Source organism: Dryobates pubescens, chromosome 6 (genome assembly GCF_014839835.1).
Source record: "Dryobates pubescens isolate bDryPub1 chromosome 6, bDryPub1.pri, whole genome shotgun sequence".
Lineage (NCBI taxonomy): Eukaryota > Metazoa > Chordata > Aves > Piciformes > Picidae > Dryobates > Dryobates pubescens.
The window spans coordinates 1,919,875-2,039,562 of record NC_071617.1 but is presented as its reverse complement, the minus strand read 5'-3'; the positions used below and the strand labels follow the sequence as shown (position 1 = coordinate 2,039,562).

The window sequence follows — 119,688 nt, the reverse complement described above, 5'->3', positions numbered from 1 at the left end:
GACCTGTACCTCTTGCAAGTTATGAAGTGCATTTAAAAGCTGACATTTCCAAGAGATTTCCATCTGAGAGCACAGTGAGGGAATCATTCCTCACAGTTGAAGCAAACTCTTTCAGTTCAAGCCTCCATTTTAAAATCAGCTTGAAAAAGCCAACTGGATAAGAGATTCCAAATCCCTGCTGGAGAGTTAATAAATGCTCTCATGTTTAATTTGTTGAAGTAATGGCCTGCATGGTGCCACAGTGCCCACAGAAGTGAGCAGGAGGAAGTCAAAAACTCCCATCCACAAAACCTGCCCTAAGCAAACTCCTTCCCAAGGGAACTGTGACAAGCTATGAAACTGGACAGAAGATACCATGACAAAGCTCAGTGTTGGAGTCTCTGTGACACTCCAGGATGCTAAAACTCGTGGCTATTCCAGTATTAAGAAGATGCTTCATGTTATTGGACCAAGTATAGACCTTGTGCAGCTCACTGCAATTAAAACAGAGAGGAGGATGCCTGAGGCTCAAGCCTCAATGTTCAGTTAAGCTACACTGCCATCAAAATAAGAAGCTCAACGTATTTCCCTTATGCTATCCTTAATCTTATGTGCCTCCAGATACAAGTCTTGGGCAGTTCTGATCAACACAGTGAAATTACACTAGGTGGGTGAAGAAACTGCCCAAGAATTCCTAATGGAAGTTTGGTCAGAAGAAAAGTCTGAAGGGAATCTGTAGTGAAAGAGAGAGAGAACAAATAGAAGAGGAAGAGGGAAGCGGTGTAAGCCCCAGTGAGCAGTACCCCCAACCTCATGGAAACCAAGACAGAGAATGCATTCCATAAGTGTTTCTGGGTCTCAGGTTAAGGAGGGCTTCCCATCAGTTTCTGAAGGAGTCAGTCAGTAAGTACAGACACAAAGCACTTTGCAAACCAGGACATGAAGTGTCTCAGATGAGTATAAAAGGATACTCCAACTTCTCCGGAACAGAAGTCAAAGCTAAGGCCTCACAATTCCAGTTTTCAGGAAGAAGTGTGTCCTCTTCTCTAGGCCACCACTTGAAGCCAACTCTTCAGTGCTTTCAAGAGGGGGTGGTTACCAAAAGGGGGGTTGCAGTGCAGCCCTTTGCACCACGCACCCAAGCCCAGACAGATTGCTGTAGGGGGTTGAGAGTTACAACATAACAGAAACCGTCAGAGGAGAGGCAACACAGGAACAGAGAGAAGCGAGGAGCTACACCGACCCAAGCCTCTGCCAGGTCTTTATGCCTATGTGAAGTTCACTACAGGAATTAAACATCAGGAAGTACAAATTACCAAACCACAGGATTAATAAAATCTGTTCACTTTATATTAAACATCTCTCATTCAGCGCGGCAGCTGCGCCCGCCCCCCCTGCTGCACAGAGGAGCTCTTCTTCCCTTTGTGTGGCGGGCAAGGGCTCCCAGCTCCACCTCTGCTGCGCAGCAGGAGAGCAGCTCACTTCAGCAGGTTCTGCAGCATGGCTGTAGCGTAGGTGGGGCGAGCCTGCCTGCTCTCGATGGCGTTCTGGAGGTACTGGATGCCCCCGCAGCGCTCCCAGATCTCCTCGAACTGCCTGGGCAAAATCTCAGCCCCTCGCTTGCGGGTCAAGCCAGTCTCTTCAAGGTTCAGCTCGCACATATCCATATCATCCTTCCCTGAAATGGGAGAGGGGCAAAAGAAAGGTGTTTAGGAAGCTGCTTCATCATCCAAAAGGTCGCACACAGGATCACCAGGCAGTGCTACAGGCTGGGGACAGAGTGGCTGGAGAACGGCCAGGCAGAGAGGGACCTGGGGTAGTGGTGGACAGCAGATGAACATCAGCCAGCAGTGTGCCCAGCTGGCCAAGAAGGCCAAGGGCATCCTGGCCTGCATCAGGAACAGTGTGGCCAGCAGGAGCAGGGAAGTCATTCTGCCCTGTGCTCAGCACTGCTGAGGCCACACCTGGAGTCCTGTGTCCAGTTCTGGGCTCCTCAGTTTAAGAAGGACATTGAGAGACTTGAAGGTGTCCAGAGAAGGGCAATGAGGCTGGGGAGGGGTCTGGAGCACAGCCCTGTGAGGAGAGGCTGAGGGGGCTGGGGTTGCTTAGCCTGCAGAAGAGGAGGCTCAGGGGAGACCTTCTTGCTCTCTCCAACTCCCTGAAGGGAGGCTGTAGCCAGGTGGGGGTTAGTCTCTTCTCCCAGGCAAGCAGCAGCAGAACAAGAGGACACAGTCCCAAGCTGTGCCAGGGGAGGTTTAGGCTGGAGGTGAGGAAAAAGTTCTTCTCAGAGAGAGAGATTGGCCATTGGGATGTGCTGCCCAGGGAGGTGGTGGAAGCCTCATCCCTGGAGAAAACGAAGTTACAGGGAGACCTTATAGAGGTCTTCCAGTACCTGAAGGAGGCCTACAAGAGAGCTGGGAAGGGACTTTGCACAAGGGCTTGTAGTGATAGGATGAGAGGGAATGGAAGCTTGAGGAGGGCAGATTTAGACTGGAGCTTAGGAAGAAATTCTTTCCAGTGGGGGTGGTGAGACACTGGACCAGGCTGCCCAGGGAGGTGGTGAATGCCCCCTCCCTGGAGGCGCTCAGGGCCGAGCTGGATGAGGTCTTGAGCAACCTGCTGTAGTGTGAGGTGTGAGGGGGGTTGGAACCGGATGCTCCTGGAGGTCCCCTCCAAGCCCAGCCACCCTCCGCAGCTCGGAACGCTGCGCCTTCCCGGCCTTTGAATTTCCCTGCCGGCACCAACCTGCGACCAGGAGGATGGGAGCCTTGTCAGGGTGGAGCTCCATCTGGCGAGCAATCCACGGGCCATCAAAGTGAGCATACCACCAGCCCTTCTTTTTGTTCTGGGGGTCCTTGTACTGGTCTGCGGGGCGGATGAAGGGGATGCGGAAGTAGCGCTGCTGCCGGTTGATCTCGATCTCCTGCTGCCTGGAGGGCAGTTGGGCTGCTGGGTTCTGCTGAGCTATCATAGAAAGCAAACCAGGGGGGGAAAAAGTGAGCAAACAAACCGAGAGGAAACAAGAAAGCCACGTTAGCACTTGCTTCAGCCATCAGCAATGTAAAATGGCAACCAAAAAAAACCCCCAAAGCTATTCAAATAAGGCCCCCCAAAACCCCGACCAAACCCCCAAGCCCCTGAGAGATTCTCTCTGAGCAGCCAGGGTGGCAGTTTTAGGCTGATGCCAAGAGAAGGAATCCATAGAAAATGCTGCAAATGTAAATCAGTTACTATTGGACATTAAAGGAAAATAATGATAAGGGCTAAATAACCCCCACTGGCCTGGTAACTGGCATAAAGTTAGTGCCACAGAACTGTCAGGGCTGGAAGGGACCTCAAGGAGCAGCCAGTTCCAACCCCCCTGCCATGGGCAGGGACACCTCACACTACAGCAGGTTGCTCACAGCCACCTCCAGCCTGGCCTTAAGAACCTCCAAGGATGAGGCTTCCACCACCACCCTGGGCAACCTGTGCCAGGCTCTCACCACCCTCACGGGGAACAACTTCCTAACATCCAATCTGAATCTCCCCATTCCTAGTTTTGCTCCATCCCCCCCAGTCCTATCACTCCCTGACACCCTCAAAAGTCCCTCCCCAGCTTTCTTGGAGCCCCTTCAGATCCTAGAAGACCACAATTAGGTCTCCCCGGAGCCTTCTCTTCTCCAGCACTGCTGTGGTCACACCTTGAGTACTGGGTTCAGTTTTGGAGCTCTCATTACAAGAAGGTGCTGGAGCAGGCCCAGTGAAGGGCAATAAAGCTGCTGAAGGGTCTGGAGAACCAGTCTGGTGAGGAGCAGCTGCAGGAACTGTCACTTGTTGTGGGGGAGAAGAGCTCAAACCCCACTTCACTCCAACCTCCTTTCAGGGAGTTGTAGAGAGCACTAAGGTCTCCCCTCAGCCTCCTCTGTTTCACACTGACCATCCCCAGCTCCTTCAGGCTCTCCTCATCAGATTTACTCTCCAGGCCCTTGCCAGCTTCCTTGCCCTCCTCTGCCCTGGCCCCAGCACCTCCACAGCTCTCTCGTGTTGAGGTGCCCAAAGCTGGACACAAGACTCAAGGTGTGTTGTACTTCTCCAGTTACCAACAAGACCAACAGGTCAGCCACTGCAGCTTGCAATTTCTTCACTTTAGATCCAAGGTGGGGGGGGAAAAAGGCTTTTTTTCTAGATGCAAAGAGCAGAGTCTTAACAAATAAGAATAAAATAATACTAACAGTAATAAAGCCAATAAAAATAATAACATAACAATGATAAAACAATACCAAGACACCAAATCATGATAAGCAGGATAAGAACAACACTAATCACACCCTGCAATGGCTTTGAACATGTCTGCATAAACAAAGAGAAGACAACAAAGAGCCTACTCCCACATCCGTGGGACTCCCATGCCTCAACTCTGACAGGGCATTTCTTTTACAGGGTGACATATGTGGTATGTAACCCACCCTGAGAAATCAGGACTCTCTTCTGTCTGATCAGCCATCCCAGCAGACCAGCACTTTAGTACTGTCAACCCCTTTCTGCCCTCCAATGGCAGCTGCTGAGGCTTGTTTCTACCTAAACCCAAAAGGCAATCTAGAGGACAGGAAGGCTAAGCAGCCAGGACAGCCTCTACTTCTCAGTGCTATGGAACTGCAGCTCTCTGTTCAAAAGGAACCATCACCTGAAGGTTAGTTTGGGTGCTGGAAAATAGCTGTTAGGTTAAGTTGACTCCAGAGTTTTGCTGCAAGAAAATGCCAAGTGCAGACAGCAGGAAATCACAGAATCAGTCACAGAAGGTTAGAGGTTGGAAGGGACTTGCAGAGATCATCCACTCCAACACCCCCCCCAGCCAAAAGCAGGATCAACCCAGGGTAGTAGGAGGCTTTTGAAAGTCTCCAGAGAAGGAGATGTTAGGATGTGCACAGTGTTTGTTGTGCCTTTCAAATGCACACTTGGTGTGTGTTTTGAAACACAAATGATTAATCCCTCCACATTCTTGGGGAGGGATTGAAATACACATTCTCCTGCCCCTGTGCTCAGCACTGCTGAGGCCACACCTGGAGTCCTGTGTCCAGTTCTGGGCTCCTCAGGTTAAGAAGGACATAGAGAGACTTGAACATGACCAGAGAAGGGTAATGAGGCTGGGGAGGGGTCTGGAGCACAGCCCTGTGAGGGAGCTGGGGGTGTTGAGCCTGGAGAAGAGGAGGCTCAGAGGAGACCTTGCTGCTCTCTCCAACTCCCTGAAGGGAGGTTGTAGCCAGGTGGGGGTTGGTCTCTTCTCCCAGGCACCCAGCACCAGAACAAGAGGACACAGTCTCAACCTGCACCAGGGGAGGTTTTAGGCTTGATCTAAGTTCTTCCCAGCAAGAGAGATTGGCCATTGGGATGTGCTGCCCAGGGAGGTGGTGGAGTCACCATCCCCGGAGGTAAGAAGAGCCTGGATGAGACACTTAGTGCTATGGTCTGGTTGATTGGATAGGGCTGGGTGCTAGGCTGGATTTGATGGTCTTGGAGGTCTCTTCCATCCTGGCTGATTCTGTGATTCTGTGAGTGCTGGGGTGGGGTGGGGAGGGAGGTTATTTCCTCCTCCCTCCCCATGCTTGCACAACTGCCCTCCCAAAGACAAGCAGAGTAAGATGCATTTGTCAATGACTCAGAGTAACACAGAATTAGCAGCAGCTGAATTGCAGTGCCAAATGGGTAAACAGAACTGTCTGGAGAGCTAGCTTCTGTGTACACATGCAGCAAAGCCCTGGATGGGTTGATGTTAGTGAGTAGAGAGCTCTCAAGTGGTCCTATTCTTCGGTTAGCTTAAGGAACCCTCTCCCCACTTACGTGAGCTGCTCAAAAAGGGTGCAAAATCTGTGAACAAACATTACATGTTGAGCCACACTGCTGACACCCTCCAAGTCATAGTTTCAGTCAACACTTTTCACCAAAGCTGATGGCAGACAGATGGAAATTCTACTTACAACCCCCACCCCCACACACACAGTTACAAGGGTTGAGCTAAGTGCATTTTCTGCTCACTGACACACAGAAGTCTCCTTTCCCCAGGTTTCACAGACTTCCACCTCCTCTTTCCATCAGGATTTAACCTGCCAGCTGGTTACTTTCATGATTTCCAGTGCCTGCTCCAAAACCTCAGCTGCATGCATGCTAAGCACAGGCTGCTGGAACAAATCTGCCAGCTAATGAGGACAGCACTTTCAGGTTTGGGACACTTCTGCTAGGGGAAAAAAATATTTCCAGACCTCTGTTAATAACAAACCTGCCTGCTCCAAAAGTGTGCCCAGGTGGCCAAGAAAGACAATGGCATCCTGGCCTGCATCAGCAATAGTGTGGCCAGCAGGGAGGTCATTCTGCCCTGTGCTCAGCCCTGGTTAGGCCACACCTGGAGTCCTGTGTCCAGTTCTGGGCTCCTCAGGTTAAGAAGGACATTGAGAGACTTGGACATGTCCAGAGAAGGGCAACAAAGTGGGGAGGGGTCTGGAGCACAGCCCTGGGAGGAGAGGCTGAGGGAGCTGGGGTTGCTTAGCCTGCAGAAGAGGAGGCTCAGGGGAGACCTTCTTGCTGTCTACAACTCCCTGAAGGGAGGTTGGAGCCAGGTGGGGGTTGGTTTCTTCTCCCAGGCAACCAGCACCAGAACAAGAGGACAGAGTCTCAAGCTGTGCCAAGGGAGGGTTCAGGCTTGATCCCAGAAAGAAGTTCTTCCCAGAAAGAGAGATTGGCACTGGAGGTGTTTAAGAAGAGCCTGGATGAGGCACTTGGTGCCATGGTTTAGTTGATTAGATGGTGTTGGGTGATAGGTTGGATTGGATGATCTCGAAGGTCTTTTCCACCTGGGCACACTGCTGGCTTATGTTCAGCTGCTGTCAACCACTACCCCCAGGTCCCTTTCTGCCTGGCTGCTCTCAGCCACTCTGACCCCAGCCTGTAGCACTGCCTGGGGTTGTTGTGGCCAAAATGCAGCACCCAGCACTTAGATGTGTTCAATCTCATGCCCTTGGCCTCTGCCCATCTGTCCAGCCTGGCAAGGTCCCTCTGCAGAGCTCTCCTACCCTCTAACAGCCAACCTCCTGCCCCCAGCTTGCTGTCATCTGCAAACTTACTGATGATGGACTCAATGCCCTCATCCAGATCATCAATAAAGATATTGAAGAGGATGGGGCCCAGCACTGATCCCTGGGGGACACCACTGGTTCCTGGCTGCCAGCTGGCTGTGGCACCATTCACCACCACTCTCTGGGCTCAGCCTCCAGCCAGTTCCTGACCCAGCCCAGAGTGCTGCTGTCCAAGCCATGGGCTGGCAGCTTGGCCAGGAGTTTGCTGTGGGGGATGGTGTCAAAGGCCTTGCTGGAGTCCAGGTAGACTACATCCACAGCCTGCCCCACATCCACCTGGGCATAGAAGGACATCAGGTTGGTGAGGCAGGACCTGCCCTTCCTGAATCCATGCTGGCTGGGAAATACACTCATTAAAACCCCCAAGGGTTTCCTTCAGCCTATCAAAACCAAAATGCATTCTAGAAATGCTCTCTGGAACGCTGTCAGCTAAACTGCTCCAAGCACAGCATGATCTTTCCTCACCATAGTCTGTGACCGACTTGGGAGCGCGCTGCTCTGTTTCCGCGTTGCGCTTCTTGTTCTTGGATTTCCAAGCGTGGTAAACCTTTAGCCTCCTGTGAAACTCTTCTCTGCAAGCTGCCAGCAGCTCAATATCTGGCCCAAAAAGGAGGATGAGGGAGAAAGAGCAAAACAAACAATCAAACAACAACAAAACACAGGGGAAAAAAAAGGTGTTTATTAAATGCTCTTCTATGGTGATCAGGAAATAACATTAGTGTTAGGATGTGACCTAAAATGTGGTAATATGAATAAACTTTCATTCTCTGCAACAAGAGGGTCTGCATTTTATGGCCCAGGGTGTCCCCTGGAGTGCTAGAGCTCCCTTTCCTCCATGGGAGTAATGGCAGACCCCACAGGAGCAGCCCTGCAGGGAGATTTGGAGCGGTGAAACGCTGCAGGTACAACTTTCTCCTGGCTGGATTTGCCTTTTGGCATTATCACAAGGCAGGAAGTACAGCAGCAAGGTGAAATGTCACCTCTGAACTTCATGTCTGCTATCTAAGAAAGGAAAAAATCAGCAATTTGCTCTGATCCAGGGTTGGGGTGCTTTTTATTCACCTTCATTGAATACATTTTAGTTCTACTGAATTTAATTGACTTCCATCTCCTGTGGCCTGCAGGAGCAGGGAGGTCATTCTGCCCTGTGCTCAGCACTGCTGAGGCCACACCTGGAGTCCTGTGTCCAGTTCTAGGCTCCTCAATTTAAGAAGGACATTGAGATACTTCAACATGACCAGAGAAGGGTAATGAGGCTGGGGAGGGGTCTGGAGCACAGCCCTGTGAGGGAGCTGGGGGTGCTGAGCCTGGAGAAGAGGAGGCTCAGGGGAGACCTTCTTGCTCTCTCCAACTCCCTGAAGGGAGGTTGGAGCCAGGTGGGGGTTGGTCTCTTCTCCCAGGCACCCAGCACCAGAACAAGAGGACACAGTCTCAAACTGTGCCAGGGGAGGTTTATGCTGAATGTTAGGAAGAAATTCTTCCCAGAGAGATTGGCCATTGGAATGTGCTGCCCAGGGAGGTGGTGGAGTCACCATCCCTGGAGGAGTTTAAGAGGAGACTGGATGTGGCACTTGGTGCCATGGTTTAGTTGATTAGATGGTGTTGGGTGATAGATGATAGGTTGGAGTGGATGATCCTTCAACCTGGTTTATCCTATCCTATCCTAACCTATCCTATTCTATCCTATCCTATCCTATCCTACCCTACCCTACCCCACCTGATCTGAAAGGTCTTTTCCAACCTGGTCTATTCTCATTCTCATTCTAACATGCATTTGTGGCCCAAGCAGGTTGACATCACAAATATACAATCAGTAAAGGAGATAAGAAAGGAAATTCTCTCTCCTCAGTATGGAAATGGTTTAGCTTGCTGCTCTCTTTGGGGTACTAGGACTTTTTAAGATCAATGTGGCCCTTGTTTAAGCCTGAATGAACTCATGAGCAAGCCTTTCATCTTTGCCACAGGATGGAAGTGACATCTGGCTTACAACTGCAACTTGACTCCTTCCTCAGAAACAGCCCAAAAGCGACAACTTACCACAGGATGTATTGATTGTGTCCCGCAGCTCTGCGTACTTCCACTTGCTGAGGTCGTGCTTCTTAGTGCCAGCAGCAGCTTTTGTGGCTTGCACTGCAGGACCCCTATGGCCATTGAAACACAACAGAGAGAAGCATGTTTTGTTTTTTCAAGTATGAAAGAGGAATTGCTACAAAAATCACAGAATCAACCAGGTTGGAAGAGACCTCCAAGATCATCCAGTCCAACCTGTCACCCAGCCCTGTCCAATCAACCAGACCATGGCACTGAGTGCCTCATCCAGGCTTTTCTTGAAGATCTCCAGGGATGATGACTCCAACACTGGGCAGCACATTCCAAGGGCAAACCACTCTCCCTGTGAAGAATTTCTCCCTAACATCCAGCCTAAACGTCCCCTGGCACAGCTTGAGACTGTGTCCTCTTGTTCTGGTGCTGCTTGCCTGGTAGAAGAGACCAACCCCCACCTGGCTACAACCTCCCTTCAGGTAGTTGTAGAGAGCAATAAGGTCACCCCTGAGTCTCCTCTTCTCCAGGCTAAGCAACCCCAGCTCCCTCAGCCTCTCCTCACAGGGCTGTGCTCCAGACCCCTCCCCAGCTTTGATGCCCTTCTCCGGACACCTTCCAGCATCTGGACAAGGGGACTGACTCCACCATTAGAAAGTTTGCAGATGACACCAAGCTGGGAGCAGGTGTTGATCTGTTAGAGGGCAGAAGGGCTATCCAGAAGGACTTTGACAGGCTGGTCAGATGGGCAGAGTCCTACATGATGTCATTTAACAAGTCCAAGTCCTGTGTGCTGCACTCTGGGGGTTGGAACTGGCTGAGCCTTGAGGTCCCTTCCAACCTTAACAATTCTCTGATTCTATTTCTGTGTTGAAGGGTGGGCTTCTTGTTAAAAACCCCAAACCACACAGAAATTCAGTGTATACTGGAACCACCAAGTACCAGAAAGGAGAGGACCTTTATCACTACTCACCACTGAAGAAATTCTATTCAGAAATAGTAATTTCAATTGCTTGCCATCCTTGCCAGGATGAGAGAACTGCAGTTGTACTTACAAGCACCTAGTAAATTACTCATGTAGCAAGATGCACTTCTACTTACAACCCCCCTGCCATGGGCAGGGACACCTCACACTACAGCAGGTTGCTCACAGCCACCTCCAGCCTGGCTGCAAACACCTCCAGGCAGGAGGCTTCCACCACCTCCCTGGGCAGCCTGTGCCAGGCTCTCACCACCCTCATGGGGAAAAACTTCTTCCTACATCCCATCTGAATCTACCCATTTCTAGTTTTGTTCCATCCCCCCCACTCCTATCCCTCCCTGACACCCTCAAAAGTCCCTCCCCAGCTTTCTTGTAGCCCCCTTCAGATACTGGAAGGCCACAATGAGGTCTCCTGGGAGCCTTCTCCTCTCCAGCCTGCACAGCCCCAACTCCCTCAGTCTGTCCTCACAGCAGAGCAGCTCCAGCCCTCTGCTCATCCTCGTGGCCCTTCTCTGGACACCTTCCAGTCCCTCCAGATCCTTCCTGGATCAGGGACTCCAGAACTGGCCCCAGAGCTCCAGCTGTGGTCTCAGCAGAGTGGAGCAGAGGGAGAGAATCCCCTCCCTGGCCCTGCTGGCCACACTTCTCTTGCTGCAGCCCAGGCTCTGCTTGGCTCTCTGGGCTGCAAGTGCTTCGTGCTGGCTCCTGCTGAGCTTCTCCTCCCCCAGCACCCCCAGGTCCTTTTCTTCAGGGCTGCTCTCATACAAGCTAAGTTCAAACCACTCCAACGCTCAGCAGCGATCAGAATCCCTTTTAAACACAGAGGAATTCAAGAACAGACAGAGGATTCTATCACCCTCTGCTAATGCCCATGACTAAGCACACAAAGCAAACTGAATTATCTTTCAGGATCTGAGAGGAGTTGCTCATAAGAATCAAGATCTTTAGTAGGGCAGCAAAATACTTGATGCAATGTGTCACATTAAAAACTCACAAGAGAGAAACACAGAAGAAGTGAAGGCCTTCTCATTTAGAGTCTGCTTGTGCAGCATTTTCTCTGTGCAACCATTACACTGTTACAGTATTTATGATCTGGAGGATATTATCCTGGAGTTTACTTTCCCATCAAGGCCTCGTTGGGTGCTATGAAGTTTTATGTTGTTTGTTTTCCCCTTTTAGTTAATAGGCTATAAATACATTCACTGCAAAAGCTTCTTCTGTGCACACAGAGCGACTCCGAGGGCTGAGATAACAAATGCAGTTGGAGTTTCATGCTGTAAAACAGCCTGTTTAACCAAATGCTCTTAATAGCAACTGAACCAGCTCCTCACATGCATTTACAGAGCCTGTTTATTGCAGCAGCAGCTTAATTACTGGTTGACAGGAGGCTGAACATGAGCCAGCAGTGGGCCCAGGTGGCCAAAAAGGCCAATGGCATCCTGGACTGCATCAGCAATAGTGTGGCCAGCAGGAGCAGGGAGGTCATTCTGCCCTGTGCTCAGCACTGCTGAGGCCACACCTGGAGTCCTGTGTCCAGTTCTGGGCTCCTCAGGTTAAGAAGGACATTGAGACACTTGAAGGTGTCCAGAGAAGGGCAACAAAGTGGGGAGGGGTCTGGGGCACAGCCCTGGGAGGAGAGGCTGAGGGAGCTGGGGTTGCTCAGCCTGGAGAAGAGGAGGCTCAGGGGAGACCTTCTTGCTCTCTACAACTACCTGAAGGGAGGTTGTAGCCAGGTGGGGGTTGGTCTCTTCTGCCAGGCACCCAGCACCAGAACAAGAGGACACAGTCTCAAGCTGTGCCAGGGGAAGTTTAGGCTGGATGTTGGGAAGAAATTCTTCCCAGAGGGAGAGATTGGCCATGGGAATGTGCTGCCCAGGGAGGTGGTGGAGTCACCATCCCTGGAAGTGTTTAAGAGGAGCCTTGATGAGGCACCTGGTGCCATGGTTTAGTTGATGAGATGGTGTTGGGTGATAGGTTGGACTGGATGATCTCAAAGGTCTTTTCCAACCTGGTTAATTCTGTATTCTGTAATTCTGCCCTCTCCTACTACTATTGCAGTCAACACACAGCTTCTGCTCAGGGAATGTGAGAGGCTGACATAAACAAATACCTCTTAGACTTTTATTCTGTGGGTTACTGAAGGCCAGGAACTTTTCCTCATGCCTAACACTACTCCTAAGTGGAAAGTACATCATTAGAGGGACTCCTTGAAAGCACACTTTGTTATCCCTGCCGTACCTGCAGGACGTTCAGCAGTGCTGCTGAATGCAATTTCCGCTGCCTGGTGTCGAACCTTCTGGAATCTAATTTCACAAAGCCTAAGGATTTTCCTTATTTAGCCACACCAGCCACCACTTGGGGAGCTTGCCACACCATTTAGAGCAGAACAACTAGGCTGCAAGACCTTTAAGAACGCTAATCCAATTGAAGGGCTTAGTCTTTCCGTGACAGTAATACTCTGCAGAGCACTCTTTTGTTTTCTGCACGACTCTTAAGCATCGCAGCCTGGCAGTGGGAAGAGTTATCATCCCTGACAATCAGTCCTCACTGCTCAGTCTCGCAAAACAGCGAAAGTAGTAGCTCGAGGCTTAACAAGAACAAAACCCAACCAAAGCAAAAAACCCACCGTCAACAACGAAACCCACAACAAAAACAAAGCTCCCAAAGGAAGGCAAGAAAACCAAACAGAAACCCAAACAGAAACCCAAACAGAACCAACAACCATACCAAAAAACCTCCAACCCTCCCCCCCAAAAAACCCCACAAACAAAAAATCCCAAACAACAAACAGAAGAATAGGAAAAAGAAAGCAAGAACCAAAACCCCAAGGGAAAATCTCCCTCGAGGAAAACAACCCAGAAAAACACAACACAAACCCAAACCAACAAACAAAAAACTCCCCAAGGAAGGCAAGAGAGACAAACAGAAACCCAAACAGAACCAACAACCATACAAAAACAGAGCCAACCCCTCCAAAAATACCTCACAAAAATCCCAAACAACAGAAAGCAAAAGGGAAACAAGAACCAAAGCCCCAGAGCAAAATCTCCCTCGAGGAAAACAACCCCTAGTCCTATCACTGCCTGAGATCCTGAGCAGTCCCTCCCCAGCCTTCTTGTAGCCCCCTTCAGATACTGGAAGACCACAATGAGGTCTCCTCAGAGCCTTCTCTTCTCCAGACTGAACAACCCCAAATCCCTCAGTCTGTCCTCACAGCAGAGCAGCTCCAGCCCTCTGCTCATCCTCCTGGCCCTGCTCTGGACACCTTCCAGCACCTCCAGATCCCTCTTGCAATAGAGGCTCCAGAACTGGAGGCAGTACTCCAGGTGGGGTCACAGCAGAGCTGAGCAGAGGGGCAGAATCCCCTCCCTTGCCCTGCTGGCCACACTTCTCTTGCTGCAGCCCAGGCTCTGCTTGGCTCTCTGGGCTGCAAGTGCACACTGAGAGCTCCTGCTGAGCTTCTCCTCCACCAGCACCCCCAAGGCTCTCTCCTCAGGGCTGCTTTCCAGCCAGTCCCTGCCCAGCCTGCATTTGTGCCTGGGATTGCCTCCACCCAGCTGCAGGACCTTGCCCTTGGTCTTGTTGAACCTCCTGAGGTTGGCTTGTGCCCAGCTCTGCAGCCTGTCCAGGTCCCTCTGGATGGATCCCTTCCCTCCAGCTGTCTGCTGCCCCACACAGCTTGGTGTCATCAGCAGCCCTGCTGAGGCTGCACTCAGTGCCACTGTCCCTGGCACCCACAAAGATGCTGAACAAGCCTGGTCCCAGGACTGATCCCTGAGGGACTCTGCTTGTCCCTGGCCTCCACTGGGACATGGAGCCATGGACAGCCACTCTGGGTGCAGCCATCAAGCCAGTTCTGTGTCCATCTAGTGCTCCACCCATCACACCCCTGTGTCACCATTAGAGGGAAGGGGAGGGGAGAAGGGAAGAGAGAAACCATACCAACATTACACAGGATACCAGGGTACATGCATTATTCTTTGCTCTAAATGTGTATAATCAATTAAAATAATTGCTGGGGAAGAAAATTCCATTGATTTGAGAGAAATAAATTACTTACCTGCTTAGCACTTAGACCCACCCCCAGACTCTCCCTTTATTTTCTTATCATTCCCTATTAATTCAACCCACTCCAGGGCTCAGTCCCAATGATTGGACTTCATTCAAATGATTGGTTCCCCTGGTGGTGCCTTCTCACCTACCTAGCCAATAGCTCTGACATTTCTGTAGCCATTTGATCCCTACAAGAGAATTCGACAGGTAAGCACAAACCAAACAGATGCACAGCAGAAGAAGAAAGTCTCTTGCCAGCCAACCTGGAGCCAGCTCATGGAAGGGGAAAAAACCAGCAAGAAAAGGCTGCTTATTTGAGATCATCTCCATGCCGAGGCCCTGGGTCTGTAAAGAGCAATCAATCACACAGGGAGAAGGGGAAGAAAGGAAGAGGGTAGGTAGGGGGAAAAATGGATACTAATTATGCAATAGCTGTTTAAAATGTACAGCAGATTATTGGCAGTTATTAGGTATATCACATTATTGGCAGTTATTAGGCATATTATTGACAACTATTAGGCATATCCTTGACAATTATTGCGGTGGCTTGACAGGGGCTGCTATGGGTTACTATTAGGTATTATGAATTAGGTGTTATGAATTAATATTAGGTCTATTATGAATTAATATTAGGTTTATTAGGAATTATTATTAGGTTTATTAGGAATTATTATTAGGTCTATTATGGATTATTATTAGGGTCTATTATGGATTATTATTAGGGTCTATTATGGATTATTATTAGGTGTGCTATTAATTATTATTATCAATCTATATTATGACTTATTTGGTCTATCATGAATTACTATTAGGTCTAACATGAATTACTATTAGGTCTATCATGAATTTCTATTAGGTGTGCTATTAATCATTATTAGGTCTATTATGACTTATTATTAGGTCTACTATGAATTACTATTATCTATATTATGAATTATTATGGTGATGATGTATATTATGAATTACTATTAGGTGCATTATGAATTACTATTAGGTCTACCATGAATTAATATTAGGTCTATTATGAATTACTATTAGGTGTGCTATTAATTATTATTAGATATATACTGGATTATTATTAGGTCTACTATGAATTATTATTAGGTGTGCTATTAATTATTATTAGATATATACTGGATTATTATTAGGTCTATTATGAATTATTATTGGGTGTGCTATTAATTATTATTAGATATATACTGGATTACTATTAGGTCTACTATGAATTATTATTAGGTGTGCTATTAATTATTATTAGATATATACTGGATTATTATTAGGTCTACTATGAATTATCATTAGGTGTGCTATTAATTATTATTAGATATATACTGGATTATTATTAGGCCTACTATGAATTACTATTAGGTGTGCTATTAATTATTATTAGATATATACTGGATTATTATTAGGCCTACTATGAATTATTATTAGGTGTGCTATTAATTATTATCAGATATATACTGAATGATTATTAGGTCTATTATGAATTATTATTAGGTGTGCTATTAATTATTATTAGATGTATACTGAATGATTATTAGGTCTATTATGAATTATTAGTATGCATATTATGAATTACTATTAGGTGTACTATGAATTACTATTAGGTCTATCATGAATTATTATTAGGGTCTATCATGAATTATTATTAGGGTCTATTATGGATTATTATTAAGTATATTATTAACTATTAAGTATATCATGACATTATTAGGTCTATTATAACCTATTATTAGGTCTATTATGACCTATTATTAGGTCTATTATAACTTATTATTAGGTCTATTATGACCTATTATTAGGTCTCTTATAACTTATTATTAGGTCTATTATAACTTATTATTAGGTCTATTATGACCTATTATTAGGTCTATTATGACCTATTATTAGGTCTATTCTAAACTACTGTTATTTGGTCCATGAGATGAACTTGCTTCTTAGAGAAAGCAGTGGGGGTGAGGTGTTACAAACTGATTCCAAGTGCCTGGATGCACAGTGATGAAGATTCTCCTGGTGGATTAGTGGGTGAAGGGGGCAATCTCAATTTCCTTGGAAGTAATTAGTGTGGGGTTTGGGTTTATTGAGAGCATGCCAGAGGGGGAAAAAGAAAATGCCATACGCAGTCATTTGCAGCTTGGTCCCATTGGCTCTGCAAACAGAAGATATTTCTGTTAGACTACTCCCCAGCTGCCCTTCTAATAACCTGAGGTGGGTCACACTATTCCCTCCTCTCTCAAATCCTACTCCTCTATTATTGCCAATTAATTATGTGCTGAGCAACAGGATTCTGCAGACCTTTCTCCTTCACCTTGCTCGATCACGAGTGTCAAATTCTTTATTAAAAGTTAAATTAAGATACTCTGAGAAAAAAAAATCATGTAGAAAACTTCCTCCACCTTTTCTCTTCCTACACCTCAACCTGATTTTGAGACATGCCACTGAGAGTCCTGAAGAAAAGGACCTGGGGGTGCTAGGGCATGAGAAGCTCAACAGGAGCCAGCAGGGAGCACTTGCAGCCCAGAAAGCAAATCACATCCTGCGCTGCAGCAAGAGAAGCAGAGCCAGCAGGGCCAGGGAGGGGATTCTGCCTCTCTGCTCCACTCTGCTGAGACCACAGCTGCAGCTCTGGGGCCAGCTCTGGAGCCTCTATTACAGGAAGGATCCGGAGGTGCTGGAAGGTGTCCAGAGAAGGACCACGAGGAGGAGCAGAGGGCTGGAGCTGCTCTACTGTGAGGACAGACTGAGGGAGTTGGGGCTGTTCAGTCTGGAGAAGAGAAGGCTCTGAGGAGACCTAATTGTGGCCTTCCAGTATCTGAAGGGGGCTCCAAGAAAGCTGGGGAGGGACTTTTGAGGGTCTCAGGGAGGGATAGGACTGGGGGAATGGAGCAAAACTAGAAATGGGTAGATTCAGATTGGATGTTAGGAAGTTGTTCTCCATGAGGGTGGTGAGAGCCTGGCACAGGTTGCCCAGGGAGGTGGTGGAAGCCTCATGCCTGGAGGTATTTAAGGCCAGGCTGGATGTGGCTGAGAGCAACCTGCTGTAGTGTGAGGTGTCCCTGCCCTGGCAGGGGGGCTGGAACTGGCTGAGCCTTGAGCTCCCTTCCAACCCTAACAATTCTGTGATTCTATTTCTGTATTGAGGTGTTGGGTGATAGGTCCTACTTGGTAATCTCTGAGGTCTTTTCCAACCTGGTTGATTTGATGATTCTATGCACTGCTACTTACAAGCCCCTAGTAAATTACTGCTGTAGCAAGATGCAGTTCTGCTTCCAAGCACCCACTAAATTATTTATGCAGCAAGATGCAAATTGGAGAAACTCTTCAGGCAAAAGCAATCTATTTCTAACAAACTTTATGAGTTAATCTGAGAGAGATTCTTACACACTGAAAAGGTCTGTTTAATCAATATGAAAATACACAGAGCACAGTGTCCTCAAAGGCATCAGGATAGGAATTAAAAACAGGAGGGAGAGACCAATGGAGGAATGGAAGTCCTGAAGCCCATACCTGCGCAATCCCAGATCCAGCTGAGCCTCATCGTTGATGAGCTCTGCCTCGCTCTGGGCAATTCTCATTGCAAGCTCATGATCACGCCGCTCCTGCTCGCGCACCGCCTGCTGCTGGGTTTCCTCTTCTCGTTCTCTGGCCAGCTGAGCTTCAATTTCAGCCTGTTGGCAGGAGAAAACATACCTTTAACTGCAACCAGTTCTCATAGTTGAAAGCTAAGTGCCTTGGCTTAGTGTGCCAGCTCTAAACAAAGAACAGGAGCTTTCTGGGCATAGAATCATAGAATTGTCAGGGTTGGAAGGGACCTCAAGGCTCAGCCAGTTCCAACCCCCACTGCCATGGCCAGGGACACCTCACACAGCTCACAGCCACATCCAGCCTGGCCTTAAAATCCTCCAGGGATGAGGCTTCCACCACCTCCCTGAGCAACCTGTACCAGTGTCTCTCCACCCGCATGGGGAAGAACATCTTCCTCACATCCAATCTGAGTCTACCCATGCATGCCCATGGTTCATTTTGAAAAGGGATCAAGACAAACACTGGAATCCTCTGTGGAGCTTTGATTTTAAGTAAATGTCAGATTCTGACTTGCTACAAAGCAGAAGCAATGCAGACACACTGCCTCTGTGGAGCAAAACTGTCATTCCAGTTTACCATCATTATTTAACAAAGGATTCTGCACACACAGTAAGTAGAATGTGACCATCCACTTCATACTTCTGAAAGTCATCCATACCAAGCCTTAGCAGTGTCTTTCTTGGGACAGAACTCAACAAAAGGCTCTGGAACATCAAAAGGTGCCTGAATGTGTCCAAAGAAGGGCCACAAGGTTGATCAGAGGGCTGGAGCTGCTTTGCTGTGAGGACAGACTGAGAGCATTTGGGCTGTTAAGTCTGGAGAAGAGAAGACTCCAAGGAGACATTCTTGTGGCTTTCCAGTATCTGAAGGGGGCTCCAAGAAAGCTGGGGAGGGACTTTTGAGGGTGTCAGGGAGAGATAGGACTGGGGGGAATGGAACAAAACTAGCAATGGGGAGATTCAGATTGGATGTTAGGAAGAAGTTGTTCCCCATGAGGGTGGTGAGACACTGGCACAGGCTGCCCAGGGAGGTGGTGGAAGCCTCATGCCTGGAGGTTTTTCAGGCCAGGCTGGATGTGGCTGTGAGCAACCTGCTGTAGTGTGAGGTGTCCCTGGCCATGGCAGGGGGGTTGGAACTGGCTGAGCCTTGAGGTCCCTTCCAACCTTAACAATTCTCTGATTCTATTTCTGTATTGAAAAGTGGGCTTCTTGTTAAAAACCCCAAACCACACACAAAGACTGTGTATACTGGAACCACCAAGTAGCAGAAAGGAGAGGACCCACTCCTCATGGTGAATTTGCACCATTAAATCACTTCAGTAACAGCAGTGACTTGATCCCAAGTGGAGAGGCAAGGTTTGAACTGCAGGTATTTACCCTACACAAATGTGGGCAAAAGGGCTGTCCAAGGCAGTCCTGCACCTTCTCATTGCCACAAACCTTCTGGAAGTGTTTACAGGAAGGCAGGTACAGGACACAGCCTGAGCCCAGATGTGACTTCTGGTAAAAGAGTGGCAAACATGCCTACCATGAAACATCTGCAAAAAGGCCAAACTGGGATTCTCCAGTGCTGTGTATTGAAACAGCTTCTAAAACCCTTAAAACAAGAAGTATTTCTACTCAGAGGAGCTCAGCTTGACGTGAGTAGGTGACCTGTCCTGCCATGCCTCATGGTGATCTTGGCCTTACATTTACTATTGAAGCAATGCTGCTGCCTGACTCTTGAGATATGCAGTTCTAAACTGAAGGTAGGAGACTCACAGGAGAACCAATAAGACTTTTAATTGCTTGTTTTAAAACCCAAAGCAGCACCCAACAACAGCAACAGCCCCTCCACACCCCACACTAACCTGAATGCGCTTTTCTTCCCCTTCTCTCCTTTTCCTCTCTTCCTCTTCCTGTTTTCTCTTTGCCTCAATCTCAGATTTCCTGTTAACAGAAGGGGAGGAAATGAATCCATGTTATTACAGTGCAAGGGAATAAGGGATAAAAAGCACCTTCCATCAAACTGAAGGGTAAGGCAGAAGCTGGTAGTGCCCTGAGGACAGGACGCTACACATTGGGCTTGATGGGGTTCTGAGCAACCTGATCCAGCTGGGGATGTCCCTGCTTACTGCAGGGGGGTTGGAATAGATGACCTCTAGAGGTCCTTTCTGACCCAGACCATTCTAGGATTCTATATAATACTATGGATTCTGTGTGATTCTATGTGATCCTGTGTGATCCTATGGATTCTATGTGATCCTATGTGATTCTATGGATTGTGTGTGATTCTATGTGATTCTAAGGAGTCTCCCTCTCTGGAGATATTCCACACCCACCCAGACATGTTCCTGGTCTGTTCTAGCTGATCCTGCTCTGGCAGTGGGGTTGGACAGGATGATCTCTGGAAGTCCCTTCCAGCCCCTAACGTTCTGTGAGAGCTGCAATGAGGAGAGGGACCTGGAGATATCAGTTTGTAGCCAACTGAATGCAAGCCAGCAGTGCCCAGGTGGCCAAGAAAGCCAATGGCATCCTGGCTTGGATTAGAAACACTGTGGCCAGCAGGAACAGGTTGCTGATCATCCAGCTGTACTCAGCACAGGTGAGGCCACACCTCAAGTGTTGTGTTCAGTTCTGGGTGACTCAATACAGAAGGATATTGAAGTGCTGGAGCAATGAGGCTCAAGAGGAGCCTGGAGCATGTGACCTACAAGATGCATCTGAGGGAGCTGGGGTTGTTCAGTCTGGAGAAGAGAAGGCTGAGGGGAGACCTCATCACTCTCTACAGCTACCTGAAGGGAGGTTGGAGCAAGGAGGGGGCAGCCTCTTCTCCTTGGAGGCAAGAGACAGGACTAGAGGAAATGGGTTACAAGCTGTGCCAGGGGAGGTTCAGGCTGGATTCTAGGAAACATTTCTTCACTGAAAGGGTTCTCAGACATTGGAATGCTCTGCCCAGGGCAGTGCTGGAGTCACCGTCCCTGGGGCTGTTCAAGCAGCCTGTAGACCTGGTGCTTAGGGACATGGTTTAGTGTTGACCTTTTAGTGCTGGGTCAGGGGTTGGAAAGGATGATCTGATCTTTGAGGTCTCAAAGCAGTTACATTCTGTGCTTCTGTAAAGCCAGGAAGCTTCCCAAGTCCGTCTGTATTTCCAGCTGCACTTACCTTACAAACGTCTGGGAAAGGAACACAGCACACCGGGATTACAACCCCAGTGACCCCCTTTAAACACTGGAGCAGTAAAGATGACCTCATTACAGCATCTTTTCCTATTTTCATTCCACAACCAGCCTCTTATTCAGAACTCACAGACGTCTCTCCTCTTCCTCCTTCCTGCGTTGTTTCTCCTCCTCCTCACGTCTCTTCCTTTCCTTCTCCATTTCCTCCTGGATGCGTCGCAATCTCTCCGCTTCCTCCTCTTGCTGTTTCTTCTTTTGCAGTGCACTCAGCAGCTGCTCTGAGCTTCTCACTAGAGCATCATACTCTTTCTGGATCTGGTCTCTAGTCATTATAGTGGTCTGCAAAATGAAGTTAAGAGGGGATTATGCTCTTTGAGGTCTGTATTTCACTTTCAGGGTGCGTATAGCGAAAAAATCCTAGGTGAAATCAGAGCCCTGAGCAGTGCAATTAGATGACACAGACACTTGGGGGTGGAGCAGCTTCAGCACTTTTCTTCCTAAAAACCTGGGGATCCATGACTCTTCCCTTTCACATTAAAGCACACAAAGCAATCACTATACTATGACTGAATTCAAGCACCTCTTCATTTTGTAACCCTTGCACTTTTAAGCAACAGGAATCCATTCTTACCACACTGAGATGAAAACTGAAAGGCTTTGATGCGCATTGTGTCCTGTTCTTAGCTGCCCCAGTGATTACCTACAGCCCTGCTTTTTATGCCATAGTGCAGAATGGTTTTCCTCACTGTGTGTGCTAGCACCAAGAAAAGGTATTGAGCCAGGCTGTGACTCTAAGACTTCTTAACAAAAGGTCTAAGCAGCAAAAAAACAGGTTGAAAAAGCAACAGTCTTGGAAATGTGTTTGTTTTCAAGCCTCACTGAGAGCTACAGTTTCATTTCATTTTCCAGCTCACACTGACATGTCCTAAGAGCACTGCACCATGAGGTATTTGCTGACCTCTTCACCTAGTGCCATGGTCTGGTCAATGTGGTGTGTTAGGTCATAGGCTGGACTTGATGATCTCAGAGGTCTGTTCCAGCCTCAGTGATTCATGTACCATGATGATAATCAAATTAACTTAATGTTACAAGAAAATAATTAACTGTAGTTAACCACAGGCTCACAGGACGTTAGGGGCTGGGAGGGGACCTGCAAAGATCATTGAGCCCAACCCCCCTGCCAGAGCAGGACCACAGAATCCATCACCATAAGTTAACTCTCCATCCATAACCATAAGTTAACTCTCATCTTTTCAGGCATGATTTTAAGTAGAAAAATCCTGATAGTGCACACTACAAAAGTTGTAATATTGCATGGAACAAAAATTCAGCACAGCAAGCCCTGTGAGGAGAGGCTGAGGGAGCTGGGGTTGCTTAGCCTGGAGAAGAGGAGGCTCAGGGGAGACCTTATTGCCATCTGCAGCTCCCTGAAGGGACACTGCAGCCAGGTAGGGGTTGGTCTCTTCTCCTGGGTGGCCAGCACCAGAACAAGAGGACACAGTCTCAAGCTGTGCCAGGGAAGGTTTAGGCTGGAGGCGAGGAAGAAATTCTTCCCAGCAAGAGAGATTGGCCACTGGGATGTGCTGCCCAGGGAGGTGGTGGAGTCACCATCACTCAAGGTGTGTAGGAAGAGACTGGATGGGGTGCTTGGTGCCATGGTTTAATTGATTAGATGGTGTTGGGTGACAGGTTGGACTCAAAGGTCTTTTCCAACCTGGTTGATTCTATTCTATTCTACTCTACTGTATTCTACTCTACTCTATTCTACTCTGCTTTACTCTATTCACAATATAGTGTTCATACAGCATATATGGTGTATGAATCCATCATATATTGTGTTCATACAGCATATATGGTGTATCAATCCATCATATATTGTGTTCATACAGCATACATGGTGTATGAATCCACCATGTGTTGTGACCTTACCCAGTGTCTCTGAGCATTCAGACCTCTATATTAAACTGCCTGTTCTAGTAAGAAAAATACATTGGCCTTCTAATTCAGCCTCAGCTTTTCATAGATTCCATTTATGAGAGACTCTGTCTGGTTATTTACATACCTTAATTTTGGTCATTGAGGCATCAATAGACTGCTCCAGCTCCTTGACCTGTTTGCTTGTCTCTGCCTTGCCCTCCTTCAGGGCACTCACTACTTCATTAAACTTGGCAAGCCTCTTCTTCAGTGTACGGACTTTGATCAGGCCATCGATGCTGTGAAGACAGACAGTTGACTTCTATCTTACTCTGGTTTTACCAGGTGGCATTTTCTTCAACTACCACTAATCACTTCTGGTAAAGAGGTGGATAGGAAAGACAAGTTATGCCTTCAGGAAAACCTCATTCAACCATTATCACAGGAAGTAACTCAGCAACAGAGCCTTTCGCAAACAAAACTTAAAACTGATGAGCAGATGGCAACCTGAAATGGAAGAATGAGAAAAGGCAACTGAGTATGAGCCAGCAGTGTGCCCAGGGGGCCAAGAGAGCCAAAGGCATCCTGGCTGGGATCAGCAATGCTGTGTCCAGCAGGAGCAGGGAGGGGATTGTCCCCTGGCACTCAGCTCTGGGGAGGCCACACCTCGAGGCTTGTGTCCAGTTTTGGGCAGCTTGATCCAAGAGAGCTGTGGAGGTGCTGGAGCCAGGGCAGAGGAAGACAAGCTGGGAAGGTCCTGGAAAATAAACCTGATGAGGAGTGACTGAAGGAGCTGGAGATGGTTAGTGTGAAAGAGAGAAGGCTGAGGGGAGACCTCATGGCTGTCTTCAACTACCTGAAAGGAGCTTGTGGAGAGGCTGCTGCTGCTCTCTTCTCACAGGTAGTTAGTGATAGAACAAGAGGGAATGGACTCAAGCTGCCACTGGGTAGGTTTAGACTGGACATTAGGGAACACTTTTTCACTTCAAGAGTGGTCAGGGCTTGTAATGTGCTGCCCAGGGAGGTGGCTGAGTCCCCAAACCTGGCTGTGGTTTGGCTGAGGTGCTTGGGGCTATGGTTTAGAGGTGAAACTTCCAGAGCAGGGTTCTGGGCTGGACTTGGTGATCCTGAGGGTCTTTTCCAACCTGAATGTTTCTGTGATTCAGTGACTTTGAGAATTAATGTGGGGTTGTTTTGCTTTTCAGTAACAGACCATTAGTATCTGCTAGAGGAGTTTGGCTGGAGTGGATAAAGGTTGAGTTGTGGCACTTACTCAGAGAGTCATGCAAGTGAATCAGAATAAAAAGGAGCTATACAGAAGGGACTGCCCAGGGAAGTGGTGGAGTCACCATCCCTGGAGATGTTTAAAGAAAATTGGATGTGGCACTTAGTAGCATGGTCTGGTTGATCTTAGTGGTGTTAGGTCTTAGGCTGGGCTGGATGATCTCAGAGGTCTATCCCAGCCTCAATAATTCTGTGACTCTGAACTGAATTGTTACATCCCACAGGACAAAAACAAAGGTCTGGGGCAGAGTCCAGGAAAAGTTGGAGCTCATTAAAGAAGCAATACTGAAGATGACATATACCAGTTACAAATGGGCAGAGACAGTCTTCCTAGAAAGAAATCACTGATCTGGGATCCAGGGAAACAACACAAAGTAGACAGGAAAATAACTGAAGACAAGTACACAACAGCCTAAAAATACAGGGACATGGTCAGAAATGCCAAGGTACAACCTGAACAGATTGCCCAGGTGAGGTCCCTTCGCTGGAGATATTCAAGGTAAAGCTTGATGAAGCCCTGGGCAACCTGATCTAGTTGAGGATGTCCCTGCTGACTGTGGGGAGGTTGGACCGAATGAGCTTTGGAGGCCCCTTCCAGCCTGGACCATTCTGTGATACTATAAAATGAAACCATTCTCAAAGGATGTAAAAGAAAGACCCCCCACTATTAAAGGGCAGAGTTGGATGTCTATGAAAGAATGAAAAGATGTGAGCAGAGCTTCATGACTGAAGTGGTTTTCCCATCAGCATACTACACAGTCCGTTTCCAGCTAATGGAATCCCTTGGTTTCAAGAGGAGACAAGACAGAACACACAATTACTTTTAAGATAAAGAAAAGGAGGTCTGTAATGGAAGTTGTACATGGATAAAGGACAAAAAAAAAAAGAGAATTAATAAGCTTACATTTCACTTAGAATGACTTCACTGAGGATTTCTACTAAGTAGGCCATCACTGAAGGATTTTATGAACAAAGAGCTAAACAGACACGGAAAAGTTCACATTTAGCCTACTAATGCTTGGGAGAGAAAGGAGGCACAAAGCCTCTTTCAGTTGTACTTAGCATCATTCTGTGACTTCAGATATGTTTAGTTAAGCACAGTGAAGTTGCTCTTCACATTCACAGGGAAGTATCACTAAAAACTGGTTTTCCTGCAGCAGGGGACTGGCTCTTACCGTGGTTTGTGCTTCCTCTTGCAAAGCCACATGCGAACAGTCTTCTGGATTTTGATGCAGGCACTGGCTCGGTATTTTATCTTATTTTTCACTGTGAACACACAGAAATGACTGAGTCTCAATGGTTTATACAGTCTAACACAACTATTACATTACTCACATGCTTGACAGCTCAAAACTGTACGCAGACTACACTGTGAGGGTTGGATCTATCCCAGAACCGCAGCATAAGGACACAGCAGACAACAGAGTTCACGACCCTGAGTCAGGCACAAGGCTCCCAACCAAAGCAAAGAATACAGCAGGTGCACACTCACATGTCTGCACACTGTCCCTCCCCTCTAGATTCACAGACATCAGTAACCTCAGGGAGAAGTCTATGCAGACAGCTCAAAACTGTATGCAGAGTATGTTGTGTTTGAGGGTTGGGTCTATACTGGAACACAAGGACACAGCAGACAACAGTATTCACAACCCTGAGCCAGGGTTGTGAATACTGTGAGCCTGGGCACAAGGCTCCCAACCAAAGCAAACAATACAGCAGGTGCACACCCACATGTCTGCACACTGTCCCTCCCCTCTAGATTCACAGACATCAGTAACCTCAGGGAGAAGTCTATGCAGACAGCTCAAAACTGTATGCAGACTATATTGTGTTTGAGGGTTGGGTCTATACTGGAACACGAGGACACAGCAGACAACAGAATTCATGACCCTGTGCTGCCCAGGGAGGTGGTGGAGTCAGGGTCCCTGAAGGTATTCAAAAAGGGACTGGATGTGGCACTTGGAGCCACGGTTTAGTTGTCAGGAGGTGTTAGGTATTAGGTAATAGGTTGGACTTGATCTCTGAGGTCTTTTCCAGCCTGGTTGGCTCTATGATTCTGTGATGGTAAGGAAGTGTTGGGAGGCTTTGGGTGTGCTGCAGGGCACTCTGTATGCTTTGGGATTCTTTCGTCCCTGTGCTTTGCAGTCTCTGTAAAACACCAATTGCTTTTCCATTTCAACTTCCCATGCCTTTTGCAATCCCTTGGTGTGAGTGTCATTTCTTTTGCCCCTCTCAGGGGCAAGAGAGGCTGTGTCTGGCCTCAAACCAGTACATACATTTAATGACGGAGAGGGAACACCACTGCACTTTCTTCCAGCGGCTGCAGATGAGCCAGCGATTCACGCGCTTAACGAGCTCTGCCAAGTGGTCCGGGTCAGACTTCATGATCTGATCAAACTCTGCAAACTACATACAGAAACAGGCCCCCACGTGTGTTACACACTAGAACTGAGAGTCTTAGACATCATTATTACTCGAAGTAAAATATTTTTAATGCAAACTGTAAGTCACCTTCCCATCTGTCCAGCAGACCGGGGGAGCTTCTCCTCCCCCTCTACTCTGCCCTGGTGAGACCTCACCTGGAGAATAAACCTGGTGAGGAGCTGGGGATGGTTAGTTTGGAAAAGAGGAGGCTGAGGGGAGCCTCACTGCTGTCTACAGCTACCTGAAAGGAGGTTGTGGAGAAGCTGCTGCTGGTCTCTTCTCCCAGGTAAGAGGGACTGGCCTTAAGCTGCCACTGGGTAGGTTTAGACTGGACAGCAGGAACTACATTTTACCAGCATGAGTGATCAGGCACTGGAATGTGCTGCCCAGGAAGGTGGTTGAGTCCCCAAGCCTGGCTGTGTTTGAAGGTGGTTTGGCTGTGGTGCTTGGGGCTCTGGTTTAGGGGTGACCCTTGTAGAGTAGGGTTCTGGGTTGGACTTGGTGATCCGGGGGTCTTTTCCAACCGGAATGTTGCTGTCATTCTGTGATCCCCATGGCAGAGAGGTTGGAACTGGATGACTTTTGGGGTCCCTTCCAACCCTGACAACTCTGTCAACATTCTGCTGGCACAAAACCAATTTTCCTTCCCAGTCACAGCAGCTCCCTCCTTCAGCTCTTTCCTCTGCATTGCAGCAGCAATGCTCAGAATCACAGACAGACTGCAGCTACAAACAGATTTTACTAGAAAGTGTTTTTTTCTTTGCTCTGACTTTTTAATACTTAACATAAGTCTTAATTGACGTCTGGGAATAATAATACAGCCTCAGAAGCACAAAGCATTACCAACAAGACCATGAAACCAATTCTAGCTGTGTTACTATTGATTTTTTTTCACAGCAAATGGAAATTATTTACCAAACAACCCCAAGCAACCTTATTTAAGTTAGCCACACTTTGAGCAATGTGTGGAGCAATGTCAGCTTCTGAAGGCCCTTCCAACTAAGATTCACATTCACAAACTCCAAAAGAAACATTACCTTGCCAGGCCTGAAAAACACCTTGGTTAGCCCAAATTTGTAATCATTTTCATTCAGTCCCAAGGCTTTAAACAGTGCCTGAAAAAGAAAAGAAAACAACAGTAATATACTCCCTTAAAACAATCAACAATTCGGGCTGTGCAGGCTGGAGAGGAGAAGGCTCCCAGGAGACCTCATTGTGGCCTTCCAGGATCTGAAGGGGGCTACAGGAAAGCTGGGGAGGGACTTCTGAGGTGTCAGGGAGGGATAGGACTGGGGGGAAACTGAAAAACAAGACTAGAAGTCGGGAGATTGAGATTGGCTGTGAGGAAGAAGTTGTTCCCCATGAGGGTGGTGAGAGCCTGGCACAGGTTGCCCAGGGAGGTGGTGGAAGCCTCATCCCTAAAGGTGTTTGCAGCCAGGCTGGATGTGGCTGTGAGCAACTTGCTGCAGTGTGAGGTGTCCCTGCCCATGGCAGGGGGTTGGAACTGGCTGAGCGTTGAGGTCCCTTCCAGCCCTGACAATTCTGTGATTCTCTGATTCTCAAAGGAGGATGAACTTTGTGGCTAAACATAAGTTTGAAATGAAGTAATTTTCCCTCCACTTCCCTCAGCTGTGGGGATTTACAGGTTGATACCATGGCAATTTAGTTACACCTTGGCTGAAAACCAGGAGGACCATGAACAGAGTTTGCACAGCAGCTGACAATTCTATGATTCTATGAACAACAAAATAACCCAAACAAACCAACACCCAAACAAAAAAACCCCAAACAAAAAGCCAAACACACCCAAACCCCCAAACACACCAAAACCCCAAACACACCAAAAACCCCAAACCAAAACCCTAAACCAACCAAAATCCCAAATAACTCAAAATCTTAAACAAACCAAAAACCCCAAAACCCCAAACAAACCAAAACCCCAAACAAACCAAAACCCCAAATCAAACCAAAACCCCAAACAAACCAAAAACCCAAACAAACCAAATCCCCAAATCAAACCAAAACCCCAAACAAACCAAAACCCCAAACAAACCAAAACCCCAAATCAAACCAAAACCCCAAACAAACCAAAAACCCAAACAAACCAAATCCCCAAATCAAACCAAAACCCCAAACAAACCAAAACCCCAAACAAACCAAAACCCCAAATCAAACCAAAACCCCAAACAAACCAAAAACCCAAACAAACCAAATCCCCAAATCAAACCAAAACTCCAAACAAACCAAAACCCCAAACCAAAGCACAAATAAACCAAAACCCCCAAACAAAAATCCCAATCAAAAACCCCCAATACATAAAACACACCAAACCCCAAACAAATTGAAACCCCAAGCAAATCAAAACCCCAAACCAAAACCCCAAACCAACCAAAACCCCAAACCAACCAAAACCCAACAAACCAACCAAAACCCAACAAACCAAAACCCCCAACAAACCAAAACCCCAACACACCAAAAACCCCAAACACACCAAAACCCCAAACAAATTGAAACCCAAACCAACCAAAGCCCCAAACCAACCAAAACTCCAACAAACCAAAACCCAAACACACCAAAAACCCCAAACACACCAAAACCCCAAACACACCAAAACCCCAACAAACCAAAACCCCAACAAACCAAAACCCCAAATAAATAAACCCCCAACAAACCAAAACTCCAAACAAACCAACCCCCTCAAAGAACCCAAAACCCTCAAAGAAAAAACCCCAAATCAAACCCCTAACCAACCCAAAAGCCTAAGCAAACCAAAATCCCAAACACACCAAAATCTTAAACAAACCAAATCACAGTCTCACAGTCTCACAGTCTCACTAAGGTTGGAAGAGACCTCAAGGATCAGCAAGTCCAACCTGTCACCACAGACCTCATGACTAGACCATGGCACCAAGTGCCACATCCAATCCCCTCTTGAACACCTCCAGGGACGGTGACTCCACCACCTCCCTGGGCAGCACATCCCAATGACGAACGACTCGCTCGGTGAAGAACTTTCTCCTCACCTCCAGCCTAAACCTCCCCTGGCACAGCTTGAGACTGTGTCCTCTTGTTCTGGTGCTGGTTGCCTGGTAGAAGAGACCAACCCCCACCTGGCTACCACCACCTTTCAGGTAGTTGTAGAGGGCAATGAGGTCACCCCTGAGCCTCCTCTTCTCCAGGTTAAGCAACCCCAGCCCCCTCAGCCTCTCCTCACAGGGCTGTGCTCAAGGCCTCTCCCCAGCCTTGTTGCCCTTCTCTGGACATGTTCAAGTGTCTCGATGTCCTTCTTAAACTGAGGGGCCCAGAACTGGACACAGGACTCAAGGTGCAGCCTGACCAGTGCAGAGTCCAGGGGCACAATGACCTCCCTGCTCCTGCTGGCCACACTCTTCCTAATACAGGCCAGGATGCTCCAAACCAAAACCCCCAAACAAAAAACCCCTAATCACAACCCTCAACATCCCAAAAACCCAACCCAAACCTAACACAAACAAAACCCCAAATCAAAATCCACACTCACAAAACACCAACCAAAAAGACTCAAACAAACAAACAAACCTAAAAGCAAAAGAAACACCCTCCACCCCCACCAAACCCACAGCAAATCAAACAGGCAGAAAACAACCACAAAACCCCACAAGCAAAGAAGGGTTCAAACCCCACAGCAATCCCTCCCCCCCCCCCAGTGTACTTGCTGTGCTGGCTGATAGAGGAGAATTGCTTTCTCTCACCTTGCAGAAGAGTCTGGGATCCAGGCGAGCCAGCTTGTCAGGCAAGTATTTCTTGTACATGTTGTACAGCTCATGGAATGAAGCTCGGGAAGGGAAACCACCCTGCATCAAATCCAGGACTGAGACCATTCCTGAATGCATGGAAACACATGTGGGAAAGCTGGCATCAGTGCAATGCAAATGAGGCAGTGCTGCTAGTTAGGATAACCAGCACTGCATGACAGAAACCTTGCTTTACAGTGAGGGTGGTGAAACACTGCAACAGGTTGTCCAGGGAGGGGGTGGAATCCTCATCCCTGGAGGTTTTGAAGGCCAGGCTGGCTGCCCAGGTCTGGCTCAGGGCAACCTGATCTAGTGGAAGGTGTCCCTTGTTGGAACTAAATGATCTTTAAGGACCTTGCCAACCTAAACCATTCTATGAATGATAATATCAATACTTTTAATTCCCAAGCACACAGCTCCTTCTATTGTTTAGGGAGGCATGAGCACAACTCAGCAAGTTCAACAAGACCAAGTGCAAGATCCTGCATCTGGGTCCAGGCAAACCCAGGCACTGTGTCCAGGTCTGGAGCCCATGTTACAGGAAGGATCTGGAGGTGCTGGAAGGTGTCCAGAGAAGGACCACAAGGAGGAGCAGAGGGCTGGAGCTGCCCTGCTATGAGGACAGACTGAGGGAGTTGGGGTTGTGCAGGCTGGAGAGGAAAAGGCTCCCAGGAGACCTAATTGTGGCCTTCCAGGATCTGAAGGGGACTACATGAAAGCTGGGGAGGGACTTTTGAGGGTGTATCACTTTTGAGTGATAGGACTGGGAGGGGATGGAGCAAAACTAGAAGTGGGGAGGTTCAGATTGGATATGAGGAAGAAGTTGTTCCCCATGAGGGTGGTGAGAGCCTGGCACAGGTTGCCCAGGGAGGTGGTGGAAGCCTCATGCCTGGAGGGTTTTAAGGCCAGGCTGGATGTGGCTGTGAGCAACCTGCTGTAGTGTGAGGTGTCCCTGCCCATGGCAGGGGGATTGGAACTGGCTGACCTTTAAGGTCCTTGCCAACCTAAACCATTCTATGAATGATAATATCAATACTCTTATCTCCCAAGCATGCAGTCCCTTTCACTCTTTAGGGAGGCAGGAGCAAAACTGCTAATCTTGATCACAAATAAACTACCATTTCTTTAAAACAAAGCTGTGAGATTGGAAAGCAGCCAGCATTCCAAGGGTAATGACAAGGCAGCACTGCACTCTGCAGTCAGCAAAGCAACGAGAAAGGCTATGCTCAAGTGCCCTCACTGGAAGCTCAGCTCCAAATCAAACTAGCCATTTTGACACAACAACATGATTCAACTCTCTCATGGTACCTATAAACCCAAAGAACACACGTGTGTTTCAATCATTAGGTATCTCTGTTAACACTGCCTGCTTTCCAATGCTCACAGGGGGTTCTGACAGTTCAGCTGCCACAGTAATCCAAAGAAATGGTGGTTCTGGAGTGAACTGCTGCCCTGTTAACACTGTGGGCAACACAAAGGGAGGTTCCAGCCACGTGGGGGTTGGTCTCTTCTCCCAGGCAAGCAGCACCAGAACAAGAAGACACAGTCTCAAGCTGTGCCAGGGGAGGTTCAGGCTGGCTGTTAGGAAGAAATTCTTCCCAGAAAGAGATTAGCCATGAGAATGTGCTGCCCAGGGAGGTGGTGGAGTCCCCATCACTGGAAGTGTTTGAAAAGAGCCTGGATGAGGCACTTGGTGCCATGGTTTAGTTGATTAGATGGTGCTGGGTGACAGGTTGGACTGGATGATCTCAAAGGTCTTTTCCCACCTGGTTAATTCTATTCTATTCTCACCTTCATAAATCCCAACATGCTCTCATTTGGTCTGTGTGCTTTTGTGGCAAGAAACCGAGGACTACAAACCCTGAAGCATAATCAGCAAGCTGAATATATTCTTTACTACCAGATAAAAGCTCCTAATTGGAACAGAAATCTTCACTGTGATTAATGCCTGTACATTTCAGCCCTGATTAATTGAAATCTCTGCTAATTTGTATTATTTCCCCATCCCTGGAGGTGTTCAAGAAGGGACTGGATGTGGCACTTGGAGCCATGGTTTAGTTGTCAGGAGGTGTTGGGTGATAGGGTGGACTTGATGATCTCTGAGGTCTTTTCCAACCTGATTGATTCTATGATTCTAAAGAGATGAGAGTCAGCTCCAGGACAGGAAACCTAAATGTATGTACCAATAAGTAGCTACATGGCTTCCCACATACACAGCCAGTGTCTGAACTCCTCAGAATCATCAATGGAAAACCAGGCAATAGAAATTATATCGACTCTTCTTCTGAAGAAGAGACTTTATGGCTGTTCATATGAATTGTTCTTAGGGTTCCAGTGACTGAAATGAAAGCTAAGTTACCAAGACTCTACATAATTGTTTGCAAGACATAAATAAGCAACCCTCTAGACAGCAATAGCTGAAGGAAACATTGCTTCTGTCTCACATATTAGGTCAACCTAGAATCACCAAAGTAATCACAGAGGCAATAAGGCTGGAAAATACCTCGGAGATCATCAAGTCCAACCTGTCACCTAATACCTAACACCTCCTGACCACTAAACCATGGCTCCAAGTGCCACATCCAAGCCTTTTTTGAATGCCTCCTGTTGCAGAATGGCTTGTAAAGACATGGTTCTATGGAACAATGGTTTGAACAGAGTATGTAGGCCGGACTCCATCTTGTTATTTACTGCTCACAGTAAGCTAGTGTGTTGATGCAGCCAGGCCACCATGGCCTTGTAGCTGTGCTTGCAGCTGCCTGCAAAGGATAACAGGATACCAAAGCAAGGTCACTACGCCCTTACAGGCGATAACAAGTAAAGAAGAATGTAAAACAGAATTCTTGTGATTATCTCATCAGGATGGGAAAGCAGGATGTTTAACTGCAGAAGGTGGGGTTGGCAGCTAGGCTACTGTATATAAGAAGTGTCTGATGCTCAATAAAGTTGGATTTCGTGGATCATATTGATCGTTTGCGACCCCTTCTTGCGGCAGCCTCCAGGGATGGTGACTGGAGAGCACATCCCAATGGCCAATCTCTCTTGCTGGGAAGAATTTCTGCCTAACATCCAGCCTGAACCTCCCCTGGCACAGCTTGAGACTGTGTCCTCTTGCTCTGGTGCTGCTTGCCTGGGAGAAGAGACCAACCCCCACCTGGCTACAACCTCCCTTCAGGGAGCTGGAGAGAGCAAGGTGGTCTCCCCTGAGCCTCCTCTTCTCCAGGCTCAGCAACCCCAGCTCCCTCAGCCTCTCCTCCCAGGGCTGTGCTCCAGACCCCTCCCCAGCTTTGTTGCCCTTCTCTGGATGCTTTCAAGTGTCTCAACATCTTTGCCAAACTGAGGAGCCCAGAACTGGACACAGGACTCAAGGTGTGGCCTAAGCAGTGCTGAGTCCAGGGCAGAATCACTTCCTTGCTCCTGCTGTCCTTCATTAAACAGAAGGAAAAAATACCAGAGGCATACATTACCTGAACACTGGAGCTGAGAGAGGATCTGTCCTCCTTCAAAATGGTGATTTGTCATCTTTAAGTTAGGTTTGATGCACCGAATGAAGCTGGATCCCTGGCACAAAACCAACAAGTTAGCACAAGCTACACATTTTTCAACCTCCTGGAAGAGCACAAATAACATCTAAATAACACAGAATTGTGCCTAGGAAAAGGCAGATGTAAAAAAGCTACAAACTAACAGCATTCTAAAAGAGAGATGCTGACATCCTTTTCCTCTCAGATTTGCATTGTAGCCTTGGCCTTGAGGCAACTGAACTCAGTGCTGTTAATTGGATCCTCAACTTCTGAGTTTCTCACTCCAGTGTTCTTGGCATTAGCACAATCCAACTGCAATTCAGCAGCCCAGATTCTACTGCTCTCATTAGCTTCTGCAGTCACATCACCTAAAGGCCCAAGGCCTCCAAGTGAACATGCTGGCAGCCTCCTGACCTTGCAATCATGCTGGATGAACCTGACCTCCCTTCTGACTTCTACTTCTTTACAGCTTTGTTTGCCTCATGGCTTCACTCCCCCTTGCCCCACATGTGCTGTCTCCATATCTTTGACCACTGACCACTCCACACTCATTAAGGATGACACTTTGGCACAACACCATCCAATTATTCAGATTTTCCTGTAACAAGTGGCTGCCACTGATAACCTGCCTTACACATAAGAGCACACTGGGGCCTGAGAGAACACAGCACTGCTCCCAATTTGCAGGGGTTTCTCTCTTTTTCCATCTCTCAGCTTCAAGTGAGAGAGCAGCAGCCAAGGGAGCCCGAGATTAATAACACCTCCTCAGCCAGGGGGGCAGCAAACCTGGCCACATGTATTGGCCCTGCATTGGGTCACAGCTGCAGAGTATTCTGTGTGACAGAGATCATCTTTCTTTCAGCCCAGCTGCATGAGTGCAGCAAAATCTTCATGCTGGCTACACTCCAGCACCTCTCTCTCTCTCTTTTCTTTTTTTCTGTCCCATGTTCTTCCTCCTTTTTCATTTTTTTCATACAGTCATAGAATTGGCAGCGTTGGAAAGGGACCTCAAGGATCAGTTCCAACTCCACCGCCATGGGCAGGGACAGCTCACACCACAGCAGGTTGCTCACAGCCACCTCCAGCCTGGCTGCAAACACCTCCAGGCAGGAGGCTTCCACCACCTCCCTGGGCAGCCTGTGCCAGGCTCTCACCACCCTCCTGGGGAACAACTTCTTCCTACATCCCATCTGGATCTACCCATTTCTAGTTTTGTTCCATTCCCCCCAGTCCTATCACTCCCTGACACCCTCAAAAGTCCCTCCCCAGCTTTCCTGTAGCCCCCTGCAGATACTGGAGGCCAGAAACCCTGTGTGAAAGTCAGAATATTTAAACATCAGCTGTAGTCAAAGCAAACTTTCACTGTTCTGATTCTCAAACACTGGAACAGGCTCCCCAAGAATGTGCTTGGATCTCCATCCCTGGAGGGATTTAAAAGCTGCAGAGATTCACAAATTCATGGAATGGTTTGGGTTGGAAGGGGCCTTGAAGATCATTTGGTTCCCACCCCTGTGGCATCTGCAGTTACAGCCTCTAGACCACATTGCTGAAGACCTCATCCAGCCTGGCCTTGAACATCTCCAGGGAGGGGGCATCCACAGCTTCCCTGGGCAACCTGTGCCAGTCTCTCACCACCCTCATGGGGAACAACTTCTTCCTCACATCCAATCTGAATCTATCCCTTTCTAGTTTTGTTCCATCCCCCCCAGTCCTATCCCTCCCTGACACCCTCAAAAGTCCCTCCCCAGCTTTCTTGGAGCCCCCTTCAGATACTGGAAGACCACAATTAGGTCTCCTCAGAGGCTTCTCCTCTCCACACTGAACAGCCCCAACTCCCTCAGTCTGTCCTCACAGCAGAGCAGCTCCAGCCCTCTGCTCATCCTCGTGGCCCTTCTCTGGACACCTTCCAGCACCTCCAGCCCCTTCCTGTATTAGGGGCTCCACAACTGGATGCAGTTTTGACAGACCACAACCTCCTAGCTAGAATTAGTTAGAAAATGTGGTCAAGAGAAATGGAAGTGTGTTCCTGCAGCTCCCAAGCTCTGTTAAAAAAAGAGTGTATGTTGAACTAGATGGAGAATTCCACAAACTACCACACTCTGGCAGCTAACTCAGTAAAGATGCATTAGGAGGATCAGGTTCTTTGATCACCTGTGCACTCACAGCCCAGCACAGAAATGAAATGATTATTTTTTTCCATGGCTTTATGGACTCTCAAAAGAGGAATTAATAAGGGATTAGCATCTGCCTTACTTCTAAATCACATCCCTTAATCTTCTGCAAATTAGTCATCTATGATAGCAATGGAAGGAGGCAGAAGTGACCACAAAGGAGACTGCAACCCAGGCAGATTCCACATTGTTCACTCAAGCTGTGCCACTTTTCTTACACAACTATTGTTTTACAGGTGATGGGGTTGGGTTTGAAGTAACTCAATCAGCATCACCTGCACAGCAGGGGGGGTTCCAAAGTACCACACAACTGCAAAGCCTGAAGCAATTATTTATCACATTTATGGCAAGCCACATGGGTGACATAATCATAGAATGGTCTGGGTTGGAAGGGACCTCCAAAGGTCCAGTTCAACCCCCTCTGCACTCAGCAGGGACATCCCCAACTAGATCAGGTTGCCCAGAGCCCTGTCCAGCCTCACCCTGACTATCTCCAGTGATGGAGCCTCAACTACCTCCCTGGGCAACTTGTTCCAGGGTTCCACTACTCTCATGGTAAAGAACTTGCTCCTAGCATCCAGTCTAAACCTCCTCCTCTCTAGCTTGAAGCCATTGCCCCTCATCCTATCACTAAAGGCCTTTGCAGACAGTTTCTCTCCACCCTTCCATGATGACATACAGCAGAATATTAGGAGGCTGAATCTGCATGTATACTTACAGTACTGTGAAGCTTCTCAAGTAGCAGATTTAACTGAGTCTGTAAAAGAAAACAGACATTTCAAGAGTCTTGCCATGACACAGAGAGAAATACAGACACAGAGTAAGGCTGCAGCAGGACTGCATGCATGTGTTGAGGGTTAGTAAATCAGGCAGAACTGACAAACTGAAAATTCACAGCTGGTAACAGACAAAGATCATGCAGGTGTGCATGAATGGTCCTGAGGAAAGTGCTTGTGCTTGGCTGTACAACAACAATACTGCATGGAAAATACCACAACAGTCACCAAAGTGCAAGCCCATTTGAGAGAGGTAATGGCTGTGTAATAAAAATGACCAAGAAAATGAGACTGATCAGCAGTATCATTGATACACTGAAATGTTGGGAAAGCCCAGGCTTGATCTGTAGCAAGGATACATCTGTGTCTTAAACCATGAGCACAGAAAGCAGATAAGCTCAGGGTCTGCTTTCTTGCTTTCTTTTTTGAAGCTTGCTCCACATTTTGCTGAGTGGACTTGCAGAATCTCTTTTTCATTCCAAACCTCCCCACTGTTAGTTCTCTGTTGGTGACAACAGACTGCAAGCAAAGTTACACTCTTAATATGTTTAATGTCAATATCATCATTCCTGAGGCTGGATTTGAACACACTGAGGAGAACAAGATCACAGTTCTGCCATTATTTGGAGGCAAGTCTAGAGGTCCACCACAGATTTAAGGCTATCAGGGAAAATAAGTTGCAGCTGCTATTGAATCATAGCCTTGTTTCAGTTGGAAAAGACCTCTAGGGTCACTAAGTCCAGCCAATGGCCTAACACCACCATGGCCACTGAATGCAATTGGTAGGGACATAAAGTAGCCCAGGACCACATCAGAAAACCACTTTTGCTTTATAGATGTGTCTGGTTTGCCACACAGATTACTGCTGTGCCAGCCTCTCTGGCTTACTAGCAAGCTTTACATACACAGATTGAACTAAGACAAAATTCTCTCTGTCCTACCTCAATATTCCTCATTTTCTGTACTGGAACTAAAAATCCAAAGGAGTTGACTTTTTCCTACTTTTATTTTTAACCAGATCTTTCAGTTCCCTTGAATCCAAGTAACCAGATTTGTCTGGGCAATATCAGACACCTACAGCTGCCAGTCATCCTTCCAGTGGATGAAATGGGGGGGGGGATATGGTTAGAAAGAGGAGTGCCAAAAGAGGCATGACAAACACTAATAACCTCCTGCTCAGTTTCTCACTTCCACATGCTCTTTGCATCTCTACTTGACTATAATCTTTATGTTTTCTTAAGTTAGCAAGGCTTCGTTTTTGGAAGGGACAGCCTGAGTCCCATCAATAAATTCATTTCTGGTGGAAGACAAACACCCCTTCCTTGTCCTCTGGGACTGACAAGAAGCCAGAGCCATTCTCAGGTAGGATGTCACTAAGGAGCTGATCAGATGAATAAAACATACTGCTACAATCACTGCTCTTTGAATGATCACAATTTCAGCCATCACTGCTGCAGCAAGGTGAAATCACCCCAAAGACTCTTCAGGCGATCTGATGAACCAATTAGTCATCATTCCCTCGACTGATTTGATCAGAATTCAATTTAATTAGTTATAAGGAAGGGATGTGTGAAGGATTCCACAGAGAAGTTCCTGCCACATCATCTCACAATCCATGTAATTAGAAGAATTTGAGACTGACTGACATAATGATGCACTAAGAGTTCTCATTCTTAAAGAGATGGCATTTCTGCCGAGATGACAAGAACTTATTTCCATGTCATCTGAAGTGAAACGTTCAAGGCTATTAGTGTTCATCAGCAGCCCTTGTTGTGTCTGGGAAGGTAACACCAAATGAATTACTGGGAGTAACACATAACATTCAAAATGCCATGAAGCTTGGGAACACCAAAAAGAATCATAGATTGATGGGCCAGATCCAAAGAGGACTTCAGTCATCTTCTAGGCGTGGAGGTGAACACCAAAGTCCAAAAGGCAACCAAAAAAAGTTCCTGACTCAAATGCTGTTTAAGCTGAAATATGTCTCCCTTCGGACTTCAGCCCTCCCTGGACAATGGTGTCACTCACATGTCCACATCTGCTGGACGTGGGGTGCTAAACCCAAGAGGAACTGGAAACTGAGATGGAACACAGTGCAAAGCAGCTCCAAGAGCCCACAGTTGGGTTCAGTTTGAAAATGCAGTCCTTAAAAACAAGGGGTCCCAGACTGACCTACAGCAGACTCATGGCTGCAGGGCTGGCTCAGGAGATGGCTTTTTAGTATGTGATTCCCTTTTTCAGTCTGCCTCCTGATCATCAGTTCAGATTTAAGCTAATTGTGACAGTTCAATTCTCCAGCCACTGTACCATAAGAGGGAGGAGGGAATAATGATCAGAGCAGAACTCAAAAGAGCAGGCTGACCAATTCTCAGTTAAACAGCAAAGCTACTACTTTACAAGTCAGGCTCTCCCTCCTACTCTTCCTGGCAGCCAGAGTTCTATTTCTGGATACATAACAACCCATCTCCAGCAGGGTACAAGGAGAATCCCTTTTGTCAGGCTGACCAATGGCCTTGGGCTACACGAAATGCAGTAGACATAAAACACTGACTACAGCAGAGACCCAAAAGCCAGCCCTGCTGTCAGACAAAAAGTGATGCTACCATATCCCCCCTGCTCTTCAGCCCTGCATTTTCACCTGTAAACACTAACCAAAAGACACAGTGCTGCAGGAAGCAATTTACCTTGCAGTCCTGATTCAGCACTTAACCTTGACATGGAGCAGAAATGCTCTTCTGCTATTGGTAGTGCCCCTCTCTCTGAGAAGGTTTTGGCTGGGATACCTGCTTTACCCAGAGGCTGTGCAAGGAGCCTAGCTAGGAACATGATGTGGGGTTTTCAAGTGCCCCAGGCAAGACAGCATGCCACAAATGTTGCCATGCTGGACTTGAATCATACAAATCCTTCATTGGATCTGGCCCAGATGTGTGGAGAAGAGCTCTTGCTGACACTGCAGCAGCTCTACCAACAATAAATCCATGAGATGAAAAACTTTACCTGCAGCCCATGGCTGTGACTGCTTTGCATCTCTTAATTCCCCTACAGCTCTGAGCTGGAATAGTCCAGCTAAAATAAAACTGCTGAATGAGAAAAAGGTGCAGAGAACATTTGGAGAAGACAAGGTTTGAAGGTCAGCTTTACAACAAGCAGAAGAAAGGAGAGAATGGGGAGAAGCATCAGATTCAGGTATTGAGAAAGGAAACATTCAGCACAAGGAACATCTTTCTGTGAAAGCCATGACTATCTTCACAGCTCAGAAGAGGAAAAACAGTGGTTAGGTTAGGCACTGATTTTTGAGAGTCAAAATTGATACATCTTCTAGAATGCACAGTGAAGACAGGATGGAAGCACAGCTTCTGTCACACTTACAAACCCCCTGAAAGCTCACAGAATCCAAATTGAGATCTGTGGTAGTTTGGCCCACCAGCATTAGCAGTAGCTTGGCTCACTCAGCCACAAGATCTCAAGTCTTTAAACCTTTTGAATAAAGACTTCCAGGTGGCTTTCTAAGGGTCTGACTCAAAAGTCACTGCCTCATCTCTGTGAGGACTCTTAGGAAAGACAGAAATGCGCAGCCAACCCCAAATTCTCTCTGTCTGCATCTTACCACAGTTCGCCCAACCTTAGGTTCTACTCATTTCAGGCCATTTAGAAGTGGCACACGTTAGAAGAGGAGGTCATTTGCTGCATTGTGTTACCTTGAATTTGTTCCCCACGCTGATGAAACTAAGTTTCCCAGCCTTTTGTTTGGGATCCCTGTTGTTGTTGGTGCTGGCTTCGAACAGCTGTCGAACAAACTTGTCCTTGGACTCGCAGATCAGCGATTCGAGGGACATGTGCAAAGCATCGTTGTTCTTTTCCACAAACTGCCTCTGAAAAGACAACCCAAGACAGAACAGCACGCTTGCTTCACTGCTCCAGTTACTGAAGCCTCAAAGAAAATTAGAGAAGGCAAAAGTGAGATACTTCATTCAAATAACCAGCAGGAATGCGTGAGGCATCGTGCAAATGTTTGAAACAACTCTTCAAGTGACCACACCAACCACTAATGACAGAGAGAAAGGTTTCTGGAATGGTGAATCATGGAATTGTCAGGGCTGGAAGGGAGCTCAAGGCTCAGCCAGTTCCAACCCCCCTGCCATGGGCAGGGACACCTCACACTACAGCAGGTTGCTCACAGCCACATCCAGCCTGGCTGCAAAAACCTCCAGGGATCACAGTATCACAGTACCACAGTATCACCAAGGCTGGAAGAGACCCCAAGGATCATCGAGTCCAACCTGTCTTGATAGACCTCACGACTAGACCATGGCACCAAGCGCCATGTCCAATCTCCTCTTGAACACCTATGATGAGGCTTCCACCACCTCCCTGGGCAACCTGTGCCAGTCTCTCACCACCCTCATGGGGAACAACTTCTTCCTAACATCCAATCTCAATCTCCCCACTTCTAGTTTTGCTCCATCCCCCCAGTCCTATCACTCCCTGACACCCTCAAAAGTCCCTCCCCAGCTTTCTTGGAGCCCCCTTCAGATACTGCAAGGCCACAGTTAGGTCTCCTCAGAGCCTTCTCCTCTCCAGCCTGCACAACCCCAACTCCCTCAGTCTGTCCTCACAGCAGAGCAGCTCCATCCCTCTGCTCATCCTGGTGGCCCTTCTCTGGACACCTTCCAGCACCTCCAGATCCTTGCTGCAATAGAGGCTCTTGTAGCCCCCTTCAGATCCTTGAAGGCCACAATTAGTACTCCTCAGAGCCTTCTCTTCTCCAGACTGAAGAACCTCTGCTGTTTTTCCCCTGTTCATAACATCAGTTTCAAAGCTGAGACACAAACTTTTCCATTTCCCTGCTGATGAAAGGAGATGCTGTTACATTTAACCTACAGAGCCTGAAAGATGGAGAAGCCCTGCAAGGCATTCACAGAAAGAGCTCGGTGCTGGTGAGCTTACCGTCTCGTAGCACACTGCTCCTGCAAAGTGTCGGATGATGAAGCCTTCATCATCTCTGATGTTTCTGTGGACAGCCAGCTTGGACTTTCTAGGGATCTGGAAGTAAAAAAAAAGGTGTATTACAAAGTGGAAAGTGGGCTCTGCCAGGAGCACCCAGTGTTACAAACGACAGGTCCTGCAGTACAGTTGTGATGCTCACCACCACTCCCATTCCAGCCAAGGTATTCTAAAAGCCTATTTTCATCCCCATTCCAACTAAAATGTTCTAAACAACCTATTTTTATTCTCATTCACACCTTGAGACCCCTCACACTCAAGCTGAAAACCACCAGGATTGCTAACACCAGCCAGCTGATTCTCTTTTTGCCTTTAACCAAGGCAGAAGGGCTTCCTGAGGGCTGGGGGTCAGGAGGGAGGGGACAGGCTCTGCTCACTTACTCCCTGTGACAGGACAAGGAGCAATGGATGGAAGCTGCAGCACAGCAGGTTCCACCTCAGCACAAGGGGGAACTTCTTTACTGTAAGGGTCACAGAGCACTGGAACAGGCTCTCCAGGGAGATTGTGGAGTCTCCTTCTCTAGAGCCTTCCCAGCCCTGTCTGGATGTGTTCCTGTGTGACCTGTGCTGGATTCTATGCTCCCACTCTGGCAGGGAGATTGGACTGGAAGATCTCTTTGGGTCCCTTCCAACCCCTGACATCCTGTGAGCATGTGAACCAACAATTTCTATACCATTCATTTCATAATGCAAGGCTATTCATCAGCTGGGACTAGGACCAGACAGAAGCTTAAATACATGTTTTAAGACAGTACATTTTAAGAGGCAATCCCATAGCTGACCATACCTATAGCAACAAACATGCAAATCCAGTTAGGCAAGGTTATAGTGTTGGATGATAGATTGGACTCAGTGATCTCAAAGGTCTTCTCCAACCTGGTTAATTCTATACTATTAAGTAGAAACCTAAGGTAAGTGGGTGACTGCTTTATCTGGCTCCCTTTGCTTCCATTTTATTCAGCAGGAAGCAAATTATTATTTTCCCTACAGAAGTCCTGTACATAAATTGCAACAGAATCATAGAATTGTCAGGGATGAAAGGGACCTCAAGGATCAGCCAGTTCCATCCCCCCTGCCATGGGACACCTCACACTAGAGCAGGTTGCTCACAGCCACATCCAGCCTGGCTGCAAACACCTCCAGGCATGAAGCTTCCACCACCTCCCTAAGGAGGACAGCAAAAAATCAACCTACAGAGAGCCTGAAATGGTCCTTGTGTTTCTGGTGCACCACTGAAGTAAAATGCTGGTCACTTGGCTGGGGAAGGCGATTTTCTTCATCCAAAATATCCAGCACACCTACAAACTTGGCTTCAATCAAATCTAGTAGAAAGAAAACGAAGACACAGACATGTACTTACAAAAACTGAATATAAGCTCACAACAGAACTCAAACTTTCAAGTGTAAAATGCTACTGATCCAATTCTGTCTAAAGGTATCCAAGGAAAGCTCTTAATACTAAATAGAGAATCACAGAAACATTCAGGTGGGAAAAGACCCTCAGGAGCAGCAAGTCCAACCCAGAACCCTGCTCTGCAAGGCTCACCCCTAAACCAGAGCCCCAAGCACCACAGCCAAACCACCTTCAAACACAGCCAGGCTTGGGGACTCCACCACCCTCCCTGGGCAGCACATTCCAAGCCCTGACCACTCTTGCTGTGAAAAGCTTCTTCCTTATGTCCACTCTAAACCTACCCAGTCATAGCTTCATGCCATTCCCTCTTGTTCTGTCACTAGTTACCTGTGAGAAGAGACCAGGACCCACCTCTCCACAACCTCCTTTCAGGTAGCTGTAGACAGCCAGGAGGTTCTCCCCTCAGCCTCCTCACTAAGTCACTGCTAATTAATTAATTCTACATATCTGAATTGTTGATTTGGATGCATGGGTGGAAGCTGAGACATAGGAAGTTCCATGTCAACATGCCTGGATGTGTTCCTGTGTGATCTGCTCTAGGTGACCCTGCTCTGGCAGGGGGGGGGTGAACTGGATGAGCCTTTCAGGTCCCTTCCAGCCCCTAACATTCTGTGACTCTGTGATTTAATTAATAGCTTATACACATTAAGTTTTGACTCTAATACAAAGAATCCAGCAGGGGAAAGGTCAGTCAAAAATTCTTTCATTTTTTTACCCCAGGTCTCAAGTTGAACTTGGTATAAAATTAGGCACCCAAAAGGTGCCTAAATGTTTCTGTGGTATGACCAGAGGATGTTTCTCTGTTGAAAAACTGGCATCCATGGCAAAATAGCACTGGACCTTGAACCTCTGCTGTCTCAATGACCTTCCCAGAGGATGGCTGTGCATCTTTAGTAACACTGGGTAGAAAAGGAAGAGCAGAGGTGCTCAAGTGAGTGTTCAGTCCCTGAAAACTGAGTGCATCCCTCCAAGAACTACTCAAGTATTGAAAGGGCTACCAGGATGCTGAAGGGACTGCAGCACTGCCTGGGGAGGAGAGGCTGAGAGCCCTGGGGCTGTTTAGTCTGGAGAAGACTGAGAGGGGATCTGATCAATGTCTATCAATAGCTGAGGGCTGGGGGTCAGGAGGGAGGGGGCAGGCTCTGCTCACTTGCACCCTGGGATAGGACAAGGGGTAATGGATGGAAACTGCAGCACAGGAGGTTCCAGCTCAACACAAGGAGGAACTTCCGCACTGTGAGGGTCACAGAGCCCTGGAGCAGGCTGCCCAGAGAGGTTGTGGAGTCTCCTGCTCTGGAGCCTTTCCAGCCCTGTCTGGATGTGTTCCTTTGTGACCTCTTCTCTGTCAGGGGGGTTGGACTCAAAGATCCCCAGAGGTCCCCTCCAATCTCTAACCCCCTGTGATGCTGTGTGCATATGGCTCTATCACCAACCACAACTAGAATGAAGCTGGAAAAGCTCACAGGGTTCTACTGGTTATTCTATTCTATTCTATTCCATTCCATTCCATTCCATTCCATTCCATTCCATTCCATTCCATTCCACTCCACTCCACTCCTATTCTATTCCATTCTACTCCTATTCCATTCTACTCCTATTCCATTCTACTCCTATTCCACTCTACTCCTATTCCACTCTACTCCTATTCCACTCTACTCCTATTCCATTCCACTCCTATTCCATTCCACTCCTATTCCACTCCACTCCTATTCCATTGTACTCCTATTTCATCCTACTCCTATTCCATTCTACTCCTATTCCATTCCATTCTACTCCCATTCCACTCCCATTCCATCCCACTCCCATTCCATCCCACTCCCATTCCATCCCACTCCCATTCCATCCCACTCCCATTCCATCCCACTCCCATTCCATCCCACTCCCATTCCATCCCACTCCCATTCCATTCCATCCCACTCCCATTCCATTCCATCCCACTCCCATTCCACTCCACTCCCATTCCACTCCACTCCCATTCCACTCCACTCCCATTCCACTCCACTCCCATTCCACTCCACTCCCATTCCACTCCACTCCCATTCCACTCCACTCCCATTCCACTCCACTCCCATTCCACTCCACTCCCATTCCACTCCACTCCCATTCCACTCCACTCCCATTCCACTCCACTCCTATTCCACTCCACTCCTATTCCACTCCACTCCTATTCCACTCCACTCCTATTCCACTCCACTCCTATTCCACTCCACTCCTATTCCACTCCACTCCTATTCCACTCCACTCCTATTCCACTCCACTCCACTCCACTCCTATTCCACTCCACTCCACTCCTATTCCACTCCACTCCACTCCTATTCCACTCCACTCCTATTCTACTCTACTCCTATTCTACTCTACTCCTATTCTACTCTACTCCTATTCCACTCTATTCTAAAAGCATAAAATCACCAGCACTGGGCATGTTCTGCCTCTTTGGCTTGCAGGCTTTCTTGCTGCATGACACTACTGAGCAGCTGGATGTTGGGGGAGGTGCATACCTATGCAGTCCTGGTTATCCACATAGCGCACTTCATTAACCCCCAGACCTTCTCTCTGGTACAGTTCTTGCTCCTACAACAAACCAAACCAAACCCAGACACACAATAAATGTAACTGATGAGAGGAAACAGGAGCCATCGCTTTTTTCCCCACTGAAAATGTGGGGCTCTGGTAAAAGAAACATTGAGACATTTCTGAACACCAGGAATCAACAGACACTGAGAATGTCACTGCACAGCTGAAGAGATGCCCACTTCACCTCCCTCCCCTGAGGGGATGAAAAGGGGGGGAAAAGAGGGGGAGAGGAGGGTGGAAAAGGGAAGGGAAAAGAGGGTGGGAGAGAGGGTGGAAAAAGGGGGAGGAAGAGAGGGGGGGGAAAAGGGTGGGAGAAGGGGGGGAAAGGATGGGAGAAGGGGGGGAAAGGATGGGAGAAGGGGGGGAAAGGATGGGAGAAGGGGGGGAAAGGATGGGAGAAGGGGGGGGAAGGATGGGAGAAGGGGGGGAAAGGGTGGGAGAAGGGGGGGAAAGGGTGGAGGGTAAAAAGGGGCAAAAAAGGATAGGAAAAGGGGGAACAAAGGACAGAAAAGGGCAACAAAGGGTGGGGAAAGGGCAACAGAGGGTGGGGAAAGGGCAACAGAGGGTGGGGAAAGGGCAACAAAGGGTGGGGAAAGGGCAACAAAGGGTGGGGAAAGGAGGGGAAGGATAGAAAAAGGGGGAACAAAGGGAAGGGATGAAAAAAAGGACACAAGATTGGTGTTTTGCAAAAGCCACATTCAATTCTGGCAAACCCAGATGTCTCACAGTAGGAAAACAGTTCTTCAACTGATTTTTTTTTCCCTTTGCCTTTTTAATCTACAGATCATGTGCAATCTGATGGCAAGAAAATGCTCCTTCAGGTATCCCTTTACAAAACAAAACCACCCCAACAAAATAGAAGAACTCCTCCAAAGTCTCCTGAGCTGTGACATACCTCTTTCAGAATCCTCTCATTAAAAAACTGCTGCAGTTTCTCGTTGCAGTAGTTAATGCAGAACTGTTCAAAACTGTTGTGTTCAAAATACTCTGAAAAAGAGAAGTGACACTTCAACAACAAACCAGAGCTGCACCAATTCATCTTAGAACAGAACAGAATAGAATAAACCAGGTTGGAAGAGACCTTCCAGATCATCTCACACAACCAATGAGAGCAGCTTCAGAGTGCTAACACTTCAGGATGTGTTCAGATCCATACCAGATTCCTTCAGTAAAATAAGAGCTTTTACACATCTCTTTTTTTTTAAGTTGCTCCTAAGACTGGAGAGAGCAGCCAGGCAGAAAGGGACCTGGGGGGACTGGTTGACAGCAGCTCAACATGAGCCAGCAGTGTGCCCAGCTGGCCAAGAAAGCCAACTGCATCCTGGCTAGGATTAGAAATGCTGTGGCCAGCAGGAGCAGGGAAGTCATTCTGCCCTGTGCTCAGCACTGCTTAGGCCACACCTGGAGTCCTGTGTCCAGTTCTGGGCTCCTCAGTTTAAGAAGGACACTGAGGCACTTGAAGATGTCCAGAGAAGGGCAGAGAGGCTGGGGAGGGGTCTGGAGCACAGCCCTGTGAGGAGAGGCTGAGGGAGCTGGGGTTGCTTAGCCTGGAGAAGGGGAGGCTCAGGGGAGACCTTCTTGCTCTCTACTACCTATTACCTGAAGGGAGGTTGTAGCCAGGTGGGGGCTGGTCTCTTCTACCAGGCAAGCAGCACCAGAACAAGAGGACACAGTCTCAAGCTGTGCCAGGGGAAGTTTAGGCTGGAAGTGAGGAGAAAGTTCTTCCCAGCAAGAGAGATTGGCCATTGGGATGTGCTGCCCAGGGAGGTGGTGGAGTCACCATCACTGGAGGTGTTCCTAAAAAGGCTTGGATGTGGCACTTGGAGCCATGGGTTAGTTGTCAGGAGGTGTTAGGTATTAGGTGATAGGTTGGACTTGATGGTCTTAGAGGTCTTTTCCAACCTGGTTGGTTAGGGTGTCAGGGATTGATAGGACTGGGGGGGAAATGGAAAAAAATAGAAATGGGGAGATTCAGATTGGATGCTAGGAAGAAATTCTTCCCCATGAGGGTGGTGAGAGCCTGGCACAGGCTGCCCAGGGAGGTGGTGGAAGCCTCCTGCCTGGAGGTGTTTGCAGCCAGGCTGGAGGTGGCTGTGAGCAACCTGCTGCAGTGTGAGGTGTCCCTGCCCATGGCAGGGGGGTTGGAACTGGCTGATCCCTGAGATCCCTTCCAACCCTGATGATTCTCTGATCTTCTCAGGACTGAATGGGAGAGCAGCATTCATGTGCAGTATGTTTCCCACTTTCACTGGGCAGGCACAGGGTGGCTCCACTCCAAATTTTCAGCCCTTCAAAAGCTGTCTGCATGGGCACTAGAGAAATCTGAAAGCGTGACAAAGATGCCCAGCTTCACACTAACCTTTGGTTAGTGTTGTAAGGCCATCAGGAGAAGCCTTAGTCATGTATCTCAGGAAAATGAGGCTCTGTCTGCTCTCTTCCTATCTTAAGCCCCTGCAATCCACCCTACCCACCACCACCAAGCAGAAAACCCTCCCCCTCCCCACTGCAGAATTTATTATTGAGTCTTTGGTGGCAATAATAGACAACTAGAAAAGTAGTATACTTACCAAAGCCAGCTATGTCCAGAACCCCAATGAAGAAAGCTGAGCTCTCAAAAGGAAAGCACTGGTTTACCCTGTTCACCACGTGGTCAAAGAGATGACTGTACACTGTTTTAGCCAGGGCATCACGAGCATTGTTTGCTTGTTCCACTTTCAAGGGTACCCTAAAAATCAAACAAACAAACAAAAAACCCAAAACTGAACAAATTTGTGTTTCAGAGTCATGTTTCACTAGCCTCAGTTGAGCCTAGATCATGGAATCACAGAATCAGTCAGGGTTGGAAGGGACCACAAGGATCATCCAGTTCCAACCCCCCTGCCATGGGCAGGGACACCCCACACTAGATCAGGCTGCCCAGAGCCTCATCCAGCCTGGGCTTAAACACCTCCAGGGACAGGGCCTCAACCACCTCCCTGGACAACCCATTCCATTCTCACAGTGAAGAGCTTCCTCCTGAAGTCCAGTAGATGTAGATCTACAAGATGCAGAGGTTTTCATACTCATTTATTAGATAATTAGAATTTATGCTGATAATTGCCAGAGAAAGAGATTTAAAACACATATATAGCCACCCAGAAAAAAATGTTACAACTATGCCTCCTTGCTGGTGCTAAAGCTGTGCAGGGGCAGTGCCCAGAGGCTGGAGCCAGGCTCTGCTGGGGGCTGCCCACTGCCAGCACAAGGGGCAGTGGTGGAAGCTGAGGCAGAGGCAGTGCCATGGAAACAGGAGGCTAAAATTTTTCCCTGTGAGGGTGAGAGAAGCCTGGCAGAGGCTGCCCAGGAGGGTTGGGGAGTCTCCCTCTCTGGAGACAGTCCAAACCCACCTGGATGTGTTGCTGTGTGAGCTGCTCTAGGTGACCCTGCTGTGGCAGGGGGGGTTGGACTGGATGAGCTGTGGAGGTCCCTTCCAGCCCCTAACATTCTGTGATTCTAAGCTGCCTCACTACAGCAGAACCTTTAGCTCAGTTTTGCTCTAACTTCTTTATCCCTATGCGTCCATAAGGGCTATCAGCAAAGCTATAAGGACATAATCAGTACCAAAAGTGAAAAAGAAATAGAGGTGTTTATATTTATGCCTTAACTCTAGTTTATTAGAGTTTTTAACCTAAGGGAATGCATTGTCAGAGTGAAAGTCAGATGCAAGGATTCTTTTTTAAACACTGGAAGAAGGAGCCCTTTAAGAGAGGAGAATTTATTCCTGCCCCCTTATTCAAAAGCTTTATTCTGCACTGTGTTTAGTACAAGCCTCCATCACAGCTGAGCAGTTTAAAACCTCAAACAACTCAACATGTAAAATCCCACAAGCCTCAACTTCAAAGCCTAAGAAGTGCACACTACAATGGTGGGAATATGAGGCAAATCTATGCATTTAGCTAGGCATATATTATGTAGTATAGAACATGGCTGCCCAGGGAGGTGGTGCAGTCCCCATCCCTGGAGGTGTGCAAGAGGGGATTGGATGTGGCACTTGGTGCCATGGTTTAGTCATGAGGTCTGTGGAGACAGGTCAGACTCGATGATCCTCGAGGTCTCTTCCAACCTTAGTGATACTGTGAGACTGTGTGATATGTATTATATATATGCATGTATTATATAGAATCTTAGAATCACAGAATCACCAGTGTTGGAAGAGACCTCAAAGATCATCAAGTCCAACCTGTCACCACAGACCTCAAGACTAGACCATGGCACCAAGTGCCACATCCAATCCCCTCTTGCACACCTCCAGGCATGGGGACTCCACCACACCACCTCCCTGGGCAGCACATCCCAATGGCTAACGACTCTCTCAGTGAAGAACTTTCTCCTCACCTCCAGCCTATACTTCCCTTGGTGCAGCTTGAGACTGTGTCCTCTTGTTCTGGTGCTGCTTGCCTGGGAGAAGAGACCAACCCCCTCCTGTCTACCACCACCTTTCAGGTAGATGTAGACAGCAAGAAGGTCTCCCCTGAGCCTCCTCTTCTCGAGGCTAAGCAATCATAGCGTTGTTAGGGTTGGAAGGGGCCTCAAGGACCATCTAGTTCCAAACCCCCTGCCAGGGGCAGGGACACCTTACACTAGATCAGGCTGCTCAGAGTCTCATCCAGCCTGGCCCACATTACATATATAAAAAATATACATATACAATTATATCTCTATTACAATGATATATCTATTATAATGATATAGCCATTTTAATGATATATCCATTATAATGCTATATCCATTATAATTGTATACCCATTTTAATTGTATACCCATTTAAATTGTATACCCATTTAAATTGTATATCCATTTTAATTGTAATCTATTTTTTAATATATAATTTATATATGATTATAATTTTGTATGTCTAGCTATTCCATAAAGTCAGTATGAGAGTGCCATGCTTAGCAAGCACCAACTTCAGAGCCCACTTAAATCACCTCCTACCCTGGATAAATACATTCCTCAAGAATCATTTCTTTTAAACAATAGGCTTCCCATTACCAGGTAGTAGAACTAAAACAAATAAAGTTCCACTGTAAGCAGCTGAGAAAGCACCTGCACAAGTCTCCAGGATAAGACAATTCATCTAAGAATAAAGCCATGGCTTTATGTCATGGCTGCAGATTGCACTCAGATCCCAATTGTGCTGCCCAAGAGCTCTCCAGAGGTTCCTTCCAACCTCTACCACTCTGTGAAGAATACAAGAGCTAAAGTCCCACCAATGTGAACAGAGAGTCAGACCACAACAGCATTAGAAGGTTAAAGACCAAAGGTCAACAGAAAACAAACATTGAAAGGGAAAAAAATATTAATTTGAAATAGTGACAGCAGCTTGCCCAAAATTTCAGGCATGAGAAAGGCAGCTGAGAGCTTACAACAGCCATGGGTACCCAAAGGCTCTGCACAACGCTGCACCATGACATCCACATACTACCAGTGTTCAAGTAAATCAAACCAAGAGACTGTTAGGGAGAGAGCCTGTTAGCCAAACTCATCAGGGAGGAAAAGGGAGCTATCATGTCAAGATTTTTATCAGCTGAAGCCTGTTTGTCACAAAGAACACAGGAGGATGCCCAAAGCCCATGCTCTTCCTACATATCTCAGTCAAGCCAGCTGAATAAAAATCACTTCTCCCCAAACAGCTCCCTGTTTCACCCCTCCCCAAACACCTCCCTGTTTCACCCCTCCCCAAACAGCTCCCTCTTTCACCCCTCCACAAACAGCTCCCTGCTTCACCCCTCCCCAAACAGCTCCCTGTTTTACCTCTTCCCAGACAGCCCCGTTTCACCCCTCCCCAAACAGCCACCTGTTTCATCCCTCCCCAAACAGCTCCCTGTTTTACCTCTTTCCAGACAGCTCCCTGTTTTACCCCTCCCCAAACAGCTCCCTCTTTCACCCCTCCACAAACAGCTCCCTGCTTCACCCCTCCCCAAACAGCCCCCTGTTTCATCCCTCCCCAAACAGCCCCCTGTTTCACCCCTCCCCAAACACCTCCCTGTTTCACCTCTCTCCAAACACCTCCCTGTTTCACCCCTCCCCAAACACCTCCCTGTTTCACCTCTCTCCAAACACCTCCCTGTTTCACCCCTCCCCAAACACCTCCCTGTTTCACCTCTCTCCAAACACCTCCCTGTTTCACCCCTCCCCAAACAGCCCCCTGTTTCACCCCTCCCCAAACAGCCCCCTGTTTCACCCCTCCCCAAACACCTCCCTGTTTCACCTCTCCCCAAACAGCCCCCTGTTTTACCCCTCCCCAAACACCTCCCTGTTTTACCTCTCCCCATAAACCTCACCTCTTATACATACCCTTGGACCACCAGCACTACATGAGCACCCAGTAACAATCAAAGGATGGACTGTCCAGCTAAGGTGGGAGGTAGCCAGTTATGGAACTTCTCAAGCATGCAGCAAATCTACCTTTAAAAAACACCTCTGAACTGAGCTGTTCTAAGCAAGCCCTCAGGTAGAAGGTCCAAGGTGCAGAGCTGCCCTATCACCCTCACCAGGTAGATTTCTGTACGCAGGAGCACAGAGAAGTGGCAGGGGAGGAAAAGAAAACTTAATGCTACACAGCTTACCCACACTGCATCAATTCCTTCATTTCCCAGGAGTCACAAGCACTACACCAACTCCAATTTATTATTTCTACACTTATTTTTCCCCCCCAAGGATGCTACTTCTGATGCAGAAAGGTGAGGCTGATGGAGACCACTTTCTATTGTGACTGAGTAAGTCAGGCAACCAGAGACTCAGCTCAGTAAGGACACCTGCAAGCTACATTACATTAGGTAGTAATTAGCTTTAACACACAATCTTGTCTTCCACTAAGCATCTCCTGACTTATCTTAAAGTAACAAGTACTGACAGGAATCTCATCTTATAAATAGAAGGCAGGTACCTTTGCATTCCATTCTGATACGTTTAAGAGATCAGAATACTAATTCCCACGTCAGCTGCAGGCCTATTGCATAACACAACATACACCCAAACCATTTCTGGTGCAACTGGCTATTTTCAAACACCATGGCAAAGAGCCATTCTCCTAGAGCATGCACCCAGAAAATCAGAGAATCATACAATTGTCAGGCTTGGAAGGGACCTCAAGGATCAGCCAGTTTCAACCCCCTGCCATGGGCAGGGACACCTCACACTACAGCAGGTTGCTCACAGCCACCTCCAGCCTGGCTGCAAACACCTCCAGGGATGAGGCTGCCACCACCTCCCTGGGCAACCTGTGCCAGACTCTCACCACCCTCTCATGGAAGAGCTCCTTCCTAACATCCAATCTGAATCTACCCATTTCTAGTTTTGTTCCATTCCTCCCACTCCTATCCCTCCCTGACACCCTCGAAAGTCCCTCCCCAGCTTTCTTGGAGCCCCCTGCAGATACTACAAGGCCACAGTTAGGACTCCTGGGAGCCTTCTCTTCTCCAGGCTGAACAACCCCAACTCCCTCAGTCTGTCCTCACAGCAGAGCAGCTCCAGCCCTCTGCTCCTCCTCGTGGCCCTTCTCTGGACACCTTCCAGCACCTCCAGAGCCTTCCTGTAATAGAGGCTCCAGAACTGGACACAGAGCTCCAGCTGTGGTCTCAGCAGAGTGGAGCAGAGGGGCAGAATCCCCTCCCTGCCCTGCTGGCCACACTTCTCTTGCTGCAGCCCAAGCTCTGCTTGGCTCTCTGGGCTGCAAGTGCTCACTGCTGGCTCCTGTTGAGCTTCTCCTCCCCCAGCACCCCCAGGTCCTTTTCTTCAGGGCTGCTCTCAAGCCAGTCCCTGCCCAGCCTATAGCAGGATTGCCCTGCCCCAGCTGCAGGACCTTGCCCATGGTCTTGTTGAACCTCATGAGGTTGTCATGGGCCCACCTCTGCAGCCTGTCCAGGTCCCTCTGGATGGATCCCTTCCCTCCAGCTGTCAGCTGCACCACACAGCTTGGTGTCATCAGCAACCCTGCTGAGGGTGCACTCAGTGCCTCTCTTTAACGACATTGAACAAGCCTGGTCCCAGTACTGATCCCTGAGGGACTCCACTTGTCACTGGCCTCCACTTGGACATGGACCCATTGACAACCACCCTCTGGGGGCTCTGTTCTTAAAACAAACCCCCCACCATAACTGGCCAGTATTAAGGAGAATTCCAGAGACTGCATAGAACTCCACCATGGGTTTGAAATTCCATAGCCTGCAGCAGAAACTCATGGACAGAAAGTGCAACCCTGTACTGCATTGTGCACAGCTCAAAGTAGAGAACCTCAAAGTAGTGCTGAAATTGCACTGAACCAATAAATCCACAAGAGTCCTATTACAGGCCTGACATTCAGAATGAGTAACTTCCTTCCCCTGAACTTGGCTTTCCCTCTGCTCTGCACACTGTCAAAGGAATGTTTTTCCTCTGCTTGTTTCTTGTCTGAACAGGAGAAGATATATTTCCTTTACTCCACTTCACCTTCTCCCCATCTCTCCTCCATCCATCAGCTACTTGTAAGAAACAGGAAAGAAACTTTTCCCATTTGTAAGCTTCTTGGTGCCAAAAAAACCCACCCCACCCTTGTTTGGTCTTTGTGCTAGTATCTTCAACAAGGTTTCCAATGACACACAGGGTCTGAAGTCCATGGGAGTCTGGGGCAATGATTTTAAAGTGGAGCAGGATAGATTTAGGTTGGACATCAGGAAGAAGCTCTTTAGAATGAGAGTGATAAAATACTGGAACAGGCTGTCCAGGGCTGTGGAGAGATTCAAGATCAGGCTCAATGTGGCCCTGGGCAGCCTGATCTAGTTGGAGGCATCCCTGGCTCACTGCAGGGGGGTTGGCCAAGATGACTTCTGAGGGCCCCTTCCAACCTGATGCACTCTGTGAATCTGTGACTGTGCTCTCATGGGGCTGGGTTTACCTTGTGGACAAATCCAGGCAGTTCCCAAACATTTTCCAGTAGAAACAAACAGCAATTAAAACACCTTTAATTTGCCCAGGCTTTGACAACATTTAAAGGAGAGAGAGAGGAAGTGAGGTGATACCAAGCAGCTACTTTCATCAAATAAAATGGCCTGGATGAACCCTGCCAAATGAAAGGCCCTGCATTAACTGAAGAATATAAGCAGCACATTTGGGAAGAGTGGAAGTTCCAAAACTGGAGAAAGTGGTTTTAAAACCTTACCCTCTTGTTAGGGGTTGAATTAGACCTCCCCCCAAGCCATTTCTCTTTCAGTAAATCTGAGAGCAAATCCACCACACTCAGAATTGGGAAGGAAAAAATGGAATTGTGTTTACCAGAAGAAAAACACAATAAATGTAAGAGTATAACATGTACCAAGTGTACTTACATGTATATACACAGTTCAACAGCTTGCACAAGTTCCCCTTGCTCCCCCCCTGCCTCCTGAAGGACAGAGGGCCCCAAGAAAAGCTCAGCCTCCCCCTTCCCTGTACCTTCCTTCTGTACCTCTTACAGAAACCAAATAGAAAAGGCCCAAGGTCAGAAGGAAGATAGCACAGCCCCAACCCCACAAGTGAAGCAGCAAGATGGGATGGGATGGGATGGGATGGGATGGGATGGGATGGGATGGGATGGGATGGGATGGGATGGGATGGGATGGGATGGGATGGGATGGGATGGGATGGGATGGAATGGAATGGAATGGAATGGAATAGACCAGGTCAGAAGAGACCTTTGAGATCATCAGATCCAGCAGCAGAGAGAGCACAAAACAACTCTGCTGCAAGTTACAAGTTTTTCAGTACTCCAGTGGGAGGATTTTAACCCATCTATTGTTATGATTCTTCAGACCAATTGAATTAGATGGACCTAGCATGATTAGAATGGAAACTCTGAGGGGTCCACCCCCTTGAACTGTCTAAACCTCAGGAAGAATCTGTCTACAACTGAATTTTCATTTCATAGAATCATAGAATCAACCAGGTTGGAAAAGACCTCAGAGATCATCAAGTCCAACCTATGACCTAACACCTAACACCTCCTGACAACTAACCCATGGCTCCAAGTGCCACATCCAATCCCTTTTTGAACACCTCCAGGGACAGGGACTCCACTACCTCCCTGGGCAGCCCATTCCAATGGCCAATTGCTCTCTGTGTGAAAGAATTAATTACTCTTTAGCTTGGCCACCACCTGTGGCTCTAACTCTCTAACAAGTGTTTTTCCAACAGAGGCTTGGGTAGCCCCAGCACCACCACAAGAAAAAATGTGCTCTGTAGACAATGGACTTGAAAAGGAGCTGGAGATGTGGAACGGTGTAAGCAATCTACTTGGTGATGACTGAGTCTGCCCTGCAAGTCCTGGAAACAAACTGAGTAAGAAGCTAGTCCAGAGCAGTCACAGTTTAAAAGGTGCACTGGCTGCTGCACTGGCACTGACACATTATTTCCCTCTGCAAACACACTTCACATGGCTAAAACATCGGCCAGCAAGGTGACTGCTGTGCTCCTTTGGGGAGGAGGACAGACAGAGGTAGCGCAGCTCCTAAGCCTCCCTGGCAATCCACTGCACACGAGTATTTAATACAACTGACAGAGATAGTATTCAGCATCACCCTCCTGCTGTTCCTTGTTTGCTCCCTTGTGCCCTGCAGAACAAAGCCTGTGCTATACTCTGGCCACAGTGATTTCAGCTCAGCTATTCATGCACTGCGACCTATTAGGACTCACATGATCTGCCTGCACACAAAAGCTCCCTAAGAGGAGAGAGAAAGCTGAGCAGCCCTTTGGGTTGCTGGAACAAAACAAAACAATGTGCTTTGTCCAAGCTCTAATACTGATAGCAATCAAACAGTTTCCAAACTATGCTAGCACAGAAAAGCTGGTGGCTATTTGAATAAATAGCTAATGCTGGACGTGGATTGGAATCCACTTTCCTTCTGTCTGAGGCGAGCTACACAAGAAGATGGAAGTGTATTTATTAGCGTGCCTTGGTTTCACAGTCTCACAGTACTGCCAAGGCTGGAAGAGACCTCGAGGATCAGCGAGTCCAACCTGTCACCACAGACCTCATGACTAGGCCATGGCACCAAGTGCCACATCCAATCCCCTCTTGAACACCTCCAGGGACAGTGACTCCACCACCTCCCTGGGCAGCACACTCCAATGACGAACGACTCGCTCAGTGAAGAACTTTCTCCTCACCTCCAGCCTGAACCTCCCCTGGCGCAGCTTGAGACTGTGTCCCCTTGTTCTGCTGCTGGTTGCCTGGGAGAAGAGACTAACCCCCTCCTGGCTACAACCTCTCTTCAGGGAGTTGGAGAGGGCAATGAGGTCTCCCCTGAGCCTCCTCTTCTCCAGGCTAAACAACCCCAGCTCCCTCAGCCTCTCCTCACAGGGCTGTGCTCAAGGCCTCTCCCCAGCCTTGTTGCCCTTCTCTGGACACCTTCAAGTGTCTCGATGTCCTTCCTAACCTGAGGGGCCCAGAACTGGACACAGGACTCAAGGTGTGGCCTAACCAATGCAGAGCACAGGGCACAATGACCTCCCTGCTCCTGCTGGCCACACTGTTCCTAATGCAGGCCAGGATGCCATTGGCCCTCTTGGCCACCTGGGCACACTGCTGGCTCATGTTTAGGCGGCTGTCAATCAGCACCCCCAGGTCCCTCTCTGTTTGGCAGCTCTCAGCCACTCTGACCCCAGCCTGTAGCTCTGCATGGGGTTGCCGTGGCCGAAGTGCAGCACCTGGTACTTGGACTTGTTGAATGCCATCCTGTTGAACTCTGCCCATCTGTCCAGTCAGTTGAGGTCCCTCTGCAGAGCCCTTCCACCCTCTAACTGACCAACATCTGCAAACTTGCTGATGACTGACTCAATCCCCTCATCCAGATCATCAGCTGCACAAGTTTAGAAAAGGCTAGAGAAAGAGGCTTAATGCATCAATCCTTCGAGGTGGAGAAAGCCCTGGGGAGACTTTATAGCCACATTTTAGTATCTGAAGGGGACCTACGGGAAGGCTGGGGAAGGACTGCTTGGAAAGGCTTGGAGTGACAGGATGAGGGCCAATGGTTTCAAACTGGAGCAGGCTGACATCAGGAGGAAGTTCTTCACAGTGAGAGTGGTAAAATACTGGAACAGGTTGCCCAGGGATGTGGTTGAGGCCTCATCCTTGGAGACATTCAACACCAAACTCAAGATCAACTCTTCTCTGTAGAATCAGGTGATAGAAGGAAAGAAAATGGCCTGAAACTGTGCAAGGGAAGGTTTAGTTTGGCTATTAGGAAAAATTTCCTTGCTGCAAGAGTGGTCAGGGATTGGAAGAGGCTGGCCAGGGAGGTGGGGGAGTCACCATGCCTGAAGGGTTTCAAGAAATGTGTGGCCATGGCACTTTGGGTCTTAGGCTGATAGTTGGGCTTGATGATCTTAGAGGGCTTTTTCCAAGCAAAATCATAGCATTGTCAGGGCTGGAAGGGACCTCAAGGATCATCTAGTTCCAACCCACCTCACACTACAGCAGGTTGCTCACAGCCACATCCAGCCTGGCCTTCAACACCTCCAGGCATGAGGCTTCCACCACCTTCCTGGGCAACCTGTGCCAGGCTCTCACCACCCTCATGGGGAACAACTTCTCCCTACTATCTAATCTATGATTCTAGAAAGATGAATCTCATCAGGAAAAAAAGCTGGGGGGGAAGCTAGAGGTTCTTCACATGCAAAAGGCAACTGTAGTGAAATGATTATTACACAACTCAGTTTTACAAGAGTCATAACTCCTACAGTATTGAAATGTACTCATCAGTGCCAGGTTTAAACCTGTTCTTTGCAGCTACTCCATCCCCAGGAAGAAATCACTATCCTACTTCAGGGCCCAGGAGGTTATGTTGATAATGGCTTCTTGTCAAAACAAAAGGGATCATCACTCTTTAATTAAGGTTACTATTTACAAAACCACAGAACATTACAGGTTGGCAGGGGATCATTCAGTCCAAGCCCCCTGCCTAGGGCAGTCCACACAGGAATGCATCCAGGTGTGATTTGAAAGTCTCCAGAGAAGGAGACTCCACCACCTCTCTGGGCAGCCTGCTCCAGGGCTCCCTCACCCTCACACCAAAGAAGTTCCTCCTCCTGTTAGGCTGAAACCTTCTATGTTCAAGCTTGTATCCATTGTTCCAAAGAAAAGCAAACCAAAACACAAACCAAACCAATAAAAAGACCAAGAAACCCCCAAAGAAAGATACCAAACCCAAACAAACATAAAAACACCCAAACAAAACAAAACAAGACTAAGTGCAGGGTCCTGCAGCTCAGGCAGGGCAACACCAAGCACTGATAGAGGCTGGGCAGGGACTGGCTGGAGAGCAGCCCTGAAGAAAAGGACCTGGGGGTGCTGGGGGAGGAGAAGCTCAACAGGAGCCAGCAGGGAGCACTTGCAGCCCAGAGAGCCAAGCAGAGCCTGGGCTGCAGCAAGAGAAGTGTGGCCAGCAGGGTCAGGGAGGGGATTCTGCCCTTCTACTCCACTCTGGTAAGACCACAGCTGGAGCTCTGGGGCCAGTTCTGGAGCCTCTATTACAGGAAGGCTCTGGAGGTGCTGGAAGGTGTCCAGAGAAGGGCCACGAGGATGAGCAGAGGGCTGGAGCTGCTCTGCTGTGAGGATAAACTGTGGGAACTGGGGTTGTTCAGAGTAGAGTAGAGAAGGAGGAGACCTTCTCCTGGCCTTGCAGTATCTGAAGGGGGCTGCAAGAAAGCTGGGGAGGGACTTTTGAGGGTGTCAGGGAGTGATAGGACTGGGGAGAAGGGGTAAAAAATAGAAATGGGTAGATTGAGATTGGATATGAGGAAGAATTTCTTCCCCATGAGGGTGGTGAGAGACTGGCACAGGTTGCCCAGGGAGGTGGTGGAACCCTCATCCTTGGAGGTTCTTAAGGCCAGGCTGGATGTGGCTATGAGCAACCTGCTGTAGTGTGAGGTGTCCCTGTCCCTGGCAGGGGAGTTGGAACAGGATGATCTTTAAGATCCCTTCCAACCCTGACAATTCTGTGCTAAAACAAAACAAAACAAGGCAAAAAAACCCAAAATAAGCAAAGCAAAGCAAAGCAAAACAAAAACCCAAAACAAACAGAAAAGAAACCAAACCAACAACAACCTAACCCACCAAAAACCAAACCAAGTAAGGCAAAGGCAAAACAAACCACCCCCAAAATCCCACCACAGGCCTGGTTAATATCTGTCATCTCAAAATGAAGACTTGCATGGTGAAAATCACAGCCCTTCGTTTCTGTTTCAAAGGGAGCACCGACATAAGGCTGCTGGTCTTGTGTGCTCCCCTCTTCCTGCAGGACTCTCTCACTGTATTTGCATGCTTGCACCGTTCAAACAGCTCCACTGAACGCTAACTGCAGCTCAGTTTATGCTTGCAGATGGTCAAGAGGGAATTTGGGGTGATCCTTCTCTTTTCCCCCGTGGGTAAGGAAACACAGAACCAGTGTTAAAGAGGCAGTTCCCACATCCCCTGCGCAGAGGACTGCAGCCAGGTGACCTCAGGTGGAGGATCGCATGGCCGGGCAGGGTTCACCGGCTCCTCAGCCACCCTCGCTGCGAACACACCGGGGAGGCATTCCCACTCAGTAGCCTGCCCCACGACCGTCCCCGTCCCGTCCCGCCCCGTCGCTCCCCACGGCGGCGGCGCGGCGGCAGCCGGCGGCCGGCACTCACTTAATGACCGTTCCTTTGGCGCCCCCTGCCGTGGTGAGCATGACACGCGTGGTGAGGCTGCCGCGCAGGTCCTCCCGGTCCAGTCCCAGCAGCGCCGCGCAGCACTCCAGCGCCGCCTCGCTCCGCGGCCTCACCGTGCAGCCCCCTGCGAGCATGGCCACAGAGCGTCAGTGACCGACCCCTTGCCCCACCGCCCGCCCGGGCTCCCCCGCCTTAAAGCCTCATTCCGATCAGCGCAACAGCTCCCGGGCTGGCGTTTTTACCACACGTTCCAGGAATAGAAATAGAAATAATAGAAATAGAAATAGAAATAGAAATAGAAATAGAAATAGAAATAGAAATAGAAATAGAAATAGAAATAGAAATAGAAATAGAAATAGAAATAGAAATAGAAATAGAAATAGGATAGAATAGAATAGAATAGAATAGAATAGAATAGAATAGAATAGAATAGAATAGAATAGAATAGAATAGAATAGAATAGAATAGCACAGCACAGCACAGGAATTAACCAGGTTGGAAAAGACCTCAGAGATCATCCAGTCCAACCTATCACCCAACACCATCTGATCAACTAAACCATGGCACCAAGTGCCTCATCCAGGCTCCTCTTAAACACCTCCAGGGATGGTGACTCCACCACCTCCCTGGGCAGCACATCCCAATGGCCAATCTCTCTTGCTGGGAAGAATTTCTTCCTAACATTCATCCTAAACCTCTCCTGGTGCAGTTTGAATGATTGCAACTGGAATGATTGCAACTTTTATGTCTCTGTAAGACTCCATGGCTCCTTGCTACGGAAGCACAGCACCTGGCACAGGTGACTCCCAGCACTTCCACTACTCAATTTAAGAAGGACATTGAGACACTTGAACATGTCCAGAGAAGGGCAATGAGGCTGGGGAGAGGTCTGGGGCACAGCCCTGGGAGGAGAGGCTGAGGGAGCTGGGGTTGCTTAGCCTGGAGAAGAGGAGGCTCAGGGGAGACCTTGCTGCTCTCTCCAACTCCCTGAAGGGAGGTTAAAGCCAGGTGGGGGTTGGTCTCTTCTCCCAGGCACCCAGCACCAGAACAAGAAGAGACAGTCTCAAGCTGTGCCAGGGGAAGTTTAAGCTAGAGGTGAGGAGAAAGTTCTTCCCAGCAAGAGTAACTGGCCACCAGGATGTGCTGCCCAGGGAGGTGGTGGAGTCACCATCCCTGGAGGTGGAGCCATGGTTTAGTTGTCAGGAGGTGTTAGGTATTAGGTAATAGGTTGGACTTGATGATCTCGGAGGTCTCTTCCAACCTGGTTGATTCTATGGCTCTATGATTCTATGAAGTTGGATTATTTTTAATTATTAGACACCAAATGTCTCTTTTCTTCATATCAAACTCTGCACTGAACAACTTCTTGAACAATTTCAGTGGAAGCCTTTTTGCCTTCAGAGCACGTAAAGAAGCACCGCTTTAACGCAGACAAAGCTGACCTCAAAATTAGGTGAACTCTAAAGCAGTAATTCAGGTGGAAAGGAATCATCTATAATCAAGAGATATTGTTACAGAAGCCAATTGCTCTTTCATCTAACCTGAAGTGCTCCCAGCTTCCTCAAAGTCAATATTCCCCAGGTGAAGGACGCCAGCCACTACTCTGAAGAGATCAAGCTTTTCTGCATCATCCAGGCCGATCTTCTTCATCGCTGTGCACATCCTGTTGAAGTCTCCGTGATCATCCAAGAGAGGATCCTTCAAGGAACCTTCTTTGAGGTACTATAAGACAAGAAGATAAACCACAAATTCAGCAAGTTGTTTTGCAGTGAATATAAGCAACTATTTCCAGTCAAGAGGAGAAAAAAACCCCACATACCCAAAGAGCCCCCAGTAGCATGCCAAACAAGGTAGGGAGAGGGTAGATAGAGCTCTTCATACAACCACAGGCCTTGCAAGAACCCTCACTTATCTCTGTTGATACTTCAAAACATGATGATCAGACTTCAAAGCTCAGCTTCTGCTTTCTGAAGATACTTTGGAGAACGTGGCAGATAAGGACAGGGGATTACAGGATGGTGTGGAGTGGAAAGGAAGGCTTTGGCAAAGGGAGGCAACTTGTAGACAAATGGGCACATATTGATAGACAGGTAGGTAGATAGGTGGGTGGGTAGGGAGGCAGATAGGGAGGGAGTGGGATAGGTAGATAGGGAGAAAGATAGGTAGATAGGGAGGGAGGGAGATAGGGAGGGAGGGAGATAGGGAGGGAGGGAGGGAGATGGGTAGGTAGGTAGAGAGGGAGGGAGATAGGTAGATAGGGAGGGAGTGAGACAGGGAGGAAGGGAGATAGGGAGGGAGGGAGGGAGGGAGGTAGGGAGGTAGGTAGAGAGGAAGGGAGATAGGGAGTGAGATAGGGAGATAGAAAGAGAGGGAGATAAGGAGGGAGGGAGAAAGGGAGATAGGGAGGGAGGGAGAAATAGAGGGAGATAGGGAGGGAGATAGAGAGGGAGATAGGGAGGGAGATAGAGAGGGAGGGAGAGAGATAGGTAGGTAGATAGGGAGGGAGGAAGGGAGTGAGATAGGTAGGTAGGGGGGAAGGGAGATAGGGAGGGAGATAACATTCTAGCCCCCAGCAGTTGAAAGAAGGTAAGAGGTCCTTGTAATGTGGTGACAGAAAGTCTGACAGAAAAGGAGCATAGGAGATACCAGAACTGCAAGAGAACTCCTGCCCTAAAGAGACTTATTCAGAGAAATATACTTGTGAACTTTTGCTGGTGATTAAGAAGCAGAGAAGTTGTTGGCAGCATTCTGTGGGTTAAAAGACTAGCAGCCACCTTTGAAAAATCCCTATTTACTATTTTGCTGATTTTCCTAAAGATATCCAAAGCCACTTCAACTAACAAGGGGTTGAAATAGCAGAGAGTAACACATCTGCATGCAATCAAGAGGCTAAATGAACATGCACAGACTAAGCTAGGTTTTCACAGTTACTTTAAAGTGTTTCCAACTAACAAAAAGAGCAATTAACTTTAGCTGGCTGCCTCGTTAATGTCAAACAAGCCAGCACACTTTTTTATCCAAACAAAACACTGCATGCAGCTGAAAAATTCAGTTCACACAACATGTAGGCACATCAATAAAGTTCCACTACATCTGAATGATGTAAAATGATCACCTCATCTTCCTGCTAAGGAAAACACAAAGATAATTTAAGGATTAATTGGCTGTCCCAGCTACTTTTGTTAAAGCAAACAATCTTAATTAGCACTTTTTAATGAAGTGATGGAGCAAATACCAAGTTTCTGACGGAGGAGCTTGAACAATGCAGTATTATTTCCTGTTTAATATACTTCCTAGTTTAAAATGGCATTAAAATTTGAACCTTTATTAAGCCTTCCAGCTGACATGGCTGTAACAGACAGGTAGTAAGACACACGTTCCACTAAGTGTCCAATGCATATATTCAGAGTTACTCTCAATATTACCCTTAATATTTCAAATTAAGCCCTCTAGAGGACACATTTATGACAGAGCTAAATCACATCAGCAACAAAAGCTTGCACAGGTTCCTCTTCCAGTAGCAAGAGGAAGTGAATGTTGACACTTGATGCCTATACAAATGATCAACTTCAATACAGATCTTCATTTCAGGCCAAAAAAAAGGTAAACTGAGGCAAAATCTCCCAATCACAGGCTCAGAGGATGTTAGGGGTTGGAAGGGACCACTGGAGATCTTCCACTCCAACCCCGCTGCCAGAGCAGGACCACAGTGCAGGTGATGCAGGAACACATCCAGATGGGTCTTGGAAGTATCCAGAGAAGGAGACTCCACAGCCTGTTCCAGTGCTCTGTGACCCTCACAGTGAAGAAGTTCCTCCTCATGCTGAGGTGGAACCTCCTGTGCTGTAGTTTCCATCCATTGCCCCTTGTCCTGTGTGCTTGACAAGAATTAATTACCTACCACCTTTCTCCCTCACAGTAGTATTGAATCAGCACTTCTGTATCTCACTCTCCACCATCACCAACTGCAGAAGATTGCCTGCTTCTGAGCAAGAGACATTGGTGTGATGTGCTCAGTGCTACAATATACCAACACTAGAAATCCAGGAGCAGACTTTACAGTGCTGTCTTAAGCAAAGGAATTATCTATGCTGCCTCCTACAGCTAAGCATGAGCTACATAAAAGCTCAGGCCCAAGTTCTCCAAGGTAAAAGAGAGGACATGGTCACTGTGGGAGAGAAGCTCTTGAAGCAAAATTCTCTTCCTATTACTCCACATGTATGTGCAGCTTGCCCTGCTACTGAATCCCAAGTACAGACTTGATTTGGATTTAACATGTCTTCCAGCTATACAGACAAGAAATTCATACTTTAGGCATCAATAGATTAAAATTGCACTGGGGACCAGAAGTTTAATGAAGTGTTTAAACAACTCCCAATTCATGTAGTCATTTTGGATTAAATTCTTTAGTGTCCTCATGTGAACAAGCTCAAAGGCTTAAATGCTGCAAATTCTGGTCATTCCAGTTTAATTAAAGAAAAAACAGTAAAGAGAGGTGGAGCAAGGGGAGAGAAATGGTTTGAAGTTTACACTTCCATCTAGGAAACTCCATGGTCTTCTCTAAGTAACAGTTCACAATCCCAGCACAGTAAGGGTTGGAAGGGACCTCTGCAGATCATCCAGTCCAACCCCCCTGCTAAAGCAGGGTCAGTGACAGCAGCTTGCCAGGGATCACAATATCCAGCTGGGTTTGGAATCTCTCCAGGGAAAGCATCAAGTCCATAGCACGGGGACAAGAGAGACCAGCAAAGAATGCAGTATGCTGGGGAGGAAGATGTCCTGGTGCTGGAAATGAAACAGCTGGGAACACCACTTCAGAAAGCTGGAATAACCTACTCCTCCTGACCTATTCCTGGCAGCACTGAAGCTTAATTTAAAAAGAATAGTACACCACAGATATGGGCAGAGTTTTGTTTTCTAAACCCAAAGCTGCACCATTTAAATGTTGCATTACTGTGAGGATGAAAATAAAGCCCAAGGAAACCACTTTTATCCTGCCCCGTTTGGGGGTTTAAGATGCACGCCGAGGTGTCCTTCTAGGAGTGAACTCCAAACCCAGAGTGCTGAACATAGCAGCCCTGACACCACTCCCTTAGGTGTGTAAAATGAACATTTCATCCCACACTGTCCAAACTGTCATCATCCTTTTCAATTCAACCTGCTAGTAAGCCAAACCAAGTGAAGAGAGGAACGTACCTCGGGACTCTTGCGGTTCTGCAGGATCTGCTTGTCTGTCTCCTTGTTGGCAAAGTACCTGGTGCAGCCTCGGTTCAAATACTGTAACAGCACAGAAGTGGAGATGCAGACTTAAAGGCAGAAGCAAGGAAAACATGTTCTTCTTGTATTTAAGGCTTTGCACAGCTCAATTTAATCACATAATCACAGTATCACCAGTATATTAGAGGCTGGAAGGGACCTCCAAAGAGCATCCAGTCCAACCCCCCTGCCAAAGCAGCATCACCCAGGGCAGACCACACAGGAATGCATCCAGGTGAGATTTGAAAGGCTCCAGAGAAGGAGACTCCACCACCTCTCTGGGCAGCCTGCTCCAGGGCTCCATCACCCTCACACCAAAGAGGTTCCTCCTCCTGTTGAGCTGAAACCTTCTCTGTTCAAGTTTGTCTCCATTGTTCCTTGGCTTATTGCTGTGCAGCACCCAAAAGAGCTTGGCCCCCTCCCCTTGACCCCCAGCCCCCAGCTAGTGATAGACATCGATCAGATCCCCTCTCAGCCTTCAGCGCAGAATGACTTCCCTGCTCCTGCTGGCCACACTATTCCTGATGCAGGCCAGGATGCCATTGGCCTTCTTGGCCACCTGGGCACCCTGCTGGCTCATGTTCAGCCTACTCTCAACCAGTACCCCCAGGTCCCTCTCTGCCTGGCTGCTCTCCAGCCACTCTGCCCCCAGCCTGTAGCACTCTCTGGGCTCAGCCCTCCAGCCAGTTCCTATCCCAGCGCAGAGTGAACCTGTCCAAGCCATGGGCTGACAGCTTCATGTAACTTCCAAGGTCTGAGGAAGTGTGATTATTTACTCCTCTGGGGGAAACTCCCACATTCTATCTGGTCTGAAACCAGCACAAACATGGTACTGAAGTCCAATTCAGAATCTGGCTTCTGATGGCCCTCTCATGTCGCAGGGCAAAGGGAATAGATGAGGCATTCAGATGATGACTGACACTGCCAGCAAAATTGGATCACCAGCTCTTTCCTTCTGATCTGTTCAGCTGAAAGCCACAGCTCTGCCCAAAAGCTTGGACAAAGCCCTTTGTCTAAAGGAAGTGAACTGATTCTTTGCTCTAGGCCCACGAACAGAGATGGTGTTTCCAACTAGGTGACCACAGATAATGCTACACTGGGATTACAACTGATAGACCAAAGCCTAACAAAAGTCACGTTTCAAAGCACTCCTAACAGCATCAGAGAAAAAGCAGGTGTCAAATTCCACATTAAACTTAAAACACAAACATAAACATGGAATTCATAGACCAAAGCCTAACAAAAACGTGCTTCAAAGCACTCCTAACAGCACCGAAGAAAAACCAGGTGTCAGATTCCACATGAAACTAGATGTCAACTCTAATATTCAAATAAACTGGGTGTCAAATTGAGCATTAAACTAGATGTTCAAATCAAATATTCAAATAAACCAGGTGTCAGATTTAACATTCAAATAAACTGGGTGCCAAATTCAACATGAAAATACAACGTGAATACAAAGTGACAAGAAACACTGCTCCCATCTGGCCTGAAATATTGAAGAGCTCTCTTCAGCAGCCAATCAGACTGCAAAGGCACAGCAGATCTCAAACACAATACAGCCCTGAGTTACAGGGTGGGCAATGTGATCCCAGAAAATGGAGATGGGAAGTGAAAAAGGTGGTGCTGCCCAAGAGGAGAGGGTGGGAATTCATCTGACAGGCAGAGAATGTCGAGCAGCAGGGTGTCTGATAATAACATGTGTGGGAGATGTTTAATCACAAGATAATGGCTTCCATCTGAAAGCAAGGAACTCCAGGAAATCATCTTGGACACATTACATTTTTTAAAGTATCACAGAATGTTAGGGGCTGGGAGGGATCTCCAGAGCTCATCCAGTCCAACCCCTCTGCCAGAGCAGGAGCACCCAGAGCAGCTCACACAGCAGCCCAGCCAGCTGGCCTTGGAATATCTCCACACAGGGAGACTCCACAAGCCCCCTGGGCAGCCTCTGCCAGGCTTCTCTCACCCTCCCAGGGAAAACACTTTTCCTCATCTTCCCATGGCACTGCCTCTGCCTCAGCTTCCACCACTGCCCCTTGTGCTGGCATTGGGCAGCCCCCAGCAGAGCCTGGCTCCAGCCTCTGGCCACTGCCCCTGCACAGCTTTAGCCCCAGCAAGGAGCTCACCTCTCAGGCTCCTCCAAGCCAAGCTCCAGAGCCCTCAGCTCCCTCAGGCTCTCCTCCTAAGGAAGAGCTTCCACTGCCTTCATAATTTCTGTGCCTCCGGGCTGGACTCTCTCCAGCACTTCCCTGAGCTCCTTCTTGACCTGAGGGGCCCAGAGCTGGACACAATCTTCCAGATGTGGCCTCAGCAGGGCAGAGTAGAGGGGCAGGAGAACCTCTCTCAACTTACTAACCACAGCCCTTCTAATCCCCCCCAGGCTGCCTTTGGCCTTCTTGTCCCCCAGAGCACATTGCTGGCTCATGGTCAACCTCCCATCCACTAGGACCCCCAGGTCCTTGTCCCCTTCCCTGCTCTCCAGCAGCTCAGACCCCAAATTATGCTGCTCCCTGGGGTTGTTCTTTCCCAGGTGCAAGACTCTCCCCTTGCCCTTTCAATTGCCACCTTCAATTTCTCCCTGCCCAGCTCTCCACCCTGCCATAAGTCTCCCTGACTGGCAGCACAACCTTCCAGTGCTTGGAGTTCTCACATGTAACACAAATATCATTGGACTTCTTTGTAGTTGTTTTTTTCAGGGGGCTGGTGGTGGTGTGGGTTTTTGGTTGGTTTGTTTGGGGGTTCTGGGGCTTGTTTGGGGCTTTTTTGGTTGGTTCTTTTTTCCTTCTGGGGGGTAGTAGGGGATTTTTGTTTGTTTAGGTGTTTTGTTTTCTTCCTTTGCTTGCTTGTTGTGTTGTTGTTGGTTTAGCTGTGGTGGCTTTTTTGACTTCTGCATTACAAAGCCCCATTATAGCAGCAGTGACTCAAACAAAAGGCAATCTCAATTCTGGAAATTAAGATCTAGGGAGGGGGGGAATCAGTTTCTCCTCTCCATCTGCTCCAGGTACAGATTTACTGTGGAGCTTTCTTTTCAAAGCCATGTGGGCCAACCCAAGGCACCAAGACCCATAAGGCTCAGCACAGGGTCACCCAAGCACCCAAGGGAACCTAAACCACAAGCACCCAGGAGTGCAGGCTTTTGTGTGGGTGTGCTTGGAACAAGGATGTGGAAGAAACCTGCACCTGTTCAGGTTTTAGCAATAAATATGTGAGAGCTGCTATGCCTTCCCACATCATAGAATCACAGAACTGCCAGGGCTGGAAGGGAGGTCAAGGAGCAGCCAGTTCCAACCCCTCTGCCATGGGCAGGGACACCTCACACTGCAGCAGGTTGCTCACAGCCACCTCCAGCCTGGCTGCAAACACCTCCAGGCAGGAGGCTTCCACCACCTCCCTGGGCAGCCTGTGCCAGGCTCTCACCACCCTCATGGGGAACAACTTCTTCCTCACATCCAATCTCAATCTACCCATTTCTAGTTTTGTTCCATCCCCCACCAGTCCTGTCCCTCCCTGACACCCTCAAAAGTCCCTCCCCAGCTTTCTTGGAGCCTCCTTCAGATCCTGGAAGGCCATAATTAGATCTCCTTGGAGCCTTCTCTTCTCCAGACTGAACAACCCCAACTCCCTCAGTCTGTGCTCACAGCAGAGCAGCTCCAGCCCTCTGCTCATCCTCGTGACCCTTCTCTGGACACCTTCCAGCACCTCCAGATCCTTCCTGTAATAGAGGTTCCAGAACTGGACCCAGAGCTGCAGCTGTGGTCTCACCAGAGCAGAGTAGAGAGGAAGAATCCCCTCCCTGGCCCTGCTGGCCACACTTCTCTTGCTGCAGCCCAGGCTCTGCTTGGCTCTCTGGGCTGCAAGTGCTCACTGCTGGCTCCTGTTGAGCTTCTCCTCCCCCAGCACCCCCAGGTCCTTTTCTTCAGGGCTGCTCTCAAGCCAGTCCCTGCCCAGCCTGTATTGGTGCCTGGGATTGCCCCAACCCAGATGCATGGCTGGAGTATTTTTCAGGACTGGAAAGATGCTTTACCCACAGAACAGTTAGATCATAAACCAAGACATTCACACTTTACACCTCTAGAAGGGTCCATAACAACATCACCAGCAGGTGGATGTGCAACAGCACAGCTCTGGGAAAAGGAAAAAACTTCCTCAGTTTTAAGACAGAGAGGAAAAAGTTCAGGAAATCTTCCCAAAACAGGAAAAATCCCAGGCAGCTTCAGTCCAGGATCAAAGAGGTGCAGCAAAACAAATCCTGCTTGGTGCAGCAGGAAAGAGTCTATCAAAGACAGCAAACAGAGGTTTTAATAAGAGCTGTGTGAAAAAAACATCCTGCAGGGCAGCAGGAGAAGCTTTACCAACACTGACTCTGATATAACTCACCCTAAAGCTGTCAGGAGAGCTTAGATAAAGCTTTTCCCTGATGTCTTCTGGAGCCCCAGCACAAAGCCTGTAGAAGATGTGATAATTCCTCTCTTCTTTGCCTTGCACACAGATCCGAGACTTCTCCAGCAGGTAATGCGACACAAATCCACCAACCACAGAGTTCTGGGAAGAAGAAGAGTTTGTCTGCTTAGCTCCAGAGGTGTTTGGATCACTTGAGATGCAGAAGTTGTTTGGTTTGCGTTTGTCTGATCGCAGCTCACTCAACAAGTCCTGCTCCTGAGGTGACTAAACTCCAGCTGTACCAAATACACAGGAAGCTCAGGGAAGAAACCACCACAGAATCAGCCAGGTTGGAAGAGACCTCCAAGATCATCCAGTCCAACCTATCACCCAACCCGAACCAATCAACAAGACCATGGCACCAAGGGCCTCATTCAGTCTCTACTTAAACACCTCCAGGGACATCGACCCCACCACCTCCCTGGGCAGCACATTCCAGTGGCCAATCTCTCTTTCTAGGAAGAACTTGTTGCTAAGATCAAGCCTAAACTTCCCCTGGTGCAGCTTGAGACTGTGTCCTCTTGTTCTGGTGCTGGGTGCCTGGGAGAAGAGACCAACCCCCACCTGTCTACAACCTCCCTTCAGGGAGTTGCAGAGAGCAAGAAGGTCTCCCCTGAGCCTCCTCTTCTGCAGGCTAAGCAACCCCAGCTCCCTCAGCCTCTCCTCACAGGGCTGTGCCCCAGACCCCTCCCCAGCCTTGTTGCTCTTCTCTGGACACAGTGGCTCTGAAGGGTCAGCTGAAGGGTCTGCTGAAGGGTCTGCTGAAGGGTCAGCTGAAGGGTCTGCTGAAGGGTCTGCTTCACCCCAGCAAGCAGAAAGCTTTGCTAAAACTCCTTTAATGCAAAGAGCTGGTTACACAGCTCAGACTGAAAGCCTTACACTTTGGAGGTGACAGTTAAGTGTCGTTTCTGTGCTACTCCCAGAACCATAGAATTAATTTGGTTGGAAAAGACCAAATTTTTCACCAGACAGACAGTGAATAGTTCTTCTGACAAAAGAAGAACTGCTTGACTTGTCCCATAACATTCATGTGAGGCTCCACAATTTCACATGAGCACATAAACCCATCATCAATTCACTGGAAATACTAAAACATTAAAGTAAGTTTGTACCTGTTTATAGCTCATCTCCCTTGCTTGGGCACTGAGGGAATGCAGAACTGCTTACCAGCAAGCAAGCTCTTCTGCAAGACCTGCCTCTTAGCCTCTTTGCAGTGAAGGGAACAAGTTTTGGTCTTTTGTGGATGGAAGCAATTTTCCTACTGCCTTGCCCCAGTGCCTGCCAGCAGTGGCAGAGCACTGCATGGCTTTGCTCTTCCTGTCAAGGTGATGGACTACAGCTCAAAGCTATAGAGTAGGGCAGTAGCCATTGGGATGTGCTGCCCAGGGAGGTGATGGAGTCACCATCTCTGGAAGTGTTTGAAAAGAGCCTGGATGAGGCCCTTGGTGCCATGGTTTAGTTGATTAGATGGTGCTGGGTGATAAGTTGGACTGGATGATCTTGAAGCTTTGTCTTTTCCAACCTGGTTAATTCTGTGCTCTGTAGCTATTTCCTGCTATTTTCTATTCACAGAAATCATAGAATCACAGAGTGGTTTGGGTTGGAAGGGACCTCAGAAGGTCATCCAGTCCAACCTCTTCCCCCTGCAGTCAGCAGGGACATCCTCAACTAGAGCAGGTTGCCCAGAGCCCTGTCATGCCTCACCTTGAATATCTCCAGGGATGGGGCCCAATCATCCCTTGGGCAATCTGCTCCAGGGTTCCACCACCCTCATGGTAAAGAACTTGTCCCTAACATCGAAGCTAAATCTGCTCTCCTCTAGTTTGAAGCCACTGTCCCTGCTGCTATCCCTGCAGGCCTTTGCCAACAGTCTCTCTGCAGCCTTCTTGCAGCCCCCTTCAGGTTCTGGCAGGCTGCTAGTAGTTCTCCCTGGAGCCTCCTCTTCTCCAGGCTGAACACCTCCAGCTCCCTCAGCCTGTCCCTATAGCAGAGGTACTCCAACCTCCTAATCATTTTCATGGCACTCTTCTGGACCCTCTGCATCAGCTCCATGTCCTTCCTGAGGCTCCAGAGCTATACACAGTCCTGCAGGTGAGGTCTCACCAGAGCAGAGTCAAGTGGCAGAATCACCTCACTCCATCTGCCTACTGCCAGTTTGGCATTCCCATTTTATGACCAAAACAGAACAAACCAAACCAACCAAACAAAAAGCCCAACCAACCCCTCCCCAAACCATTGCTGGCTGTGCCAGACACTTCCAGTACCTTTTCATTGAAGTGGATTTCAACGAACTTCCCAAAGCGACTGCTGTTGTTGTTGCGAACTGTCTTTGCATTCCCAAAGGCTTCCAAGAGAGGATTTGCTGTTAGAAAAAGAAATAAGAGTCAAAATAAAGATATGGCAAGTGGTCAAATTTGACCAATAAACTACCACAGAGCGAGGAAATCCATATTAATTATTCAGTGAACTTATTGGGAATAAGGTTAAAGGGAAACTGTGAGTGACCAGGAATAAGTGATAAAGAATCACAGCATTGTCAGGGTTGGAAGGGAGCTCAAGGCTCAGCCAGTTCCAACCCCCCTGCCATGGGCAGGGACACCTCACACCACAGCAGGTTGCTCACAGCCACCTCCAGCCTGGCTGCAAACACCTCCAGGGATGAGGCTTCCACCACCTCCCTGGGCAGCCTGTGCCAGGGCTCTCACCACCCTCATGGGGAACAACTTCTTCCTACATCCCATCTGAATCTCCCCATTTCTAGTTTTGCTCCATCCTCCACCAGTCCTATCACTCCCTGACACCCTCAAAAGTCCCTGCCAGCTTTCCTGTAGCCCCTTTCAGATACTGGAAGGCCACAATTAGATCTCCTGGGAGCCTTCTCTTCTCCAGACTGCACAGTCCCAACTCTTTCAGTCTGTCCTCATAGCAGAGCAGCTCCAGCCCTCTGCTCCTCCTCGTGGAAACTGTACTGGCTATCTTCTGCTGGAACTTACAATGAAGTGCAGGAACACCACATAAAACACTGCACAGGATTTGAATTCATACTGTGGTATGGCTTGAGGCTGATGTTTCAGCCTAGTGTCTTAGCTGCAGACAAGAACAGGAGCTTTCTGGACATCTTGGAGTAAGAGGTAAATAACCATTGGATGCAGAAGAATAACAACTGATCTGTCTACAGCATTCCATTGGATGCTGACTAGGGGATAGTTTGCTGCTCAAAATATCCTTCTCTCCTTTTTTTTGCTTCTCCTCTCTGTGATTCTGCTTTCCTTACCTCTTTCCTGACCTTCTGCTGGCTGAACTGACTTGTGTTGTGTCTCTGAAGGTACCAGGGAAAGGAAGGGGGAAGGAGGCTGCCAGCAGCCCTCTGGGCTGCCCAGGGTGGGTGTAGTTCTGTACAAGGGAATCTTTCTATTTGGGTTTTTTTCCTGGATTGTAAATAGATCTTGTACATATTCCTTGCATTTTATACTCCTAGATTTTAGTTTACCTCTTGTAAATAGAACTTTCATTGCTTGCTTCTGAGTTTGGCTTGGGGTTTTTTTGGGCAATTCACTCTGAAGGCAGATTTCAGTTAGTTGGTGGGGGGGTGATAAGTTCAACCCTCCAACTACTGTAAGAAATTCAGAGACCAAGACCAAAATGTATTCAGTGATGCTCTTCAGTGAATTCCTGAAGCATCAGAGAGGAGACAACACACAGTTTGTCACTTCCCAGCGAGCTGTTATGCATGAAGTCTAAACTACCCACTTATCCCACAGGCAGAAATGTCACTTAAATGTCATGCATGCAACTTGTCAGATTGATTAGGGAACAAAAGTGTGTACTAGAAGATTGTGTTGCTCTCAAAAGCAAGTTAGAAGTGTTCTTTCAAATTAGGCCACTTAAGGGATTGAGTGGTTTTATTTTTCCCTGGCTCAAAGCCCATGTAGAAAGAGAGGCAGCAGGCTAATATATAGAGAAGCAGAGAATGGTTTGGGTTGGAAGGGACCTCCAAAGGCCATCTAGTCCAATTCCCTGGCAGTGAGCAGGGACATCCTCCAATAGATGAGGTTGTTCAGAGCCTGACCTTGTATATCTCCATAGATGGGGCCCCAGCCACCTCCCTGGGCAGCCTGTTCCCATGTTCCAGCACCCTCATGGTAAAGAACTTGTTCTTAACATCCAATGTAAATCTACTCTTCTGTGATTTAAAACCATTGCCCCTCATCCTATCACTCTAATGTAATAGAATAATAGAATAGGCCAGGTTGGAAGAGACCTTCATGACCATCACATCCAACCCATCAACCAATCCAACACCACCTAAACAACTAACCCATGGCACCAAGCACCCCATCAAGTCTTCTCCTGAACACCTCCAGTGATGGTGACTCCACCACCTCCCCAGGCAGCCCATTCCAATGGGCAATCACTCTCTCTGTGTAGAACTTCTTCCTAACATCCAACCTAAACCTCCCCTGGCGCAGCTTGAGACTGTGTCCTCTTGTTCTGGTGCTGGCTGCCTGGGAGAAGAGACCAACATCTGCCTCTCTACAACCTCCCTTCAGGTAGCTGTAGAGAGTGATAAGGTCACCCCTGAGTATCCTTTTCTCCAGGCTAAGCAACCCCACTGCCCTGTGTCCTATCACTCCAGGCCTTTGTAAACAGTTCCTCTCCAACCTTCTTGTAGGCTCCCTTCAGGTCCTGGCAGGCTGCTCTTAGGTCTCCCTGGAGGCCTCCTCTTCTCCAGGCTGAACACCCCCAGCTCCCTCAGCCTGGCCTTGCATTTGAGCAGTTTGAAAACGTTCAGTACTATAAAACACAAGGTTGCTGAAAGACTGCATTGTACTAGCTTTGGAGATCAATGAACACTGATTTACTGACTCCTGCTAACAATAAGCCACTGAAAATATCTGCAAGGGGTCTTTTTTAAGCTTCCAGATAAAAAATAGACACTGGAAACTAAGCTCAGATTTAAAACTCCACTGACAACCTCCTACAAACCTTCTCTTACCAAAATTAATGAATCAAGGAATAACCTCAGAGGTGGGATAAAGTATGGAAAGAATTACAGAAGGACAGAGTCATGCAGGTTGGAAAAGACTTTTCAGATCATTGAGTCCAACCATCAACCCTACACTACCAAGGCCACCACTAAGCCACATCCCCAAGCACCACAGAGTCATAGAATGGGTTGGGTTGGAAGGGGCCCCCAAAGGTCATCCAGTCCAGCCCCACTGCAGTCAGCAGGGACATCATCTATCAGGTTGCTCCAGAGCCTTGTTGAGCCTCACCTTAAAGAGCTTCAGGGTGGGGCCTCAACTACTTCCCTGGGCAACCTGTTCCAGTGTTCCACCATCCTCATGGTAAAGAACTGGCTCCTCACATCCAATCTAAACCTGCTCTTCTCTAGTTTGAAGCCACTGCCCCTCATCCTATCACTGCAGGCCTTTGTAAACAGTCCATCTACAGCCTTCAGGTACTGGCAGGCTGCCCTTAGGTCTCCTCAGAACCTTCTCTTCTCCAGGCTGACCACCCCCAGCTCCCTCAGCCTGTCCTTGTAGCAGAGGTGTTCCAGCCCCCATCTGCATGGCTTTGAAACACATTCATGCATCAGATAGATGCCACTCATCACAACATAGAGGCACCCATCCCCAGTGGCAATGCAGCATTTAGCAGGGCAGCAGGGCAGCAAGCAGCATTAACTCCTCTCTTTTTTTCTGGTTTTTGCTAGATTTTGATGATTTTAATAGTCAGAGCCTAGGAAAAGGCAAGCTTGGCTTTCACACTGACTTCTTAAGAGAGATCTTTGCTAATTCTTCATGCATTTCACACAATGTTAACACAGTAAAAGAAAACACTGTGAATTAAAAAAGCCAATCTGCAAGAGGTGTTTCAGCCAGGTTAAGAGTTCACCCAGCAACACCTCTGCTGTAAGCATGCTCATGAAAACCGTGCCTTGAAACTTCACAAGTCATGCATCAGATGCTGGCTTAGACCACAAACCTCCAGCTTTTCCAGGAATACCTACAAGTACCTCTCAGGTTCATGGCAAACTGCACCAGGCATTACCCATTTCTGAGTTCCTTCAGCCCACAGTGGATTGCACTAAGGAACTGCTTTAAGCAAACCTCCAGCACCAAGAGATTAAGACCTGCAGCACTTCTCTTCAGCAATCCAGTGCCTCAAACAGGAAAGTAGAAAGATTGAAAGGAAAGGGGGAAAAATTTTGGCTTGAGAAGAAGACAGAAATGAAATCCCCAAATGAATCTACCACATGCTACAGAAGACCAAAACTGACAGGTGAGGAATTACTGGATTGTCTGAGGGTTGCTGGGGTTGGAGATATTTCTCTTGTCTTAAAGAGTTATTTTCTGTTGCCTTAGGAAGTGCCTGCAACATTAAAGAGGCCCAAGTGGATGATTAACACAGCCTCTTCTGACCTTGTTTGGGAGTCTTATACAGGGACAATGAAAATGTCAATCCAAATGATGTGCTCTCAGACAAGAGCCATCATTCAAAAAAGAGTTTTTCTGCTTTATCTGACGTTGAGAACTTTAAGGGTAAGGAGAAGGAACTGCTCTTTTCTGGTACTAACAGCCTGTAGCATGTGAATAGAATCTTGCCCTTGCAGATTTCACAGGATCACAGAGAGCTGGGGGTTAGGAGGGACCTTAGGACATCATCCAGTCCAATTCCCCTGCTAAAACAGGGTCACCTAGAGCAGGTTGCACAGTAACATGTCCAGGCAGGTTTTGGATGCTTCCAGAGAAGGAGACTCTACAACCTCCCTGGGCAGCCTGCTCCAGCTCTCCAACACCCTCACAGTAAGGAAGCTCTTCCCCAATAAATGAAACCTCCAGTTTGTGCCACTGCCCCTTGTCCTGTTGCTGGGCACCAGTGAAAAGTGCCCAGCCCCATCCTCATGACCTCCACCCTTTAGATCTTTATATTCATTTTTAAGATCCCCTCTCAGTCTGCTTTTTTACAGGCTAAATAGCTCCAGGTCTCTCAGCCTCTCCTCATAAGACAGAGGCTCCTGTCCTCTCCTCAGCTTTGCGGCCTCCTGTTTGACTCTCTCCAGCAGTTCTTTGTCTCTCTTGAACTGGGGAGCCCAGAACTGGAGGCAGTCCTCCAGATGTTGCCTCATCAGGGCAGAGTAGAGGGGGAGGAGAACCTCCCTCAATCTGCTGGCCCACACTCTGCTTAATGCACCCCACAACACCACTGGCCTTCTGGGCCATGAGGGCACATTGTACATAGTGCTTAACATCCTATCTGGGACACACATGTGTGTGAAGTTCAACTCAAACACAAACTCAGAACACTTTCTGAATCAAGGACAGCATGAGACTGTTTTAAACAAAAACTCAACCAAGTGGCAAGTTTAAAAAACAACAAAGAGGTTTCAGAGTTTAGAGTGCAGGTAAATGACCAGTGAAGCATGGCCTAGGAAGTCTGACAGCATTGCCATCTTGCCTTTTATTTAGTTGCTGTTGATTGACATTTAAAAAACAAATAGAGAGATCATAGAATCACAGAACATCAGAGGTTGGGAGGGACCTCCAGAGATCATCCACTCCAACCCCCTGCCAGAGCAGCAGCACCCAGGGCAGGCCACACAGCAATGCAGCCAGGGGGGGCTGGAAAGGCTCCAGAGAAGGAGACTCCACAACCTCTCTGGGCAGCCTGCTCCAGGGCTCCCTCACCCTCACCCCAAAGAAGTTTCTCCTCCTGGGCAGCTGAAACCTTCTCTGCTCAAGTTTGTCTCCATTGCTCCTTGGCTTCTTGCTGTGCAGCACCCACAAGAGCTTGGCCCCCTCCCCTTGACCCCCAGCCCTCAGCTCTTGAGAGACATTGATCAGATCCCTCTCAGCCTTCTCTTCTCCAGACTACACAGCCCCAGGGCTCTCAGCCTCTCATAGGATAGAATAGAATAGAATAGAATAGAATAGAATAAAATAGAATAGAATAGAATAGAATAGAATAGACCAGACCAGACCAGACCAGACCAGACCAGACCAGGTTGGAAGAGACCTTCAGGATCATTGTGTCCAACCTATCAACCAATCCAACCCACCTAAAGAACTAAACCATGGCACCAAGCACCCCATCAAGTCTCCTCCTGAACACAGGGGAGATGCTCAACTCCTCTAAGCATGCTTTTGGCTCTCCCTTGGAGTCCCTCCAGCAGCTCTCTGTCTCTCTTCAACTGGGGAGCCCCAAACTGGACACAGATAGAAAGATAACTAAATAGCTAAGTAAATTAATAAATAAATGGATGGAATCTTCCATTGAATGAAAGAAAATACAATACCTTCTACAATCCTGTAATCAATATCTTGGCCAGTACCATAGGATTCTGTCAAATACCTGCAAAAAAAAAGCAAGATTCAAATATCAGTATCCTTCATGTGTCAGGTTCCCTCAGCTCAACAGGCCTTAGCATGGCTCTGTACCATACTTCCCAATAACTGACTAAAGGAAAAGCCTATTGATTACAAGCTCCCAATACCTCTGTCTTTTCAAACAAATGCAGTTTGGCTTTGTTAAAACAAAATCACTCTTGCAGACTTCATTTGCTTTTTCAAGTACTTCAAGACACACAGAGAATTCCTTTTAGAAATGCAGGTGGAAATTGCACTGCTATACAGACATGATGGCTCCAAGTGCCACATCCAATCCCCTCCTGAACACCTCCAGGGATGGGGACTCCACCACCTCCCTGGGCAGCACATCCCAATGGCCAATCTCTCTTGCTGGGAAGAACTTCTTTCTGGGATCAAGCCTGAACCTCCCTTGGCACAGCTTGAGACTATGTCCTCTTGTTCTGGTGCTGGGTGCCTGGGAGAAGAGACCAACCCCCACCTGGCTACAACCTCCCTTCAGGGAGTTGCAGAGAGCAATGAGGTCTCCCCTGAGCCTCCTCCTCTCCAGGCTAAGCAACCCCAGCTCCCTCAGCCTCTCCTCCCAGGGCTGTGCTCCAGACCCCTCCCCAGCTTTGTTGCCCTTCTCTGGACACCTTCCAGCATCTCAACATCTTTCCTAACCTGAGGAGCCCAGAACTGGACACAGGACTCAAGGTGTGGCCTAACCAGTGCTGAGCACAGTGCACAATGACTTCCCTGCTCCTGCTGGCCACACTGTTCCTAATGCAGGCCAGGATGCCACTGGTCTTCTTGGCTACCTGGGCACACTGCTGGCTCATGTTCAGCCTACCATCAACCAGTAACCCCCAGGTCTCTTTCTGCCTGGCTGCTCTCAGCCACTCTGACCCCAGCCTGTAGCACTGCCTGGGGTTGCTGTGGCCAATGTGTAGAACTTGGCACTTGGATGTGTTCAATCTCCTGCCCTTGGGCTCTGCCCATCTGTGCAGCCTGGCAAGGTCCCCCTGCAGAGCTCTCCTACCCTCTAACAGATCAACTCCTGCCCCCAGCTTGGTGTTGACTGTAAACTTACTAATGGTGAACTCTATAACCAGAACTGTATCGAGAACTTCTGCTGGGAGGCAGAAGAATAACCTCCTTTATTCCTCAGGAGATATTCTCCCAGAGCCTGGAGTCTTGGCAGGACCAAAATTAGGATGCCCTCTGTAAAAATCATTACCAGCACCCTGCAGCAATTCATTCAGCTACCAAGGAAAGGTTGCACAGGGGCAGGGAAGAACAGCATGAAGCAGAGACTGGTATCTGTGACAGCTCTTCATGGGATGTGGAAGATAATCCTGCTGCTGCACATAAACACCAGAGAATACATGATGTCAGGGAAAAGGGAATTAAAGATTTATACAGGGAAACAAGGAGGGGAGGGGTGGAAGTGGAGTGGATTTACACTGCCTGAACTGTGTTCCCCTGGATAGAAGGCCACCTATTATAAGGTGATAAAGGTGAATTTCATGGGGCAGTGCCCTCCAATTACAGTGCTCCAGGGTGGTATAAAACATTTAAAGTGTAGCAACAAGCCAAAAAACATTAGAAATGATATAATAAGAGGAAGCCAGGTTGGTATATATTGGCAATATGGTCTCCATCTAGTTCATATAACTGACTTAATATCAGCCAGAGATGGACACAAATAAATCCCATTGTTCAACCTTATTCACTAAACCAGGGTAAAATGCAGCACAGAATGCCTGCAGTCATCTCAAACCCAAGAGTTAAACCCCCCTGGACATCAAGCAGACTGAAAAAAGCAACCCCTAAAGAGAGGGAAAACAGGAATGCACATTCCTGGTCAAACCCAGAGAGAGGGAAAATGCCTCACTTACATTTTCATGCACCACAACAGCAGATGTGCAATCCCACAATGACTGCAGCACAAACCATAATAAGCTACTTGATGTCACTGCCACTGAGTGCAGGTTTCTGTAGGCAGTGGCCTACACTTCACATGTCAGCATCTCACACAGTGAATCTCTGGGATCAAGGTGCAGGTAGAAGTAGATAGAATCATAGAATCAAGCAGGTTGGAAGAGACCTTCAAGATCATCCAGCCCAACCTATCACCCAACACCACCTGATCAACTCAACCATGGCACCAAGGGCTTCACAGCCAGGCTTTCCTTGAAGATCTCCAGGCACAGCAACTCCACCACCTCCCTGGGCAGCACATCCCAAGGGCCAATCTCTCTTGCTGGGAAGAATTTCTTCCTCACATCCAGCCTGAACCTCCCCTGGCACAGCTTGACATTCAGTCCTCTTGTTCTCGTGCTGGTTGCCTGGGAGAAGAGACCAACTCCCACCTGGCTACAACCTCCCTTCAGGGAGTTGGAGAGAGCAATGAGGTCTCCCCTGAGCCTCCTCTTCTGCAGGCTAAGCAACCCCAGCTCCCTCAGCCTCTCCTCCCAGGGCTGTGCTCCAGACCCCTCCCCAGCTTTGTTGCCCTTCTCTGGACACCTTCCAGTACCTCAGTATCTCTCTTGAACTGAGGAGCCCAGAACTGGATACAGGACTCAAGGTGTGGCCTAACCAGTGCTGAGCACAGGGGAAGAATAACCTCCCTGCTCCTGCTGGCCACACTATTGCTGTTGCAGGCCAGGATGCCATTGGCCTCCTTGGCTACCTGGGCACACTGCTGGCTCATGTTCAGCCTACCATATACCAGCACCCCCAGGTCCCTGGCTGCTCTCCAACCACACTGTCCCCAGCCTGTAGCACTGCTTGGGGTTGTCACAGATTGAAGGGGGAACTTCAGCCTAGATCCTCACTGCAAAGACCAAAAGCAAAATAAATTACCATTGGATGCAAAAGGAAAAGAATGCTAAGGTCTGTGGAACCCATTGGATAGCTAATGGGGATATAGAGCAGAGGCAGAAACAGTTCTTTGTCTTTCTCTTCTTCTTCTGACACTTCTGCTTGCAACTTTCCTCTCTCTCTCATCCATGGCCTTGCCAGGGGATCTCTGGTTTGACTACTGTGTAAGGTAACAGGAGGGAGGGAGTGAACAGAGGAGGAGAATGGGTCCCCTGGATCCACCCAGGGGGTTGACAGAAGTTTCTGTGTTGTTTATAAATGCTGAATATATCTCTACATCGTACATCTATTGTGTGTGTTGTGCATATCCACTGCATTTCATGGTTCCACATTTCACTCTGCTTGCCAACAGAGCTTCACTGGCTTCCAAAACCTCCTGAGCTAGTCTGGCAATTGCATTTGGGGGGGGGGGGGGGGTAGTTCTCTAAATTAGTCTGGGGGGAGGTAATTTTAACAAGTTTAAGAAGTTTAAGAAGGACATTGAGACACTTGAACATGTCCAGAGAAGGGCAATAAAGGCAACAAGCCCTATGTGGAGAGGCTGAGGGAGCTGGGGTTGCTCAGCCTGGAGAAGAGGAGGCTCAGGGGAGACCTTCTTGCTGTCTACAACTACCTGAAGGGAGGTTGTAGCCAGGAGGGAGTTGGTCTCTTCTCTTAAGCACCCAGCACCAGAACAAGAGGACACAGTCTCAAGCTGCACCAGGGGAAGTTTAGGCTGGAGGTGAGGAGAAAGTTCTTCACTGAGAGAGTCATTGGCCATTGAAATGTGCTGCCCAGGGAGGTGGTGGAGTCACCATCCCTGGAGGTGTTCAAGAGGGGATTGGATGTGGCACTTGGTGCCATGGTTTAGTCATGAGGTCTGTGGTGACAGGTTGGATTCGATGATCTTTGAGGTCTCTTCCAACCTTGGTGCTTCTGTGATTTCAACCCACCACAGTCTCTTACTGAACTGTGTCCTAAAACCCTACTGACTATCTTCCACTCTGCCTCTGTACTGACACAAGAGAGTCACAGAACAACTTTTGGTCTACCAGCACAACAAACCTCAGAACAAATTTGGTGTTTTCTGTCTTGCCAGCTCCTGATTCTCCAGAGACTATGATGGACTGACTCATCTTCAGCACCTTCATATCCCGGAAGGCTTTATCAGCTTGAAAAAGAAGAACACATCAAAGGTGGCCAAAATTAATATGCAGGAGCACTGCAAGCCTTAAGTTGAGCTACAAGGCAGAAATGAAAACATTTTCAGCAACACACAGTAAATGTTTACAGTTGAGTGCATTACAACTTCAAGCTGTTTCTCCTTAACAGGATCGCAGCTCACAGGAGGTTAGGGGTTGAAAGGGACCTCTGGAAATCTTCCAGTCCAACCCCCCTGCCAGAGCAGGAGCAGAGAATCCAGCACAGGTCACACAGGAACACATCCAGATGGATCTTGAAAGCCTCCAGAGAAGAATACTCCACAACCTCTCTGGGGAGCCTCTTAACTTCTATCATAGCTGCTCACCCTCCAACACTGACATGTAGAACCGTAAAATCACTTAAAACAAAGAACTCTGTGAATACTGTGATACTGTGAGACCACAGCTGGAGCTCTGGGGCCAGGTCTGGAGTCCCTGATCCAGGAAGGCTCTGGAGGGGCTGGAAGGTGTCCAGAGAAGGGCCACGAGAAGGAGCAGAGGGCTGGAGCTGCTCTGCTGTGAGCACAGACTGAGGGAGTTGGGGTTGTGCAGTCTGGAGAAGAGAAGGCTCCCAGGAGACCTCATTGTGGCCTTCCAGTATCTTAAAGGGCCTACAAGAAAGCTGGGGAGGGGCTTTTGAGGGTGTCAGGGAGTGATAGGACTGGGGGGAATGGAGCAGAACTAGAAATGGGGAGATTCAGATTGGATGCTAGGAAGAAGTTGTGGTGAAAGACTGGCACAGGTTGCCCAGGGAGGTGGCTGAGGCCTCATCCCTGGAGATATTCAAGGTGAGGCTGGATGTGGCTGTGAGCAACCTGCTGCAGTGTGAGGTGTCCCTGCCCATGGCAGGGGGGTTGGAACTGGCTGAGCCTTGAGGTCCCTTCCAACCCTGACAATTCTATGAACTACTCAACCATATCCAGGACAAAACAAACCATAGGCTACCCACAGCCAAATCTCTTGAATTAGATGTATGAACACATCAGCAACCAATTTTACTTCAGCATTGTTTTGAAGGAAAACTTTCAGTCACACCTTGTGACTTTTGAGGCAAGGAAAGCTGGAAATGATGTGGGGTTCTTGTTAGGTGACAGGGACTAAAGCCCCAGCTACTCATACCTTCCATTACAAAACAAATTGCAAGGCAGTGAGGCAGCTCCAAACAACTCAAATGTGGATTTTGTAGTTTCCAATCTGTCTTTTTAATCAAAACCTGACTGAAATCAGGTTTATCCAGCTAGTGACACTTAAATACATTTTCTGCCTATCACACAAGCTCAACTACAGGCTGGGAGGTGATCTGCTGGAGAGCAGCCCCAGGGAGAAGGAGCTGGGAGTGCTGGGGGGCAGCAAGTTGTGCATGGGACAGCAATGTGCCCTGGGGGCCAACAAAGCCAATGGGATCCTGGGGTGCATTCAGAGGAGTGTGGCCAGCAGAGCCAGGGAGGTTCTCCTCTCCCTCTACTCTGCCCCAGTGAGGCCACACCTGGAATACTGCATCCAGTTCTGGGCTCCCCAGCTCAGGAGGGACAGGGATCTGCTGGAGAGAGTTCTGCAGAGGGCTCCAAGGATGCTGAAGGGACTGCAGCACTGCCTGGGGAGGAGAGGCTGAGAGCCCTGGGGCTGTTCAGTCTGCAGAGGAGAAGGCTGAGAGGGATCTGATCAATGTCTATCAATAGCTGAGGGCTGGGGGAGGGAGGGGAGAGGGGAGAGGCTCCACTCACTTGCTCCATGGGATAGGATAAGGGACAATGGATATAAACTCCAGCACAGGAGGTTCCACCTCAACTTGAGGAGGAGCTTCACTGTGAAGGTCACAGAGCACTGGAGCAGGCTGCCCAGAGAGGTTGTGGAGTCTCCTCTGGAGCTTTCCCAGCCCTGTCTGGATGTGTTCCTGTGTGACCTGTGCTGGATTCCATGCTCCTGCTCTGGCAGGGAGGTTGGACTGGAGGATCTCCAGAGGTCTCTTCTAAGCCCCAACATCCTGTGAGGCTGTGAGTACATGTGCTCTGGCAACACAAAAGGCAAAGGAAGTCACTGCATGAAGGACAGTGCCAGCCACACTTACATCATTCTTCACTTGCAAAGTCTGGGGGTTTCTAATTATTATTTGTTTGTAATGGTTGCAACTTACATTTCAACTGCTTAGCCATAAGCCACTGGAGGTGCAGGACAAGCATTACAGGGCTGCTAATCTCCACATCAAGGCTGAGAAGATGTGTAAATTTGGGTTCATTTTACAATATTTATGCAATTTAATTAGCGCCAGAGGTGGCAGCTTCCACTGCAAGGTGCTTGATGCTTGGTTGGGAAGAGACAAAGGCAGGCTCAGTACTTACCAATAGCAAACACATGAGGTGGCAACGTTCCCAGTGACCTGCCCTGGTACTTTTTAATAGTGTCTGAAGAGTAAAACTTAGGGATGTCAAAATAGGGGTTCACTGCAATGAGGATGTTGGCTACATAGGTCTGTGAAGAAAATAATGAGCAGCAAGTTATTGGCTAGCATCCACCCAAGTGGCTAAGAGCAGCTTTCTGTTGCTGTTGAAGACCATAGCTTAAGTCTAATAAGGACATTAACAATTCCCTCCCAGCTAATGCAGAGGCAAGAAGGGATGTATTTTTAGAGTTCCTCTCATTATCTTCTCAGGACTTCTATCAAATTCTCACAGGACAATTTCCTAACCACTGAGCTGTGGAGCATGTCCTGAATTTGACCTTTCTCCCAATCCCCTTTTGAATTGTTTCCTATTGTCCCAGTTACTGGATAAAGGACAGGACACCACAGCCTCCTCCTCAGAAGGGAATAAACTAAGCTCCTGGCTAGCAGAATGCACTTTGCCCCAGTGAGAAGGATAATTTTTCAGTATCTAATGGAAGCAACTCAGCAGGAAGGACTAACAGGATCCTGGCTGGGAACTCGCTCAAGCCAGGCAATAAAAGCATTCAGCCAAGAGAAATTAGCTATGGCTGCTTCCCCAGTGAGGAATACTGAATGCAAATGTCCTCTCACAGAGCAGGCACCAAACCAAGGCTGCTCTTGATCTTTCCACAGGATGAGGAAGACTGAAGATAAGTTCTAAGGTTTCTGACCAGAAAAACAACCAACCAACTTGCGTAGCTTGGTTATAGCTTGGTTATTACACACAAGGAGGAACAGATGTCTGAATCAAAAAGCAGATTCACAGGAAAAGGCCTGAAGGGAAAATCAGATGACTCCTCAACTTGAATAACCTAGTGGGTGGTTTTCAATCACTGATCCTCTCCCTAGACAACTGAGATGTGGGCACCATCATGATGAGGCACTCAGTGTCCAGAGGCTGGGGAGGGGTCTGGAGCACAGCCCTGTGAGGAGAGGCTGAGGGAGCTGGGGTTGCTTAGCCTGCAGAAGAGGAGGCTCAGGGGAGACCTTCTTGCTCTCTCCAACCCCCTGAAGGGAGGCTGTAGCCAGGTGGGGGTTGGTCTCTTCTCCCAGGCAACCAGCACCAGAACAAGAGGAGACAGTCTCAAGCTGTGCCAGGGGAGGTTCAGGCTGGATGTTAGGAAGAAATTCTTCCCAGCAAGAGAGATTGGCCCTGGGGATGTGCTGCCCAGGGAGGTGGTGGAGTCACCATCACTGGAAGTGTTTAAAAAGAGCCTGGCTGAGGCCCTTGGTGCCATGGTTGAGTTGATCAGATGGTGTTGGGTGATAGGTTGGACTGGATGATCTCAAAGGTCTTTTCCAACCTGGTTAATTCTGTCTTCTGTATCCTTGAGGTCCCTTCCAACCCTGATAATTCCATGATAAATACATTAAAGGGTTTAACTCCACTTCAGAACAACGTGCTACCAAAAGTGCTGATTATTTCACCACTGACACTTCATCAAAACATGTGAAATTGGTTTGCATTATTGCTCTCTGGAGTTTTCTATTAGAAAGAGGCAGGGGGGAAGAGGCAAGGAAGCAAACTCTTCTCTTTCTTGTATTTCACAGCTGTCAGTGTCCCAGCAGATGGTAAGGACAAGCTGTAATTTAGCCAGAATTCATTAAGCAGAATTAGGCAATTTGATAGCAATATAAAAGATTAAGCTGGACATCTGAGCTAGGAGGTGTCAAAGGCAGCACCTGCTGGCTTCGTTCAAAAATAATGAAGCAAGAAACCCATCCTTGTTTAGAGCTCCTCTGCTGGGCAAGCAGCTTAGCTCCAGCAAGAGGCTCTGGGGACACATGGGGCGTGCCAGGGGTGCAGAGCAACGGCCACCAGCTGGAGAGAAGCCTTTTCCTCTGCCTGGTAAAAATCAGCTAACATTAACAAGAAGATGCAACATGAACCTCATCAGGTTCAACAAGAGCAAGTGCAGGGTTCTGCACCTGGGCTCAATCATAGAATCAATAAGGTTGGAAAAGACCTCAGAGTTAACCAAGTCCAACTTATCACCCAATATCTCCTGACTAACTAAACCATGGCTCCAAGTGCCACATCCAATCCCTTTTTGATCACCTCCAGGGATGGGGACTCCACCACCTCCCTGGGCAGCACATCCCAATGGCCAATCTCTCTTGCTGGGAAGAACTTTCTCCTCACCTCCAGCCTGAACCTCCCCTGGCACAGCTTGGGACTGAAACAATCTTCACTATCAAAACAGACAGAGAGGGGAGGTGATAGAAAGCAGCCCTGTGGAAAAGGATTTAGAGGTGCTGATGGATGAGAAGCTGAGCTTGCAGCACAGAAGGCAAATCACATCCTGGGCTGCATCAAAAGATGTGTGGCCAGCAGAGCCAGAGAGAAGATTCTGCCACTTGGCTCTGCTCTGCTGAGACCTCCCCTGGAGCACTGTGTGCAGCTCTGGAGCCCTCCATACAGGAAGGACATGGAGCTGATGGAGGGGGTCTAGAGGAGGGCCACAAATATGATCAGGGGGTTGGAGCAGCCCTGCTACAGGGTCATGCTGAGAGAGCTGGGGGTGTTCAGCCTGGAGAAGAGAAGGCTCTGAAGAGACCTAAGAGCAGCCTGCCAGGACCTGAAGGGGCTGCAAGAAGGCTGCAGAGAGACTGTTGGCAAAGGCCTGCAGGGACAGCAGCAGGGACAATGGCTGCAAAGCAGAGCAGAGCAGATTGAGATTGGATGTGAGGAAGAAGTTCTCCACTACGAGGGTGGTGGAACAGGTTGCCCAGGGAGGTGGTTGAGGGCCCTTCCCTGGAGATACTCAAGGTGAGGCTCAACAAGGCCCTGGGCAAGCTGCTCTAGTTGGGGCTGTCCCTGCTGCCTGCAGGGAGGTCAGACCGGATGAGCTTCGGAGGTCCCTTCTGGCCTGGACCATTCTATGATGAAAAACAAAAGCATACAGAACAAAAAGGCAGGTGTAAAACCTCCTCAGCCTCCCCTGGGGCCATCTTCTCCTCTGCTGTCTCAGAGGTTACACAGCAATGGGCAAGAGCAGGAGGGCAGGGCAGGGCAGGGAGTACTCACGTAAATTCTGTCCTTGCTGTAGCGCACTTTGATGTTGTGCAGGAGGGTGGCCTCGTTCAGATACATCAGGGAACCTGCAAGCAAAACACAGACCCCCCTGAGAGCTCAGAATCACTGTCCTGCACAGCTCAAAAACTAACCCTTAGGATTAAGGAGAACCTCTCTGCTTGCAGTTTAACCCCATTTCTTTATGCTATGTGGAGGCAGAACTGCTGACTCAGTAGCTGCTGTAACAGCCCCAGACCTGATCGTCACTGTGCAGCTGGAGCCACAGACCACTGCTGAATAGAGGCTCAGAACAGGCCCTGCTCTCACCCTAATCTCCCTTTCACCAGCTTCTGATGAACATGGTGTATCTCTGCCCATGCTGGCCTGGAAGCACAGAAACCTGTGCCCACCAGAATCACAGAATCAACCAGGTTGGAAAAGACCTCAGAGGTCATCAGGTCCAACCTATGACCCAAGACCTAACACCTCCTAATCAACTAACCCATGGCTCCAAGTGCCACATCCAAGCCTTTTGGGAACACCTCCAGGGATGGGGACTCCACCACCTCCCTGGGCAGCACATTCCCATGGCCAGTCTCTCTTGCTGGGAAGAACTTTCTCCTCACCTCCAGCCTAAACCTCCCCTGGCACAGCTTGAGACTGTGTCCTCTTGTTCTGGTGCTGCTTGCCTGGGAGAAGAGACCAACCCCCACCTGGCTACAACCTCCCTGCAGGGAGTTGCAGAGAGCAAGAAGGTCTCCCCTGAGCCTCCCCTTCTCCAGGCTAAGCAACCCCAGCTCCCTCAGCCTCTCCTCCCAGGGCTGTGCTCCAGACCCCTCCCCAGCCTCCTTGCCCTTCTCTGGACACCTTCAAGTCTCTCAATGTCCTTCTTAAACTGAGGGGCCCAGAACTGGACACAGGCCTCAAGGTGTGGCCTAACCAGTGCTGAGTCCAGGGCAGAATGACCTCCCTGCTCCTGCTGGCCACACTGTTCCTGATGTAGGCCAGGATGCCATTGGCCTTCTTGGCCACCTGGGCACACTGCTGGCTCATCTTCAGCTGCTATCAACCAGCACCCCCAGGTCCCTTTCTGCCTGGCTGCTCTCAGCCACTCTGACCCCAGCCTGCAGCACTGCCTGGGGTTGGTGTGGCCAAAGTGCAGCCCCTGGCACTTGGACTTGTTAACTGCCCTCACAAAGCAGCTTGTTGGCTCCATTCACCATGGCTTTTGCCCTGCCACCCCAGCACACCTACAGCCTCCCTCTAGCTGCACAGTCATGGAGATGTGAGACACACCAAGTGCAGGCACCTGGCACTGTGCAGCAGGGCTTCTCCTCCTCCTCCTCTCCCCAGGCACACTCAGTCCACACAGCTGAGAAAATGGTGCTGGGAGCACAAGCTGCAGATGTGCTTCCACAGACCTTCTTCCTCCTTCACCTCTTGTAATGAGGTTGTTCCCAGAGCAAGAGACATTAGAAGGAAATAGGCCAGCAACAGCAAGTCCTGCTTGTACTACTGGAAGCTACAATCCCCTTCCTCCCTTGTGTAAGCCTTAGGGGGGGGCAGGGTACTACCCCTTGATGTTTTCTAATTTAAGTCATCTGACTTCCCAGGATTGAGCTGGAAAACTGCTACCCTGTAATTGCCTACATATGCCTCAAGAAATGATCCTCTCCCTTGACTCTATCTTCATAAGGACCTCTCAGTATGCTTGAAAGGAAGCAGACATGGGCTAAGCATCCTGATAAAAACTCAGCCATTGCCTTAACAACCAAAGGACCCCAGATTTCAACCTGCCCCCACTGCTCTCTCTTTGCACATCCTGCAATTGCTCCTTCAGGGAATCACAGAATCAAAAAGGTTGGAAAAGACCTCAGAGGTCATCAAGTCCAAACTATCACCCAACACCTCCTGACTAACTAAACCATGGCTCCAAGTGCCACATCCAATCCCCTCTTGAACACCTCCAGGGATGGTGACTCCACCACCTCCCTGGGCAGCACATCCCAATGGCCAATCTCTCTTGCTGGGAAGAACTTTCTCCTCACCTCCAGCCTAAACCTCCCCTGGCACAGCTGCAGACTGTGTCCTCTTGTTCTGGTGCTGGGTGCCTGGGAGAAGAGCCCAACCCCCACCTGGCTCCAACCTCCCTTCAGGGAGTTGGAGAGAGCAAGAAGGTCTCCCCTGAGCCTCCTCTTCTGCAGGCTAAGCAACCCCAGCTCCCTCAGCCTCTCCTCCCAGCGCTGTGCTCCAGACCCCTCCCCAGCTTTGTTGCCCTTCTCTGGACACCTTCAAGTCTCTCAATGTCCTTCTTAAACTGAGGAGCCCAGAGCTGGGAATGTCACAGCTTCCACTCAAGGCATGCAGACTAAGGCTTATGGCAGCAGCTGAGAAATGCATCTTATTTAGAAGAAATCCTTGGAAACAAGGCATCCATATCCAGAGGCAAAGGAAGTCACCAGAGAGGGAATTCTGAATATCCCTAAGGCTCAGGCCTAAATGTAATCAGTGACTTGATGGGCACTTTGCAGTCCAGATATTTAGCTGCACACACAAACAAAGTTCACAGAAGTGAAGTCAGGCACTAAAACCTGGGAAACATCAATAGCAAATGTATTCACCCTGGCTCTCCTCTGCACACAATGAAGCATGCTATGCATGGAAAGTAATTGGATCTACCAACTGCAAGGCTCAGCCAACACTAATGTGATTCAGATCTCAAAGGAGATAAAACAGAAACACAAAGCAAAAGGCAGGTCTAAAACCTTCGAAACATCCAACATGGCCTTCCCTGGGCATGCTGGCATCTGTCCACAGAAGGGCCACCAGGATGAGCAGAGGGCTGGAGCTGCTCTGCTGTGAGGACAGACTGAGGGAGTTGGAGCTGTTCAGTATGGAGGTGAGAAGGCTCCCAAGAGACCTTCTTGTGGCCTTCCAGTTTCTGGAATATATCACTATAGCACAGGTTGGGATGGTAAGTGTGTTATTAACCAGGCTCTCAGGATGGTTCAAAACCATAGAATAGAACAGAACAGAATTAACCAGGTTGGAAAAGACCTTTGAGATCATCAAGTCCAACCTATCACCCAACACTATCTAATCAACTCAACCATGGCACCAAGTGCCTCATCCAGGCTCTGCTTAAACACCTCCAGGGATGGTGACTCCACCACCTCCCTGGGCAGCACATCCCAATGGCCAACCTCTCTTTCTATGAAGAACTTCTTCCTAACATCCAGCCTGAACCTCCCCTGGCACAGCTTGAGATTGTGTCCTCTTGTTCTGGTGCTGGGTGCCTGGGAGACCCCAGCCCTCAGCTATTGATAGACATTGATCAGATTCCTCTCAGCCTTCTCCTCTCCAGACTGAACAGCCCCAGGGCTCTCAGCCTCTCCTCCCCAGGCAGTGCTGCAGTCCCTTCAGCATCCTTGGACCCCTCCCTTGGACTCTCTCCAGCAGATCCCTGTCCCTCCTGAACTGGGGAGCTCAGAACTGGATGCAATATTCCAGGTGAGGTCTCAGCAGGGCAGAGTAGAGGGAGAGGAGAACCTCCCTGGATCTGCTGGCTACCCTCTTCTTAATGCAACCCAGGACCCCCTTGGCCTTCTTGGCCCCCAGGGCTCATTGCTGTCCCATGCAGAGCTTGCTGCCCCCCAGCACTCCCAGCTCCTTCTCCTTGGGGCTGCTCCCCAGCAGATCCTCTCCCAGCCTGTGCTGCTGCAGTTTATTCTTCCTGCCCAGCTGCAGGACTCTGCACTTGTCCTTGATCTCATTCCAAACTTCAGTTCCCTGACTGGGACACTTTGGAGCCAGGACATCTCAGCAAAATCACTGTGACAGGCCCACAAATTCAATACCTTTTTCCCTGAGAGGGAACACAGACAGCAGCTCTGCAGAGCTTCAACACACACAGTGTTTGCAGAACACAAGGTCTCATCTCTTTGTTCTTCATGGAGCAGCTGGAGCAGCTGGATTTCCTCTCATGGGATATAAACACTAACCTAAAACAGGAATCACCTGAACAACTTTCAAAGTCTTAGCCAAAGAGTCCACCTCAAAGCTCCTTCACCAGGCAGCACTCCTGTATCCAGATCACTGTGACCTGTTTTCCTTTTCCAATGGCCCTGATGCCTGCCTCCAGTTTTGAGAAGGGTATCTTAAGATTTATGTTCAACTCCCTGTAATTACACAGGAATGCTGAGAAACAACTACCTGAAAGGAGCTGTAGCCAGCTGGGGGTTGGTCTCTTCTCCCAGGCAAGCAGCACCAGAACAAGAGGACACAGTCTCAAGCTGTGCCAGGGGAGGTTCAGGCTGGAGGTGAGGAAGAAATTCTTCCCAGCAAGAGAGATTGGCCACTGGGATGTGCTGCCCAGGGAGGTGGTGGAGTCACCATCTCAGGAGGTGTCCAAAAAAGGCTTGGATGTGGCACTTGGAGCCATGGTTTAGTTGTCAGGAGGTGTCAGGTCTTAGGTCATAGGTTGGACTTGATGATCTCTGAGGTCTTTTCCAACCTGGTTGATTCTATGAAAGAGGTTACTGCTGCTGCTGCTAAAGCAACTAATTCTTTTGCTGCACAGTAAGAGACACAGGTAACCTCCTTAGGGCTGAATGCAGTTGACTCTGCAGCAGTTTGGAGACAATCCCACCTCTCTGAAACTGGGTTACAGTTGTATGTGAAAATCATCTGTCACAGCAGCACTGTATCACAGCACATCAGATGCTGGGAGGGACCTCAAGCGGTCATTGAGCCCAAGCCCCCTGCCAAAGCAGGATCCAGGAATGCATCCAGGTGGGTCTTGAAAGTCTCCAGAGAAAGAGACTCCACAACCTCCCTGTTTCAGGGCTCTGTCAGCCTCACTTAGATTGAGACATCCTCTAAAATGCCCAACTGAAAACTAAACAGCACACTAAATTATAGTCAAACTGGGCTCACTTTCAGAAGTTTAAAAAGCTAGTGGAGATCATACACAGGGTGCTGGAGCATCTCTCCTGTGAGGACAGGCTGGGTTTGTGCAGTCTGGGGAGGAGATGGCTCCAAGGAGACCTAATTGGGGCCTTCCAGTATCTGAAGGGGGCTACAAGAAAGCTGAGGAGAGACTTCTGAGGGTGTCAGGGAGGGATAGGACTGGGGGGGATGGATCCAAGCTAGAGGAGGGGAGATTTAGGTTAGATGTGAGGAAGAAGTTGTTCCCCATGAGGGTGGTGAGAGCCTGGCACAGGTTGCCCAGGGAGGTGGTGGAAGCCTCCTGCCTGGAGATGTTTGCAGCCAGGCTGGAGGTGGCTGTGAGCAACCTGCTGTAGTGTGAGGTGTCCCTGCCCACGGCAGGGGGCTTGGAACTGGCTGAGCCTTGGGGTCCCTTCCAGCCCTGACAATGCTGTGATTCTGTGAAATTCAAGCAAAGAAGCAAAACAAAAACTACAAGGAAGAAAGAGGAAGCTTGCAAGGAAACAATACTCTCTTCTAAACACATTTGTTTTTCAGGTGCACAATTTAGCTTTGAATTCATAACTCACAATTATCTTCTACATCCTTTTTGCTGTCCTCTTCTGCAGGAAACACTTGATTGATAGCAGCCTGGAAAGTCTGTTGGGCAAAAACATATGAACACTGTCAGATTCCTCTAACAACAAGAAAGCAGAGTTCAAAGATGTCTGCTGTGACAACAGAAGTGAGAGCACTGAACTGTGCATGGTTTGAAATGAAGTTGCCAGCTTTGTACTTCAGCACTGGAAATTCTGCTGAGTTACTGGGTGCAGATAGGAGCTTCAAAAGATGTGTGGCCAGCAGAGCCAGAGAGGTGATTCTGCCACTTTGCTCTGCTCTGCTGAGACCTCACCTGCAGTGCTGTGTGCAGCTCTGGAGCCCTCAATACAGGAAGGACAGGGACCTGATGGAGAGGGTCCAGAGGAGGGCCATGAAAATGCTCAGAGAGTTGGAGCAGCTCTGCTGCAAGGACAGGCTGAGGGAGCTGGGGGTGTTCAGCCTGGAGAAGAGGAGGCTCCAGGGAGACCTAAGAGCAGCCTGCCAGGACCTGAAGGAGCTGCAAGAAGGCTGCAGAGAGACTGTTTGCAAAGGCCTGCAGGGACAGCACCTGGGACAATGGCTTCAAAGGAGAGAAGAACAGATTTAGATTGGATATCAGGAAGAAGCTCTTACTGTGAGCGTGGTGGAACACTGGCACAGTTTGCCCAGGGAGGTGGTTGGGGCCCCATCCCTGGAGATGTTCAAGGTGAGGCTGGACAGGGCAACCTTATCTAGCTGAGGATGTCCCTGCTGCCTGCTGAGGGGTTGGACTGGATGACCTGCTGAGGTCCTTTCCAATCCAGACTTGGTGCCATGGTTTAGTTGATGAGATGGTGTTGGGTGACAGGTTGGACTGGGTGATCTCAAAGGTCTTTTCCAACCTGGTTAATTTCTATTCTGTTCTATTCTATTCTATTCCATCCTATCCTATCCTATCCTATCCTATCCTATCCTATCCTATCCTATCCTATCCTATCCTATTCCATCCTGTCCTATTCTATTCCATCCTGTCCTATCCACATTACTACAGTACATTACAAAGATGCAGCCACTGTAAGAGAGATGTTTTTCTTGCAGTAATAGCTGATGCTCATTTCCCAACCTGCATGCCAGATTGTCACACTGTGCAACACAAAAAAAGGTTCAAAAAAGCCCAAAACCCAGTCCTGCAAAGGGATCAGCAATGCAGGAGGGGCCACAGCTTCCTCAGTTTTGCCAAGATGCATGAAGAATAAAAGGCAGATGATGAGTTCAGCCACAGGACTGTGCTGTCACTGCCATGGATTCACAGAATGGTTTGGGTTGGATGAGACCTTGAAGAGCATCTGGTTCCAAGCCCCTTGTAGCTATCAATTATCCTAAATCACCTGCTCAGCACCCTGCTTTGGACTGGCAGGAATCAGATCAGCCTTTAAAAGCTGTGGTCTTGATATTTGTGAATGTGTGCTGCAGATTCATAGGATGGTTTGGGTTGGAAGGGAACTTAAAGATCATTTAGTTCCAACCCCCACTGCCACGGGCAGGGACACCTCCCACCAGCCCAGGTTGCTCAAGGCCACATCCAGCCTGGCCTTGAACACCTGCAGGGAGAGGGCATCCACAACCTGTTCCAGTGTCTCACCACCTTCATTGTGAAGAGTTCCTAATAAGCAGGGGGTTGGTCTCTTCTCCCAGGCAATCAGCACCAGAACAAGAGGACACAGTCTCAAGCTGTGCCAAGGGAAGTTTAGGCTGGAGGTGAGGGGAAAGTTCTTCCCAGAAAGAGTAATTGGTCATTGGGATGTGCTGCCCAGGGAGGTGGTGGAGTCACCATCCCTGGAGGTGTTCAAAACAAGGACTGGATGTGGCACTTGGAGCCATGGTTTAGTTGTCTGGAGGTGTTGGGTGATAGGTTGGACTTGATGACCTCTGAGCTCTTTTCCAACCCTATTGATTCTGTGATTCTATGATCCCTTCAGGTACTGGAAATCTGCTCTAAGATCTCCCCAGAACCTTCTCTTCTCCAAGCTGAACAGCCCCAGCTTCTGCAGCCTGGCCCTGTAGGGGAGGGTCTTTAGCTCTCTGATCATCTTTGTGGCTCTCCTCTGGACCTCCCTCCACTCTAAGTGGTTTTAAAGCATTCCTATTTAAAATATTCCTGTTCAAGAGGTAGCCTCTGTCTCCCCAAAGGCTCAGCTTTGGTTGTTGGTGGTTGTTGGCTTTTCTTCTCCAACAAATCACTACAAAAACTCAAGACAGACCTTGCTTCTACCTTCCTATTCCAGTTACACAAAGCAGTCACTTAGCAAGCAGCCAGGTCTGACCAGAAACATTCACAACCCAAGCCACTTTGTTTTGTCTTTATTCTGCAAAGCTTCACAATTTCTGTTGCTGGTAAAAGGAAGGGCAAAGATCCCAGCAGGCACAGATTGCAGCTGCTGCACAGAAATATCCTTATTGGAGGAGGCAGGTTTTCAGTGATACTTGCTTTTGTTTCCCTGTACTAATGGCTTGTCTGAGCCAGAGATGAAGGAACAAAACCCCTCTTGTGCCCATTAAACACCACCACTGCCACGCTGCTGCAAGCAGCATCCCCTTTTCCTCATGGACATGGAGACAAGAAGTCTGGCCTCATGTTTGAACAGGCAACCAACTGCATCTAAAGAATGACCTCAATAAACAAACTTGTTTGCTTCTTCCACGTTGCTCACAGCATGTTAGTCCCAGGAGACACATCTCATATGGAAGCTTAGGAGATAGTGACTTTGCTTCAGGCCACTGGAATGGGCTGCCCAGGGAGGCTTTTCACAAGGCAGACAGTGAATAGTTCTTCTGCTTGACTTCTCCCATAACATTCATGTGAGGCTCCACAATTTCACATGCGCACATAATTTTGCCATGGGTTAGTTGTTTGGGTGGTGCTGGATTGGTTGATGGGTTGGACGTGATGATCTTGGAGGTCTCTTCCAACCTGGTTCATTCTATTCTATTCTATAAACCCATCATCAATACACTGGAAATACTAAAGCATTAAAGTAAGTTTGTACCTGTTTATAGCTCACCTCCCTTGCTTGGGCACTGAGGGAATGCAGAACTGCTTACCAGCAAGCAAGCTCTTCTGCAAGACCTGCCTCTTAGCCTCTTTGCAGTGAAGGGAACAAGTTTTGGTCTTTTGTGGATGGAAGCAATTTTCCTACTGCCTTGCCCCAGTGTCTGCCAGCAGTGGCAGAGCACTGCATGGCTTTGCTCTTCCTGTCAAGGTGATGGACTACAGCTCAAAGCTATAGAGTAGGGCAGTAGCCATTGGGATGTGCTGCCCAGGGAGGTGGTGGAGTCACCATCTCTGGAAGTGTTTGAAAAGAGCCTGGATGAGGCCCTTGGTGCCATGGTTTAGTTGATTAGATGGTGCTGGGTGAGAGGTTGGACTCAGAATCACAGAATCAATAAAGCTGGAAAAGACCTCAAAGATTATCAAGTCCAAACTGTCACCCAAGACCTCATGACTGCTAAACCATGGCACCAAGTGCCACATCCAATCCCCTCTTGAACAGCTCCAGGGATGGGGACTCCACCACCTCCCTGGGCAGCACATCCCAAGGGCCAATCTCTCTTGCTGGGAAGAACTTTCTCCTCACCTCCAGCCTAAACCTCCCCTGGCACAGCTTGAGACTGTGTCCTCTTGTTCTGGTGCTGGGTGCCTGGGAGAAGAGACCAACCCCCACCTGGCTACAACCTCCCTTCAGGGAGTTGCAGAGAGCAAGAAGGTCTCCCCTGAGCCTCCTCTTCTGCAGGCTAAGCAACCCCAGCTCCCTCAGCCTCTCCTCCCAGGGCTGTGCTCCAGACCCCTCCCCAGCTTTGTTGCCCTTCTCTGGACACCTTCAAGTGTCTCAATGTCCTTCTTAAACTGAGGGGCCCAGAACTTGAAGATCTCAAAGGCCTTTTCCAACCTGGTTAATTCTGTATTCTGTACAGCAGACATCACTTGAGAGCTCTTGTAGTTTACATCATCATGGACAGCCAGCCACAAATTCCAGCTGCTTTTGAAGTGGGCAAGGCTAAAAATGTCTCAGAGCAGAGCTAATTGCTGCCAGTCAGAAAACTGTAACTCTGTGATATCCTTTCCCTGCAAAGTTATCCTCAAGCATGCCATGGGTAGCCATAGTATTTTGTCATCCCCTTATCAGGACCTAATGCAGATGAAATGCACACAAGAACCTCTCCTATGGGCAATGGAGCTGCTTGATGACCTCCATCAGACCAAATTCCTCTTAAACAGCCTTTATCAGAGCTTGCTGGAGCCATGGAGGACCAGGATGTCTTCACCTGCCTCAGAAAGTTGCCAGCTGCTACTCAGAGCTACAGCAGGGGCAGAGATCCTCCCCCACTTTCCCTCCCTCTCACAACAGAGCAGTTAGACCATGGCAGCAGCATCATTTGCTCCCAAGCTTGTCCATGACAAAGTTGTGTCTCCTTGGCTAAAGACATATGTGAACACAACAGATCGAGCTGTATCTCCTTGGCTACAGAACACAGCAGGTCAAGGTCTGTCCCCTCGGCTAGAGATACTTCTGAACACAGCAGCTGCCCCCACAATCAGTTCCTCGTGCGTGAAACAGTGGAAAAGTTTAGGAGGAGCATGAGCAGCTTCATGGCAATCTAACTTCACTTCTTGCTCTCATCTGCTGATCTGCAGCCCAGGTTTATCCACTGACAAAGGCAGGGAGAGGGGACACGACAGCCAGCTAATCCTCTAGACTTTGCATGCACCTCTGGTACTTCAGCAGTTCGTGTACCTACAGCCAGCCACACCAGCTCTACCCCAGCAGAGGAAGAGCTCTCTCAAGCTCCTCACCACTCTGCCTTCTGACTGAAGAGCAGTTTCAGTGTCCTCCCCCCTTTCTTTTCCTCTGAAGTGTGAATTTTGAATGGCATTCTAGAATATTTCAGAAGCAGTGAAACAACTCAGCAAGGTGAAGCCAGCTTCTCTGAGAGCAGGCTGCAGGGCAGAGCATGAAGCTTAGCTTCAACTGCACCAACAAAGAACTTCACTCCTGTAGGGCACCCTGCTGCCTCATGGCAAGTGATTAGTTGCTGTGCAGGTAAGGCTGGCAGTGAGAGGGGCAGAGCTCTGAATTTCACTCCTGTAGGTCACCCTGCAGTCTCATGGCAAGTGATTAGTTGCTATGCAGGTAAGGCTGGCAGTGAGAGGGGCAGAGCTCTGAATTTCACTCCTGTAGGTCACCCTGCTGTCTCATGGCAAGTGATTAGTTGTTGTGCAGGTAAGGCTGGCAGCTAGAGGGGCAGAGCTCTGAGCACTGCCACTTGTGAGTGAAAAGGCAAAGGGGAATGGTACCCAAACTAGTCTGACAATTCCAGGAGGAGGAGGAGGGGGGGAGAGGAGGAGGAGGGGAGAGGAGGAGGAGGGGAGAGGAGGAGGAGGGGAGAGGAGGAGGAGGGGAGAGGAGGAGGAGGGGAGAGGAGTAGGAGGGGAGAGGAGCAGGAGGGGAGAGGAGGAGGAGGGGAGAGGAGGAGGAGGGGAGAGGAGGAGGAGGGGAGAGGAGGAGGAGGGGAGAGGAGGAGGAGGGGAGAGGAGGAGGAGGGGAGAGGAGGAGGAGGGGAGAGGAGGAGGAGGGGAGAGGAGGAGGAGGGGAGAGGAGGAGGAGGGGAGAGGAGGAGGAGGGGAGAGGAGGAGGAGGGGAGAGGAGGAGGAGGGGAGAGGAGGAGGAGGGGAGAGGAGGAGGAGGGGAGAGGAGGAGGAGGGGAGAGGAGGAGGAGGGGAGAGGAGGAGGAGGGGAGAGGAGGAGGAGGGGAGAGGAGGAGGAGGGGAGAGGAGGAGGAGGGGAGAGGAGGAGGAGGGGAGAGGAGGAGGAGGGGAGAGGAGGAGGAGGGGAGAGGAGGAGGAGGGGAGAGGAGGAGGAGGGGAGAGGGGAGAGAAGGAGGAGGGGAGAGGAACAAAACCCAACCAACCAAACACACACAAACCAGCCCAACACAACAGACTTGGCCTGAAACTGAACTTTGGACATTCTGATCCTTGCTTTCAAAGTATTCCTTTATAGTTAGCACAGAAGAATAGCTTTCTGGCTGTGCACAGCATGCCAGGGCAGCTGCCCCAGAAAGTCCTCCATGACCCTTCAGAAGTGGCACACAGCCATAAGGTGCCTCTGAGTTATGGCAGGGGGGTGTCAGGGAGTGCCTGCAGCACCACACACCTCACCAAGGCCTGCCAGAAGCTCACCACTGCTGAGGCCCCAGGGAATCAGGATCTGAAGGGGGCTGGGGAGGGACTTTATAGGGTGTCAGGGAGTGACAGGAGTAGGGGGAATAGAGCAAAAACTAGAAGTGGGGAGACTGAGATAGGATGTGAGGAAGCAGTTGTTCCCCATGAGGGTGGTGAGAGCCTGGCACAGGTTGCCCAGGGAGCTGGTGGAAGCCTCCTGCCTGGACCAGGCTGGATTGGGTTCTGAGCAACCTGATCCAGTGGTAAGTGTTCCTGCCCACGGCAGGAGGGTTGGAACTGGCTGATCCTTGAGGTCTCTCCCAACCCTATGATAAATGCCTGCCCTCCACTTGCACAGAGGTGCAAGAAGGGTCCTGGGATGGCATCTCAGGGTGCAAGTCCCTCCAGGGTATCTCTTCCTGATCACTTTATTTGCATGAACCATCTCCAGGCAAAGAGTAGAGTCCCCCATCTGGCCATTGCACCATCAGAGATTCTTCTCCCTGTTGCAGCATCAAGCACCACAACAAGAAGATGGACACAAGAGGACCTGAGCTCAGGATTCCCAGCAGCTCAGAGAGGTGCAGATCCTGCTACCAAAGCTTATTGTTTTCAGGATCCTTTACAACTGGGAATAAACTTTCCAAAAGGAACTTCTGGACTACTCTGGCCCAGGTCACTCTGTCTGCATCTACCTGGCACAGGGGGGCAGGAAAGCTTTACCTCAAGATTGCCACAAGGCAAAGAGCAACTGATGTGGTTTCCCTGGAGCTGAGCACAGCCTTTGACACTGTCCTGCCCCACAGCCTGGGCTCCAGGCTGGTGACACAGGGGTGTGATGGGTGACCACTGGATGGACACAGAACTGGCTTGATGGCCAAAGAGTGGCTGTCCATGGCTCCATGTCCCAGTGGAGGCCAGGGACAAGCAGAGTCCCTCAGGGATCAGTCCTGGGACCAGGCTTGTTCAACATCTCTGTGGGTGCCAGGGACAGTGGCACTGAGTGCAGCCTCAGCAGGGTTGCTGATGACACCAAGCTGTGTGGGGCAGCAGACAGCTGGAGGGAAGGGATCCATCCAGAGGGACCTGGACAGGCTGCAGAGCTGGGCACAAGCCAACCTCAGGAGGTTCAACAAGACCAAGGGCAAGGTCCTGCAGCTGGGTGGAGGCAATCCCAGGCACAAATGCAGGCTGGGCAGGGACTGGCTGGAAAGCAGCCCTGAGGAGAGAGCCTTGGGGGTGCTGGGGGAGGAGAAGCTCAGCAGGAGCTCTCAGTGAGCACTTGCAGCCCAGAGAGCCAAGCAGAGCCTGGGCTGCAGCAAGAGAAGTGTGGCCAGCAGGGCAAAGGAGGGGATTCTGCCCCTCTGCTCAGCTCTGCTGAGACCACAGCTGGAGTACTGCCTCCAGTTCTGGAGCCTCTATTGCAAGAGGGATCTGGAGGTGCTGGAAGGTGTCCAGAGCAGGGCCAGGAGGATGAGCAGAGGGCTGGAGCTGCTCTGCTGTGAGGACAGACTGAGGGAGTTGGGGCTGTTCAGTCTGGAGAAGAGAAGGCTCTGAGGAGACCTCATTGTGGCCTTCCAGTATCTGCAGGGGGCTCCAAGAAGGCTGGGGAGGGACTGCTCAGGCTCTCAGGTAGTGATAGGACTAGGGGGAATGGAATGAAGCTGGAGGTGGGGAGATTCAGGCTGGAGGTGAGGAGGAAGTTCTTCCCCATGAGAGTGGTGAAGCCCTGGGATGGGTTGTCCAGGGAGGTGGTTGGGGCCCCATCCCTGCAGGTGTTTAAGCCCAGGCTGGCTGAGGCTCTGGTCAGCCTGATCTAGTGTGGGGTGTCCCTGCCCATGGCAGGGGGGTTGGAACTAGATGATCCTTGTGGTCCCTTCCCACCCTGACTGATACTATGACATCCTCACCTGATGAGTACCACAACCAAACCAAACTGAAGAAAACCAGCAACCAAACAAAAACTCAAACCCAAGCCAAGCCCCACACCCAGCAAATACACAACAACAAATCTGTTCTTCGTGTGCTGTCCCTGGAGGTGTTCCCAAAAGGCTTGGCTGTGGCACTTGGAGCCATGGTTTAGTTGTCAGGAGGGGTTAGGTATAAAGGTCACAGCTTGGACTTGATGATCTCTGAGGTCTTTTCCAACCTGGGCTGTTCTATGATACTAGTGGCAAGTGGCTGCCTTTCTGCCCACCTCCATCCCTGTACACTACCATGCAGCTTCTGGTGGGACATGAGCCAGGGCTGCCAGCCCTGCCCCCCCAGTGCAATTGGGAGCCCATTCTCAGGGCAGTGCTCCAGCCCTAGGTGGTTCCACACTCATTAGCAAAGCATTCTCCAGTTTCTCTGCTCTCTGGCCAGCCCTGGCAGTTATCAGCACTGCAAGCTGAGGCTCTGGCTTTCAGGGAGCAGCTCCCAGCTGTAACACATGCACCCCCCCGTCCTGATAACAAGCTCCTGCAGCTTGGATTACTCTTCTTTGTGTGGTGCAGGCTGGGTGACTGATCCCCAGCTCTGCTGAGACAACTCAGCTTCCCCTCAGAAATGTAAATGCTGTTGCTGACTCTGTGTGAGCTGTGCTACCCAGAACTGCCACTGATGGTTTGCACGGAAGTGGGGATGCAGTAGGAGTGTGGCCAGCACAAGAGTGTGGCCAGCAGAGCCAGGGAGGTTCTCCTCCCTCTCTGCTCTGCCCTGCTCAGACCTCACCTGGAATACTGCATCCAGTTCTGGGCTCCCCAGTTCAAGAGGGATGTGCTGGAGAGAGTCCAAGGGAGGGCTCCAAGGATGCTGAAGGGACTGCAGCACTGCCTGGGGAGGAGAGGCTGAGAGCCCTGGGGCTGTTCAGTCTGCAGAGGAGAAGGCTGAGAGAGGATTTAATCAACCTTTATAAATATCTGAGGGCTGGGGGTCAGGAGGGAGGGGACAGGCTCTGCTCAGCTGCACCCTGGGATAGGACAAGGAGCAGTGGATGGAAACTGCAGCACAGGAGGTTCCAGCTCAGCATCAGGAGGAACTTCTGCCCTGGGAGGCTCCCAGAGCCCTGGAGCAGGCTGCCCAGAGAGGCTGTGGAGTCTCCTGCTCTGGAGCCTTCCCAGCCCTGTCTGGATGTGTTCTGTGTGCCCTGTGCTGGATTCTCAGCTCCTGCTCTGGCAGGAGAGTTGAACTCTGATCTCCAGAGGTCCCTGCCACCCCCTAACATCCTGTGAACTGTGATCCTGTGAACCTGTGTTGGCCAACTGCCTTCACCCAGTCTGGACTGGGCTACCTTGGGTTTCATAATACAAAGCAACCCATGGCCACACTGCTCTCAGGTCCTCCACCTCTCTGCCACTGCTTGCTCCTGTCCTGAAAACTTTCCACTGCTTCCTTCTGAAGGTGGATCAGTTCTCTGACCTCATTTGCTGTGTCACACAGCCCAGCAGGCAGAGCTGATGGGGTGTCACTGCAACCCCAGAGCTGGCTGGGGGTGGAGAAGGGAGGGAGTGTTGGAACTGCAGCCTTGCAGCATTTACTGCAGTTGCACACAAGATATTTTGTAAGGGACCATTCAGTGATATAAAAGGCAATAATCCAATCTATGCACACACATTGCCTTCCCAGCCTGTGATCTCTGGTAGGCTCCCAGTGCCTACAAAGGAGCCAGATGACATGTTAATGACCCAGATTAAAAAATAATCATAAGTTACACTGCCCAGATATGTTTACAAGATCAGGTTGCTCTTCTCCTCCCTGTAATTATCATGGGCAGCTCTGGAGCTGCTGCATCACTCTGCCTTGTTGCACAGCACTTCTGAACTAGCATTTCAAGTAAACAAAGTTGATAATCATAGCTCAGGCTGGAAGGGATCTCCAAAGCTCATCCAGTCTGCCCTCCCCACACTCAGCAGGGACATCCCCAGCTAGATCAGGTTGCCCAGAGCCCTGTCCAGCCTCACCTGGAATATCTCCAGGGATGGGGTCTCAACTACTTCCCTGGGCAACCTGTGCCAGTGTTCTGCCACCCTCACAGTCAAGAACTTCTTCCACATATCCAACCTAAATCTGCTTTGCTCTAGTTTGAAGCCATTGTCCCAGGTCCTGTCCCTGCAGGCCTTTGCAAACAGTCCATCCCCCCCTGCAGCCCCCTTCAGGTCCTGGCAGGCTGCTCTTAGGTCTCCCTGGAGCCTCCTCTTCTCCAGGCTGAACACCCCCAGCTCCCTCAGCCTGTGCTCATAGCAGAGCTGCTCCAACCCCCTGATCATCTTTGTGACCCTCCTCTGGAGCCTCTCCATCAGCTCCCTGTCCTTCCTGTGCTGAGGGCTCCAGAGCTGCACACAGTGCTCCAGGGGAGGTCTCAGCAGAGCAGAGCAAAGTGCTTGCTTCTATTTCTAGAATTACTTTCTGTTTCTAAGGAAAGCAAAACCAACTTCCTCTCCACGCTGCTGGGAGAAACAAACCAAGCCTTTGAGCATTCCCCAAAAGGAAGGACTGCTGCATCACCTTGTGACCTGTGACAAGGCATGCTCTACTGCCATGTGCTCTACTGCCATGTGCTCTACTGCCATGTGCTCTACTGCAGCTGACAGGAAAACAAACCCAAGGAGTTACAAAAGCCATTTTTATCTTTTCCATACTTGAAGATAGAGAAAGGAGAAAGTTGTTAGAAAAGGTGCATGGTGATGGGATGAGGGAGACTGGATTTAAGCTGGAAAAGGGCAGAATGATGCTGGAGATCAGGAAAACATTCTTTACAGTGAAGGTGGTGAGAGCCTGGCACAGGCTGCCCAGGGAGGCTGTGGCTGCCTCCTCCCTGGAGGTGTTCAAGGCCAGGCTGGATGAGGCCTTGAGCAACCTGGGCTGGTGGGAGGTGTCCCTGCCCATGGCAGGGGGGTTGGAATTGGATGACCTTTAAAGTCCCTTCCAACCCAAAGCATTCTATGAATCCAGGATAATGACAGCACAGTCCTGTGGCTGAACTCATCCTCTGCCTTTTATTCTTCATGCATCTTGGCAAAACAGAGGAAGCCAAAGTCGAGGCTGCTCAGCCTGGAGAAGAGAAGGTTCTGGGGAGACCTTATAAAAGCTTTCCAGTACCTGAAGGGATCCTGCAGGACAGCTCAGGAGGGACTGTTCACAAGGGCTTGTTGTGATAGGATGAGAGGGAATGAACTGAAGCTTGAAGAGGGCAGATTGAGACTGGAGATCAGACAGAAATTCTTTCCAGTGAGGGTGGTGAGAGCCTGGCACAGGTTGCCCAGGGAGGCTGTGGCTGCCTCCTCTCTGGAGGTGTTCAAGGCCAGGCTGGACGAGGCCTTGAGCAACCTGGGCTGGTGGCAGTGTCCCTGCCCATGGCAGTGGGAGCTGGAACTGGATGATCTTTAAGATCCCTTCCAACCCAAACCATCCTATGAATCTGCAGCACACATTCACAAATATCAAGACCACAGCTTTTAAAGACAGCTTGTAAAGGCTGATCAAAAGCAGGGTGTTGAGCAGGATGATTGATAGCTACAAGGTGCTTCCTGCAGGAGCTGACATTTCCTTACGACACACTGAGCCTGAACCATGCCACCAGCAATGCTGAGCAGCTGGAACACAGCACTGAGGGTGAGCTAAGGCCCAAGTGGCATTCACTTTGCCTTTAACTGGATGCAGCCATTGCACAGGATCTTTGCTGGACATCATGTCACTTCTCAGGCAAGAGGATTCATCTCTCAATCTTCACCAGCCTAAGAGTGAGATCTCTGACCTAAGCCACAGCCTAGCACACCCTGGGGGACACTCTGCTTGTAAGGGAAGAGAGAGAAGGTAGTGTCCACAGCAGAGTCTCAGCCAGGCTCTGACTCAGGGAAATAAATTAGCACTGAATCACAGAAACATTCAGGTTGGCAAAGACCCTCAGGATCACCAAGCCCAACCCAGAACCCTACTCTGCAAGGCTCACCCCCAAACCATAGCCCCAAGCCCCACAGCCAAACCACCTTCAAACACAGCCAGCCTTGGGGACTCCACCACCTCCCCGGGCAGCACCTTCCAATGCCTGACCACTCTGGTGCCTAAGGTCCACTCTAAACCTCCCCAGTCATAGCCTGAGGCCATTCCCTCTTGTTTTACCACTAATCACCTTTGAGAAGAGACCAGCACAAACCTCTCCACAATGTCTTTTCAGGTAGTTGTAGACAGCAATGAGGTCTCCCCTCAGCCTCCTCTCTTTCCCACTAACCATCCCCTAATGTCTATGGAGACTGAGTCCTCTTGCCTTTCACCAGCACATGCAGATCACTGACACAAAGCAAGCATTGCTTATCAGTTTCATTTGTAATGCAAGCTCCAGCTGAACAAAGATCCTCAGCCAAATCCAGAAGAGAATTCAGGGTTTCCCCTCCTTCAGACTGTGTGCAGCTGTAGGTACTGGCAAAGCCTTAGCCTCTGGCTAAAACAAGGTTTTCCACTGTTCCTTTGTTTGTGAAGCACTTACCTTGCCTTTCTGGTTCAAAGGTTCAATAGTTAGGGTGTCAGGGCCAATGTCCACAATCATCCCCATCTGAAACCCATCAGTTGGGTGTGGAGCCCACACGGGCTTCCCGTCCTCCATGGTGGGGTCTAGCCACTGCTTCCTGCAAGAGAAATAATCATCATCAATCAAAAAGTGTATACAAATGGAGTAAGCTCTCAGGATTCACTAAGCAGACTCTCAGCTGTTATGTTTATTCCTGTTATTCAGAGTGGAAGGAGCCAGGCTACAGCCTGGCAGGGCAAGACTCTCCCAGCCTTTCTTCCAACCTGCAATGCTTTGCTTGCAGAGGACACCCTCAGACTTCAGCGTGGAGAAGATGCAGGTTGGACTGGGGGAAGGTCTACAGACTGCTCCCTGCAGTTCTTTCCCTGATCTCCCTAACCAAAAAGGAAGCCTATGTCATGATGGAAACAGAATCACAGAGTGTTAGGGGCTGGAAGGGACCTCCAAAGCTCATCCAGTCCAACCCCCCTGCCACAGCAGGAGCACCTAGAGCAGCTCACACAGCAACACATCCAGGCAGGTCTGGAATAGCTCCAGAGAGGGAGACTCCACAACCCCCCTGGGCAGCCTCTGCCAGGGTTCCATCACCCTCCCAGGGAACAAATTCTTCCTCCTCTTCCCATGGCACTGCCTCTGCCTCAGCTTCCACCACTGCCCCTTGTGCTGGCATTGGGCAGCCCCCAGCAGAGCCTGGCTCCAGCCTCTGGCCACTGCCCCTGCACAGCTTTAGCCCCAGCAAGGAGCTCACCTCTCAGGCTCCTCCAAGCCAAGCTCCAGAGCCCTCAGCTCCCTCAGCCTCTCGTCCTAGGGAGTATGTTCCACTGCCTTCATCATTTCCATGCCTCTACACTGGACTCTCTCAAGCAGTTCCCCGAGGTCCTTCCTGAACCGAGGGGCCCAGACCTGGACACAATCTTCCAGAAGTGGCCTCAGCAGGGCAGAGTAGAGGGGGAGGAGAACCTCTCTCGACCTACAAACCACCCCAGCCCTTCTAACCCACCCCAGAATGGCATTGGCCTTCTTGGCCACCAGAGCTCATTGCTGGCTCATGGTCAACCTCCCATCCACTAGGACAGGGTCACAGGACAGACTGAAAGCCCAGGCTGTACTAGCAGTATGTATACTTCTGATATACAGATGATAGAAGACACAGCTGTGTGTGTGTGCATGCAGTGGGCCACATGCCTGAAGGATGCTTGTCTGCAGCTAATGCAGTGTGTAAATAGTTGGAATGTCTGTAAAGGGCACAATACCAAACCACAGGAGCAGCAAGCCAGGCTCCTGCCCTCTGAGAGGAATGGAGCTGCTCACGTGGCTGGGCACATGGCTTTTAAATACCTCACAAACAGACTCAGCCACAATTCATTTACCACACCATAAGCCTCCCTGATATTGTAACATTGCAACTCTGCCTCTCAGGGAAACTCCAACCTTGCTTTCTCCACAAAATATGATAGGAAAATTGCTTCAGAGGAACAGGAGCAGGGAGCTCATGCTGCCCTGTGCTCAGCACTGCTTAGGCCACACCTGGAGTCCTGTGTCCAGTTCTGGGCTCCTCAGTTTAGGAAAGATGTTGAGCTGCTGGAAGGTGTCCAGAGAAGGGCAACAAAGCTGGGGAGGGGTCTGGAGCACAGCCCTGTGAGGAGAGGCTGAGGGAGCTGGGGTTGCTTAGCCTGCAGAAGAGGAGGCTCAGAGGAGACCTTGCTGCTCTCTCCAACTCCCTGAAGGGAGGTTGTAGCCAGGTGGGGGTTGGTCTCTTCTCCCAGGCAGCCAGCACCACAACAAGAGGACACAGTCTCAAGCTGTGCCAGGGGAGGTTTAGCCTGGAGGTGAGGAGAAAGTTCTTCCCAGCAAGAGAGATTGGCCATTGGGATGTGCTGCCCAGGGAGGTGGTGGAGTCACCATCCCTGGAAGTGTTTAGGAAGAGTCTGGATGAGGCACTTGGTGCCATGGTTTAGTTGGTGTTGGTGATAGGTTGGACTGGATGATCTCTGAGGTCTTTTCCAACCTGCTTAATTCTGTATTCAGATGCCAAGGCCAAGAAATTCAAACCCCAGGTTCCTCAAGTTATGCAGCTAAATAAGCTCCTGGATTGAAAGAGGTATTTGATTGCATGCAATGCTCATTGAGCTCCCCAGGCAAGCTGCCAGGATTGGCACACTCTGAATGGGGAATGCTACCCATTTTTATATGCTCAATGAATTTTTTCCCCCCCTTTTGTTATTCCCCTAATAAAACTGAAGTCCACACAGCTTGAAAAGCTCACTTCTCCTGGCTGCTTCCTCCTCCCCTCCAAATCACACTCACAGACGTGAGTGACGTGGTTTAGGGATTCCAGCACTTGTCAAAAGCATCACCAAGGTGTAACTTGCCTCCCTCATCACCAACAAAAGGAGCTTGGCAAGCAGCAGAGAAAACACTGGCAGCAAACTCCCAAGAGCCTGCAAGCCAGGAAAAGCATCTCACATTTTTCTCTTCCCACATTTTGAAGGCAGAATAAGGTCTGACATTTCTTACAGCCAGCAAAGGCTGCAGATCTCTCTGCCATAGACACAGCAGCAAGGGGGAGCGGGGAAAAGAGCCAGCAGCCCATCAGAAAGTTGTCCAGGCAGGAGCAGAAAAGGCCACTCTTGTCCCACAGAGGAGCTGTCAGGACATGCTGCACATGACCTGCTGCTTCCTGCCCCCGAGGAGTTCTCAAAGGTTTGAAGAGAAGGAAAAGGCTTTGGGAACGCTGCTGCTCTCAGCACCTCCCCAGAGATGAAGACAATTTGCTGCTAACTTTGGTGTGAGCTAACAGAAGATTAGAAGCAGTTCTGAAGCAAAGACTCAGCATGCTAAAGCAAATGGGCTTTAAATGAAGCAGCATTCTGAAGAGGCTGAATAAAACCAGCAGTAGCTTGGTGCTGCTGCCTGGTTTCTGATCACATTTACCTAGCTAATCAGATACATTTTTCAGCCCCCTGATTGCAATTCAGGAAGCAAGAAGCTCACAAATGCTTCCAGTGTATTCTACTCAATTTATGACATCTAAAATCTTAGATTTCACAGAATCCTGGCCTGGCTTAGGTTGGAAGGGACCTCAGAGATCATCTACTCCAACCTCCCCACCACAGGCAGGGACACCTCTCAACTAGACTTAATTGCTCACAGTCTCATCCAACCTGGCCTGGAAGACCTCCAGGGAGGAGGCATCCACAGCCTCCCTAGGCAACCCATTCCAGAGTCTCACCATCCTGGTACTGAACAACTTCTTCCTGAGTTCCAGTCTAAACCTACTCTCCCTCAGCTTCAAACCATTCCCTCTTGTCCTATCACTAGACAGCCTGATGGCAAGTCCCTCTGCTGCCTTCCTATAGGATCCCTTCAGGTATTCAAAGGCAGCTCTAAGGTCACCCCAGGAGTCTTCTCTAGGCTGAACATCCCCAGCTCCCTCACATTTAACACAGAAAAGCTTCTAACCCCAGCTTACTTCCCCCCCCTTCCCGTTAATGGAGCAAATGAACTTCTTTGAACTCCCCAGAGAAAGTTTCTGTTCTGAAGCTTGGAGTGCCACAATCACTCCTGTTGACTCCAAACCTCTTGAACTTTACAGAACACAAGGGGTTGTTGGCCTTTGTTTTTCCATACAATTAGAATAAAATAGAATAGAATAGAATTAACCAGGTTGGAAGAGGCCTTCAAGATCATCGAGTCCAACCCATCATCCAACACCACCTAATCAACTAAAACCTGGCACCAAGCACCCCACCAAGTCTCCTCCTAAACACTTCCAGTGATGGAGGTGATGGGAAGAACTTCTTCCTCACCTCCAGCCTAAACCTCCCCTGGCACAGCTTGAGACTGTGCCCTCTTGTTCTGGTGCTGCTTGCCTGGGAGAAGAGACCAACCCCCACCTGGCTACAACCTCCCTTCGGGTAGCTGTAGAGAGCAAGAAGGTCTCCCCTGAGCCTCCTCTTCTGCAGGCTAAGCAACCCCAGCTCCCTCAGCCTCTCCTCCCAGGGCTTAGGACACGAGACAGCAGCTCTGGTACACACCACACTTGCATGGATTTATACTTGTTTCCAGCCAGATCTGAGCTCCGAGCTCAGCTGCCAGGGTGAAGCACAGTTGCTAAACAGCTGAGTTTATTTCTGGCTATAAACAACCCTTCATTCCCCCACAAGCCTACCATTTGCTTTTAAAATCCCAGTTCTAATTAGTACCTAAGCAGTATGTCACACAACCACTAAAACCAAGGCTCTCCCTCTCTCTCTCACAGCCCCAGCAGCGTGGCCGTGGCCCAGGACAGAGCCAGGTTGCACAAGGAAGAAACTCTGAACTCAGTGCCAGGAGTCAGAATCTGACCTCCCCAGTCAGCATCTGGAGGCTTCTGCTGTGCTCACTGACACAGGCTTCTGTTTTCTTACATGTCCTTAAGCCTGCTTCAAGCTTTATTAGCCAATTATGATAGGGGAGTGTCATGAGCTAAAGAATCCTCTTGAAGGAAGGACAGAGCAGGGACTGAATTCAGCCACCAGCAGGAAATGAATGGTTAAGAAACACACTCTAGGCTTTGCAAGCATCTTTAGAGTGAGGGTGGTGACACTGGGACAGGCTGCCCAGGGAGGTATCACAGAATCACAGTACATTAGAGGTTGGGAGGGACCTCCAGAGAGCATCCAGTCCAAGCCCTGTGCCAGAGCAGCATCACTCAGGGGAGTCTGCACAGCAATGCATCCAGGTGGGGGTGGAAAGGCTCCAGAGAAGGAGACTCCACAACCTCTCTGGGCAGCCTGCTCCAGGGCTCTGCCACCCTCACTGCAAAGAAGTTTCTCCTCATGTTGAGGTCCTGGATGCCCCCTCCCTGGGGGTGTTCAAGGCCAAGTTGGATGAGGCCTTGAGCAACCTGGGCTGGTGGGAGGTGTCCCTTGCCCCTGGCAGGGTGGTTGGAACTAGATGATCTTCAAGGTGCCTTCCAAGCCAAACCATTCTATGAATCTAAGAAGCCACTGGGTGAAAGCATCTGAATACAAGTTGAGTTGTTACTCAAGGGACAATAAATGAATACAGCCTTCTGCCTGAGATGTGATGCAAAACCACTTGTAACATCTTGGGCTGGGCATCACTCAGTCTCTGTCAGCTGGGACTCGAACAGGCAGCACACTGACAGTGGATACTAAAACCCTCCCATACCTGCTCTGTTGTCTGGAGCCCTCAGTACAGAAAGGACATGGAGCTGATGAAGAGGGTCCAGAGGAGGGCCACAAAAATGCTCAGGGGGTTAGAGCAGCTCTGCTACAAGGAGAAGCTGAGGGAGATGGGGGAGTTCAGCCTGGAGAAGAGAAGGCTGCAGGCAGAGCTCAGAGCAGCCTGCCAGGACCTGAAGGGGCTGCAAGAAGGCTGCAGAGAGACTGTTGGCAAAGGCCTGCAGGGACAGCAGCAGGGCCAATGGCTTCAAATTAGAGCAGAGCAGCTTGAGCTTGGATGTTAAGGAACAGGCTCTTCACTATGAGAGTGGTGGAACCCTGGAACAGGCTGCCCAGGGAGGTGGCTGAGGCCTTATCCCTGAAGATATTCGAGGTGAGGCTGGATGTGGCTGTGAGCAACCTGCTGGAGTGTGAGGTGACCCTGACCATGGCAGGGGGAGGTGCAACTGGCTGATCCTTGAGGTCCCTTCCAACCCTGACAGCTCTGTGATTCTATGGTTCACTGCACAGCAGGCAGAGCACAGCTTTCTGAAAGCTAGGAAAGCAAGCATCTCACACCCAGGCTAAAAGCACTGAACAAACCAATTTCAATACAACACCACCAAACACCAAGAGTCATCTGAATGAAGTTTCCAAACAACCTCATAAGCAAAAACTTTTTCCACTGTGAGGGTGACAGAGCCCTGGAACAGGCTGCCCAGAGAGGCTGCAGAGTCTCCTTCTCTGGAGACATTCAAAACCAGGGCACGTTCCTATGTGACCCTGCTCTGGCAGGGGGGGTGGACTGGATGATCTTTTGAGGTCCCTTCCACCCCCTATCATCCTGTGATTCTGTGAAACAGAGGCCAGAATGATCCATCTTCCACATCTGCATTTTTATGTATGCACTCAGCATACTCAAGTAGTTGATTATAAACTGCTAGGTCATTTTGGTGTCCACAGTCATAGAATTGTCAGGGCTAGAAGGGACCTCAAGGATCAGCCAGTTCCAACCCCCTGCCATGGGCAGGGACACCTCACACCACAGCAGGTTGCTCACAGCCACATCCAGCCTGGCCTTAAAACCCTCCAGGCAGGAGGCTGCCACCACCTTCCTGGGCAACCTGTGCCAGGCTCTCACCACCCTCATGGGGAACAACTTCTTCCTCACAGCCAATCTCAATCTCCCCACTTCTATTTTATTTCCATCCCCCCCAGTCCTATCCCTCCCTGGCACCCTCAAAAGTCCCTCCCCAGCTTTCTTGCAGGCCCCTGCAGATCCTGGAAGGCCACAATGAGGTCTCCTCAGAGCCTTCTCCTCTCCAGCCTGCACAACCCCAACTCCCTCAGTCTGTCCTCACAGCAGAGCAGCTCCAGCCCTCTGCTCATCCTCGTGGCCCTTCTCTGGACACCTTCCAGCACCTCCAGATCCTTCCTGGAACAGAGGCTCCAGCACTAGATAAGAGAGCTCCAGGTTGAACTCAATGATCTTAGAGAGCTATTCCAACTGCAACAACTCTATGATTCCATAGCCAGGAAGGCATTTGCCCTTCTCCCCTTTTGCAGTCAGTATGAAAAGAGATCAGGAACCCTGAACTCTCAGTTGAGCAGGGGAAGGACAGCAATAAGCCAAGCTTTTGTCTGAAGCTGGTAAACTTAATAGCTGCTCCTTCAAAGGTCAGATTTTATAGTTTCATAGCTGGAAAGCAGAATTCATCACCAGTAGCAGTATTCATCACACTCAGCACTGGTGCTTGAACACAGCAGTTCAAGCAACTTGCAAGAGAACACAAGATTGCACTCCAAGGATTATAACAGCAAGAAAACCACTCACCAGCTCTTCTTTAACTATCCCTGCACTTAGCAAAGGTAGACAGGAAGTTTTGGGCTCCCCAGTTCAAGAGGGACAGGGATCTACAAGAGAGAGTCCAAGGGAGGGCTATGAGGATGCTGAAGGGACTGCAGCACTGCCTGATGATGAAAGGCTGAGACCTGGGGCTGGTTAGTTTGGAGAGGAGAAGAGTGAGAGGGGATCTGATCAATGTCTATCAATAGCTGAGGGCTGGGGGGCAGGAGGCAGGGCACAGGCTCTGCTCAGCTGCACCCTGGGATAGGACAAGGGGCAATGGATGGAAACTGCAGCACAGGAGGTTCCAGCTCAGCATCAGGAGGAACTTCTGCCCTGGGAAGCTCCCAGAGCCCTGGAGCAGGCTGCCCAGAGAGGTTGTGGAGTCTCCTGCTCTGGAGCCTTCCCAGCCCTGTCTGGATGTGTTCCTGTGTGCCCTGTGCTGGGTTCTATGCTCCTGCTCTGGCAGGGGGCTGGACTTGATGATCTCCAGAGGTCCCTTCCAACCCCTACCATCCTGTGAGCCTGTGACAGCAACACACATTTCATACTACCTAGGAGATTAACAGTGGCTCATGTTAAATCCTGGGGTAGTCATGACAGCATCTGCACCAGCCAGAACGCATTTCCATGAAGAATTAAGGCACATACAAGAGAAAAGGAAAAAAGAAGGGAGGGGACAAAAAAACAAGGCAAGAAAATCTGGTTTCTGTAAAGCCAAAAGAATCCATTGAAAGGAAGAAGCAGCTTCCATGTGCCATCAGTGCCAACAGATCCAGCTCTCAGTAAGCTGTAGCATGGAAACACTTCCTTAGAGCTTTAGAAGAAACAACACTCACCTTTCCATAAGGCTTTGTTTGGTGACCCCCCCTAAAACCCATGGAACAGTGATTCTAGCTCCAAGCATTTCACAGCTACCAAAGGCAGGATCTGACTTCCACTAAGCCTGAGCAAAACTGCTAGATGCAAAAACCTGGGTGGAAAGCCAAAGGTTGGACTGGAAGATCTTGGAGGTTTCTTCCAAGCTGGTTGATTCTAGGATTCTGTTCTAGGATTTGCATGGCTCCTGTGATTCTGAGGGAGTGGTGGGGAATGGGGCCACAGCCAGTCACTAGTGCTGTCCCCCAGGGATCAGCACTGTTCTCTATCTTTATTGATGACCTGGAGGAGGGGATTGAGTCCATCATCAGGGAATTTGGAGAGGACACCAAGTGAGGAGCAGGAATTGATCTACTGGAGGGTAGGAGGGCTCTGCAGAGTGACCTTGACAGGCTGGACAGGTGGGCAGAGGCCAATGGGATGAGATTTAACAAGGTTAAGTGCTGGGTTCTACACATCGGCCACAGCAACCCCAGGCAGTGCTGTAGGCTGGGGTCAGAGTGGCTGAGAGCAGCCAGGCAGAAAGGGACCTGGAGGTGCTGGTAGATAGTAGGCTGAACATGAGCCAGCAGTGTGCCCAGGTGGCCAAGAGAGTCAATGACATCCTGGCCTGCAGCAGGAACAGTGTGGCCAGCAGCAGCAGGGAGGTTACTCTTCCCCTGTGCTCAGCACTGCTTAGGCCACACCTGGAGTCCTGTGTCCAGTTCTGGGCCCCTCAATTCAAGAAAGATGTTGAGATGCTGGAAGGTGTCCAGAGAAGGGCAACAAAGCTGGGGAGGGGTCTGGAGCACAGCCCTGGGAGGAGAGGCTGAGGGAGCTGGGGTTGCTTAGCCTGGAGAGGAGGAGGCTCAGGGGAGACCTCATTGCTCTCTCCAACTCCCTGAAGGGAGGTTGTAGCCAGGTGGGGGTTGGTCTCTTCTGCCAGGCACCCAGCAGCAGAACAAGAGGACACAGTCTCAAGCTGTGCCAGGGGAGGTTTAGGCTGGATGCTAGGAAGAAATTCTTCCCAGCCAGAGAGATTGGCCCTTGGGATGTGCTGCCCAGGGAGGCGGTGGAGTTGCTGTGCCTGGAGGCGTTCAAGAAGAGCCTGGATGAGGCCCTTGGTGCCATGGTCTGGTTGTTTGGATAGGGCTGGGTGATAGGTTGGACTGGATGACCTTGGAGGTCTCTTCCAACCTGGCTGATTCTGTGATTCTATTCTATGACTCAAATGGATTCTGTGATCCTGGGAAAGTCTGCCCACAAGAGGAGGAGCAAGTGTTTATGGGGAAAGCTTTCCAGGGGGCTCTGCACAGCTGGGCTTACTGACATTGTTTGAAGTGCACCCCTCACCAGACCCTGAGGGCAGCAAAGACCTTTGTGGCACCTCATGCCACTGTCCCACATCTGCAACTGTGCCCAGCTGTGCTCCCCATGGCAAGCACTGGCCAGATCTGTGGAGATGTGGCTCATGCAGCAGCATCCTACTGCAGTAACAATTCCAAATGAGAACAAAGCAAACAAGAATCCCTCAAGCCAGTATCTCAGTACCACAGAACATTAGAGGTTGGAAGGGACCTCCAGACATCATCCAGTCCAACCCTCCTGCCAGAGCAGCATCACCCAGGGCAGGCCACACAGGAATGCATCCAGGTGGGGCTGGAATGTGTCCAGAGAAGGAGACTCCATGACTTCTCTGGGCAGCCTGCTCCAGGGCTCCCTCACCCTCACTGGAAGGAAGTTTCTCCTCATGTTGAGGTGAAAGATGTTCAAGTTTGTATCCACTGTTCCTTGTCTTACTACTGTACACGAGCAGAAAGAGCTTGGCCCCCTCCACTTGACCCCCACCCACCCCCCAGATATTTATACAGATGAAAGCTGGACTGAAACAGCTCTGATGTGCAGTAGTGTAATTCTGGTTCAATTCTAGCTAGCTATGAAATTTCCTCAAGCTTTTAGTACCATTTCTCCTCAGCCTGCAATGGTCCAACTGCATCTGCTGCTACACAAGAACAAGATGAGTCTTGTACCGCTCTGAAGCCTGCAGAACTCTAACCACAGAGGTCTTGGGCTCTTGACACTGGGAGGTTCAACTTGATTCACACTGACATCAACAAGGTCTCATGATTTCCTCTGTGATTCCTGCACTTCTGCCAGCTCTCTAAGCCACCCTTCTCTCCAGAACATTGTTCCTATTTTAGGTGCCACTAACAGAGAGGTTTCTGTTCCAGTCCTTGCTAATTAAAATAACCTGAGTGGAGCTTCCTGCCTGCGGTGGTTTTAGGCTTCATTTGCTTCTAACTGAGTTGGTCTGGCAAAAATTAATGCTGGGGGGAAACTTCAACCCACCACACTGAGAAACCAGGGAATCAGGATGGAAAGGGGTCCTGCACAAGCATTTTCAACCCACAGCAACAGCTAAGCCAGCAATAGCAGAAGGAAGAAAAGCAGCAAACCCCAAAGCATAAGGTCAAATTTCAGTGAGACCAGAAAAGTGAAGGCTGAAGTTAAAATTAAAGCAAATTCCTCAGTTATGGTCTGGACACTACTTCAGAAGCCTTACAAAACAGGAATGAGGACAGGAGATAAACAGTATGAAGCCACTATGGCCAAGAGGGAGAGTTTGAAAGAGGTTGTTCAACTTAACTCTTTCAGACTGTGCAAGGCAGCCCCCATGAAACCAGCAGGCAGTGAGAGGGGGAAGAAAGCAGCACCAGGCAGAACTCAGCCAGCAGATAAAGGCATCAACACAGAATCAAAAGCTTCTTAAGCCACCTCATGATGAAGCATAGAGGACCCAGGAGCAGACAGACATGCTCTCACAGTCTCACAGTATAACTAAGGTTGGAAGAGACCCCAAGGATCATCAAGTCCAACCTGTCCCAACAGACCTCACAACTAGACCACGGCACCAAGTGCCACATCCAATCTCCCTCCTGAACACCTCCAGGGACAGCGACTCCACCACCTCCCTGGGCAGCACATCCCAATGACGAATGACTCGCTCAGTGAAGAACTTTTTCCTCACCTCCAGTCTAAACCTCCCCTGGCACAGCCTGAGACTGTGTCCCCTTGTTCTGCTGCTGGTTGCTTAAGAGAAGAGACCAACCCCCACCTGGCTCCAACCTCCCTTCAGGTAGTTGGAGAGAGCAAGAAGGTCTCCCCTGAGCCTCCTCTTCTCCAGGCTAAGCAACCCCAGCTCCCTCAGCCTCTCCTCACAGGGCTGTGCTCAAGGCCTCTCCCCAGCCTTGTTGCCCTTCTCTGGACAGGCTCAAGTGTCTCAATGTCCTTCCTAAATTGAGGGGATCTCCTGCAGATCTAGCTGGAGCTGCTCAAGACAATGGGTGAGCTCTGGAGCTGACTACCCCTGTGGCTGAGAGCCCACACCGTGTGACCACTGGCTGCAGTGCTCCAGCATGTTTGCTTAAATCACCCCCAACCACCAGCCTGAACAAGGAGAGGGAACTTTAAACCCTTTCAACAGTGTATTTCCCAGGCTCACAGGAGGTTAGAGGTTGGAAGGGACCTCTGAGATCATTGAATCTAACCCTCCTGCCAGAGCAGGAGCAGAGAATCCAGCACAGGGCACACAGGAACACATCCAGACAGGGCTGGAAAGGTTCCAGAGGAGACTCCACAACCTCTCTGGGCAGCCTGCTCCAGGGCTCTGGGAGCCTCACAGTGCAGAAGTTCCTCCTCATGCTGAGCTGGATCCTCCTGTGCTGGAGTTTCTATCCACTGTTTACAGCTCACCTGCCTCCTTTTCCAAGTTCAAACATCTGAAAAGAACAAACACTTCTTGAAGGCTGATGATGACACTAAGCTAATGAAGTTTAAATTCTCTTCCCCTTATGTCATTTCCAGCCCTCCCCACCCACTAATGTTCTGCATCTCCTGCTCTCCTGAGTGAGTGCCCCATTTCCTCACCCAGTGCTCCCTGCTGCCAAGCTATTGCTCATCTTCAGGTGACCCTAATAAAAAGAACTGCTCTGTTTATTCACTTTTAAGATCATGCACACAGCAGTTTCTCTTTGAGCTCTACAGCCAAGACAAAACAAAAGCTACCTCTCAGCCTCCAGCCTGCCAGAGCCAGGAGCCCTCAAGCTTCAGCAGAAAAAGCAGACAATCAGATTACACAAAATAAACCCAAAAGCAGTAATGGAAGAAAGTCCTTCCTTAGATTCCCGAGTGCTTCAAGGAAATGCCATCAGGTATCATAAATGTGGTTTGGTATGCAAATATCTGGTCAATTAGCTTACAGGTAGAAGTTCTGCAGTACAAGGGTGGTGAGACACTGGAAGAGGCTGCCCAGGGAGGTTGTGGATGCCTCCTCCCTAGGAGTGTACGATGCCAGGCTGGATGAAGCCTTGAGCAACTGAGTCTAGCTGAGAAGCATCCCTGCCCATGCCAGGGAGGTTGGAGTAGATGATCTCTAAGGTCAATCCAACTTAAGCCATTCTGTGATACACTGAACTGCAGAAGCTAGACATTAGGATAAGTAATCAGGACGTGAGAATTTGAATCCTTCTTAGACCATCATAAATGGTGGCCAAAAGCAGATCTTGGTGTAAGCAGGAGGGGCTTGCACCAGCCAAAGCAAGCATACACTGTGGTTTACATCATGGAATGGGAGAGCGTGGAAGGGAACTTTGGAGGCCATCTAGTCCAACCCTCCAAAAGCAGGATCACCAAGACAGGTTGCACAGGAAGTGGGGTTTGAGGCAAGCTCTGAAAGGCTCCAGAGAAGGAGACTCCACAACCTCTCTGGGCAGCCGGTTCCAGTGCTGTGCCACACTCAAGATAAAGAACTTTGTCCTGAAGTGAAACCTTTTGTTCTAGATCATGCTTGCTGCCCCTTGCCCTATCAATGGGCACCAATGAAAAGAGCCTAGAACCATTCTCCTGACCTCCACCCTTTAGATATTGATCAGCATTGATAAGACCCTCTCTCAGTTTGAGCTTCTCCAGGCTAAGCAGCCCCAGGTCTCTCAGCCTCTCCTCATAAGAGAGATGCTTCATAGTCCTTGTGGCCCTCTGTGAGCCTCCCAGCAGTAGTTCCCTGTCTCTCTTGAACTGGGGAGCCCAGAACAACTCCAGGTGTGGCCTCACCAGGGGAGGGGAGAGGGGCAGGAGAACCTCCCTCAGTTTGCTGCTCACACTCTCCTCGATGCCCCCCAGAACACCGCTTGCCGTCTTGGCCACGAGGGCACACTGCTGGCTGCTGCCAAGCTGGCTCAGAAAGAGGCTGAGGCAGGCTGCATTCCACCTCACTCTAACTCCTGTGAACACAGATAAAGCCATGGAAGGTCATCTCCTCCCAAGACAAATCAGAGGCATACCCCCTAACCACCACCAAAGGAAGAGAAAGTAAAAGAGAACAAAGGAGAAAAACCCCAACCCCTTTAGAATGCTGCTGAACTGCTGGCAGCCCAACAGCAGCTCAGGAGCTCTCCACAGCCTCAGTGACTTCACAGCAAAAACACCCTGAGAAGAAAGCCTCCTGTGACTGCTGGCAGCACCACACAGCTTGCACTCTGACATGAGCTCCAGTTGGGCTTCAGACGCTCAGCCCCCGAAGTT

General features: G+C 49.3%; 1 protein-coding gene across 4 annotated transcripts; it reads right to left on the bottom strand.

The window, feature by feature from the left end:
* Positions 1-797: 797 nt before the first annotated feature.
* Positions 798-106,331, bottom strand: MYO6 (myosin VI). 4 transcript variants are annotated; one of them, XM_054162541.1, is made up of 33 exons: positions 106,195-106,331; positions 93,523-93,592; positions 88,019-88,092; positions 84,908-85,037; positions 82,432-82,537; positions 78,453-78,508; positions 72,418-72,515; positions 70,091-70,255; positions 65,651-65,731; positions 61,996-62,176; positions 60,434-60,578; positions 48,334-48,491; positions 46,662-46,753; positions 45,691-45,763; positions 42,973-43,100; positions 41,722-41,817; positions 40,473-40,646; positions 36,717-36,755; positions 33,771-33,864; positions 30,262-30,392; positions 27,568-27,645; positions 26,383-26,512; positions 25,282-25,372; positions 22,971-23,121; positions 21,039-21,247; positions 19,601-19,679; positions 17,674-17,834; positions 16,286-16,315; positions 14,313-14,351; positions 9,126-9,229; positions 7,554-7,685; positions 2,725-2,943; positions 798-1,657 (listed from the first exon to the last, which is right to left on the bottom strand). In XM_054162541.1, exons 1-33 carry the CDS (start codon positions 106,309-106,311, stop codon positions 1,458-1,460), a joined length of 3,831 nt encoding a protein of 1,276 aa, XP_054018516.1. In that variant the 5' UTR covers positions 106,312-106,331; the 3' UTR covers positions 798-1,457. The 4 variants fall into 4 exon arrangements, 3 of the variants coding, with proteins under 3 accessions (XP_054018516.1, XP_054018517.1, XP_054018515.1); XM_054162542.1 differs by lacking the exons at positions 14,313-14,351; positions 16,286-16,315; XR_008462302.1 differs by lacking the exons at positions 798-1,657; positions 2,725-2,943; positions 7,554-7,685; ... (10 more) ...; positions 30,262-30,392; positions 33,771-33,864 and adding an exon at positions 39,772-39,909 and having other exon boundaries at positions 36,728-36,755.
* Positions 106,332-119,688: the final 13,357 nt, after the last annotated feature.

Bases quoted from the DNA above. Each gene is read 5' to 3' on its own strand.
- MYO6 (XM_054162541.1), bottom strand. From the start codon at position 106,311: ATGGAGGACGGGAAGCCCGTGTGGGCTCCACACCCAACTGATGGGTTT. The intron at 88,093-93,522 runs GTGAGTTATGAA...TTTTGCTTGCAG, and splicing joins AAAGGATGTAGAAGATAATT to GTTCCCTGATGTATCTGAAC. The intron at 41,818-42,972 runs GTAGGTTGATTT...TTTTACTTCCAG, and splicing joins AGGACCATTTCAGGCTCTCT to ATCCCTAGAAAGTCCAAGCT.